General features: G+C 44.3%; 1 long non-coding RNA gene and 4 pseudogenes across 1 annotated transcript; 3 read left to right on the forward strand and 2 right to left on the reverse strand.

Moving 5' to 3' along the window:
• Nucleotides 1-7,328: 7,328 nt before the first annotated feature.
• Nucleotides 7,329-7,447, reverse strand: LOC134953871 (5S ribosomal RNA; annotated as a pseudogene).
• Nucleotides 7,448-8,784: 1,337 nt separating this feature from the next.
• LOC134952862 (5S ribosomal RNA) lies at nt 8,785-8,903 on the forward strand (annotated as a pseudogene).
• A 26,593-nt stretch (nt 8,904-35,496) lies between these two features.
• On the forward strand, nt 35,497-90,317 carry LOC134947602 (uncharacterized). The gene is made up of 5 exons (XR_010182647.1): nt 35,497-35,542; nt 37,408-37,518; nt 50,072-50,134; nt 50,950-51,048; nt 90,187-90,317. It is a non-coding gene; the product is annotated as an uncharacterized LOC134947602 (long non-coding RNA).
• LOC134951201 (5S ribosomal RNA) lies at nt 83,282-83,400 on the reverse strand (annotated as a pseudogene).
• On the forward strand, nt 87,151-87,269 carry LOC134951214 (5S ribosomal RNA; annotated as a pseudogene).
• Nucleotides 90,318-144,179: the final 53,862 nt, after the last annotated feature.

The raw sequence follows: 144,179 nt of genomic DNA on the forward strand, positions 1-144,179 counted from the left end.
CCACAGACCTGGGCGTTTGGGCTAAGAGCGGATGATGCTGCTTTGTTATCAGTAAACGCCTTTTTTAAATCCTTAGGCCTCTTATATGACGACCCAGAAAGAGAAGCATCAGCTGAGAGTCACCTGCGTGCCCTTAAGCAAGGCAAAAATCCAGCAGTATTGTACCGAATTTCGCCGTTGGTCGAACGACTGTGGCTGGAATGACTCGGCCCTGCGCAGTCAGTTTCGCCACGGTTTGTCGGAAAGTTATTAAAGACAGTCTCCTTCAGTACCCCGCTCCTGAGACTCTAGACAAACTCATGGAGCTCGCTATTAAAATTGATCGTCGTCTCCGAGAGCGGAGGGCTGATAGAGGAACAACTTTTAGGCCTAATCCATGTGTATATACTTTTCCTGAGGACGTCGAGGAGCCCATGCAAATGGGTCTCTCCCGGCTGTCCCCAGAGGAAAAAACCAGAAGGTTAAGTTCTGGTCTTTGTTTGTATTGTGGTGGTAAGGGACATATCGCACGTAACTGCCCGAACAAGCCGGGAAACGCTCTGACCAAGTGAATTGTGAAGGGGTTCACTTGGCTCTGCAGTTAATCTCCTCTAATAATTCTCTATTAGTTCCGGTAAAGATTTCCTTTGGCAGCCTCAGTTCGTTGGTGTCGGCCTTCGTCGACAGTGGAGCTGCAGGAAATGTTATGGATTTAGCTTGGGCTAAGGCTTTAGGCGGTCCACAGATACCCTTAGATAGACGTATCACCATGCACGGCTTGGATGGGGGTCCGCTTTCCAATGGGGTTATTACTCACCGCACACCTCCAGTATTGCTGACAGTGGAGGCCCTACATTCAGAAGAAATAGAATTTTACCTTACACATTGTCCGGCAGTTCCAGTAGTTTTGGGTCACCCCTGGCTTGCCTTTCATAATCCCACCATAGATTGGCGGTCTGGGGAGATTTCCCAATGGGGTCCCTTTAGTGTTAAGGAGTGTATTTCCCATCCAGTCCGGGTTGCGGTAGTTACCCCAGAACTTATTCCTTTGGAATATCAGGACTTTGCTGATGTTTTCTCCAAGGGCAATGCGGACGTTCTGCCTCCCCATCGGTCCTATGATTTAGTTCCCGGGGCCACTTTACCTAAGGGGAGATTATATGCCCTCTCCGGGCCAGAAACCATGGCCATGGATAATTATATCCAGGAAAGCCTAAAAAAAGGCTTCATTAAGCCCTCGAAATCTCCTTTGAGTGCAGGATTCTTTTTTGTTGAGAAAAAAGATGGATCGCTCAGACCATGTATTGATTTTCGGGCTCTGAATAAAATTTCTGTTAAAAGCACCTACCCTTTGCCTTTGATTTCAGTACTTTTTGATCAGTTACGCTCGGCCGTTATCTTCTCAAAAATCGATCTTAGAGGAGCTTACAATCTCATCCGAATAAGATCTGGGGATGAGTGGAAGACGGTTTTCAGCACACAGTCGGGTCATTATGAATACCTGGTGATGCCCTTTGGGCTGTCAAATGCTCCTGCGGTATTTCAAGACCTCATCAATGATGTTCTTCGTGACTTTCTTGGAAAGTTCGTTGTCGTTTATTTAGACGACATTTTGATTTATTCTGAGTCTATGGAACAACATATTACCCATGTGCATCTGGTTCTTCAAAAACTACGGGAGAATCATTTATACGCAAAACTAGAGAAATGTGATTTTCACATCACGGAAGTGTCCTTCTTGGGGTATATTATTTCTCCCCAGGGATTTTTCATGGAACCGAAAAAACTCCAGGCCATCCTTAATTGGGCGCAACCCACAAATTTAAAAGCAATTCAGCGCTTTTTAGGGTTTGCAAACTATTATAGGCGGTTCATTCATACCTTTTCTGATTTGGTCGCTCCTATAGTAGCATTGACTAAAAAAGGAGCGGACCCTTCCAATTGGTCGCCTGCAGCCGAGTCTGCCTTTCGGGACTTAAAGCAGGCCTTTGTCTCGGCTCCTGTTCTCAGGCACCCTAACCCGGAGCTCCCCTTTATAGTCGAGGTAGATGCCTCAGAGGTTGGAGTGGGGGCTATCCTATCTCAGGAAGATCCGGAGTCTCAGGAATTACACCCTTGTGCCTTCATGTCCAGGAAATTCTCCTCCGCAGAATCCAACTATGACGTTGGTAATCAAGAATTGCTGGCAGTTAAATGGGCTTTCGAGGAGTGGAGGCATTGGCTGGAGGGAGCTAGGCATACCATTACAGTGTTTACTGACCATAAGAACCTGCAGTATATTGAGTCAGCTAAACAGCTTAATGCTCGGCAGGCACGTTGGGCATTGTTTTTTACTCGTTTCAGGTTTATTATCACCTTCAGGCCCGGTTCCAAAAATACTAAAGCTGATGCCCTGTCACGTTGTTTTCTTCCGGTTCACAATAACCATCCTGCTACTACCCCTATAGTTCCATCATCTGTCATCCGGGCAGGCCTCACACAGGATTTATTTACTCAGTTAGTCCAGTTTCAACAGCAGGCTCCTAAACTTACTCCTGCTGATCGTCTCTTTGTCCCTGAATTTCTGAGAGGCACTGTTTTAGCTGAGTTTCATGACAACAAAGTCTCTGGTCATCCAGGTATCACTAAGACCTTGGAGTTAGTCTCTCGCTCGGTGTGGTGGCCTAGTCTTTCTAAAGATGTAAGGGAATTTGTCCATTCCTGTCAGGTTTGTGCACGGCATAAGGTTCCTTGTTCATTGCCGATCGGGCAACTCGTACCTTTAGCCGTTCCTCTCAGGCCATGGTCACATATATCCATGGATTTCGTGGTGGACCTTCCTCTTTCAGCCGGATTTCGAGTCATTTGGGTGGTAGTAGATCGTTTTAGTAAGATGGCTCATTTCATTGCTCTTCCCCGATTACCCTCTGCTCAAGGGTTGGCAGTCTTGTTTCTCCGTCATGTGTTCAGGCTCCATGGGTTGCCCAGGGATATTGTCTCTGATCGGGGCCCGCAATTCATTGCTCGTTTCTGGAAACGTTTTTGTGCCTCATTAAATATGAAACTCTCTTTAACATCTGGGTACCATCCACAATCTAACGGAAAACCGAACGAGTTAACCAGTCATTAAAACAGTATTTACGGTTGTATTTGGCCAAACCCCAGAATGATTGGTCTGAATTTCTTCCTTTAGCCGAATTTGCTTATAATAACTCTTGTCATTCTTCCACCAAGGAGTCCCCATTCTTTTCGGTCTTTGGCTTTCATCCTAGAGCCAACTCTTTTTTTCCTCATTCTCCAGTCTCCTCGTTGACCTTAACCTTCCATCTCAGAACAATGTGGAGAAAGGTGCACCTTGCCTTGAGAAAAGCTGCCTTCCGAGAAAAGAAATTTTCTGATAGGCTCCGACGTCCTTGCACTTTTAAGGTGGGAGATAAGGTATGGTTGTCAACTCGCAACATCAAGCTCCGACAACCCTCGGCTAGATTGGGACCCAAATTTATTGGACCATTCCTTATCATTAAGAAGGTCAACCCAGTTGCTTTTCGGCTACGCTTGCCGAGATCTCTCAAAATTGGTAATACATTTCACTGTTCTCTTTTGAAACAGTATTTTTCTTCCAGGAGATTTCCTCGGAGGACTTCCCAGGGTAGATCTCCGTTGGATGTTCAGGGGCAACAAGAGTTCTTGGTGGAGAAGGTTTTAGATTCTAAGCTTTCTCGGGGTCGGCTCTATTTTTTGGTCTACTGGAAAGGTTATGGCCCTGAAGAAAGATCTTGGGTGTTGGATAAGGATTTACATGCTCCTAAGCTTAAGAGGATATTCTTTCAGGAGTTTCCTCAGAAACCTGGCTCTAGGGGTTCTTTAACCCCTCCTCAAGGGGGGGGTACTGTTAGGTTCGGCGGTCTTCGGCCGTGCCCTGACTGAGCAGCGGTCACGGCCGCCGTGCCTCTCTCCTTCCCTGTCCCCGCACGGTGCCTAGCAACGCCAGGACGCCGTGCGCACGATAGCCGCCGGGTACATGGCAACGCAGGACGCCGTGCATGCAGGGCTGCCGGGTGCATAGCAACGGGGACGCCATAGGTGGACCGCGTTCCCCGTTGCTAAGAATAGTTAATTAGGTTGCTCGTGCAGCAGGGCAGCTGCACGGCAACTAGTAATTAGGGTCTGGGGGCTGGTCCTGCTGGCCCTCCTGTTATTGGCCAGCAGGGCCTTTTTATGTGAGCCAGCACACTGCAGCCCCGCCGGTGATAGCTTCTTGTATGCTGTTCCTGCCTTGCAGAACTCTGTTCCTGTCAGCCGTGTTTGGTGAATCATGCTCCCTGCCCTCTGGTACTTTGGAGGTCCGAAGCCGGTCCTGGGAATCCTTCTAGTCCTTGCGAACCTGTTTCTGTCATCTGGGGTTCTCGCCCTGTTTCGTGAGTAGCGGCTTCTGCCGCGTGTTGCGGCCTATGCCGCTTAGTGTTTACTTCACTGTGAATTGGTGCATTTGCGGAGGTTTCCGCTTTCACTGTCCTCCCCGGAACTCGGCGGTGCCGTGTGGGGGAGTGGACAGTGGTTTCTTTGTAGTTCTTTTCCTTTGGCCGCACATACGTTTAGTTTTTAAGTAGTTTATAGCCCCTAGAATGGTTGTTTCAGTTAGAGGTCCCCTTGTTATTACCCTGTCTCAGTTCACGCCTTGTCTCTCTTTAAGACCTGAGGGGGCATCGGAGTTGGGCAGACCTAATCCGCCCTTCAAACGCGGCTGCCATGGGCCCAAGAAACCATAGTCGTTCAGGCGTGAATTGATAACACGGGTAAGACAACGGAGGTAGGGTGCTAGGGGCTATTTCCTTCCCATTTCCCAATCCCAGCATTCCGTCTTGGTGCTCAGGACTCACTACATAAGATCTCCCCTGTCCTGAGCATCAGGATCGTAACACTCCGTACCACTGATCATTGTCTTGTACTGCATTGTGGTGCTCAGTAATACTACAGTACATTACTAATATACTAGTCCAGACTCCAGTGTCTTGTTCTGCATCTTGCTGCTCAGTGTCAGTTCCCTTATCATCATCAGTGCTCAGTAACACTGCACATTGTCTTGTGCTGCATTGTGGTGCTCAGTAATACTACAATACATTACTAATACAGGTTGAGTATCCCATATCCATATATTCCGAAATACGGAATATTCCGAAATACGGACTTTTTTGAGTGAGAGTGAGATAGTGAAACCTTTGTTTTTTGATGGCTCAATGTACACAAACTTTGTTTAATACACAAAGTTATTAATAATATTGTATTAAATGACCTTCAGGCTGTGTGTACAAGGTGTATATGAAACATAAATGAATTGTGTGTATGTAGACACATTTAGTTTAATGCACAAAGTTATAAAAAATATTGGCAAAAATTACCTTCAGGTTGTGTGTATAAGGTGTATATGTAACATAAATGCATTCTGTGCTTAGATTTAGGCCCCATCACCATGATATCTCATTATGGTATGCAATTATTCCAAAATACGGAAAAATCCGATATCCAAAATACCTCTGGTCCCAAGCATTTTGGATAAGGGATACTCAACCTGTATACTAGTCCAGTGTCTTGTGGGGCAGTACGGATGGTGTAATGGTTAGCACTATTGCCTCACAGCACTGAAGTCATGGGCTCGACTCCCACCATGGCTCTAACTGTGTGGAGTTTTAATATTCTCCCCGTTCTTGCGTGGGTTTCCTCCAGGTACTCCGGTTTCCTCCCACAATCCAAAAATATACTGGTAGGTTAATTGGAACCCAACAAAATTAACCCTAGCATGAATGTGTGCACGTGATTGTAAGCTCCACTGGGGCAGGGACTGATGTGATTGGGCAAGTATTCTCTCTGTAAAGTACTGCGGAATATGTGTGCGCTATATAAATAACTGGTAATAATAATAATAATAATAATAATAATAATAATCTTGCTGCTCAGAGTCAGTTCTCAGTATTATCATCATCAGTGCTCAGTACCACTGATCATTGTCTTGTACTGCATTGTGGTGCTCAGTATACTACAGTACATTACTAATATACTAGTCCAGTGTCTTGTTCTGCATCTTGCTGCTCAGTGTCAGTTCTCAGTATTATCATCATCAGTGCTCAGTACCACTGCTCATTGTCTTGTGCTGCATTGTGGTGCTCAGTATACTACAGTACATAACTAATATACTAGTCCAGTGTCTTGTGCTGCATCTTGCTGCTCAGTGTCAGTTCTCAGTAGTATCATCAGTGCTCAGTACCACTGCTCATTGTCTTGTGCTGCATTGTGTTGCTCAGTAATACTACAGTTCATTACTAATATACTAGTCCAGTATCTTGTGCTGCGTCTTGCTGCTGTAGGGTGCTGTGGTTGTGTCCTGTCACTGTGCATAGGTCATCATCATTCCAATCACAGGTGTATCTGGTGCCTATCTAGTGGTATCTAATTCCAGACATTACCGCCGTCTAATTCCAGATATATTACTGGCATATAATTCCACACATTAAAAAATAGAGAACAAAAATGTGGAGGGTAAAATAGGGAAAGATCAAGATCCACTTCTACCTAGTGCTGAAGCTGCTGCCACTAGTCATGGCAGAGACGATGAAATGCCATCAACGTCGTCTGCCAGTCCGATGCCCGATGTCATAGTAGAGAGCATGTAAAATCCAAAAAACAAAAGTTTCATAAAATGACCCAAAAATCTAAATTAAAATCGTCTGAGGAGAAGCGTAAACTTGCCAATATACCATTTACAATTGTATATAGGGGGGTACACCGCACAGGAGAATATAAGGCTGGATATTTATAATTACCAAGAAACAATAATAAAGTAGGAGAAGGCAAACTTTTCCAATAATAGTTATATTTGGTGGTGCACCCTGAGTCAGTATGAAACGTTTAGCAACAAGGGAGAAAAGAAGACTCTTTTGTGGGTGCACTCTTAAATGATTCGTATTGAAAATGAGATAGTTAAAAATATTCAATTTTATTCATGTCACAAAATAAAACATAAAGTAGTTGGACATATATTAAAGAGAAGAACACACATAAAAAGTAATAAATCAATAGTGCCAATGAATATTGGATAATGATTGTGAGCTGTCCGAGTTAGATCATGTTTACAATCAAACAATAGGTCCACAACTTTGAATCCAAGATCTGCCTGTGACAGAGAGATATATGATATAAACTATACACAACTTATAATTGCTTCAATTAGTAGTGAATGGACAATTCTAAATACATCTGTTGAAGATTGATGGGTCAGATCACTAATTATCTGGGTGGAGAGGGGAAAGAGAAGAATATGATACGAAAGGTGAATCTGCTGTCAGCGTTAGACATGGAGCACAAATGCCAAAAGATTTCTACTACACCGAGTATTCCTCAAAAGTCTCCTATTTGAGTACTGACCCAGCCCAACACTGATTAGCTTCTAAGATCGGTTGGGTTCGGGCGTTTCCAGTGTGGTATGATAGTAGAAATATATATATATGTAAACAACAAGAAAAAATAGCGCCACTTGTGGTAGGTTGGCCCTCACTGCAAATGTAAAATGTATGTCCAAATTTTACACTCCCTTGGTACAAAGGGTGTCAGCTGGCCCCAAAAATAAAAACAGCAGTGGTAAATTGCTGTAAAAAATGTTGTAAAAAGCCAAGAAATTGATGAAGTCCTGAAGGACGAAACGCGTTGGGCACTCCATGATCTTTCTCAGACCTACCTCCTGTACCTAAGATAAGCATTTTTTTTATATATATACTACCAATTGATATGCACCTTGTACCTTTTTTTATTCCTTCTACTTTGTACTCCATTTTTATATTAATTGTTGTGTTTTATGAATTTTTTATAAACCACAGTGTATTACCCTCCCCCTCCTTTTTATCGTGCAAAAATAAATACGTCTTTTTTATATACAATCCTTTTTACGTTCCTTTAATATAGACACCATTGGTCGCTCGCACCCAATTTCTTGGCTTTTTACAACATATATATATATGTACCGATAACCTTGTGCTCTAGAATCACTGATGAGAGTTCACGAAAATTTTGGGGAAATAAGAAAGGGTAGGGGGCCCTGGGAGGAGAGCTATGAAGGTGGATCTGCTGCCATTGTTAGACAGGAAGACCCCTGAATCAATGGTGAGAGTCCCATAGGTATACACTCCGTTGAGCAGCGCAACAAAAAAAATAAGTAAAATAAAAATACCAACTTGGTATATATCTTTTTTAGACCATTATTGGTTAACCATTGTTTATCTAATATATTGTGCATAAATGTTTATTCATTTGCATAAAACCTGTATCTTTGGAAGCGTATGAGGTTTTCAATCCTCCTCTCATTACAAGGTATTTTGTACCTGATAACCTCATCACTATCTGATATTTATAACTAAACATTACTTTGTATACAGATCGCAGCAGTCTCTCATCAGGAGAATATTATAGTCATCATATATTTTTTTTGTTGAGCTGCTCAACGGAGTGTATATCTATGTATGTACTCCACACGGAGTGATACCTTATATGTACTCCATGATCAGTACATATCATACATAGATTGAAATTCATCATCAAAATTGATTGTTCCCCTGTATCCAATCCCACATCCCACTTATCTCTGTGTGGTTCTTTTACCTTCACTATCTTTCGGGACTCTCACCATTGATTCAGGGGTCTCCCTGTCTAACAATGGCAGCAGATCCCCCTTCATAGCTCTCCTCCCAGGGCCCCCTACCCTTTCTTATTTCCCCAAAATTTTCGTGAACTCTCATCAGTGATTCTAGAGCACAAGGTTATCGGTACATATATATATTTTTCTACTATCATACCACACTGGAAACGCCTGAACCCAACCGATCTTGGAAGCTAATCAGTGTTGGGCTGGGTCAGTACTCAAATAGGAGACTTTTGAGGAATACTCGGTGTAGTAGAAATCTTTGGACATTTGTGCTCTATGTCTAACGCTGACAGCAGATTCACCTTTTGTATCATATTCTTCTCTTTCCCCTCTCCACCCAGATAATTAGTGATCTGACCCATCAATCTTCAACAGATGTATTTAGAATTGTCCATTCACTACTAATTGAAGCAATTATAAGTTGTGTATAGTTTATATCATATATCTCTCTGTCACAGGCAGATCTTGGATTCAAAGTTGTGGACCTATTGTTTGATTGTAAACATGATCTAACTCGGACAGCTCACAATCATTATCCAATATTCATTGGCACTATTGATTTATTACTTTTTATGTGTGTTCTTCTCTTTAATATATGTCCAACTACTTTATGTTTTATTTTGTGACATGAATAAAATTGAATATTTTTAACTATCTCATTTTCAATATGAATCATTTAAGAGTCTTCTTTTCTCCCTTGTTGCTAATATACCATTTACGACACGGAGTGGCAAGAAACGGCTAAGGCCCTCTCCTATGTTCCTCATGACTAGTGGTTCAGCTTCACATGACGATTGAAGAACTCATCCTCCCGCTAGAAAAATGAAAAGAGTTAAGCTGGCAAAAGCACAGCAAAGAATTGTGCGTTCTAAATCACAAATCCCCAAGGAGAGTCCAAATGTGTCGGCGGTTGTGATGCCTGACCTTCCCTAAACTGGACGGAAAGAGGTGGCGCCTTCCACAATTTGCACGCCCCATGCAATTGCTGGAAGGAGCACCCACAGTCAAGTTCCTGATATTCAAATTGAAGATGTCACTGTTGAAGTACGCCAGGATGAGGATATGGGTGTTGCTGGCGCTGAGAAGGAAACTGATGAGGAGGATTCTGATGGTGAGGTGGTTTGTTTAAGTCAGGCACCCGTGGAAACACCTGTTGTCCATGGGATGATTAAGGTCATTGACATGCCTGGTCAAAATAACAAAAAAATCACCTCTTCGGTGTGGAATTATTTCCACAGAAATGCGGACAACAGGTGTCAAGCCATGAGTTGCCTTTGTCAAGCTGTAATAAGAAGGGGTAAGGACGTTAACCACCTAGGAACATCCTCCCTTATACGTCACCTGGAGCGCATTCATCAGAAGTCATTGACAAGTTAAAAAACTTTGGGTGACAGCGGAAGCAGTCCACTGACAACTAAATCCCTTCTCCGTCTTGTACCCAAGCTCCTGCAAACCACACCACCAACTCCCTTAGTGTCAATTTCCTCCTTAGACAGGAACAGCAATAGTCCTGCAGGCCATGTCACTGGCAAGTCTGACGAGTCCTCACCTAACTGGGATTCCTCCGATGGATCCTTGAGTGTAACGCCTACTGCTGCTGGCGCTGCTGTTGTAGCTGCTGGGAGTCGATCGTCATCCCAGAGGGGAAGTCGGAAGACCACTTGTACTACTTCCAGTAAGCAATTGACTGTCCAACAGTCCTTTGCGAGGAAGATAAAATATCACAGCAGTCATCCTGTTGCAAAGCGGATAACTCAGGCCTTGGCAGCTGTGTTGGTGTTAGACGTGCGTCCGGTATCCACAGTTAGGAGAATTGCTTGAGGTATTGTGTCCCCGGTACCAAGGGGGTCATTCCGAGTTGTTCGCTCGCAAGCGGATTTTAGCAGATTTGCTCATGCTAAGCCGCCGCCTACTGGGAGTGAATCTTAGCATCTTAAAATAGCGAACGATGTAATCGCAATATTGCGATTACACACCTCGTAGCAGTTTCTGAGTAGCTCCAGACTTACTCGGCATCTGCGATCATTTCAGTGTTTGTCGTTCCTGGTTTGACGTCACAAATACACCCAGCGTTCGCCCAGACACTCCCCCGTTTCTCCAGCCACTCACGCGTTTTTTCCGGAAACGGTAGCGTTTTTTCCCACACGCCCATAAAACGGCCTGTTTCCGCCCAGTAACACCCATTTCCTGTCAATCACATTACGATCGCCAGAACGATGAAAAAGCCGTGAGTAAAATTCCTAACTGCATAGCAAATTTACTTGGCGCAGTCGCAGTGCGGACATTGCGCATGCGCATTAAGCGGAAAATCGCTGCGATGAGAAGATTTTTAACGAGCGAACAACTCGGAATGACCCCCCAAATCCCATCTAGGTTCCATTTCTCTAGGCAGGCGATACCGAGAATGTACACAGACATCAGAAAAAGAGTCACCAGTTTCCTAAAAAATGCACAAGTGGAGAAGGGCAGACTAAGGACTATATGACTGTGACAGCCCACTGGGTAGATGTATTGCCTCCCGCAGCAAGAACAGCAGCAGCGGAACCAGTAGCAGCATCTCGAAAATGCCAACTCATTCCTAGGCAGGCTATGCTTTGTATCACTGCTTTCCATAAGAGGCACACAGCTGACAACCTCTTACGGAAACTGAGGAACATCATCACAGATTGGCTTACCCCAATTGGACTCTCCTGGGGATTTGTGATATCGGACAACGGCACCAATATTGTGCGTGCATTTCATGCAGGTAAATTCCAGCACATCTCATATTTGCACATACAATTAATTTAGTGCTGAATAACTTTTTTTTAAAATGACAAGGGCGTGCAGGAGATGCTGTCGGTGGCCCGAAGAATTGCGGGCCACTTTCGGCATTCAGCCACCGCGTGCCGAAGACAGGAGCACCAGCAAACACTCATGAAAATTCCCTGCCATCAGCTGAAGCAAGAGGTGGTAACAAGGTGGAATTCAACCCTCTATATGCTTCAGAGGATGGAGGAGCAGCAAAAGGCCATTCAAGCCTATACATCTACCTACGATGTAGGCAAAGGAGGGGAATGCACCTAACTCCAGCACAGTGGAGAATAATTTCCATGTTGTGCAAAGTTCTCCAACCCTTTGAACTTGCCACACGTGAAGTCAGTTCAGACACTGCCAGCCTAAGTCAGGTCATTCCCCTCATCAGGCTTTTGCAGAAGCAGCTGGAGAGATTGAAGGAGGAGCTAAAATGGAGCGATTCTGCTAGGTATGTGGGACTTATACCAGGATTCACGGGTGGTCAATCTGTTGAAATTAGAGCACTAAATTTTGGCCACTGTGCTCGATCTTAGATTTAAAGCCTACGTTGTGTCTCTCTTTCCAGCAGACACAAGTCGGCAGATGTTCAAAGACCTGCTGGTGAGACAATTGTCAAGTCAAGCGGAACGTCACCCGCCAACAGCTCCTCCTTCATTTTCTACCGCCACTGGAGCTGCAAGGAAAAGGATAAAATTTCCAAAAAATACCCACTGGCAGTGATGCAGGGCAGTCAAGAGCAAGTGCTGACATCTGGTCTGGACTGAAGGACCTGCCAACGATTACTGACATGTCATCTACTGTCACTGCATATGATTCTGTCACCATTGAAAGAATGGTGGAGGATTATATGAGTGACAGCATCACTGTAGGCATGTCAGACAGTCCGTACGTATACTGGCAGGAAAAAGAGGCAATTTGGAGGCCCTTACACAAACTTGCTTTATTTTACCTAAGTTGCCCCCCTCCAGTGTGTACTCCGAAAGAGTGTTTAGTGCAGCCGGTCACCTTGTCAGTGATCGGCGTAGGAGGTTAATTTCAGAAAATGTGGAGAAGATGATGTTCATCAAAATGAATTATAATCAATTCCTCCGTGGAGACATTTACCAGCATGTGCCTCCAGAAAGTACACAGGGACCTGTGATTGTGGATTCCAGTGGGGATGAATTAATACTCTGTGAGGAGGAGGATGTACACAGTGAAAGGGGTGAGGAATCGGGGGATGAGGATGAGGTGGACATCTTGCCTATGTAGAGCCAGTTTGTGCAAGGAGAGATTAATTGCTTCTTTTTTGGTGGGGGCCCAAACCAACCAGTCAATTCAGCCACAGTCGTGTGGCAGACCCTGTCTATGAAATGATTGGTTTGTTAAAGTGTGCATGTCCTGTTTATACAACATAAGGGTAGGTGAGAGGGCCCAAGGACAATTCCATCTTGCACCTCTTTTTTTTTTTTATCTTTGCATCATGTGCTGTCTGGGGACTTTTTTTTAAGTGCCATCCTGTCTGACACTGCAGTGCCACTCCTAGATGGGCCAGATGTTGTGCCGCCCACTTGGGTCGCTTAGCTTAGTCATCCAGCGACCTCGGTACAAATTTTAGAACTAAAAATAATATTGTGAGCTGTTCTGAATGGACTGGAAATGAGTGGAAATTATGGCTATTGTGGTTAATATTACTATAGGATCAAAATTACCCCCAAATTCTATGATTTAAGCTGTTTTTGAGGGTTTTTTTGAAAAAAAAACACCCGAATCCAAAACGCATCCGAATCCGACAAAAATTCGAAAGGGAGGTTTTTCCAAAATGTGTCCGAATCCAAAACACGACCGTGGAACCGAATCCAAAATCAAAACACAAAACCCGAAAAGTGGCCGGTGCACATCTCTAGTTCTTTCAAATGGAAGGGGGTCGTGTAACATGTCAGACATTAGAATTTGTTGAAAAGTTTATTGCTGAACAGATTTGAAGTAGCAGCCATGGTTCAAAAGTTACAACGCTTTTTTGTTGTAGGTAACTGAAGTTGGCTTTGACAAAAGAGGAGACAATTGAGGTCATTTTGATGTCTGGAAAACGAACGTTGTGTGCTGCATTGAGGGCTGTTCATGAAGGATGCCAAAACCATTGTTGAGTTTGCCACCCAAGAAACATTTCAGAGATTCCAGTCAATGCTGTTGGGAGAGCAGCGCTCTGAACCTACCTCCGTCAGATAGAACAGAGTCAACAGGCATTAGGACCCACCGAGGCTCTAAGCACCACCACTATATATACCTTATATAACATCACTGATATATATATACCATACATACCACCACTTAGGTGCCCAAGCACAGTTTTTGAAACAAAACGGTGTACTTTTTTCTGTGACACTGCCGGTCAGACCGCAGAGTATAATCATACACGTATTTACAAATAGAGATGAGCGGGTTAGGTTCCTCGAGATCCAAACCCCCCCGAACTTCACCTATTTTACACGGTTCCGAGGCAGCCTCGGATCTTCCCGCCTTGCTCGGTTAACCCGAGCACGCCCGAACGTCATCATCCTGCTGTCGTATTCTCGCGAGATTCGTATTGCTTATAAAGAGCCGCGCGTCGCCGCCATTTTCACTCGTGCATTGGAGATGATAGCGAGAGGACGTGGTTGCGTTCTCTCAGTTTCTGTGTTCACTGTTCAGTGTGCTGCAAATATCTGTGCTCAGTGTGCTGCAAATATCTGTGCTCGGTGTGCTGCTAATATCTGTGCTCAGTGTGCTGCAAATATCTACGTTCTCTGCCTGAAAACGCTCCATATCTGTGCTGCATTGTAGGAGGACAGTGCAGAATTTTGCTGACCACCAGTATGTATATATAGCAGTACGGTACAGTAGTCCATTGCTCTACCTCTGTGTCGTCAAGTATACTATCCATATCTGTGCTGCATTGTAGTTATGTGCAGTATATAGCAGAAGGACAGTGCAGAATTTTGCTGACCACCAGTATATATATATAGCAGTAAGGTACAGTAATCCATTGCTCTACCTCTGTGTCGTCAAGTATACTATCCATATCTGTGCTGCATTGTAGTTGTGCGCAGTATATAGTAGTGATGTGCACCGGACATTTTTCGGGTTTTGTGTTTTGGTTTTGGATTCGGTTCCGCGGCCGTGTTTTGGATTCGGACGCGTTTTGGCAAAACCTCACCGAAATTTTTTTGTCGGATTCGGGTGTGTTTTGGATTTGGGTGTTTTTTACAAAAAACCCTAAAAAACAGCTTAAATCATAGAATTTGGGGGTCATTTTGATCCCATAGTATTATTAACCTCAATAACCATTATTTCCACTCATTTCCAGTCTATTCTGAACACCTCACACCTCACAATATTATTTGTAGTCCTAAAATTTGCACCGAGGTCGCTGGATGGCTAAGCTAAGCGACACAAGTGGCCGACACAAACACCTGGCCCATCTAGGAGTGGCACTGCAGTGTCAGGCAGGATGGCACTTCAAAAAAATAGTCCCCAAACAGCACATGATGCAAAGAAAAAAAGAGGTGCACCAAGGTCGCTGTGTGACTAAGCTAAGCGACACAAGTGGCCGACACAAACACCTGGCCCATCTAGGAGTGGCACTGCAGTGTCAGGCAGGATGGCACTTCAAAAAAATTGTCCCCAAACAGCACATGATGCAAAGAAAAAAAGAGACGCACCAAGGTCGCTGTGTGACTAAGCTAAGCGACACAAGTGGCCGACACAAACACCTGGCCCATCTGGGATTGGCACTGCAGTGTCAGGCAGGATGGCACTTCAAAAAAAATTGTCCCCAAACAGCACATGATGCAAAGAAAAATTAAAGAAAAAAAAAGTGCAAGATGGAATTGTCTTTGGGCCCTCCAACCCACCCTTATGTTGTATAAACAGGACATGCACACTTTAACGAACACATCATTTCAGCGACAGGGTCTGCCACACGACTGTGACTGAAATGACTGGTTGGTTTGGGCCCCCACCAAAAAAAGAAGCAATCAATCTCTCCTTGCACAAACTGGCTCTACAGAGGCAAGATGTCCACCTCATCCTCCTGCCCCGATTCCTCACCCCTTTCACTGTGTACATCCCCCTCCTCACATATTATTAATTCGTCCCCACTGGAATCCACCATCTCAGGTCCCTGTGTACTTTGTGGAGGCAATTGCTGCTGGTAAATGTCTCCGCGTAGGAATTGATTATAATTCATTTTGATGAACATCATCTTCTCCACATTTTCTGGAAGTAACCTCATACGCCGATTGCTGACAAGGTGAGCAGCTGCACTAAACACTCTTTCGGAGTACACACTGGAGGGAGGGCAACTTAGGTAGAAGAAAACCAGTTTGTGCAAGGGCCTCCAAATTGCCTCTTTTTCCTGCCAGTATACGTACGGACTGTCTGACGTGCCTACTTGGATGCGGTCACTCATATAATCCTCCACCATTCTTTCAATGGTGAGAGAATCATATGAAGTGACAGTAGACGACATGTCCGTAATCGTTGGCAGGTCCTTCAGTCCGGACCAGATGTCAGCACTCGCTCCAGACTGCCCTGCATCACCGCCAGTGGGTGGGCTCGGAATTCTTAGCCTTTTCCTCGCAGCCCCAGTTGCGGGAGAATGTGAAGGAGGAGATGTTGATGGGTCACGTTCCGCTTGACTTGACAATTTTCTCACCAGCAGGTCTTTGAACCTCTGCAAACTTGTGTCTGCCGGAAAGAGAGATACAACGTAGGTTTTAAATCTTGGATCGAGCACGGTGGCCAAAATGTAGTGCTCTGATTTCAACAGATTGACCACCCGTGAATCCTGGTTAAGCGAATTAAGGGCTCCATCCACAAGTCCCACATGCCTAGCGGAATCGCTCTGTTTTAGCTCCTCCTTCAATCTCTCCAGCTTCTTCTGCAAAAGCCTGATGAGGGGAATGACCTGACTCAGGCTGGCAGTGTCTGAACTGACTTCACGTGTGGCAAGTTCAAAGGGTTGCAGAACCTTGCACAAACGTTGAAATCATTCTCCACTGCGCTTGAGTCAGGTGCATTCCCCCTCCTTTGCCTATATCGTGGCCAGATGTATAGGCTTGAATGGCCTTTTGCTGCTCCTCCATCCTCTGAAGCATATAGAGGGTTGAATTACACCTCGTTACCACCTCTTGCTTCAGATAATGGCAGGGCAGGTTCAGGACTGTTTGGTGGTGCTCCAGTCTTCTGTACGCGGTGGCTGAATGCCGAAAGTGGCCCGCAATTCTTCAGGCTACCGACAGCATCTCTTGCACGCCGCTGTCGTTTTTTAAATAATTCTGCACCACCAAATTCAATGTATGTGCAAAACATGGGACGTGCTAGAATTTGCCCAGATGTAATGCACGCACAATATTGCTGGCATTGTCCGATGTCCCAAATCCCCAGGAGAGTCCAATTGGGGTAAGCCATTCTGCGATGATCTTCCTCAGTTTCCGTAAGAGGTTGTCAGCTGTGTGCCTCTTCTGGAAAGCGGTGATACAAAGCGTAGCCTGCCTAGGAACGAGTTGGCGTTTGCGAGATGCTGCCACTGGTGCTGCCGCTGCTGTTCTTGCTGCGGGAGGCAATACATCTACCCAGTGGGCTGTCACAGTCATATAGTCCTGAGTCTGCCCTGCTCCACTTGTCCACATGTCCGTGGTTAAGTGGACATTGGGTACAACTGCATTTTTTAGGACACTGGTGACTCTTTTTCTGAGGTCTGTGTACATTTTTGGTATCGCCTGCCTAGAGAAATGGAACCTAGATGGTATTTGGTACCGGGGACACAGTACCTCAATCAAGTCTCTAGTTGCCTCTGAATTAACGGTGGATACCGGAACCACATTTCTCACCGCCCAGGCTGCCAAGGCCTGAGTTATCTGCTTTGCAGCAGGATGACTGCTGTGATATTTCATCTTCCTCGCAAAGGACTGTTGGACAGTCAATTGCTTACTGGAAGTAGTACAAGTGGTCTTCCGACTTCCCCTCTGGGATGACGATCGACTCCCAGCAGCTACAACAGCAGCGCCAGCAGCAGTAGGCGTTACACTCAAGGATGCATTGGAGGAATCCCAGGCAGGAGAGGACTCATCAGACTTGCCAGTGACATGGCCTGCAGGACTATTGGCTTTCCTGGGTAAGGAGGAAATTGACACTGAGGGAGTTGGTGGTGTGGTTTGCAGGAGCTTGGTTACAAGAGGAAGGGATTTAGTGGTCAGTGGACTGCTTCCGATGTCACCCAAAGTTTTTTAACTTTTCACTGACTTATGATGAATGCGCTCCAGGTGACGTATAAGGGAGGATGTTCCGAGGTGGTTAACGTCCTTACCCCTACTTATTACAGCTTGACAAAGGCAACACACGGCTTGACACCTGTTGTCCGCATTTGTGTTTAAATAATTCCACACCGAAGAGCTGATTTTTTTTTGTATTTTGACCAGGCATGTCAATGGCCATATTCGTCCCACGGACAACAGGTGTCTCCCCGGGTGCCTGACTTAAACAAACCACCTCACCATCAGAATCCTCCTTGTCTATTTCCTCCCCAGCACCAGCAACACCCATATACTCATCCTGGTGTACTTCAACAGTGACATCTTCAATTTGACTATCAGGAACTGGACTGCGGGTGCTCCTTCCAGCACTTGCAGGGGGCGTGCAAATGGTGGAAGGCGCAAGCTCTTCCCGTCCAGTGTTGGGAAGGTCAGGCATCGCAACCGACACAATTGGACTCTCCTTCGGGATTTGTGATTTAGAAGAACGCACAGTTCTTTGCTGTGCTTTTGCCAGCTTAAGTTTTTTCATTTTTCTAGCGAGAGGATGAGTGCTTCCATCCTCATGTGAATCTGAACCACTAGCCATGAACATAGGCCAGGGCCTCTGCCGTTCCTTGCCACTCCGTGTCGTAAATGGCATATTGGCAAGTTTACGCTTCTCATCAGATGCTTTCAATTTTGATTTTTGGGTCATTTTACTGAACTTTTGTTTTTTGGATTTTACATGCTCTCTACTATGACATTGGGCATCGGCCTTGACAGACGACGTTGATGGCATTTCATCTTCTCGGCCATGACTAGTGGCCGCAGCTTCAGCACGAGGTGGAAGTGGATCTTGATCTTTCCCTATTTTAACCTCCACATTTTTGTTCTCCATTTTTTAATGTGTGGAATTATATGCCAGTATCAATAGCAATGGCCTACTACTATATATACTGCGCACAACTGAAATGCATCACAGGTATGGATGGATAGTATACTTGACGACACAGAGGTAGGTAGAGCAGTGGCCTTCCGTACCATACTGCTATATATACTGGTGGTCACTGTCAGCAAACTGCAAAACTAAAATGCACCACAGGTATAGAATGTAGATGGATAGTATACTTAATGACGACACAGAGGTAGGTACAGCAGTGGCCTTCCGTACCGTACTGCTATATATTGTATACTGGTGGTCACTGCGTCAGCAAACTGCACCACAGGTATAGAATGTAGATGGATAGTATACTTAATGACGACACAGAGGTAGGTACAGCAGTGGCCTTCCGTACCGTACTGCTATATATAGTATACTGGTGGTCAATGTGTCAGCAAACTGCAAAACTAAAATGCACCACAGGTATAGAATATAGATGGATAGTAAACTTAATGACGACACAGAGGTAGGTACAGCAGTGGCCTTCCGTACCGTACTGCTATATATAGTATACTGGTGGTCACTGTGTCAGCAAACTGCAAAACTAAAATGCACCACAGGTATAGAACATAGATGGATAGTATACTTAATGACGACACAGAGGTAGATACAGCAGTGGCCTTCCATACCGTACTGCTATATATACTGGTGGTCACTGTGTCAGCAAACTGCACAACTGAAATGCACCACAGGTATAGAATCTAGATGGATTGTATTCTTAATGACGACACAGAGGTAGGTACAGCAGTGGCCTACTGTACCGTAATGCTATATATTATATACTGGTGGTCACTGGTCAGCAAATCTCTGCACTGTACTCCTCCTATATAATATTATACTGGTGGTCCCCAGTCCCCACAATAAAGCAGCACACTGAGCACAGATATGGAGTGCTTTTTAGGCAGACAACGTATACTGGTGGTCACTGTCAGCAAAACTCTGCACTGTACTCCTGCTATATAATACAGCTGATCCCCAGTCCCCACAATTAAGCAGTGTGAGCACAGATATATGCAGCACACTGAGCACAGATATGGAGCGTTTTTTTCAAGCAGAGAACGGATAACTGGTGGTCACTGATCAGCAAAACTCTGCACTGTACTCCTCCTATATTATACAGCTGCTCCCCAGCCCTCCCCACAATTAAGCAATAATGCACAATCAAGTTCAACAATAATGGAGAGGACACCAGCCACGTCCTCTCCCTAACATTTCCAATGCACGAGTGAAAATGGCGGCGACGCGCGGCTGCTTATATAGAATCTGAATCTCGCGAGAATACGACAGCGGGATGATGACGTTCGGGCGCGCTCGGGTTAACCGAGCCATACGGGAGAATCCGAGTATGGCTCGGACCCGTGTAAAAAGGGTGAAGTTCGGGGGGGTTCGGTTTCCGAGAAACCGAACCCGCTCATCACTAGTATATAGTAGGAGGACAGTGCAGAATTTTGCTGACCACCTGTATATATATATATATATATATATAGCAGTACGGTACAGTAGTCCATTGCTCTACCTCTGTGTCGTCATGTATACTATCTATATCTGTGCTGCATTGTAGTTGTGCGCAGTATATAGTAGGAGGACAGTGCAGAATTTTGCTGACCACCAGTATATATATATATATATATATATATATATATATATAGCAGTACGGTACAGTAGGCCATTGCTATTGATATATTACTGGCATATAATTCCACACATTAAAAGATGGAGAACAAAAATGTGGAGGGTAAAATAGGGAATGATCAAGATCAAGATCCACCTCGTGCTGAAGCTGCGGCCACTAGTCATGGCCGAGACGATGAAATGCCATCAACGTTGTCTGCCAAGGCCAATGCCCAATGTCATAGTAGAGAGCATGTAAAATAAAAAAAACAAAAGTTCTGTAAAATGACCCAAAAATCTAAATTAAAATCGTCTGAGGAGAAGCGTAAACTTGCCAATATGCCATTTACGACACGGAGTGGCAAGGAACGCCTGAGGCCCTCTCCTATTTTTCTCATGACTAGTGGGTCAGCTTCACATGAGGATGGAAGCACTCATCCTCCCACTAGAAAAATGAAAAGACTTAAGCTGGCAAAAGCACAATAAAGAACTGTACGTTCTTCTAAATCACAAATCCCCAAGAAGAGTCCAATTGTGTCGGTTGCGATGCCTGACCTACCCAACACTGGACGGGAAGAGGTGGCGCCTCCCACAATTTGCACGCCCCCTGCAAGTGCTAGAAGGAGCACCTGCAGTCCAGTTCCTGATAGTCAAATTGAAGATGTCACTGTTGAAGTACACCAGGATGAGGATATGGGTGTTGCTGGCGCTGAGGAGGAAATTGACAAGGAGGATTCTGATGGTGAGGTGGTTTGTTTAAGTCAGACACCCGGGGAGACACCTGTTGTCCGTGGGACGAATATGGCCATTGACATGCCTGGTCAAATTACAAAAAAAATCACCTCTTCGGTGTGGAATTATTTCAACAGAAATGCGGACAACAGGTGTCAAGCCGTGTGTTGCCTTTGTCAAGCTGTAATAAGTAGGGGTAAAGACGTTAACCACCTAGGAACATCCTCCCTTATACGTCACCTGGAGCGCATTCATCAGAAGTCATTGACAAGTTCAAAAACTTTGGGTGACATCGGAAGCAGTCCACTGACAACTAAATCCCTTCTCCGTCTTGTACCCAAGCTCCTGCAAACCACACCACCAACTCCCTCAGTGTCAATTTCCTCCTTAGACAGGAACGCCAATAGTCCTGCAGGCCATGTCACTGGCAAGTCTGACGAGTCCTCTCCTGCCTGGGATTCCTCCGATGCATCCTTGAGTGTAATGCCTACTGCTGCTGGCGCTGCTGTTGTTGCTGCTGGGAGTCGATCGTCATCCCAGAGGGGAAGTCGGAAGACCACTTGTACTACTTCCAGTAAGCAATTGACTGTCCAACAGTCCTTTGCGAGGAAGATGAAATATCACAGCAGTCATCCTGCTGCAAAGTGGATAGCTCAGGTCTTGGCAGCTTCGGTGGTGTTAAACGTGTGTCCGGTATCCACCGTTAATTCACAGTGAACTAGAGAATTGCTTGAGGTACTGTGTCCCCAGTACCAAATACCATCTAGGTTCCATTTCTCTAGGCAGGCGATACCGAGAATTTACACAGACGTCAGAAAAAGAGTCACCAGTGTCCTAAAAAATGCAGTTGTACCCAATGTCCACTTAACCACGGACATGTGGACAAGTGGAGCAGGGCAGACTCAGGACTATATGACTGTTACAACCCACTGGGTAGATGTATTGCCTCCCGCAGCAAGAACAGCAGCGGCGGCACCAGTAGCAGCATCTCACAAACGCCAACTCGTTCCTAGGCAGGCTACGCTTTGTATCACCGCTTTCCATTAGAGGCACACAGCTGACAACCTCTTACGGAAACTGAGGAACATCATTGCAGAATGGCTTACCACAATTGGACTCTCCTGGGGATTTCTGACATCGGACAACGCCACGAATATTGCGCGTGCATTACATGTGGGCAAATTCCAGCACGTCCCATGTTTTGCACATACATTGAATTTGGTGGTGCAGAATTTTTTCAAAAACGACAGGGGCGTGCAAGAGATGCTGTCGGTGGCCCGAAGAATTGCTGCCCCCTTTCGGCATTCAGCCACCGCGTGCCAAAGACTGGAGCACCAGCAAACACTTCTGAACTTGCCCCGCCATCAGCTGAAGCAAGAGGTGGTAACGAGGTGGAATTCAACCCTCTATATGCTTCAGAGAATGGAGGAGCAGCAAAAGGCCATTCAAGCCTATACAGCTACCTACGATATAGGCAAAGGAGGGGGAATGCACCTGACTCAAGCGCAGTGGAGAATGATTTCAACGTTGTGCAAGGTTCTGCAACCCTTTGAATTTGCCACACGTGAAGTCAGTTCAGACACTGCCAGCCTGAGTCAGGTCATTCCCCTCATCAGGCTTTTGCAAAAGAAGCTGGAGAGATTGAAGGAGCAGCTAAAACCGAGCGATTCCGCTAGGCATGTGGGACTTGTGGATGGAGCCCTTAATTTGCTTAACCAGGATTCATGGGTGGTCAATCTGTTGACATCAGAGCACTACATTTTGGCCACCGTGCTCGATCCTAGATTAAAAACCTACATTGTATCTCTCTTTCCGGCAGACACAAGTCTGCAGAGGTTCAAAGACCTGCTGGTGAGAAAATTGTCAAGTCAAGCGGAACGTGATTCGTCAACAGCTCCTCCTTCACATTCTCCCGCAACTGAGGCTGCGAGGAAAAGGCTAAGAATCACGAGCCCACCCGCTGGCAGTAATGCAGGGCAGTCTGGAGCGAGTGCTGACATCTGGTCCGGACTGAAGGACCTGCCAACGATTACTGACATGTCGTCTACTGTCACTGCATATGATTCTGTCACCATTGAAAGAATGGTGGAGGATTATATGAGTGATCGCATTCAAGTAGGCACGTCAGACAGTCCGTACGTATACTGGCAGGAAAAAGAGGCAATTTGGAGGCCCTTTCACAAACTGGCTTTATTTTACCTAAGTTGCCCCCCTCCAGTGTGTACTCCGAAACAGTGTTTAGTGCAGCCGGTCACCTTGTCAGCAATCGGCGTATGAGGTTACTCCCAGAAAATGTGGAGAAGATGATGTTCATCAAAATGAATTATAATCAGTTCCTCCGTGGAGACATTCACCAGCAATTGCCTCCAGAAAGTACACAGGGACCTCAAATGATGGATTCCAGTGGGGACGAATTAATAATCTGAGAGGAGGGGGATGTACACAGTGAAAGGGGTGAGGAATCGGACGATGAGGAGGAGGTGGACATCTTGCCTCTGTAGAGCCAGTTTGTGCAAGGAGAGATTGATTGCTTCTTTTTTGGTGGGGGCCCAAACCAACCAGTCATTTCAGCCACAGTCATGTGGCAGTCTCTGTCGCTGAAATGATGGGTTTGTTAAAGTGTGCATGTCCTGTTTATACAACATAAGGGTGGGTGGGAGGGCCCAAGGACAATTCCATCTTGCACCTCTTTTTTCTTTAATTTATCTTTGCATCATGTGATGTATGGGGCCAATTTTTTAAAGTGCCATCCTGTCTGTCACTGCAGTGCCACTCCTAGATGGGCCAGGTGTTTGTGCCGGCCACTTGGGTCGCTTAGCTTAGTCATCCAGCGACCTCGGTGCAAATTTTAGGACTAAAAATAATATTGTGAGGTGTGAGGTGTTCAGAATAGACTGGAAATGAGTGGAAATTATGGTTATTGAGGTTAATAATACTATGGGATCAAAATGACCCCCAAATTCTATGATTTAAGCTGTTTTTGAGGGGTTTTTGGAAAAAAAAACACCCGAATCCAAAACACACCCGAATCCGAAAAAAAAATTTCAGGGAGGTTTTGCCAAAATGCGTCCGAATCCAAAACACGGCCGCGGAACCAAATCCAAAACCAAAACACAAAACCCGAAAAATTTCCGGTGCACATCTCTAATTACAACACTGTAGGTGGACTTTGCTTTGTTGTACATAAAGGGGTCCTGTGTCCCTCCGTCAAGGCTTGCTGTGTCCTATAGGGGTTGTCTGTGAATGTAGGGAGGGTCTGCCCCAGTTTAATAAAAATTAAAGCTGAATATATCATTTAAAAAATACATATTTTTTGTGATATATCCCAGTGTACTATACTATTATTTTTCTGTGACACTTCTGGTCAGAATGCAGTGTATAATACACGTATTGTGATACCCTCCCACACTCCTTTGTTATAATCTTGGACTTTTACGTCTAAAAACTTTTCTTTTACATGTATTGGATTTTTTGGCCCTTCACTGATACTGCCCTATTCTCCCCCCCTCACACACACAGTGTACGCTATACCTGTATGCTGTACTACTTGCACACCCTGCCAGAAGCAACCCAGACAGCTGCCTCGGATAGATCCTGTAGGATGTACTATACTGTACATAGATCTATCCATACTGGGTGCATATTACTACACGTGTCAATTTTCCCATGTATGCCTTGGTCCATGTATCAGCTATCTTCCCCAGTGTAACCTTCAAAGTGCACCCAACATGGCTGCCTCTTCTGGTATGCTTGAGGATAGGTTAAAAAAAACAATCATGGACCTGAAGGATATGTTGGGACACTACTCCTAGCATCAAGACACTGCAAACACCCATTTTGTGTCATCTCTTCTCGGTGTGGCCTATTCCACCCAGGGTAACCCTATGTTGTGCGCCCAGGATGGATGCCTCACCTGGTACCTTTCATGGGTGGAATATATACCATGTAGAAGTTGTTACCCAAAATGTCTTCATCAACCCTGCAGTTTGCTTACTATGCTACCTAGGTTTTCTTCTCTTTTATTTTCTGTGTAATGTGTCTACTGCTGCATTCCTTTAATCTTTTGTACCAAAAACTTTGTTTTTGATGTCTGTAATGCACCTTGAGTCCTGTTTGGAGAAAGAGCGCTATATGAATGACATTTTAATTATTATTATTATTATTATTATTATTATTATCATCTCACCAGCAGGAGCTATACAGTGGCAAGCTGGATGGTACAGGGTTTGCTGAGCAATCTAGTGCATCTTGTGCAGAATGCACCATCAGGCTCTAAACTCACTGTAGCCCCATATAACTGTTTACATACAGAACTATGGGGGTTACTGTTCTTTAATAAACGTGACAGTGCTTTAGTAAATACAAGATATATCTGTAATGTCACAGGTATTAGAAGAACAGCATTTAAAGTTAAATACTTTTCAAAATAATAATAATCTATGTTTAAAGCAAGGTAATGATAGTATTAAACATATAGTCAGGGACATATAGCAATACATTTATAGGCTGTTGTCAGATGTAAGAAGCAGAATGTTCCTGTAATAACAATGTAACAATGCATTTCCTGCATTATTGACAGTATAAAGAAAAGAGCGGTTATTTGCTTGCACATGATCTCACTGTTGTGCTAGGAAGAGCAGATGCTTATTCCCACAGGCAGCCTGCAGGAAGGACACATTCCTTTTGTCGTATATAGAACAGCTGCTTACGTTACAATACCTGTGAATGCTTATGAAGTGCTAATAACAGCTGCTCAGTTACAGAAACTCTGATGAATGAGCGATTCCAACTGGAATTAGAAAATAACTTTCATTTTATAACATGATGGTGTAGCATATTGTGGGAAGGAATTGTGTGTGTCTCTATATTTAGAAATAGAGTAGATTGTGGAACTTGATGAAGTAACTTGTTCCAAGCTAGAGCTATAGTACATGGGCGATTTATGTTTATGTGATTAAATCTTATGTGATTAATCGTTTAAGAAAAAAAAATGATTCCCTTTTTATGAGATCAACTGCATACAGTAAGCATATGCGCTCCATCTTCTTAGAAAAAAGCCACCTTCTGCACACTGTTCTTAATGAGCATTTCTTCCTCAGAAGTGCCTAACATACAGTGTCTTGGGATCAATGATTAATCACCTGTCACAACCTTAGTAAATTGCAACACTGAGAAATGGAAAAGTACTGTCTACTAACATATAGGGTAAAAATCTGCAGAGTAACAAAAATTAGCACAAAATTATGTACAACACAAGCAATCATTGTTATGACCAGGAAGCACATGCATATAACTGGTTTATTCATTTATTAACAATTATTTATATAGCGCACACATATACCACAGCACTTTACATAGAATATTTTGGCCATTCACATCAGTACCTGCCCCAGTGGATTTTACAATCTATATTCCCTAGCACATTTATATGCAGACACATTCACGCTAGGGTTAATTTTGTTGCAATCCAATTAACCTACCAGTATACAGTATTCTTGTGGGAGGAAACCGGAGTACCCAGAGGAAACCCACGCAAGTATGGGGAGAATAAACAATCTCCACACAGTTAGGGCCATGGTGGGAATCGAACCCATGACCTTAGTGATGTGAGGCAGTAATGCTAACCATTACACCATCCATTTAGGCTATGCGTTGTAAAATAAATACACACTTCAAACTAACATACAAGTTTTTTTTATGTTATTTGGACTTGTTCTGCTCATTGTTTAGCATGCCTGTTTACTTTCCCAGAATGTGGTAGAAGAGAAGAGAAAAATAACTCTTGTTTTTTTGGGGGCACTCTTTTATTCAATATTAGGGATGGCCATCGACCATCAATGAATCAAAATCATTGATGGCTGAACACCGATATCAAATAGTTTTACCTTTGATGATGAATACACAAATGGTTTCCCGCGATCGATAGTAAGCGTGTTCCCGATAGTTCTCTTTTTCGTGTTTGCACTGCAGCACAGAGCTACTAAGCTGTCAGCCAGTAGCTCTGCGCAGCCACTGGCCCAGAGTCCAGCAGCACTACACTTTAATTAAACTGCAGTAAAAGTGTGTGTGCGCCGGGATGGGTGGGACAGAACTGTTGGCTGTGGCTCGCCTCCTTGATTCAACAGTGATTGGAATCTGCTGTCAGTCAGCAACCCACGCCTGCCAGCTGCAACCCTTCTCTTGGCCCCTCCCTGCTTCACTGACAATACCAAGCACAGATCCAAAGAGAAACATAGCATCCAGCCGCCGAGCATACAAAGAAGAAACATTTGCCAGTTGATACTCTTTTTTAACCTCAGCATGGGCTGTCTCTTCTGCGCATGCCTATTCAGTATTAATTACTATAATACTGGTCGCACAGGTAAATTCATATTTAGTAAATGAACCCCATTTTTCAAATTATCAAAGATATTCCTTATATTCTTCCAGAAATTGGGGGGTGCTACCACAGGCAAGGTAAGTCTACAAGAAAAAAAGAGAAGAAAGAATTCGAAATGCCCTATGGTGGTGCACACAATCTTGTATTAAGATATAACTTTTATTGAATTATATGTTAAAACCAGCGAATATTAAAAGGAAAGTAGAATCGTGTAAATAGAAAAGAAATAGTGTTTAAAATAAAAGTGCTGCGCACTAGATGTCACCGGATTCGCTCATGTATTGCTAGCAAAATCTATAGATGGTCACGAGTGTGTCAAAAATATTCCATGTCTGTGTGTGTTATATTACACTTTTTAGATAGCTGAGAAAGCTGCAAGAATAAATGTCCCACAAATTAATTGTATTCCTTCCCAGGATTCCAGATGTGGGATCGTTGAAACCAAATTCCAGATATCACCTTGTGTGGTGCTAATGATCTACTATATATTTTGCTGAATTGTCTCTCAATAAACTGATCAGAATGCTAAATGTGTACTGTGTCTCTCTGTATCTCAGAGTTCATATACAAGCTCAGTCATAAGGTCTCAGTAATGTCTATGTGTTCTAGCTCCATGAGCAGTGTTGTATCCACTGAGAAAGGAGCATATGAAACATTCAGATACAAATGTATCCACTAAAGGGAAACAGTTATTAAGCTCTGACAGTATCCAATCTTTTACTTGTCACAAGATTTTATCATAGCTTCGCTATGGCTCATAGAGAGCTGTGACAATTAATGATAATAAATGATCAGAAATATTTTTAACCAGATATTGTTGTACATCATATTTGTTCCCTTGGGATCCTTATATTCAAATAGATGTTTAGTGATCTAATTCGGATCATAAGAGTGGTTTATTCCTCTGTGTTATAATAGGGATGTTAAGGGCTCAACACACTGTTATTTGGATGTAGGCTCAAAGTATCAATAGAAACATGGTTCGTTAATGTATCATGTTAAGCCTTCAAGGTGTGTATATGATAGTGAGTCTTACACCAGGTGCCTAAGTATATTAGGCGCCCTCTGCTGCCCTTTTATTTGGGAGGATTTTATATACAGTGAGTATATAGCACTTGCTGTGAATGGGTCTGCGATCACTATAGAGTTACTGTGAGTGTAAACTGTGTCATTAATATCCTGACACACATCCAGCTTTTTATTAAATAATTTTTGATGTGGATGTTATATACACATTAAACATCTTTTGGTGTGCGTATCAGGGCTTTATTATTCAGCCTTGTGAACACCATTTAATACCATTCATAATACACAGTGTTATTTCGGCATGGTGAATTATTATCATCAGCATCTAGTTGTGCAATTTCCTCCCTGTAACTCCCACACTTTGCCTGAACTGAAACACTTGCAAAATCAATGATTTCTGATATAGATACATATGCACATTATATGTCTATAGACCATATGGATTAGAACCTTAGTGTACTACCTTAGTATAGGGTTCAGTATGGTTCATTACACATGGTAATTACTTGCACAGCAGCATCTAGTTGTGCAATTTCCTCCCTGTAACTCCCACCCTTTGCCTGAACTGAAACACTTGCAAAATCAATGATTTCTGATATAGATACATATGCACATTAAATGTCTATTGGCCATATGGATTAGAACCTTAGTGTACTGCCTTAGTATAGGGTTCAGTATGGTTCATTACACATGGTAATTACTTGCACAGCAGCATCTAGTTGTGCAATTTCCTCCCTGTAACTCCCACCCTTTGCCTGAACTGAAACACTTGCAAAATCAATGATTTCTGATATAGATACATATGCACATTAAATGTCTATTGGCCATATGGATTAGAACCTTAGTGTACTGCCTTAGTATAGGGTTCAGTATGGTTCATTACACAAGGTAATTACTTGCACAGTATAGCATTCTGTTAGCAGCTATTAGTATTGTATGCTTTAGATAAGCCTCACAGCTAACACAGATCAGACAGTCTCAGCTTCAGTATACATTTTTCCTAATCTATCTAGCTGAGCATTGTCCGGTGACTACCTAAAGTGCGCAGCTAGCCTAATGCACGCTTCGCTGTTTGCTTCATCAGAGGCAGAACCAGATTGCCTCCCAGTTTGTCCTTAAATACCAGCAATAATTGTATTTCCACCAATGGGAACCGCCTGTCAGTATCAGATATCCAATCATGTTATGCCATCTCACATGCTGACACTCCGGTAATGTGATCAGCATACACTGAAGCTTTCTATGCTGTCTTTTCAGGTTAGGCCAATCAATCCAACACAGTCACTATGAGATCTAAATTATTCAGACCAAATCCATTGAGTACCTATCCGTGATGTGCAGTGCTTCAAACACATCATTACATGTGTTACATCCAGCGAATGGTACCGATTTGGCAACATGAGATCCCGGAGTTTGTAATCTGGATCTTCATATTGTCTATGTCCTTATATATCTGAATTTACTCTCCCATATACTGAATATATGCATCCAGGTTAATTAATGGATCACTGATAACACATCTATTATGTCTTCCCAGACTAGGTTAATCAATTTGTGTCCTCTCCATACATTTCAATAGATCTATACAGAATTTAAAGTGTCAGAACATCTGAATAAGGGAATATTTCTAGATTAAATCAGAATTTATGAATCTCTATATTGTTCAGTCAAATTGATGTTGAGTCTAATATTTGTTAAATATATATAGAGACTGCATTAATAAATACATAATTGGGAGCTTCACATATGGTATGGCATGAAGATAAATATGTACTATCATACAGATAATGGATCTCCTATTCACCCAGCCAATAAAATAGTAATAATTAATGAATCAGTGGTGAATATTAATCCAATCAGGTAAGTATGTATACATAATTATGTAAGGTGAATTTAACCAAAAGTGTAACATAAATGCTCCTTCTAAAAAAGCAAATTATTAAAGTGTATAAGGAATGTGAACAAGTGTAGGGTGGTATTTGACCAACGAATGTATTTTATTCGTTGGATTATGTGAATAACAGATTATCATATTTATTTAATCCCTCGCATCACAGAAAATCTGTGATATATGAAAAATAAATAAAATTGATAAAATTGAAAGAGCTGCTCTCCTGTTGGGGAGCAGAGTGAGGTGAATAATATTCGAGAACCATCTCTCATATCTTAAAATTATAGTGACAATTATGACTATTTAGTGAAAATCATGTGCATGAATAAAAATAATTATTATTTTATTTAAATAACGTGAATAACAAAGGTGACCAAATAAAATAAAATAAATGTGTAGGGTGAAAAAGTCAAACAAAAATAAAACTAATAATGAGTATTCAATTATATTTGATAGAGTATAAGGCTACTCAAGTGCCTACAGTTTTGAAGTCATCCTGGGCATATGTCTGTTAACTGTGAATGGAGAAAAAGGAAGCAACCCCTATATGTAGCTTGGAGAGAGATATTTGGGTATATCTTTAATAATAATTTCTAAGATCCCACATGTATGTATGCCCACGATAAAAATTATCCTGGGTATGATTGGGTCATCCCGGGCAGGTGTAAATTTTGTATAAAGAGCAAAATAGTTCAGGGATCATAAAAAGGATGTGTAGTTGTTTTCTTCATTCAATCCTTTCGGTGTCAGAGTATCCATTAGGAAAATCAACCTCGTCTCTTGTTTGAGGAGCTCCCGATCGATATCTCCTCCTCTAATATTCAAGGTGATTTTCTTCATACCAATGGCTGTCAGGCCTCTACAATTGCCTTGATGATGCTTTAAGAAATGTCGGGCCACAGGTGTGAGTGTCTTCATCATTTCTTTGTCCCTTCTCGCATTCCTTATGCTTCCCAAGTGTTCAAGTAGTCTCTTCTTCAAGGGTCTTTAAGTTTTCCCTATATAATTTTTGTTGCATGGGCATCTTAAATTATATATCACAGCAGGGGTTTCACAATTGATATATTCTCCAATATGCCAGATCCTGTGGAATTTATCAGTGTATTCCGTTGTGTTAACCATCATGGAGCATGCTTTGCATGTGCCACATTTACTGGATCCTTTCTTATTATATAGAGGTTTTTTGATGGTTTCCAGGTGACTTTGGACTAGTATGTCCCTGAGATTTTTGGACCTTCTCCAATTAACAATGATATTCTCCCCCAAGATTATGTCCAAATCCGGGTCAGTACGGAGAATTTCATAATGTTTCTGCAGGATCTCCCGGACATCCTGCCACTCCTGGCAGAATGTGCCAATGAATCTAACTTTTTCCTCTTCCTTCTTCTTGACCTTAGGTATAAGCAGTTGGTCTCTTGTATATGTCTTAGTTTCCTGATAGGTCCCGGGGATATAGTGAAAGATCTACTAAACGAGCCTAAGTCTCTTACTCAACTGTTGAGCCCTCGTTTGGAAGGTGTCCTTTTCGGAACAATTCCTCTTTATACGTAGGAACTCTCCTTTCGGCAGTCCTTTAATCACTGACGAGTGGTGAGAGCTTTCATGGTGAAGTATACTGTTTGTTGCAGTTTTCTTGCGGAATAGGTCTGAGGAGATATGGCCATCCTCTTCCAGGGTCAGTGTGACATCAAGAAAGTTGATCTTCTTCTCATCCATCTCATGTGTCAGCTTCAAATTTAATTTGTTTGAATTCAGCTTTTTCATGAACCTCTCGAATGTCGGTTTATCACCTCCCCAGATTATGAGGAGATCATCTATATATCTCATCCACATATGAATGTGGACAGTATATGGGTCATTCTCCTCACAAAAGACGACCTCCCTCTCCCACCACCCCAGGTACAGGTTAGCATACGTGGGGGCACATGTAGTCCCCATCGCAGTTCCCTGTACCTGTAGGTAGAAGTCGCCATTACAGACAAAGTAATTTTTGGTCAAAACAAATCTTAGAAGTGTGACCAAAAAATTGTTGAAATCACTAGTCTGATTCATGTTCAGAAAGTATTGGACCGCCTGAATCCCGAACTCATGCTTGATGCTTGTATATAAGCTTTCAACGTCACAAGTTATCAGCCATGTGCCGGGATTGAATGTTGTATCTTGAATCTTACTAAGAACATCGAGAGTGTCTCTAGTGTATGAGGGTAATCCGATGACATATTCTCTCAGGTGTGAGTCTAGATATTCACTCGCCTTCTCCGAGAGACTGCCTATTCCTGACATGATGGGTCTACCTGGTGGGTTGACCTCATCTTTGTGAATCTTTGGAAGAAGGTATAGGGTGGGTATCCTGGGATTATCAGTTTGTAAAAAATCAAAATCTCTCTTGGAAATAGTGCCACCATCTTTTGCCCTCTGGATCATCTTTTATAGAACTCTTGGTAGTCTTGTGTTGGATTGAAGGTAAGTTTATTGTAGCAGAGTCTATCCCCTAGTTGTCTCTGAATCTCTTGTGTATATTTTTCACGTGGCCAAAGTACAACGTTGCCCCCTTTATCAGAGAGCTTAATAATTGTATCCTTCCATTGCTGTATTTCTCTGAGAACCTTTCTCTGTTCGATGTTGAGATTTTGTTGGTATTTTCTCTTTCCTTTAGAATCTTCCAATCTATCTAGATCCTGACTAACCAGGTCCACAAATACTTTCACCGGTGGACAGATATGGAAGTCTGGGGAAAAGGAGGATTTTTTCTTCAGAGTGATCTCTGGTCTGCTTGGTATAGTTTCTATTTTAAGACTCTGTTGCGTCGACATTCCTGCACAAGATTGAGTTCCTTTGAGTTCTTCAAGAATGGACAATGCTTCAGAATCTTCATGGGTAAAAGAGGAATTGTTCCGAAAAGGACACCTTCCAAACGAGGGCTCAACAGTTGAGTAAGAGACTTAGGTCCCGGGGATATAGTGGAAGATCTACTAAACGAGCCTATCAGGAAACTAAGACATATACAAGAGACCAACTGCTTATACCTAAGGTCAAGAAGAAGGAAGAGGAAAAAGTTAGATTCATTGGCACATTCTGCCAGGAGTGGCAGGATGTCCGGGAGATCCTGCAGAAACATTATGAAATTCTCCGTACTGACCCGGATTTGGACATAATCTTGGGGGAGAATATCATTGTTAATTGGAGAAGGTCCAAAAATCTCAGGGACATACTAGTCCAAAGTCACCTGGAAACCATCAAAAAACCTCTATATAATAAGAAAGGATCCAGTAAATGTGGCACATGCAAAGCATGCTCCATGATGGTTAACACAACGGAATACACTGATAAATTCCACAGGATCTGGCAAATTGGAGAATATATCAATTGTGAAACCCCTTCTGTGATATATAATTTAATATGCCCATGCAACAAAAATTATATAGGGAAAACTAAAAGACCCCTGAAGAAGAGACTACTTGAACACTTGGGAAGCATAATGCGAGAAGGGACAAAGAAATGATGAAGACACTCACACCTGTGGCCCGACATTTCTTAAAGCATCATCAAGGCAATTCTAGAGGCCTGACAGCCTTTGGTATGAAGAAAATCACCTTGAATATTAGAGGAGGAGATATCGATCGGGAGCTCCTCAAACAAGAGACAAGGTTGATTTTCCTAATGGATACTCTGACACCGAAAGGATTGAATGAAGAAAACAACTACACATCCTTTTTATGATCCCTGAACTATTTTGCTCTTTATACAAAATTTACACCTGCCCGGGATGACCCAATCATACCCAGGATAATTTTTATCATGGGCATACATACATGTGGGATCTTATAAATTATTATTAAAGATATACCCAAATATCTCTCTCCAAGCTACATATAGGGGTTGCTTCCTTTTTCTCCATTCACAGTTAACAGACATATTCCCAGGATTACTTCAAAACTGTAGGCACTTGAGTAGCCTTATACTCTATCAAATATAATTGAATACTCATTATTAGTTTTATTTTTGTTTGACTTTTTCACCCTACACATTTATTTTATTTTATTTGGTCACCTTTGTTATTCACGTTATTTAAATAAAACAATAATTATTTTTATTCATGCACATGATTTTCACTAAATAGTCATAATTGTCACTATAATTTTAAGATATGAGAGATAATTCTCGAATATTATTCACCTCACTCTGCTCCCCAACAGGAGAGCAGCTCTTTCAATTTTATCAATTTTATTTATTTTTCATATATCACAGATTTTCTGTGATGCGAGGGATTAAATAAATATGATAATCTGTTATTCACATAATCCAACGAATAAAATACATTCGTTGGTCAAATACCACCCTACACTTGTTCACATTCCTTATACACTTTAATAATTTGCTTTTTTAGAAGGAGCATTTATGTTACACTTTTGGTTAAATTCACCTTACATAATTATGTATTCATACTTACCTGATTGGATTAATATTCACCACTGATTCATTAATTATTACTATTTTATTGGCTGGGTGAATAGGAGATCCATTATCTGTATGATAGTACATATGGTATGGCATGAAGATAAATATGTGAAGCTCCCAATTATGTATTTATTAATGCAGTCTCTATATATATTTAACAAATATAAGACTCAACATCAATTTGACTGAACAATATAGAGATTCATAAATTCTGATTTAATCTAGAAATATTCCCTTATTCAGATGTTCTGACACTTTAAATTCTGTATAGATCTATTTAAATGTATGGAGAGGACACAAATTGATTAACCTAGTCTGGGAAGACATAATAGATGTGTTATCAGTGATCCATTAATTAACCTGGATGCATATATTCAGTATATGGGAGAGTAAATTCAGATATATAAGGACATAGACAATATGAAGATCCAGATTACAAACTCCGGGATCTCATGTTGCCAAATAGGTACCATCCGCTGGATGTAACACATGTAATGATGTGTTTGAAGCACTGCACATCACGGATAGGTACTCGATGGATTTGGTCTGAATAATTTAGATCTCATAGTGACTGTGTTGAATTGATTGGTCTAACCTGAAAAGAAAGCTTCAGTGTATGCTGATCACATGACCGGAGTGTCAGCATGTGAGATGGCATAACATGATTGGATATCTGATACTGACAGGCGGTTCCCATTGGTGGAAATACAATTATTGCTGGCATTTAAGGACAAACTGGGAGGCAATCTGGTTCTGCCTCTGATGAAGCAAACAGCGAAGCGTGCGTTAGGCTAGCTGCGCACTTTAGGTAGTCACCGGACAATGCTTAGCTAGATAGATTAGGAAAAATGTATACTGAAGCTGAGAGTGTCTGATCTGTGTTAGCTGTGAGGCTTATCTAAAGCATACAATACTAATTACTTGCATAGTATAGCATTCTGTTAGCAGCTATTACCATGTGTAATGAACCATACTGAACCCTATACTAAGGCAGTACACTAAGGTTCTAATCCATATGGCCAATAGACATTTAATGTGCATATGTATCTATATCAGAAATCATTGATTTTGCAAGTGTTTCAGTTCAGGCAAAGGGTGGGAGTTACAGGGAGGAAATTGCACAACTAGATGCTGCTGTGCAAGTAATTACCATGTGTAATGAAGCATACTGAACCCTATACTAAGGTAGTACACTAAGGTTCTAATCCATATGGTCAATAGATATTTAATGTGCATATGTATCTATATCAGAAATCATTGATTTTGCAAGTGTTTCAGTTCAGACAAAGTGTGGGAGTTACAGGGAGGAAATTGCACAACTAGATGCTGATGATAATAATTCACCATGCCGAAATAACACTGTGTATTATGAATAGTATTAAATGGTGTTCACAAGGCTGAATAATAAAGCCCTGATACGCACACCAAAAGATGTTTAATGTGTATATAACCTCCACATCAAAAATTATTTAACAAAAAGCTGGATGTGTGTCAGGATATTAATGACACATTTTACACTCACATTAACTCTATAGTGATCGCAGACCCATTCACAGCAAGTGCTATATACTCACTGTATATATAATCCTCCCAAATAAAAGGGCAGCACTTTTTTGGATGTAGGCTCAAAGTATCTTACACCAGGTGCCTAAGTATATTAGGCGCCCTGCCTAATATACCTAGGCACCTGGTGTAAGACTCACTATCATATACACACCTTGAAGGCTTAACATGATACATTAACGAACCATGTTTATATTGATACTTTGAGCCTACATCCAAATAAGAGTGTGCTGAGCCCTTAACATCCCTATTATAACACAGAGGAATAAACCACTCTTATAATCCGAATTAGATCACTAAACATCTATTTGAATATAAGGATACCAAGGGAACAAATATGATGTACAACAATATCTGGTTAAAAAGATTTCTGATCATTTATTATCATTAATTGTCACAGCTCTCTATGAGCCATAGCGAAGCTATGATAAAATCTTGTGACAAGTAAAAGATTGGATACTGTCAGAGCTTAATAACTGTTTCCCTTTAGTGGATACATTTGTATCTGAATGTTTCATATGCTCCTTTCTCAGTGGATACAACACTGCTCATGGAGCTAGAACACACAGACATTACTGAGACCTTATGACTGAGCTTGTATATTAACTCTGAGATACAGAGAGACACAGTACACATTTAGCATTCTGATCAGTTTATTGAGAGACAATTCAGCAAGATATATAGTAGATCATTAGCACCACACAAGGTGATATCTGGAATTTGGTTTCAACGATCCCACATCTGGAATCCTGGGAAGGAATACAATTAATTTGTGGGACATTTATTCTTGCAGCTTTCTCAGCTATCTAAAAAGTGTAATATAACACACACAGACATGGAATATTTTTGACACACTCGTGACCATCTATAGATTTTGCTAGCAATACATGAGCGAATCCGGTGACATCTAGTGCACAGCACTTTTATTTTAAACACTTTTTCTTTTCTATTTACACGATTCTACTTTCCTTTTAATATTCGCTGGTTTTAACATATAATTCAATAAAAGTTATATCTTAATACAAGATTGTGTGCACCACCATAGGACATTTCAAATTCTTTCTTCTCTTTTTTTCTATTCAGTATTAATACTTAGGTTTTATTTCACAGGTTAAAAGTGAGGACAAACAGAAACATATAAAGGACAAACATTATGTGTTGCTGGGCTGCCTACTGGGAACCTATCTTGAACATCGAAACACACACCACATACCTTGAACGGTAAGAGCCAGAAGTCCTTTTCTTTCACCAGATGATATTAGCACTGGAACTACCTAATTAAGTTTTTATATGCAAATGTTTAATAAGGGTCCGTGCAATATTTCTATTTTTCAACAACCTTGTATTTTAATGTTTTTGTATATGTGTACTATTCTGTAGGTATGTGCACTGTGTCACTTTATGCCGTGTTAATTTGTCTGAATAAAATATAAGTCATTTTGTTTAGTATACAAATCAGACTTATTCATTTGGACATCTATCTGAATATCTTAAAAGAAAAGCTCTTACTATAGATATCACTTCCCATATTGTTTACAGAAAATTCAGCGAAAAGTACAGCAAAATATTACAATAGAGACAGTGGGGATCATTTCGACCCATTCGCATGCAGTGGTTCATCACTGCGGTGCGAACGGGTTGGGATAGCGCCTGCGTGGCGGCCGCAATGAGCACGCGCGTCGTTGCCCGGCGACAGCCATCACCGGACAGCGATGCCACCAGAGGAAAAAGTGATTACAACCGCTATTGCAAGAAGACTGACAGGCAGGAGGCGTTCTGGGGCGTCTCATGACCGTTTTCAAGGCATGGTGAGTTGAACGAAGGCATGTCCATGCATTTGGAGGGCAGATGTCTGACGTCATTTCCGGCATCTTCATCGCTGGATCTGTCGCACAGGGTAAGTCTGACCCTCGTCTTCTTTTGCACAAACTTTTTTGCATAGCAGGGCTGCACAAGAGTTTGCAATCCTTGTTATGCACAAAATCCCTCCCCATAGGGGGCGTCTAGTTGCAGCACAGGCTGCAAAAAGTAGCTTCGTGCGATCAATTCGGAATGAGGGCCAATGTTCCTTTGACATCACTGTGAAAACATTGTTTTCTGTATATGAATAAGGATTCACTTGACGTCACAGTGCTTTATAATAGTCTATTGTCAGTGACAAATGTAACAAAAAACTAAGGGGGTGATTCAGCCCTGATGGCACGCTACCAATCCTGCGTTATGCTTTCTGTGGGCTTAAGGTTTTCTTTTATGTCTTTGTTGCTTGTCTATTGTTGTATTACTCAAATCCTCTGTATCATGTGCATTGTTTTTGATGTCTGTAAAGCGCCTTGAGTCCTGTTGGAGAAAGAGCGCTATATAAATAAAATTATTATTATTATTATAATTATTATTTGTTTGCAGCGCTGCGATCAGTTAAGAACTGTGCATGCGTATGCTCTGCAATGCGCAGGGGCGTTGCCCCCCAGTGATGGAGATCGCCGGACAGCGACAGGTTTAACGAAGAAAGCGATCGTATGGGCGATCGCAAGAAGATTGACAGGAAGAGGGCGTTCGTGGGTGTCAACTGACCGTTTCTAGGGAGTGCCACCCACAGCCAGGGGGTAGAATCACCTAGTCAAGACTTCACCTACTGTCCCCACTCTCAGCTGTGGCTCTCCCGGAGTCTTGCACATCAGCCAGTCACTAATGCTAGCTCCAGTGTCCCACCGTGCCGCATTACAGAGAAGGAGCAGCTCTAAATAAGATAGATAGATAGATAGATAGATAGATATTTTTATTGTCACTGTTAGAAAGAAACAACGAAATTAAGATCTGGGACATTCACATAATCATTACAAATCACTGGTCAAATTAAGACAAACAAATTAAGGGAGCTCCAGCGTTAAGGGCCGCTGGGAGCTGTAGTTTATTTAGAGATGCTTCTTCCTTGTAATGCGGTGCGGTGGGACACTGGAGCTTGCATTAGTGACTGGCTGATGTGCGAGACTCCCGGAGAGCCACTGCTGACAAGGGGACAGTAGGTAAAGACCCTGAGAGAGAGATTATATATAAATATATTGGAGATGAGCGGGTTCGGTCCCTCGGGATCCGAACCCCACCGAACTTCACCTATTTTACACGGTTCCGAGGCAGCCTCGGATCTTCCCGCCTTGCTCGGTTAACCAGAATGCGCCCGAACGTCATCATCCCGCTGTTGGATTCTCGCGAGATTCGTAATCTATATAAGGAGCCGCACGTCGCCGCCATTTTCATTCGTGCTTTGGAGATTGAACGGAGAGGACATGGCTGCATTCTTTCCCTGAAAAGCTCCGTAATCTGTGCTCAGTGTACTGCAAATATCTGTGCTCAGTGTGCTGCAAATATCTGTGCTCAGTGTGCTGAAAATATCTACGTTCTCTGCCTGAAAACGCTCCATATCTGTGCTCAGTGTGCTGCAAATATCTGATCAGTTTGCTGCATTGTGGGGACTGGGGACCACCAGTATATAATATATATACTTTTCTATAGCTTCTATACTGCTTGTCAGGACACACGTGTCACAGTTACACTGCTCTGTACTGATATATATATAGTAATATATATACTTTTCCATAGCTTCTATGGGATCCGGTCTGAAGATCGACACTATAGGTCAACAGTAACTAGGTCGACATGAATGGAAGGTCGACAGGGTTTCTAGGTCGACATGTGCTAGGTCGACAGGTCTAAAGGTCGACATGAGTTTTTCACAAAAAAAAATTTGGATTTTTTCATACTTTACCGTTCCAATCATAGTCCACATGGATCGTTAAGTATGAAAAAATCCAATTAAAAAAAAAAAAACTCATGTCGACCTTTAGACCTGTCGACCTAGCACATGTCGACCTAGAAACCCTGTAGACCTTCCATCCATGTCGACCTAGTGACTGTCGACCTATAGTGGTCGACCTAAACATTGTCGACCTAGACACTGTCGATTTGATGAACCACACCCGCTTCTATACTGCGTCAGGACACATGTGCCACAGTTACACCGCTCTGTACTGATATATAATAATTTTAAATCATTGTCTATAGCTTCTATACTGCTTGTACACACATGTGTCACAGTTACACCGCTCTGTACTGATATATATACAATAATATATATATGTTTCTATAGCTTCTAGTATTACAGTGCAGCAGTTTGCTGACAAAAAGTATACATATATAGTATAGTACAGTAGGCCATTGCTATTGATATATTACTGGCATATAATTCCACACATTCACAAATGGAGAACAAAAATGTGGAGGGTAAAATAGGGAAAGATCAAGATCCACTTCCACCTCATGCTGAAGCTGCTGCCACTAGTCATGGCCGAGACGATGAAATGCCATCAACGTCGTCTGCCAAGGCCGATGCCCAATGTCATAGTAGAGAGCATGTAAAATTCAAAAAAACAAAAGTTCAGTAAAATGACCCAAAAATCTAAATTAAAAGCATCTGAGGAGAAGCATAAACTTGCCAATATGCCATTTACGACACGGAGTGGCAAGGAACGGCTGAGGCCCTGTCCTAAGTTTATGGCTAGTGGTTCAGCTGCACATGAGGATGGAAGCACTCATCCTCCCGCTAGAAAAATGAAAAAACTTAAGCTGACAAAAGCACAGCAAAGAACTGTACGTTCTTCTAAATCACAAATCCCCAAGGAGAGTCCAATTGTGTCGGTTGCGATGCCTGACCTTCCCAACACTGGACGGGAAGAGGTGACACCTTCCACCATTTGCATGCCCCCTGCAAGTGCTGGAAGGAGCACCTGCAGTCCAGTTCCTGATAGTCAAATTGAAGATGTCACTGTTGAAGTACACCAGGATGAGTATATGGGTGTTGCTGGAGCTGAGGAGGAAATTGACAAGGAGGATTCTGATGGTGAGGTTTGTTTAAGTCAGGCTCCCGGGGAGACACCTGTTGTCCGTGGGACGAATATGGCCATTGACATGCCTGGTCAAATTACAAAAAAAATCACCTCTTCGGTGTGGAATTATTTAAACAGAAATGCGGACAACAGGTGTCAAGCTGTGTGTTGCCTTTGTCAAGCTGTAATAAGTAGGGGTAAGGACGTTAACCACCTAGGAACATCCTCCCTTATACGTCACCTGGAGCGCATTCATCAGAAGTCATTGACAAGTTCAAAAACTTTGGGTGAAAGCGGAAGCAGTCCACTGACAACTAAATCCCTTTCTCTTGTACCCAAACACCTGCAAACCACACCACCAACTCCCTCAACGTCAACTTCCTTCTCAGTCAGGGCTGTCAGTAGCCCTGCAGGCCATGTGACTGGCAAGACTGAGGAGTCCACTCCTAATCGGGATTCCTCCGGAGAATCCATGAGTGGTACGCCTACTGCTGCTGCCGGTGCTGTTGTTGCTACTGGGAGTCGATCGTCATCCCAGAGGGGAAGTCGGAAGACCACTTGTACTACTTCCAGTAAGCAATTGACTGTCCAACAGTCCTTTGCGAGGAAGATAAAATATCACGGCCGTCATCCTGCTGCAAAGTGGATAACTCAGGTCTTGGCAGCTGCAGTGGTGTTAAATGTGTGTCCGGTATCCACTGTTAATTCACAGGGAATTAGAGAATTGCTTGAGGTACTGTATCCCCGGTACCAAATACCATCTAGGTTCCATTTCTCTAGGCAGGCGATACCGAGAATGTACACAGACGTCAGAAAAAGAGTCACCAGTCTCCTAAAAAATACAGTTGTACCCAATGTCCACTTAACCACAGAAATGTGGACAAGTGGAGCAGGACAGACTCAGGACTATATGACTGTGACCGCCCACTGTGTAAATGTATTGCCTCCCGCAGCAAGAACAGCAGCGGCGACACCAGTAGCAGCATCTCGCAAATGCCAACTCGTTCCCAGGCAGGCTACGCTTTGTATCACCGCTTTCCATGAGAGGCACACAGCTGACAACCTCTTACGGAAACTGAGGAACATCATTGCAGTATGGCTTACCCCAATTGGACTCTCCAGGGGCATTGTGACATCAGACAACGCCACCAATATTGCGCGTGCATTACATGTGGGCAAATTCCAGCACGTCCCATGCAAGAGATGCTGTCGGTGGCCCGAAGAATTGCGGGCCACATTCGGCATTCAGCCACCGCGTGCCGAAGACTGGAGCACCAGCAAACACTCCTGAACCTGCCCCGCCATCAGCTGAAGCAAGAGGTGGTAATGAGGTGGAATTCAACCCTCTATATGCTTCAGAGGATGGAGGAGCAGCAAAAGGCCATTCAAGCCTATACATCTGCCTACGATATAGGCAAAGGAGGGGGAATGCACCTGACTCAAGCACAGTGGAGAATGATTTCAACGTTGTGCAAGGTTCTGCAACCTTTTGAACTTGCCACACATGAAGTCAGTTCAGACACTGCCAGCCTGAGTCAGGTCATTCCCCTCCTCAGGCTTTTGCAAAAGAAGCTGGAGAGATTGAAGGAGCAGCTAAAATTGAGCGATTCCGCTAGGCATGTGGGAGGCGGTGGGGTGAGGCAGGTGAGGCAGAGCCTTTCCTGTCATACTTACGTTTAAATCAGAATTTTTATTGAATAAAGTATATGGAAAATACTAATAATTTGTTTGAAATATCTTCTTTGCGTTATTCTAATAATTTTTATAGCCCAAACTCTGGAGTAAAAAGTCTATGGAAGGTGAGGCAGTGCCTCACCTACTTATCTTTTCAGCACATCTCTGATCAAAACTCCCCAAATTTCCAGGAGTTTATACTGCAGAACTTGTATATAATGCCCAGATGTACCCTTTGGCTTATATATTGCATGGAAATCTGGCTATGGAGCTAGCCAGGGCCTCCTGAGCCATTTAGCTCACCGCACGTCCCTGGTGGGAGGAGCCCTTCATTCGCTTAACCAGGATTCACGGGTGGTCAATCTGTTGAAATCAGAGCACTACATTTTGGCCACCGTGCTCGATCCTAGGTTTAAACCCTACGTTGTATCTCTCTCTCTGGCAGACACAAGTGTGCAGAGGTTCAAAGACCTGCTGGTGAGACACTTGTCAAGTCAGGCGTAACGTGACCCGTCAACAGCTTCTCCTTCACATTCTCCCTCAACTGGGGCTGCAAAGAAAAGGCTAAGAATTCTGAGCCCACCCACTGGCGTTGATGCAGGGCAGTCTGGGGCGAGTGCTGACATCTGGTCTGGACTGAAGGACCTGCCAACGATTACTGACATGTCGTCTACTGTCACTGCATATGATTCTTTCACAATTGAAAGAATGGTGGAGAATTATATAAGTGACCGCATCCAAGTAGGCATGACAGACAGTCCGTACGTATACTGGCAGGAAAAAGAGGCAATTTGGAGGCCCTTGCACAAACTGGCTTTATTTTACCTAAGTTGCCCCCCCTCCAGTGTGTACTCCAAAAGAGTGTTTAGTGCAGCCGCTCACCTTGTCAGCAATCGGCGTACAAGGTTACTTCCTGAAAATGTGGAGAATATGATGTTCATCAAAATGAATTATAATCAATTCCTCCATGGAGACATTCACCAGCAATAGCCTCCAGAAAGTACTCAGGGACCTGAGATGGTGGATTCCAGTGGGGATAAATTAATATTCTGTGAGGAGGGGGATGTACACAGTGAAAGGGGTGAGGAATCAGACGATGAGGAGGAGGTGGACATCTTGCCTCTGTAGAGCCAGTTTGTGCAAGGAGAGATTGATTGCTTCTTTTTTGGTGGGGGCCCAAACCAACCAGTCATTTCAGCCACAGTCATGTGGCAGACCCTGTCACTGAAATGATGGGTTTGTTAAAGTGTGCATGTCCTGTTTATACAACATAAGGGTGGGTGGTGTTATGAGCCACGGCTGTGGCTCATTCCTGTTTTGCATTTTGGTTATGTTTTTTATGTTATACTTCTGTTTATGTTCCCCGTGGGTGTCATGGGGTGTTCGTAGCTCACCCTTAAGGAGAGGGTACTGTTATGAACCACAGGTAGTGGTTCATTCCTATTCTATGTTTATAGTTCTCTTGCAGGCCAGGATTTCCCATTGCTCTGGTTTGAGAAGACTCTTGTTTGCTGCCGGTGGTGAGTCTGTGTGATTGCAGCTTGTTCCCATGTGTTCAGCCTCACCTGTCTGTTGATTGCACCTCTCAGTTGTGCAGCAGGGCAGCTGCACGACATAATTGATTAAGACTCTCTGTTATATTCTGGCTCAGTGCAATTCACAGACGCTGGTGATATTTCCAGAGTTCTTGAGTTCTGAGCTAGTCCCTGCCAGTTCCTGAGCTCCTGTCTAGCAGTGTCTGTCTAGCTGCTTCCAGTGTCGGTTCCAGTGCCGGTTCCAGTGTCGGTTCCAGTGTCTGATCCCGTGTCCTGTCGTGAAGCATTCCTGTCCAGGAGTCCTGTGGCTTTGTCTGTGCCTGGTCGAGTGTCTGGCTTATTGGTGTCCACCGGTCTGTCGTTTGGGATTCTGCCTGTCTTCCGATTCTGAGAGTCTGTGTCGGCTGCATTGGGGGTTCCTGTCCGTTTGCCAGTATTTGTACCAGTTCCGTGAGTAGCGGCTTTGCCGCGTCCGTTGGCCTAGGCCGCAGTATTCTTTGGTTATATTTTGTTACTGGTGTTTTGCAGAGGGTTCTGCTTATGCTGTCACCGCCGGTACACAGCAGTATTGTGTCGGCGTGTGGACAGCATTTCCTTTGTTGTTCTTTTCCTTTGGCGGCGTGCCGCACATATATTTAGTTTTAGGGTTGTTAGTATCCCCTAGAATTCTGTTTGCTTTAGTTAGAGGTCCCCTTGTTATTATCCAGTCTCGGTTCACGCCTTGTCTCACTCTAAGATCTGGGGGCATCGGAGTTGGGCAGACCTAATCCGCCCTTCAAACGCGGCTGCCGTGGGCCCAAGAAACCATAGTCACTCAGGCGTGAACTGACCACATGGGTGAAACAATGGAGGTAGGGTGCTAGTGGCTATTTCCACACCACACCTTATTTCAGCATCACATTCTGGTGCTCTGGACTCACTACGCAACATCTCCCTTGTTCTGAGCACCAGGAACCTAACAGGTGGGAGGGCCCAAGGACAATTCCATCTTGCACCTCTTTTTTATTTTTATTTATCTCTGCATCATGTGATGTTTGGGGCTAATTTTTTTAAGTGCCATCCTGTCTGACACTGCAGTGCCACTCCTAGATGGGCCAGGTGTTTGTGCCGGCCACTTGGGTCGCTTAGCTTAGCCATCCAGCGATCTCGGTGCAAATTTTAGGACTAAAAATAATATTGTGAGGTGTTCAGAATAGACTGGAAATGAGTGGAAATTATGGTTATTGAGGTTAATAATACTATGGGATCAAAATGACCCTCAAATTCTATGATTTAAGCTGTTTTAGAGTGTTTTTTTGGGGGAAAAAACACCCGAATCCGACAAAAAAATTTCAGGGAGGTTTTGCCAAAATGCATCCGAATCCAAAACACGGCCACGGAACCGAATCCAAAACCAAAACACAAAACCCAAAAAATTTCCGGTGCACATCTCTAAAATATATACAACTTGGTTCCTGCGACTTGCTGGGGTACTTGCCAATTATATATATACAGATGTATCCTCATACACCGTTGCTCATAGCGCGCTATTTAGGATCCTGAATCGCGAGTTGTAATAACGTTATGGCGTGCGTTGTGTCCCACGCCATGTAATACACAGTTTCACCGCTAGGTGGCGAATGCTCCATGTTAAACACGGTGCCGCGCGTTCACTAAGAGTAAAACACATCACAACACATCATATATTTACCTGGAGTGCCTATTCCTATCATGGTCAGTGGTGGCATAATGGTTACAGTGTCTGCCTGCAATGCGTGCATTTTGTGTTCAAATCCTGGTGAGGCCAGAAAAATTTTTTTTAGTGGATTTATTTATATATATATTTTTTTAATGAAATAAAGTTATTTGGTCTGTTTATTCTTTCCTGCTGAGCTTGTTGTAACAAAGCACCTACCCCAACCACCGTGCACACGTACACCATCAATATTGTCGTTACATTGGGGAAAATATCTTTTACTGGTGAAGCATAAACAGCATGTACATTTCGGACATCATTTCTGGTTCATTTGCTTCAAATGGCCCTAAATATGTAATGCACAATGCCACTGGATCTCTATGTCATTAATGTGACATCTTGGAAGGCTCCATTATGTTTTGTACACAGACATCGGACAAGGGAGGTCATTCCGAGTTGTTCGCTCGCAAGGCGATTTTAGCAGAGTTGTTCACGCTAAGCCGCCGCCTACTGGGAGTGAATCTTAGCATCTTAAAATTGCGAACGAAGTAATCGCAATATTGCGATTACACACCTCGTAGCAGTTTCTGAGTAGCTTCAGACTTACTCGGCATCTGCGATCAGTTCAGTACTTGTTGTTCCTGGTTTGACGTCACAAACACACCCAGCGTTCGCCCAGACACTCCTCCGTTTCTCCGGCCACTCCTGCGTTTTTTCCGGAAACGGTAGCGTTTTTTCCCACACGCCCATAAAACGGCCTGTTTCCGCCCAGTAACACCCATTTCCTGTCAATCACATTACGATCGCCAGACCGATGAAAAAGCCGTGAGTAAAATTATTAAGTGCATAGCAAATTTACTTGGCGCAGTTGCAGTGCGGACATTGCGCATGCGCATTAAGCGGAAAATCGCTGCGATGCGAAGATTTTTACCGAGCGAACAACTCGGAATGAGGGCCAAAATCCGTTAATAGTACAACACATCATATATTTACCTGGAGTGCCTACCCATAGTGTGGTCAGTGGTGGCACAGTTGTTACAGTGTCAGCCTGCAATGCGTGCATCCCATGTTCAAATCCTGGTGAGACCAGAAATATTTTTTTTGTGGATTTATTTATATATATATATTTTTTATGAAATAAACTTATTTGGTCTGTTTATTCTTTCCCGCTGGGCTCCATTATGTTTTGTACACAGACACCGGATAAAATCCGTTATTTGTACAACACATTGCAGGCGGTGGGGAAGCAAATTCAGTTTGCACGCATTGTGGGCTACAATAGGTTTTGTACACAGCCGGCAGATTCAATCCACGGTTCGCGGACTGCATCCGGCGTCATACATCAGGCAAAAATGGCAGGGAGATACTACATTAGAGGAGAGCTTCTGATCCTGCTTAGGTGGCGGGACCGGCCATTTGCTACTAACTCGGAGAAGCGACGGGCTTACAATAAAGCCCGCCTTGAGATCCGAGCAAAATATGGCCAGTCCCGCAGCCTCAGGTCACTCCACAGGAAGTGGAGTGATCTGGTCACCAGGGAGCCCAGGAAACTGGAATTACTGCGGCTGTCCCTGAGGAGTAAGTACAGTCCAGTACTGCACATTATTACTACTGTATTTAGAGAAATGTACATTACTTAATGTCCTAGAGGATGCTGTGGTCAATTTAGTACCATGGGGTATAGACGGGTCTGTAGGAGCCATCGGCACTAAATTACTTTAAACGTGTGGGCTGGCCCCTCCGTCTATGCCCCTCTACCAGACCTCAGTTTAGAAATTGTGCACGGAGGTATCCGTTTGGATGGGCGACCATGTTAAGGGCAACAGTCATAAGGTCGACCACTATGGGTCGACAGTGACATGGTCGACATGTACTCATGGTCGACACATGACCATGTCGACATGTACTCAAGGTCAACATGGCTTTTTTTGTAAAAATAGATTTTTAAATTTTTCATACTTTACCATCCACGTGGACTACAATTGGGAATAGTAAACTGTGCCGAGCGCAGTGGTAGCAGAGCGAGGCACCTTGCCCACAGCCATGCAAGGAGACGTGGTACACTAATTCCGGTTCCCCGTCACTTTACGAAGAAAATGACATCAAAACAGTCCAAAAATCCATGTCGACCTTTTCATGTGGCGACCATTTTCACGTGTCGACCATGAGTCCATGTCGACCATGTCGCTGTCGACCAATAGTGGTCGACCTAATTATTGTCGACCTTAACATGGTCGACCAATCATACCGGAACCATGCCCGGACGTCACACACCATAATGCCTGAGACACATAGCGCAATGCTCCACACACTACAATCCCCTGAAACATTATACCACAATGCCCGTTATATAGGTGTGGATCATAGAATCAACAGCAACTAGGTCAACAATGTTTAGGTCGACCACTATTGGTCGACAGTACCTAGGTCGACAGGGTTGGAAGGTCGACATGAGTTTTGTTTTTTGTTTTTGGTGTTGTTTTGTTCGTAAAGTGACGGGGAACCCCAATTAGTGCACCGTGTCCCCTCGCAGTAGAGGGCTCAGACTCTACTGCGCATGCGCAGATCTCTGGGAAAATGGCGCTGCGGCCATTTTCCCAGAGATTTCTCTACTGCGCATGCGCAGAACTCAGTGAAAATGGCCACTGGGCCATTTTTACTGAGTTTTAACAGCACTGGTGACGTCGGCACGGGACTCCGGAGAGGTGAGTATTACCCAAATGGGTACACTGTGTGCGGTGGGGGCCCCCTCTGGACTCAGGGGCCCGTGTGCACCGCACACATTGCACCTATTATAGAAACACCAGTGCCTGTGACACATTATGACACACCGCAATGTCCGTGATACATTATGCCACACACCGCAATGCCCATTAAACATTAAGTCCTACAGTAAGGCTTCTAATTACTTTTAAATTACTGTACCTGCTCGTTGCCAGGGGTTTACTTGTACAGGGGATCCGGTCTTGGGGTTGACAATACTTAGGTCGACAGTGTCTAGGTCGACCACTATTGGTCGACAGTAAGTAGGTCAACAAGGTGTCTAGGTCAACAGGGCCTCTTGATAGACATGTACTAGGTCGACATGACAAAAGGTTGACATGCATTTTTCTAAAATGTTTTAATTTTTTGAACATTTTCATATTTTACGATCCACATGGGTTACGAATGGGAATAGTGACCGGTACCGATCATATGGTCGACCATCATTAGGTCAACATTCATTAGGTCGACCACTAATGGTCGACAGTGACATATTCGACATGGACAAAAGGTTAAAAAAGATAAAAATTCCATGACGACCTTTTCATGACTGTCGACCATTCATACCGGAACCATAGTAACCTGTGCCGAGTGTGGTGCACTAACTGGGGTTGTTGTCATTGTTAAAAACAAATAGCCCTACTGTATACACACAACCGGCAGTCGGCAACAATAGACATAATGAATGACTAAACATCCTCAGTATATGGATTTTGGGGGTTATTCAGGTTTGTCAGCAAACCAACAAAAGAAAGCAATTGGGCAAAACCATGTGCAAGGTCGACATGAGATTTTTTACTTTTATTGGTGTTGTTTTTTGCATAAAGTGACGAGGAACCCCAATTAGTGAACCGCGTCCCCTCGCATGGCTCGCTTCGCTCGCCATGCTTCGGGCAAGGTGCCTCGCTCCACTACCGCTGCGCTCGGCACAGATTACCGTTCCCAATCGTAGTCCACGTGGATTATAAAGTATGGAAAAGTTCCACAAAAGAAAAAAAATTGAAAAACTCATGTCAACCTTTTCATGTGTCGACCTTTCATGTGTCGACCATGTGCCCATGTCGACCAGTAGTTACGCCACTGATTACATGACAGTAAACATGATTTTGGTCTCCAGCATCAATAATCTTCTTACTGTACTTTATTGGTGTTCACATGTGCTGCTGTATGATATTGTATAGTATTTCTGTATGCTGTACTGTATTACTATCATTTCGGAAAGTGACCGAACATTTCTTTATCCACAGTACATTCCCCCATACTACCAGAGGAGGATTCTGAGGAGTGGCCCGACACTCCTGCACTACCATGTGAGAACTACTGTACTATACATTACTGACTGTACTGTATCCAACTTTTAAGACTACTGGCGCTCGTTCGAGTTGTTCGCTCGCTAGCTGCTTTTAGCAGCAGTGCACACGCTAAGCCGCCGCCCTCTGGGAGTGAATCTTAGCTTAGCAGAATTGCGAATGAAAGATTCGCAAAATTGCGAATAGAAATTTCTTAGCAGTTTCTGAGTAGCTCGAGACTCTGCCACTGCGATCAGTTCTGTCAGTTTCGTTCCTGGTTTGACGTCACAAACACACCCAGCGTTCGCCCAGACACTCCTCCGTTTCTCCAGACACTCCCACGTTTTTCCCAGAAACAGCAGCGTTTTTTCACACACACCCATAAAAAGGCCAGTTTCCGCCCAGAAACACCCACTTCCTGTCAATCACACTCCGATCACCAGAACGAAGAAAAATCCTCGTAATTCCGTGAGTAAAATACCAAACTTCTTAGCAAATTTACTTGACGCAGCCGCAGTGCGAACATTGCGCATGCGCAGTTAGCGGAAAATCGCACCAATGCGAAGGAAAATAACTAGCGAACAACTCGGAATGAGGGCCACTGTCTCTACACTACAGTACACAGTGGGGAATTTACAGTATAACAAGTTAACCAAAGAATCTGCTTAGGGGCCTGTAGGTCTCATTTTGTTTAGGGCCCCTGTGAGATCTATGGTAGAACACTAAACCTAGACCTCAGAGTTCTAAACTGTACTGTACCTTCTTTACTGTAATTTAAATAAAACATCACATGTGCAGTGTACATTATTAAACTGACAGTGCACTTTTTTTCACAGCAACGCCTGCTCCATCATTATCCGTGGTGACATCGGGCTCATCCACTCCAACCAGTTAGCTGACCCATTCACCGGGACCGGCGGACCCTGCTCATCCCGGTAAGACATTTTTGTTAAGTTAAGGCTCCTTTCACCACTGTTTCTAAACCTTATTCCCCACCCTGTGTATCTTAGGAACTGGATCGGGCCACCTGCCCATCGACCCTTCTGGCATGTGCAGGAAATGCCAGATGGACAGTCCAGCCATGCCAGTAACTGACCGCACAACTGGGTGGACACATGCAAATGGATGCCCAGTTGTGACATCATGCTGGAATCTTTGACCTGATAATTACTACAGTACTATAACTGTGTGCACTTACAGTACCTACTGTATCAGCTGGATGTGCCATCCATTGTTATTAGTATTTACCCAACATTAGAGTACACAGTTCAGTACATACAGTACTGTACAGTAATAATAATAATAATAATAATAATAATAATGTAATTGTACATGCATACTGTTCAAAAACTCAACCTGTATTACTGCTCTAATACTGTCCATTTGAAAATTATTTTTTTTACAGTTCTACTCCGGAGAATCCGCCAGTTGCTGTCGATAGCAAATAGATTATTTGATCGAATTTTGGATAATTTTTAGAATTATTATTATTATTTTTTGTTTAGTATAATAATAATTTGTATTTGGCGGTGTGCGTTGGTAATTTATTCCTCTCTCTTGCATGAATTTTGCTAAATGTACAGTAGTTCAGAGCATGGTGGGAAGAAGATAAAATAATTATTATTTGTACAGTACTGTACTGTATGTTCACAACATGTCACATGCAGAAGCAGGATGACCGGAGGATCCCCTCTCTGCAGGACTCCGGTAATATACTCACCAGCCTTCTGACTTCTGGCTCTGTTAGTGGGTGGCGGCATTGCTGCAGGAGGGAGCGCTGGTCAGGCTTAGGCTATGTTCAGTACCCTCAGGAGCTAATGGTGTCCTGTCAGCGGAAGCAGAGCCATGGAACTTAATGAGAAGTTGGTACCTACTTCCTCCCCTAAAGGCCCGTATTCACGGGCCGATGTGGGAGAGATGTGTGCTGAGTGAACCGCTCAGCACACATCTCTCCCAGCACTCAGCACAGTGCGATGTGCGCTGTGCGTGCGGGGGGAGACGGGGGTGCCGCTCATTTCACCCAGCGACCTTCTAGATTGGCCTGCATGCAGGACAATCTAGCACCAGCGATGCACGGGGCTGCGCATCGCTATCGCTGTGGGGGGTACACACGGAGCGATCATGCTTAAAATCTAAGCAATCTAGTCAGATTGCTTCGATTTTAAGCAGCGATCACTCCGTGAGTACCCCCCTTAAGTCCCACGAAGCAGGGAGACTGTTGCCAGCTGCATCCTCTAGGACGTTAGAGAAATACAGGCGTTCCGAAACATACAGTATCTGAGTGAGCCTAATAACGAGTATACTGTGAGATACTGTATGACATACTGTACAGTATGCTCTATCCGAAGTGGTGCATTCATGAACAAACTCCATATGCAGTAACCTTTTTGGTTGCTTTAAGAAATGTCATTTACAATATGGCTATCCCTGCCCCCGAGTCAAAACCTGTTTCTGCAGACACTACTGTTTAATTAGCAGAAGTGAATGTGTATTCAGAGTAAAGTGGATTAACTCTTCTCTATTGTTTAGAAATGTAGTGTCTGCAGAAATGGTGTTAGACTGGGGGGGGGAGGGACAGCAATACAATACTGTATGTTATAAATCACATTTGTTAGCAAACAGAAAGCCCTCCTTGTGATACATTTCTCTGTGAGTGATAAATTGCACCAGCAAATCAGTTCATAACTGTCATTTTTCAAAAACAGTCTGTAACATGATAGTTAGGAGCTGATTGGCTGGTGCAATGTATCGCTCACAGAGAAATGGATCACTCATTGATAAATGAGCGCAATATATTTGCTTATCCCTTCAACTGTATTTTGGGTATGTACAGTATGATTGAGCCTAATAAGAGGTATACTGTTAGATATGACCCTGCCTGTTCCAGGTGTCAAAGTCGAAAAAATATTATGATGCGTATGCCTTGTACTAACCCCATGCACATGCCCGCTGCTCGTGCACCCAGTCTGCCGTGCGTGCACATGTCCGCAATTTGCGTAAGATCGCTCCGGCGATTACGCGCGTGATATGCGCATTTACGGTAGAGTTTATGAGCGTGTAGCGGGCGACTCGATCATAACATATTTAACCCAAATAGCGTGTTTTATAGATAATATTCCCCTAAACAATGTCAGCAAGTATGTTTAGTTTAAACGGTTCGTGGACAGAGGGATTCCTCTTTGCATGATAGGAAGGGTCAGATAAAGGTTGAACGGTGGTGTCTAGTATCCAGCTGTAGAGTATTTTAATGGTAACATTTTGGTGTTGGTTAGGAAGAGATTGTTCGCTCCTGCATATAGTTATGTACAGAAGTAGTTTATAGACATTTACTGTATTTGCTGTTCATTATCCATGCGGCGGGAATCCTGAGGATACCTCCCACCTGAGCAGTTGGAGAAAGACACAACCCTCCTGTTCGAACCCACCTATGACCTTTTGTTATAATGCAGAGACACATTCCTGTGTCCAATGAACAGTGAGATTATAGGGACCATTGTATTGTTACTGTATGCTGTGTATATAAGGACCACCATTGCTGGGCCAGTCACTCACTCTCTCTGAAAGGCTTTCACATTGAATGCTGAGGGCTGGATCCAGGACGCGCTTGCGAATCATTCCAACGTATGTATTGTTCTCTGTAGCCATTTTGTTATCCTTAGTGTTTGCCATTTATTCTCATTCTGTTTGCTCGTGTTTGCGATCGTTCGCTATTGTTCATATTATTCCTTGTTATTCTGTTTAGATTTTGATGTTAGTTTTGTAGTGTATAAGCTGTACTGTTTTCCCCTTTTTACTCTAAAAGAATCATCCACGAAGGTGTTAGAGCCGGAGTGGTTTTTAAATCCAAATCAGGTCTTGTGTTTTCACTAGTTACTGTAAAGGGTTTTCTTAGCGTCTCAATCGCTCAAACAGCTTTCACATTATCAAGGTTAATAAGCATTACATCATTGTAGCATTACATTGCCAAGGTTTAGAGTGTAAGCATACCCTTACTATGTGTTGTTACTAAGGTTTACTGTGTATCATTCCGTGAGCGTACGTGATGCTCGTGCATCGCGCCCACGGCCTAGCGTCTGCTACGCTAAGTGCGTACCCTTACGGCACTCAGTGCGCCAATAGCATACTTAGTCCGTAATAGAATATAGCTTAATGTTTAAAGGTAATAATTGACATTATCAATTGAAGGCTCGTCCGTCCTCCTCATATCCACAGCCTAGCGGAACCAGGCAGACTTTATCCATCAGCAAAGGGTGGGAAGGTAGTATCCCCTTGTTAGCCGTTTGGTGGTCAGGGATATGGTAGTGCTGATTAGATAAGTGTCTGCTCTGCTTGGTTTGTAGGGATGCTGGTGGGATCCGGATCCGAAAGGTAAGAACGTTAAGCTATTGTCTTTTAGACCTGTTTTAATTTCTGTATTGGTGCAAATTGCGCACGCAACACACGCACACACTTGTATTTTCATTTGTGTACTTTCACATATCTACCTTTCTGTTTGCCATTAGCATTGATCACGTGCTGAGAAAATTTGTTGCTATTTTAGTTAAAAGTAAGATTCATACTTAAGAGAGTAATTGTAAAACACGCACGCAGCCTGACCCAGTTATAAAGGTTATACAGTAGATACTGTGTGGTGCTTGGTAAACGATTATAGTTGAATATCGTTTGCATTTATAGAAGCGTGTTATTTGTGTTACTGAGGGAGTATCCGGCCTATGTACACGTGTCTCTGACTGAGTGCGAGATAGCGTACGCAACGCAAAGGCCTACACACGTGGCATAAATTACGCAACGTGCGTACAGATACGCCCACTAAATACAAATCACACGATAGCATTGTTTTAGTAGGCGATACGGAAGCCACGCGATAATAGCACAGATTTGTTCAGTTTCCAAAATTTTAGTTTAAAAAGATGCTTCTCTCGTTGCATCACCTCTGGGATTAGCATGTGTTACCTGAATGAAAGAAATTTTCTGTACAGAAAAATCAAAGTGTATATGAAGTGAAAGAGCGTGTGTATGCAAATAAAGGTTTTTGTGTGAACCCCGGAAATCGAGATCTCGTCGAAGGACACCCGTGAATAGAACACGTGGTGGCGTGGGAGAAGGCCATCTCACGTTAACAGTGTATAAGGTAAAAGGAGCAATTAGTAGTACAGAAATCCGTTTAAGGTAAGTAACGAAGCTCTGAAGACCCTGACTTAAGAAAGGTCAGAGGTAGTGAGCGCAGCCCTGGGGGTTGGCGCAGTACCCATATAGGCCCATTTTGAGAAGACGCTCCGGCTGAAGGTTTCGCAGCCTAAACAACCAATTCCGCTGGTCGTTCAGTGGATAAGTAATAGTTACTTATACGCAGTGCGACTGTACCGCATGTAATTGTGTGCATTAGTTGGTTACCTTGATACCCATTACGCAATTTGCGTACGCTTTGCGGGATCATAAACGCTATTTGTACACTTTGACGTGATTTGTGTAGGTTTTTTTTTATTTTAAGGGAGGTTCGCTGATCACTCAGGAATTCTCCAGCAACTGATATTTACTGGGAAGGGTAGCATACTCCCACACACCCCAGTAAATAGAGGTTACATAGGGGCCCTGGGTTGAGTACGCCAGCGCTGAAGCAGTGTGTGGGCATATTGGTCGACGTGGGCGAGAGTGGGTGAAAGCACTCGTTGAACTTTCACCATTGCCTTACCTCTGAGAACGTGGTTTTTGTAGGAATTCGCTGAGAAGGCAATACCTGCAAAGATGGGGGCCAGTGGCTCAAGTAAGGGATGATCAACCAAGGTTCAGGTTGATATAATTCCGCGGCCAGTAGGGTCGGCGAGGTATATAATGTGTGAAAAATATGGATCACACGCCAAGGTTTTATGCAATGAGTGGGAATGTATGACTGTGAACGATGGGGAGAAGTTTCCCAGGGTAGGCAGTTTTAATCCTGAGGTTTTGCAAAATTTAAGGAGAAGGATATGTCTGATAAAATCCGGGAAGCAACGGATTAGACATTATGATTATTTACAGTTATGGCAACAGGAAGGTGAGATACAATGAGGATTAGCTCAAGCAGCTGGTTCCAACCCTATCAGGAAACTGATAGCTACAGCACCACCACCACCATACATAACAGGAGAGAAAGTGGCTACAGAGAATGGCATACTAGTATATGATAAAAGTGCACTTAATAAATGTATTAATGATAAGAGTAAAGTAGATAAGTGTATTGATGCTAATGCTAACCCGTGCAAGTTGTATCCTATCTTAAACTTCCCTCAGGACTGCGACCAGGAAGATGAGCCTACCACAATATCGGCACTCTCTCTAGCAGCCACCATATGAGAGACTACAGTGGGCACGGCCCAACCAGTAAGAGGAGTAGTGAAGGCCCCTAGTGGAGGGACAGGTGAGGTCGTGTCCACAGGTAAGTACGGTACTGTACATTATGCAGAAACAATTACACCACACATTGTAGAATCAACCCAGAGTGATGTGATTGAACTTAATCCTGTCAGGGTAATTGCAGTCCCAAATGAAAAAACTGACGCTTCAGGAATCACTCCCGTCAGGAACATTGTAATGCATTGTCCCTTTTCCCGGACAGAATTAAGAACAATTATGTCAGAATTGCCTGATCCTAGGAAAGATCTAGTTGCAAGCCAAAGGTTCATTAAAGAACTAGGTAACTCCGCAGAACCCAATAACAAAGATTGGCGGACATTGCTGAGGGCATGTTTGCCCTCCAATATCGACTCTGTGATATTTATCGCTGATTGTAAGTTAGATGAAGAGGTACCTCTCACTGATGATTACAATCAGGACAATGGCCCTCATTCCGAGTCGTTCGCTCGGTATTTTTAATCGCATCGCAGTGAAATTCCGCTTAGTGCGCATGCGCAATATTCGCACTGCGACTGCGCCAAGTATCTTTGCTATGAAGATAGTATTTTTACTCGCGGCTTTTTCATCGCTCCGGCGATCGTAATGTGATTGACAGGAAATGGGTGTTACTGGGCGGAAACAGGCCGTTTTATGGGAGTGTGGCTGAAAACGCTACCGTTTCCGGAAAAAACGCAGGAGTGGCCGGAGAAACGGGGGAGTGGTTGGGCGAACGCTGGGTGTGTTTGTGACGTCAAACCAGGAACGACAAGCACTGAACTGATCGCACAGGCAGAGTAAGTCTGGAGCTACTCAGAAACTGCTAAGTAGTTTGTGAGCGCAATATTGCGAATACATCGGTCGCAATTTTAAGATGCTAAGATACACTCCCAGTAGGCGGCGGCTTAGCGTGTGTAACTCTGCTAAATTCGCCTTGCGACCGATCAACTCGGAATGAGGGCCAATATAAAACGGATCAACCTGCAGTTAGGAGTATATTTCCCAGCTGTTGTCAAGTGGAACAAAATCTTCTCCATAAGACAAAAAGAAGGTGAAATGGCTTCTGATTATTTCCATCGGGCACTGCAGGAAATGGCTAGGTATACAGGAATAGAGGACATTAAGACAAATGTGCACCATAGGGAAGTAGCGGTTTCTGTATTAATGGATGGTTTAAAGGAAGTGTTGAGAACAAGGGTACAGACCACTCAACCTAATTGGAGAGGTATGTCGGTGGCTGCTTAGAGAGAGACTGCTATTGAGCATGATCGGAACATCATCAGACACAGGGAGTCACAGGGCGATAAGCTGATGGCAGTAAGCATACAGGCCCTTACAACAAAGCCACCTCAGCCTAAGCCCCAGATCCCTGTTGGTAAGTCAAATGTGATAACATGTTATAACTGTCACAGAGAAGGACATCTTGCACGAGGTTGTATGTTTAAAGATCCACATAAGGTATATCAACCCCATAGACAACGACATGACACACGTAATTGGGATCAGGGACCGCAGAGACGGAGTTATGAGCCACATGCAGGGGAAACAAGAAGGTACCCACCAAAAAGAGACTGGCAAGTCTCTGAAAATTCCCAGTTACCCCCTTCACATGTTGTAGCTGCCAGCGCGCTGCGGGGAGGTCACCACATAATAGGGGTGGGGCCACACCTGTAGTCTGCAGCCAGTGAAATTAATTGTGAGCCTTGGAAGTGAACCCGAGGTCCCAATTGATGTAGCTGGTAGATCTCTACCTTTCCTTGTAGATACGGGGGCAGCCAAGTCAGTGTTAAATTCAACAGTGGGTATGAAGACCACTGGTAAAACAATTCCAGCCATGGGAGTAACAACACTACCCTTTAAGCAAACCAGCAGAGATTACGATAGGGCCTTTGCAGACCAAGCACTCCTTTTTGCTAGCTGCATCGGCTCCGACTAATCTACTTGGGAGAGATTTACTGTGCAAGATGGGGTGTGTCATATATTGTACTCCTGGAGGTGTGTTCTTAGATATACCCGAGAATCACGCTCAGGAAGTGCAGGATATGCTAGACTCCCCACAAAGGTTAATGTCACACACTGCTGTTACAGAGAGGTGTCCGTCTAAGGTAGAGGAAATTATTTCCCAGATACCGGAGTCACTTTGGACCAAGGATGGACAAGACACTGGATTAATGGCAAATGTAGCTCCTGTAGTAGTTCAAGTAAAAGATGGTAGGATAGCTCCAAAAATCCCACAGTATCCTCTGAAGCCAGAGGTGGAATTAGGAGTTTACCCGGTAATAGAGCGCTTGCTACAACAGGGCATTCTGGTTAGGACGTCCAGCACTGCCAATAGTCCCATCTTCCCTGTGAAAAAGAGTGGGGGGAGGGGTTACAGGCTAGTGCAGGATCTAAGGGGGATCAACAAAATAGTTGAGAGCCAATTCCCCGTAGTGCCAAATCCAGCTGTCATCCTTATGCAAATCCCTCCCACTGCGAAATTTTTCACTGTGATTGACCTCTGCTCCGCTTTCTTTTCGGTACCTCTGCACCCTGACAGCCAATACTTGTTTGCATTCACATACAGAGGAGTACAGTACACCTGGACTCGCTTACCACAAGGTTTCATTGACAGCCTAAGTATTTTCTCACAGGCTTTGCATGATTGTTTACAATCCTTTCAACCTGAGAGCGGATCAGTATTAATACAGTATGTAGACGACTTACTGCTGTGTTCTGATTCACTCGAATCATCCTTGAGAGACACGAAACAGCTTCTGTTTCATCTTTCTGATACGGGACACAAGGTTTCAAAGGATAAGTTGCAATTATGCCAGACCAAGGTAAAATATTTGGGACATTGTTTGACACAAGGACTGAGACACCTCACCGCTGATAGAGTACAGGCGATTCGCGACATGACTCTGCCACAAACCCAGCAACAGATTCGCACTTTCCTAGGAATGTGTGGGTACTGTCGTAACTGGATCCTAGGATTTTCCATACTAGCCTTACCTTTGCAAGAGATGGTCTCATCAAACAAACCAGATCGGATTTCGCACACAGATGAGTCCGAACTGGCATTTGAGAGACTCAAATAGTGCCTAACGCAGGCACCAGCATTAGGTATGCCAGATTATGGGAAACCCTTTGAACTGTACGGTACGAAAAGTGCTGGGTGTGCGGCAGGTGTTTTAACCCAGAAGCATGGTGATGCCAGCAGGCCGGTATCCTACTACAGCGCTCAGCTAGACACGGTAGCACGATCCCTCCCCACATGCTTGCGAAGTGTTGCAGCGATAGCATTGCTAGTGAGTAAAAGCGAAGATGTAGTGCAAGGACACAACCTGACCATCCATACACCTCATGCAGTGTCAGCCTTACTGAATTCTGCCCAAACCAGACACGTGTCATCTGCACGGTTTACAAGGTGGGAATTAGCACTAATGGCCCCTGTAAACATCACCATAAGGAGATGCAGCGCACTAAATCCTGCAACGTATCTCCCAGGTGTGCCTGGACAGGCACAAAGGGTGGGGGATGAGAGTAATGGTGAAGGAGGATTTAGTACAGACACTGACACACATGATTGTATGGAATATTTGACCCATAATTTCACTGCAAGGCCCGACATCAGTGACAACCCACTGGAAGGTGTAGATTTTACTTTCTACACTGACGGTAGTTGCCACAGACAGACAGACTCGGGAGACTTGTGTACTGGATACGCAGTCATAGATGACAAAGGTACCATAGAAGCGGAACCCCTGGGCCCACCTCACTCAGCACGTTGCTGAGCTGGTTGCCCTAACCAGAGCGTGTGAATTGGCTAAAGGTAAGTCAGCCAATTTTTACACGGATTCTTGGTATGCCTTTGGAGTAGTGCATGATTTCGGGGCCCTATGGCGCCTCAGAAATTTCATGACGGCAGCTGGCACACCCGTGGCGCATGCGACCCACATCAAAAGACTTTTAGCAGCGATACAGAAACCTGACAGAGTGGCTGTTATCAAGTGTAAAGCCCACACATACAGCCAAGACCCAGTGTCACTTGGTAACAGCCGGGCAGACGAAACTGCTAAATCAGCAGCCAGTACCCCCATACAGACAGACATCACACAACTGATGGTATTCAATACCGTCAACACACAGAAATTGAGTGACATGCAAAATTTGTGTTCTCCACAGGAAAAGACAGTCTGGAGGTCAAAAGGATATGGCCAGGAGTCCTCAGGACTCTGGACAGATGGCCAGGGTAAGCCAGTGGCACCCAGAGCATACCTTCCGAGTTTAGCGGAGGCGGCACATGAGCTGACTCATCTAGGTAAAGAAGGTATGTGCAAGTTGGTAAGAGCCCACTGGTGCGCACCAGGATTTTTTTCCCATGCGGGTAAGAGGGCAATGACATGCCTCACCTGCTTGAGGAAGAACATTGGAAAGGCGATACCAACAGAACCATCCCATATTCCGCCAACGGACGGCCCTTTTCAGGTAATACAGATTGATTTCATACAATTGCCACCTTGTAGAAATTTAAAGTATGTATTGGTTTGTATTGATATGTTCTCAAATTGGGTTGAAGAGTTCCCCGCTGCCACAAATACCGCTACGTTTACTGCAAAGAAAATTGTGCAGGAATTTGTGTGCAGGTATGGTATCCCTAGGATAATTGAAAGTGATAGGGGTAACCATTTTACAGGTGAAGTCTTTCAGGTAATGTGCAAATTAATGGGAATTAATAGTAAGCTGCATACTCCGTACCGCCCACAGGCGAGTACGAAAGTGGAAAGAGTAAACAGCACTATTAAGAACAAGTTGAGCAAAGTAATGACTGAAACTGGATTGTTGTGGCCAGAAGCTTTGCCACTTGTAGTGTACAGCATCAGAACCACTCCCAGGTCCCCTCTTAATCTGTCCCACTTTGAAATTCTTTTTGGTCGACAACCCCATGTTATGATTGACCCCCAGGATGACTTGAAATGTAACAATGAAGTAACCGTAAAGTATTTGGTTAAGATGAGCAAGCAGTTGAGGAATCAGAATAGCAATCTAAAGCTGGTGATTCCTGATCTGCCAGACAGGAATTGTCATGACATTGAACCTGGGGATTATGTAATGATTCGGAATATTCTACGCTCAGGTTGCCTGATTGACCGTTGGGAAGGACCGTACCAAGTCTTACTGACCAGTACGACAGCATTGAAAGTTGCCGAGAGAGAGACTTGGGTCCACTCATCCCACTGTAAGAAGGTAGCTGACCCAAAAAAAGCCTGTGACATAGAGCAGAGTGTGGAAGAAACCATATCACTGGAGTGTCTGTTTCGGGAAGGCTGAGAGGCAGGACTGTTGTCACGGCACCTGAGCACAGAGAACTACAAGATCAGAGGCAGTTGTCACACCAAGTTTTCTTTCCCTTCTAGTTGTTTTCTTTCCCCCATTACAACTTTCTTTCTCCTCCTGTAAGATGGACTCGCCCCAAGAGACTGCAGTCCGTGTTTTGCTGTTGACCCTGTTGTTGACCAAAGCAGTCTGTTTCGGTGAGAGTACCAGAGAGGTCGAGAAAGGATCTGGAATGGGTTCTGATGATCAGGATGGATTTGTAGAATTCCAAGAGCAACACAATCACCGAGTAAAGGCGAGTATCAGAAAACGATCTGGTAGCCATGACACTAAGAGATATTGTGAAGGATTGTTAGCTGAAGAGAATTGTATCTGTAGGAATTGTGAAAACATAGTTGAGGACGGGTGCATCCAGAGATGTCAGTCGAGCCTTAATATCAACATGGACCGTCATCCATTGAGTGACTATCACTCATTAGTGGGTAAGGTTTTAAACCAAACGGAATGCTGGGTGAGCTCACAAGTACCTCAAGGTCATAGAAAGTCAGGACTAGTGCCATACTCTTTAACGATAGATGAGGTACTTGAATTAAGGGGTGGGAGACCGGTGGACAAGAAATGTAATATTTCTAGGCCTCCTAGTTTGAAGCTCCACCAATATCATGTGGATAGGTCCCTAATATGTTTTAACATTTCCAATCCCCGAAAGCCGGGAAATTGGGAAGTGACATGGAACAACCGAACCATGACATTCTCACACAGAGCCGATAGAATGCCCGTAGATTCAGAGCTTACACGCCAAATAGCCAACTGTGGGAGATATTTTTAGTATAGGTACACTCTAGGAAGTAGGCCCATGCGAGTTGGAGAAGTATCACCAGGATACTGTGCGCATATCATACAACCTGATACGTGTACTAGACAAATGAGAGAGTTAGGGATAGGGTTTTTCACCTGGAAGGTTTGTAATATGGTGATGTCATTTTCTGTACCATATGTCCTCCCCGATGATGCATATTTCATATGTGGGAGGAAGGCGTATAAGTGGCTTGCCCCAAACTCAGAGGGATTGTGTTACATTGGAAGAGTGTTGCCGGAAGTAATGACCATTACCCATGATAAAATGAAAGACGTTCACCGCAATGCTCAAGCTCCTTACACTCACACCCATTACAAACACATTGTAAAGAGACACCTTATAGATAGGACAGAGCATGCAGCCTCTGATTTGATCCACGAATCCACCGGGATTCAACTCCTACTCGCGCTAGATATCACCCGTACCGCCAGAGGAGTTATAAATTTTAGGTATATTACCGCGCAAGCAAACCTGATAGACAATATCACCGAGATGTATGATGACACGTTCAGGTATACTGGGAGAGAATTGCAAGCTTAAAAAACGGAACTGATCCAGCACAGGATGGTTCTCAATTACATCACAGCGGTGACAGGAGGGTATTGTGTCACCCTAGCAACTCAGTATGGTGTGAAGTGTTGTACGTATATCACAAACAGCACTGAGGACCCAACAGAGGTCATAGATCAAAAGATGGACGATATCTTGCTATTGAAGTGGGAGTTCCGAAGGAGGCACAACCTTACCCTTGCTTCTGTGGGTAATGAACTGACCAGCTGGGTATCATGGTTGAACCCACACAATTGGTTCTCAGGTTTGGGAGAATGGGCTCAAAATGTTATCGTTACTGTAGGGAAATTCCTCTTATGTATCCTAGGAGTTGTCATAATGATTGGTTTGATATTCAGATGTGTTCGGATTTTAATGAATTGCAAGCGCAGTACCAAATTGATGAGTTTGAGGAGCGAGGGCATTGTAACAACAACTGGTTTAATTTATGCCCATCAATCGAGTCAATGTTGTGATAAGACGTGATTCCACGGTCCGTTTCTTTCCCCCGTTTCTCCTTTGTTTTTCTCCAAGGTAAAAAGACATCCACTTGGAAGAAGATTGTGATGACCCTTTATACAGACCACTGATGAACTTTGTCACAGACACTTGATGAACTTTTAGAGACTTTAACTTTTATGGACACTTGAAAAACTTTGCTTGCCACTTACAGCAAAGATACAGCAATCCGGACAAGACATCAACAAGACTTCAACAAGACGCCCAAAGACGACCACATACATAATCACGAATGCATTTATAACGCATGTTTCTTATCTTCATCTCTACTATCTTCAGGTAGTGACACACATAGTCGACAGGTAATATAGGCACATATATTAGCACTCACATATTCTCCCCCTTCATGTATCATCAACTAATGTGCACCCCATTGTTGGAACTAAAAGCCAAAAAGAGCTCGGTAGAGTTTGTTTGCCCACTTACAGACCCTTAATACGGGATAAGAAGGATTCAATGTATTCTTCGCAATACCTCGAAGCTTATTTTAGAACATGTACGGCACGATGATACATGACCCCTCAGACATGGATTTCATACACACATGCTTTTTACTATCCCACTAGGTCATACATTTCCCACCTCCTCCTCTCCTCCCTACTCCCAATCATAATAAGGTATTTCATGGTAATATATATTTTCTCTGACGTCCTAGTGGATGCTGGGAACTCCGTAAGGACCATGGGGAATAGACGGGCTCCGAAGGAGACTGGGCACTCTAAAAGAAAGATTAGGTACTATCTGGTGTGCACTGGCTCCTCCCTCTTTGCCCCTCCTCCAGACCTCAGTTAGAATCTGTGCCCGGCCAGAGCTGGGTGCTCCTAGTGGGCTCTCCTGAGCTTGCTAGAAAGAAAGTATTTGTAAGGTTTTTTATTTTCAGTGAGATCTGCTGGCAACAGACTCACTGCTACGAGGGACTGAGGGGAGAGAAGCAAACCTACCTGCTTGTAGCTAGCTTGTGCTTCTAAGGCTACTGGACACCATTAGCTCCAGAGGGTTCGAACACAGGGCCCGACCTCGATCGTCCGTTCCCGGAGCTGCGCCGCCGTCCCCCTTGCAGAGCCAGAAGACAGAAGAATCGACGAAAAACGGCGGCTGAAGACTCCTGTCTTCATTAAGGTAGCGCACAGCACTGCAGCTGTGCGCCATTGCTCCCACAGCACACCACACACTCCGGTCACTGGTGGGTGCAGGGCGCTGGGGGGGCGCCCTGGGCAGCAATTAGTATACCTTTTGGCAAACTGCACATAATACAGTTTATAAAACTGTATATGTGCCTAAACCCCCGCCATTAACATTATAAAAAAAGCGGGAGAAGCCCGCCGCTGAGGGGGCGGTGCCTTTTTCCTCAGCACACAAGCACAATTTTCTCTTCACAGCTCCGCTGGAAGGACGCTCCCCAGGCTCTCCCCTGCAGTATACACTACAACAAGGGTAAAAAAGGGAGGGGGGGGCACATAAATTTAGGCGCAAATGTGATATAAGCAGCTATTGGGAAAAATTCACTTTTTTGTTAGTGTAAATCCCTGTGTTATATAGCGCTGTGGTGTGTGCTGGCATACTCTCTATCTGTCTCCCCAAAGGACTTTTGTGGGGTCCTGTCCTCAGTCAGAGCATTCCCTGTGTGTGTGCGGTGTGTCGGTACGGCTGTGTCGACATGTTTGATGAGGAGGGTTACGTGGAGGCGGAGCAGGAGCAGATAAGTGTGGTGTCGCCCCGACGGGGCCGACACCGGAGTGGATGGATATGTGGAAGGTATTAACCAACAGTGTCAACTCCTTACATAAAAGGTTTGATGACGTAACAGCCTTGGGACAGCCGGCATCTCAGCCCGTGCCTGCCCAGGCGTCTCAGAGGCCATCAGGGGCTCATAAACGCCCGCTAGCTCAGATGGCAGACACAGATGTCGACACGGAGTCTGACTCCAGTGTAGATGAGGATGAGACAAATGTACAGTCCACAAGGGCCATCCGATGCATGATTACTGCAATGAAAAATGTATTGCACATTTCTGACATTAACCCGGTTACCACCAAAAAGGGTATTATGTTTGGGGAGAAAAAGCTGCCAGTGACTTTTCCCCCATCTGATGAGTTAAATGAATTGTGTGAAGAAGCGTGGTGTTCCCCTGATAAGAAACTAGTGATTTCTAAGAGGTTACTGATGGCGTACCCTTTCCCGGCAACGGATAGGCTACGTTGGGAAACATCCCCTAGGGTGGACAAGGCGCTCACACGCTTATCAAAAAAGGTGGCACTGCCGTCTCAGGATACGGCCGCCCTAAAGGAGCCTGCAGATAGAAAGCAGGAGGCTATCCTGAAGTCTGTATATACACACTCAGGTACTATACTGAGACCTGCTATTGCTTCAGCATGAATGTGTAGTGCTGCAGCAGCATGGTCTGATACCCTGTCAGACAACATTGATTCCCTCGACAGGGATACTATTTTGCTAACCATAGAGCATATAAAAGACGTCGTCTTATATATGAGGGATGCACAGAGGGACATTTGCCGGCTGGCATCTAGAATTAATGCAATGTCCATTTCTGCCAGGAGAGTATTATGGACTCGGCAGTGGACAGGTGATGCTGATTCTAAAAGGCACATGGAGGTTTTGCCTTATAAGGGTGAGGAATTGTTTGGGGACGGTCTCTCGGACCTCGTATCCACAGCAACAGCTGGGAAGTCGACTTTTTTACCTCAGGTTCCCTCACAGCCTAAGAAAGCACCGTATTATCAAGTACAGTCCTTTCGGCCTCAGAAAGGCAAGCGGGTCAGAGGCGCATCCTTTCTGCCCAGAGGCAGGGGTAGAGGAAAGAAACTGCATCAGGCAGCCAGTTCCCAGGAACAAAAATCCTCCCCTACTTCCGCTAAGTTCACCGCATGACGCTGGGGCTCCACAGGTGGAGCCAGGTGCGGTGGGGGCGCGTCTCCGGAACTGCAGCGACCAGTGGGTTCGCTCACAGGTGGATCTCTGGGTTATACAAGTGGTATCTCAGGGATACAAGCTGGAGTTCGAGCCGACTCCCCCTCGCCGTTGTTAGGCGCCGCGGTCCGAGTTCTCTTCGCGGCCCGGCGCCTAGCAACTAGGGACGCCGAGCGTGCTGAGCCGCCGGGTCCCTAGCGATGCTAGGACGCCGTGCACGCTGAGCCGCCGGCTCCCTAGCAACGCTAGGACGCCGGGCGCACCGAGCCGCCAGGACCCTAGCAACGGGGATGCCACGGGCGGACCGCGTTCCCCGTTGCAGGGTCGATCAAGTTAAAGACACATGTTTTCTGGTCGTGCAGCAAGGCAGCTGCACGATATTTATGTTAATCAGGCTCTGAAACCCTGATTGGAGGATTCAAGGTTTTAAGCCTTCCCAGTGCCTCACACAGACGCCGGTTATAGCTTCCTGCATGCTGCTTTGGTTTGCTGAACGTCTGTTCCAGTTCTGCTGTGTCCGGTCATTCCTGTCCTCAGAGTTTCTGTATCTTGGTGTTTGTCATCTCATCCCAAGGAGTCTTCTGGTCCTCATTTACCCGCAACAGTCGCTAGAGGATCTCGTGTGGTTTTCGTGAGTAGCGGCTCTGCCGCGTGCTGCGGCCTAGGCCGCTTTATTTTGTATTCTGTTTTGGAGCATTTGCGGAGGTTTCCGCTTCCACAGTCCTCTCCGGAACTCGGCAGTGCCGGGTAAGAGAGTGGACAAGTGGGTATTTTGGTTGTCCTTTTCCCTGGCGGTTTTCCGCACATACTCTAGTTTTAGGTTAGTTTGTAGCCCCTGGCTTTGTTGTTTAGTTAGAGGGCACCTTGTTATCACCCTGTCTCGGATTTCTCTTTGTCTCCCATTAAGACCTGAGGGGGCATCGGAGTTGGGCAGACATAATCCGCCCTTCAAACGTGGCTGCCATGGGCTCAAGCAACCATAGTCTCGCAAGAGAGTTCTGACAGCACGGGCGAGACAACGGAGATAGGACGCCAGGGGCTATTCCCGTTCCCACTCTCTTTCCCAGCATTACGTTCCAGTACTCAGGTCCTTGCTATAAGATCTCCCCAGACCAGAGTATTGGAATCATAACATTATAACCGGCCCACAAAACTTAAAATTAAAGGGGGTTTAATTTTTTTTTCTCATTCTGTTTTTGTGAGAGTTTATCGGCCTCATGAATCCGACAGGTTTAGGACCAAATCCCAGTCAGCTCTTAGTCAACCAGATGCAAGAACTTACTCAGATGGTTCAGGATCTTTCTCTTCGGGTGAGATCGCAGGAAGATCTTTTGCGAGCCTCCCCGAGGGTAGTCCCAGAACCAAAGATGCATTTACCCGACCGTTTTTCCGGTGACAGAAAGGATTTTTTTAATTTTAAAGAAGCTTGTAAGCTATATTTTCGTTTAAGACCTGCATCCTCTGGTACTGAATCCCAGCGGGTTGGGATTATTATTTAATTACTCCAGGGGGATCCTCAGACCTGGGCGTTTGGTTTAAAAGCTGAGGATCCTGCGTTGTTATCTGTAGACGCCTTTTTTAAGTCATTAGGGCTCTTGTATGATGACCCAGATAGAGAGGCGTCAGCTGAGAGTCATCTGCGCGCTCTCAAACAAGGTAGAAATCCAGCGGAGGTTTATTGTACCGAGTTTCGCCGTTGGTCGAACGACTGTGGCTGGAATGACCCGGCCCTGCGCAGTCAGTTTCGCCTCGGTTTATCTGATTTCATTAAAGACAGTCTCCTCCAGTACCCCGCTCCTGAGACTCTCGATAAACTCATGGAGCTTGCTATAAAAATTGATCGTCGTCTCCGAGAGCGGAGGGCTGAAAGAGGAACAACTGTAAGGCCTAGTCCTTGTGTTTATACCTTCCCAGAGGACGTCGAGGAGCCCATGCAGATGGGTCTCTCCCGGCTGTCTCCTGAGGAAAGAACCAGAAGACAAAATTCCGGTCTTTGTTTGTACTGTGGTGGTAAGGGACATTTTGCTCGTAACTGCCCGAACAAGTCGGGAAACGCTCTGACCAGGTGAATTGTGAGGGGGTTCACTTAGGTCTGCAGCTTATCTCCTCAAACAACTCTCTATTAGTCCCTGTTAAGGTTTCCTTTGGCAGCCTCAGTTCATTGGTGGCGGCCTTTGTCGACAGTGGAGCTGCAGGAAACTTTATGGATTTAACTTGGGCTAAGGCCTTAGGCATTCCACATTTACTGTAAGATAGATGTATCACCATGCATGGCTTAGATGGGGGTCCGCTTTCCAACGGGGTAATTACTCACCGTACACCTCCAGTAGTACTTACAGTAGGAGCCTTACATTCTGAAGATATAGAATTCTACCTTACACATTGCCCGGCAGTTCCTGTAGTTTTGGGTCACCCTTGGCTTGCCTTTCATAATCCCATCATTGATTGGCGGTCCGGGGAGATTTCCCAATGGGGTTCTTTTTGTGCTAAAGAATGTATTTCTTATCTAGTCAGGGTTGCAGCAGTCGTCCCAGAGCTCATTCCTGTGGAATACCAGGATTTTGCCGATGTGTTCTCCAAAGGCAATGCGGACATTCTGCCTCCCCATCGGTCCTATGATTGTGCAATTGAACTAGTTCCAGGTGCCACTTTGCCTAAGGGGAGATTATATGCCTTTTCCGGGCCAGAAAACACGGCCATAAATAATTATATTCAGGAAAGCCTAAAGAAGGGATTTATTAGACCATCAAAATCTCCCTTAAGTGCTGGTTTTTTCTTTGTGGAGAAAAAAGATGGCTCGCTTAGACCATGCATTGATTTTAGGGCACTGAATAAGATCTCTGTTAAAAACACCTATCCTTTGCCGTTAATTTCTGTACTCTTTGATCAGTTACGTTCCGCCGTGATTTTCTCTAAAATTGACCTTAGGGGAGCTTACAACCTCATCCGAATTAAATCTGGGGATGAGTGGAAGACGGCTTTCAGCACTCAGTCGGGTCACTATGAATACCTGGTGATGCCGTTCGGCCTGTCAAATGCTCCGGCGGTTTTTCAAGACCTCATTAACGATGTTCTCCGTGACTTCCTTGGGAAATTCATGGTCGTTTATTTAGACGACATCTTGATATATTCTGAATCGATGGAACAACATGTTACCCAGGTGCGTCTGGTTCTTCAAAAGTTACGTGAGAATCATTTATATGCCAAGCTGGAGAAGTGTGATTTTCACATCACAGAGGTATCTTTTTTAGGGTACATAATTTCTCCCCAGGGATTTTCCATGGAACCGAAGAAGCTCCAGGCCATCCTTAATTAGGCGCAACCTACTAATTTAAAAGCAATTCAGCGCTTTTTAGGGTTTGCGAATTATTATAGGCGGTTCATTCATACTTTTTCTGACCTGGTCGCTCCCATAGTAGCTCTAACTAAAAAAGGAGCGGATCCCTCCAATTGGTCGCATGAAGCTGAGTTGTCCTTCCGGGCCTTGAAACAAGCCTTTGTCTCGGCTCCTGTCCTCAGACATCCTAATCCGGAACTGCCCTTTATTGTGGAGGTTGATGCCTCAGAGGTTGGAGTGGGGGCTATCCTTTCTCAGGAAGATCCGGAGTCTCTGGAGTTACATTGTGCCTTCATGTCCAGGAAATTCTCCTCCGCTGAATCCAACTATGACGTTGGTAATCGGGAGTTACTGGCAGTAAAATGGGCTTTCGAAGGAATGGAGGCATTGGCTGGAGGGAGCTAGACATACTATTTCAGTTTTTACTGACCATAAAAACCTGCAATATATTGAATCAGCTAAAAGGCTTAATGCTCGGCAGGCACGTTGGGCATTATTTTTTACTCTTTTCAGGTTTATAATCACCTTCAGGCCTGGTTCCAAGAATACTAAAGCTGATGCCCTGTCACGTAGCTTTCTTCCGGTTCACAATAGCAATCCTGTTGTTACCCCCATAGTTCCATCTTCGGTCATCCGGGCAGGCCTCACACAGGATTTATTTACTCAGTTAAACCAGCTTCAACACCAAGCTCCTAGACTTACTCCTGCTGGTCGTCTTTATGTCCCCGAATTTTTGAGAGGCACTGTTTTAACTGAGTTTCATGACAACAAAGTCTCAGGGCATCCGGGTATCACTAAGACCTTGGAGTTAGTCTCTCGCTCAGTGTGGTGGCCTAGTCTTTCTTAAGACGTTAAGGAATTCGTCCATTCCTGTCAGGTTTGTGCACAGCATAAGGTTCCTCGTTCGTTGCCTATCGGGCAACTCATGCCTTTAACTGTTCCTCTCAGGCCATGGTCTCATATTTCCATGGATTTCGTGGTTGACCTTCCCCTTTCAGCCGGATTCCGAGTCATTTGGGTGGTAGTGGACCGTTTTAGTAAAATGGCTCATTTTATTGCTCTTCCCCGATTGCCTTCTGCTCAAGGGTTGGCAGTTTTGTTCCCCCGCCATGTGTTCAGGCTTCATGGTTTGCCCACTGATATCGTTTCTGATCGGGGTCCACAATTCATCGCACGATTCTGGAAACGTTTTTGTGCCTCATTGAAGATGAAACTATCTTTAACATCTGGTTACCACCCACAGTCTAACGGGCAAACTGAACGAGTCAACCAGTCATTAAAACAGTATTTACGTTTGTATTCGGCCAAACTCCAGAATGATTGGTCCGAGTTTCTCCTTTTGGCTGAATTTTCTTATAATAACTCTTGTCATTCCTCCACCAAAGAGTCTCCATTCTTTTCAGTTTTTGGTTTTCACCCTAGAGCCAATTCTTTTTTTCATCATTCTCCAGTCTCCTCGTTGACCTTAACCTCCCATCTCAGAGCAATTTGGAGAAAAGTGCACTTTGCTCTCAGAAAAGCGGCCTTCCGAGAAAATAAATTTTCTGATAGGCTCCGACGTCCTTGCACTTTTAAGGTGGGAGATAAGGTGTGGTTGTCAACTTGCAACATCAAGCTTCGACAATCCTCGGCTAGACTGGGACCCAAATTTATTAGACCGTTTCTTATCATTAAGAAGGTCAACCCAGTTGCCTTTCGGCTACGTTTACCAAGATCTCTCAGAATTGGAAATACCTTTCACTGTTCCCTGTTAAAACAATATGTTTCTTCCAGTAGATTTCCTCGGAGGACCTCTCAGGGTAGATCTCCAGTGGATGTACAGGGACAACAGGAGTTCTTGGTAGAGAAGGTTCTTGATTCTAAAGTGTCCCGGGGCCGGCTTTATTTTTTGGTTCACTGGAAAGGCTATGGTCCGGAGGAAAGGTCTTGGGTCCTGGATAAGGATCTTCATGCCCCTAAACTCAAGAGATAATTTTTTCTAGAATTTCCTCAGAAACCTGGCTTTAGGGGTTCATTGACCCCTCCTCAAGGGGGGGGTACTGTTAGGCGTCGCGGTCCGAGTTCTCTTCGCGGCCCGGCGCCTTGCAACTAGGGACGCCGAGCGTGCTGAGCCGCCAGGTCCCTAGCGACGCTAGGACGCCATGCGCGCTGAGCCGCCGGCTCCCTAGCAACGCTAGGACGCCGGGCGCGCCGAGCCGCCAGAACCCTAGCAACGGGGACGCCACGGGCAGACCGCGTTCCCCGTTGCAGGGTCGATCAAGTTAATTAAAGACACATGTTTTCTGGTCGTGCAGCAAGGCAGCTGCACGATATTTATGTTAATCAGGCTCTGAAACCCTGATTGGAGGATTCAAGGTTTTAAGCCTTCCCAGTGCCTCACACAGACGCCGGTTATAGCTTCCTGCATGCTGCTTTGGTTTGCTGAACGTCTGTTCCAGTTCTGCTGTGTCCGGTCATTCCTGTCCTCAGAGTTTCTGTATCTTGGTGTTTGTCATCTCATCCCAATGAGTCTTCTGGTCCTCATTTACCCGCAACAGTCGCTAGAGGATCTCGTGTGGTTTTCGTGAGTGGCGGCTTCCACAGTCCTCTCCGGAACTCGGCAGTGCCGGGTAAGAGAGTGGACAAGTGGGTATTTTGGTTGTCCTTTTCCCTGGCGGTTTTCCGCACATCCTCTAGTTTTAGGTTAGTTTGTAGCCCCTGGCTTTGTTGTTTAGTTAGAGGGCCCCTTGTTATCACCCTGTCTCGGATTTCTCTTTGTCTCCCATTAAGACCTGAGGGGGCATCGTAGTTGGGCAGACGTAATCCGCCCTTCAAACGCGGCTGCCATGGGCTCAAGCAACCATAGTCTCGCAAGAGAGTTCTGACAGCGCGGGCGAGACAACGGAGATAGGGCGCCAGGGGCTATTCCCGTTCCCACTCTCTTTCCCAGCATTACGTTCCAGTACTCAGGTCCTTGCTATAAGATCTCCCCAGACCAGAGTATTGGAATCATAACAGCCATTACCTCAAATCAGCCTTGCCAGCTGCTCCCAGGGAAAGGGAGATAGTACTGGCGGCTATTCACAAGCTGTACCTCCAGCAGGTGATAATCAAGGTTCCCCTCCTTCAACAGGGACGGGGTTACTATTCCACAATGTTTGTGGTACCGAAACCAGACGGTTCGGTGAGACCCATTCTAAATTTGAAATCCTTGAACACTTATATAAGGAAGTTCAAGTTCAAAATGGAATCGCTCAGGGCGGTTATTGCAAGCCTGGAAGAGGGGGATTATGGTGTCGCTGGACATCAAGGATGCTTACCTGCATGTCCCCATTTACCCACCTCACCAGGAGTACCTCAGGTTTGTGGTACAGGACTGTCATTACCAATTCCAGACGTTGCCGTTTGGTCTGTCCACGGCACCGAGGGTATTTACCAAGTTAATGGCCGAAATGATGATACTCCTTCGAAAGAAGGGAGTTATAATTATCCCGTACTTGGACGATCTCCTTATAAAGGCGAGGTCCAAGGAGCAGTTGTTAGTCAGCGTAGCACTATCTCGGGAAGTGTTGCAACAGCACGGCTGGATTCTGAATATCCCGAAGTCGCAGCTGATTCCTGCGACGCGTCTGCTGTTCTTGGGCATGATTCTGGACACAGAACAGAAGAAGGTGTTTCTGCCCAGGGAGAAGGCCCAGGAATTGTCATCTCTGGTCAGGGACCTCCTGAAACCAAAACAGGTGTCGGTGCATCAGTGCACGCGGGTCCTGGGAAAGATGGTGGCTTCTTACGAAGCAATTCCCTTCGGCAGATTCCATGCAAGGATCTTTCAGTGGGATCTGTTAGACAAATGGTCCGGATCGCATCTTCAGATGCATCGGTTGATCACCCTGTCCCCGACTGGATCCTGGTGACCACGGATGCAAGCCTCCGAGGATGGGGGGCAGTCACTCTGGGAAGGAACTTCCAAGGACAGTGGTCAAGTCAGGAGACTTCCCTACACATAAATATACTGGAACTAAGGGCCATTTACAACGCCCTGAGTCAAGCAGAGCCCCTGCTTCAAAACCAACCGGTGTTGATTCAGTCAGACAACATCACGGCGGTCGCCCATGTAAACCGCCAGGGCGGCACAAGAAGCAGGATGGCGATGGCAGAAGCCACAAGGATTCTTCGATGGGCGGAGAATCACGTGCTAGCACTGTCAGCAGTGTTCATTCCGGGAGTGGACAACTGGGAAGCAGACTTCCTCAGCAGGCACGATCTCCTCCCGGGAGAGTGGGGACTTCATCCAGAAGTCTTCACACTGATTGTAAAGCGTTGGGAACGACCACAGGTGGACATGATGGCGTCCCGCCTCAACAAAAAGCTAAAAAGATATTGCGCACGGTCAAGGGACCCTCAGGCGATAGCTGTGGACGCACTAGTGACACCGTGGGTGTACCAGTCGGTTTATGTGTTCCCTCCTCTTCCTCTCATACCCAAGGTACTGAGGATAATAAGAAAGAGAAGAGTAAGAACTATACTCATCGTTCCGGATTGGCCAAGAAGAACTTGGTACCCAGAACTACAGGAAATGATTTCAGAGGACCCGTGGCCTCTGCCTCTCTGACAGGACCTGCTGCAGCAGGGGCCCTGTCTGTTCCAAGACTTACCACGGCTGCGTTTGACGGCATGGCGGTTGAACGCCGGATCCTAACAGAAAAGGGCATTCCAGATGAAGTCATTCCTACGCTGATAAAAGCTTGGAAGGATGTGACAGCAAAACATTATCACCGCATATGGCGAAAATATGTTGCTTGGTGTGAGGCCAGGAAGGCCCCAAAAGAGGAATTCCAGCTGGGTCGATTTCTGCACTTCCTACAGTCAGGGGTGACTATGGGCCTAAAATTGGGGTCCATAAAGGTCCAGATTTCGACCCTATCTATTTTCTTTCAGAAAGAACTGGCTTCACTGCCTGAAGTTCAGACGTTTGTTAAGGGAGTGCTGTATATTCAGCCCCCTTTTGTGCCTCCAGTGGCACCTTGGGATCGTAACGTTGTGTTGGATTTCCTGAAATCACACTGGTTTGAGCCACTTAAGACCGTGGAGCTAAAGTATCTCATGTGGAAGGTGGTCATGCTGTTGGCCTTGGCTTCGGCTAGGCGTGTGTCAGAGTTGGCGGCTTTGTCATGTAAAAGCCCATATCTGATTTTCCATATGGACAGGGCGGAATTGAGGACTCGTCCCTACTTTCTCCCAAAGGTGGTATCAGCATTTCATCTGAACCAACCTATTGTGGTGCCTGCGGCTACTCGGGACTTGGAGGACTCCAAGTTGCTGGACGTAGTCCGGACCCGAAAATGTATGTTTCCAGGAAGGCTAGAGTCAGAAAACTGACTCGCTATTTATCCTGCATGCACCCAACAAGCTGGGTGCTCCTGCTTCAAAGCAGACTATTGCTCGCTGGATCTGTAGTACGATTCAGCTGGCACATTCTGCGGCTGGACTGCCGCATCCTAAATCAGTAAAAGCCCATTCCACGAGGAAGGTGGGCTCTTCTTGGGCGGCTGCCCGAGGGGTCTCGGCTTTACAGCTTTGCCGAGCTGCTACTTGGTCGGGTTCCAACACATTTGCAAAATTCTACAAGTTTGATACCCTGGCTGAGGAGGACCTTGAGTTTGCTCATTCGGTGTCATCTGCACTCTCCCGCCTGTTTGGGAGCTTTGGTATAATCCCCATGGTCCTTACGGAGTTCCCAGCATCCACTAGGACGTCAGAGAAAATAAGAATTTACTCACCGGTAATTCTATTTCTCGTAGTCCGTAGTGGATGCTGGGCGCCCGTCCCAAGTGCGGACTCTCTGCAATACCTGTATATAGTTATTGCTTAACTTAAGGGTTATTGTTATGAGCCATCTTTGAATGAGGCTCAGTTTTTTGTTCATACTGTTGACTGGGTATAGTTATCACGAGTTGTACGGTGTGATTGGTGTGGCTGGTATGAGTCTTACCCTGGATTCCAAATCCTTTCCTTGTAATGTCAGCTCTTCCGGGCACAGTTTCCTTAACTGAGGTCTGGAGGAGGTGCATTGAGGGAGGAGCCAGTGCACACCAGATAGTACCTAATCTTTCTTTTAGAGTGCCCAGTCTTCTTCGGAGCCCGTCTATTCCCCATGGTCCTTACGGAGTTCCCAGCATCCACTACGGACTACGAGAAATAGAATTACTGGTGAGTAAATTCTTATTTTTCTGCTCAATAGGTTAGATAGTGGCAGTTATTGTTGACTGCCAAAGGGTGGACTGTCAAAGTCGAAAAAATATTATGATGCGTATGCCTTGTACTAACCCCATGCACATGCCCGCTGCTCGTGCACCCAGTTTTTCGTGCGTGCACATGTCCGCAATTTGTGTAAGATCGCTCCGGCGATTACGCGCGTGATATGCGCATTTACGGTAGAGTTTGTGAGCATGTAGCGGGCGACTCGATCATAACATATTTAACCCAAATAGCGTGTTTTATAGATAATATTCCCCTAAACAATGTCAGCAAGTATGTTTAGTTTAAACGGTTCGTGGACAGAGGGATTCCTCTTTGCACGATAGGAAGGGTCAGATAAAGGTTGAACGGTAGTGTCTAGTATCCAGCTGTAGAGTATTTTAATGGTAACATTTTGGTGTTGGTTAGGAAGAGATTGTTCGCTCCTGCGTATAGTTATGTACAAAAGTAGTTTATAGACTTTTACTGTATTTGCTGTTCATTATCCATGCGGCGGGAATCCTGAGGATACCTCCCACCTGAGCAGTTGGAGAAAGACACAACCCACCTGTTCGAACCCACCTATGACCTTTTGTTATAATGCAGAGACACATTCCTGTGTCCAATGAACAGTGAGATTATAGGGACCATTGTATTGTTACTGTATGCTGTGTATATAAGGACCACCATTGCTGGGCCAGTCACTCACTCTCTCTGAAAGGCTTTCACATTGAATGCTGAGGGCTGGATCCATTACGCGCTTGCGAATCATTCCAACGTATGTATTGTTCTCTGTAGCCATTTTGTTATCCTTAGTGTTTGCCATTTATTCTCATTCTGTTTGCTGGTGTTTGCGATCGTTCGCTATTGTTCATATTATTCCTTGTTATTCTGTTTAGATTTTGATGTTAGTTTTGTAGTGTATAAGCTGTACTGTTTTCCCCTTTTTACTCTAAAAGAATCATCCATGAAGGTGTTAGAGCCAGAGTGGTTTTTAAATCCAAATCAGGTCTTGTGTTTTCACTAGTTACTGTAAAGGGTTTTCTTAGCGTCTCAATCGCTCAAACAGCTTACACATTATCAAGGTTAATAAGCATTACATCATTGTAGCATTACATTGCCAAGGTTTAGAGTGTAAGCATACCCTTACTGTGTGTTGTTACTAAGGTTTACTGTGTATCATTCCGTGAGCGTACGTGATGCTCGTGCGTCGCGCCCACGGCATAGCGTCTGCTACGCTAAGTGCGTACCCTTACGGCACTCAGTGCGCCAATAGCGTACTTAGTCCGTAATAGAATATAGCTTAATGTTTAAAGGTAATAATTGACATTATCACAGGTGATACAGTACATTCAGCCAATATGATTGCATTCTGGCATGCAATCTTGGGTGATAATACAATATTTAATACACCAATACATTGTGATCTAGGATTAATGACATCCAAACAATGATATGAATTCAAACAAAATATATTTATTGTAAAAACTTTTTATACATACAGTACATGTTTTGGGATACTGAGTTCTGAGACTTGAATGGCAGACCGAATGAAATGAGAAAGTTGAAAATACAGTGGACTGGTGAAAAAATAGGATTTTGGTACCTACAGGTAAATCCTTTTCTCGTAGTCCGTAGCAGATGCTGGGGTCCACATTAGTACCATGGGGTATAGACGGGTCCACCAGGAGCCATTGGCACTTTAAGAGTTAAAGAGTGTGGGCTGGCTCCTCCCTCTATGCCCCTCCTACCAGACTCAGTCTAGAAACTGTGCCCGAGGAGACGACATACTTCGAGAGAAGGACTTAACACAGATAGTGGTGAGATTCATACCAGCTCACGCATACAAGGCACGTCAAGACAAATAGCTTGAACTATTCAGCAAAGGCTGAAACATTACTTACCAAGTAACAATGCAGTACTCAACTAAACGAAGTGGTACTGAGCCAATTAACAGCAGGAAAACAATGCGCTGGGTGGGCACCCAGCATCCTCTACGTACTACGAGAAAAGGATTTACTGGTAGGTACCAAAATCTTGTTCGTCCGAAAGGACTGCTGCGCAGCTGAGGAGAAGGATTTCTTCGGAGCAGGTGCTGCTGAGGGAAGATACGGAGACTTACCTGCTGTAGCGGTAGATATCCATGCATCTAGAGCTTCCCCAAAGAGAGCCTGACCTGTATATGGTATCGACTCCACACTTCTTCTGGATTCCGCGTTGGCCGAACACTGGCGGAGCCACAGTCCCCGACGAGATGAAACAGACATGGAAGAAATTCCCGCAGCCATGGAACCCAGGTCTTTCATGGATTCTACCATAAAACCTGCAGAATTTTGAATGTTGCGTAAATACACTGCTCAAAAAAATAAAGGGAACACTAAAATAACACATTCTGGATCTGAATGAATGAAATATTCTTATTAAATACTTTGTTCTTTACATACAGTATTTGAATGTGCTGACAACAAAATCACACAAAAATTATCAATGGAAAGCAAATTTATTAACCCATGGAGGTCTGGATTTGGAGTCACACTCAAAATTAACGTGGAAAAACACACTACAGGCTGATCCAACTTTGATGTAATGTCCTTAAAACAAGTCAAAATGAGGCTCAGTAGTGTGTGTGGCCTCCACATGCCTGTATGACCTCCCTACAACGCCTGGGCATGCTCCTGATGAGGTGGCAGATGGTCTCCTGAGGGATCTCCTCCCAGACCTGGATTAAAGCATCTGCCAACTCCTGGATAGTCTGTGGTGCAACATGGCGTTGGTGGATGGAGCGAGACATGATGTCCCAGATGCGCTCAATTAGATTCAGGTCTGGGGAATGGGCGGGCCAGTCCATAGCATCAATGCCTTCGTCTTGCAGGAACTGCTGACACACTCCAGCCACATGAGGTCTAGCATTGTCTTGCATTAGGAGGAACCCAGGGCCAACCGCACCAGCATATGGTCTCACAAGGGGTCTGAGGATCTCATCTTGGTACCTAATGGCAGTCAGGCTACCTCTGGCGAGCACATGGAGGGCTGTGCGGCCCCCCAAAGAAATGCCACCCCACACCATTACTGAACCACTGCCAAACCGGTCATGCTGGAGAATGTTGCAGGCAGCAGAACGTTCTCCTTGGCGTCTCCAGACTCTGTCACGTCTGTCACATGTGCTCAGTGAGAACCTGCTTTCATCTGTGAAGAGCACAGGGCGCCAGTGGCGAATTTGCCAATCTTGGTGTTCTCTGGCAAATGCCAAACGTCATGCACGGTGTTGGGCTGTAAGCACAACCCCCACCTGTGGACGTCGGGCCCTCATATCACCCTCATGGAGTCTGTTTCTGATCGTTTGAGTAGACACATGCACATTTGTGGCTTGCTGGAGGTCATTTTGCAGGGCTCTGGCAGTGCTCCTCCTGTTCCTCCTTGCACAAAGGCAGAGGTAGCAGTCCTGCTGCTGGGTTGTTGCCCTCCTACGGCCTCCTCCACGTCTTCTGATGTACTGGCCTGTCTCTTGGTAGCACCTCCATGCTCTGGACACTATGCTGACAGACACAGCAAACCTTCTTGCCACAGCTCGCATTGATGTGCCATCCTGGATGAGCTGCACTGAGCTGCACTACCTGAGCCACTTGTGTGGGTTGTAGACTCGGTCTCATGCTACCACTAGAGTGAAAGCACTGCCAGCTTTCAAAAGTGACCAAAACATCAGCCAGAAAGCATAGGAGCTGAGAAGTGGTCTGTGGTCACCACCTGCAGAACAACTCCTTTATTGGGGGTGTCTTGCTAATTGCCTATAATTTCCACCTGTTGTCTATTCCATTTGCACAACAGCATGTGAAATTGATTGTCAATCAGTGTTGCTTTGTAAGTGGACAGTTTGATTTCACAGATGTGTGATTGACTTGGAGTAAAACAACACAATGTAAGTGTTCCCTTTATTTTTTTGAGCAGTGTACAATGCATCATCATCCCTATCCATCGTATCCAAATCCTCCATTAATCCTGGAGGCTACAGGAAACCACCAAACACAGCACACACACACACACACACACACACACACACACACACACACACACACACACACACACAATGGGTAAGACAGAGTTTCCCCCCCAAGAATGGCAAGAGTGAGACAGAGATTGGAGCCAACCCACACCAGCGCTTTTAGTAAGGAGAAACCCCTTATCAGCACAGACTTGTGCTCTTTAATAGGACACACAGTCTAATTACAGCCTCCCCTCCCTTCTACAACCCCCCTGGTACCCTGGTAAACTTTTTCTAAGAAAGCTCAGGAGAGCTCCCCTAGCTGTAACCGGCTCCTCCGGGCACATTTTCTAAACTGAGTCTGGTAGGAGGGGCATAGAGGGAGGAGCCTGCCCAGGGTATATGCAATTCCGGGCGAATTGCTGCACTTTTTCGCCCGTTTTTAAATTTGACACAATTCGACCGTTGAATTACCGCAGGTGGGTGCCGGAATTCGACATATTCAATAAAAAACGAATTTGACAGTCCCGCTGTCGAAAAACGGCCGATTTGACGGATTTTTAATTAGATTTTTAAAAATGTGAAAAAATGGGAAAAAAACAGAAAAAAAATTGCGTGGGGTCCCCCCTTCTAAGCGTAACCAGCCTCGGGCTCTTTGAGCCGGTCCTGGTTGCCAAAATACATGGAAAAAAATGACGGGATCCCCCGTATTTTAACAACCAGCACCGGGCTCTGTGCCTGGTCCTGGTGCAACAAATACATGGGACAAAAAGAGTAGGGGTCCCCCGTATTTTTTGGACCAGCACCGGGCTCCAGTAGCTGGACAGATAATGCCACAGCCAGGGGTAACTTTTATACAGCGCCCTGCGGCCGTGGCATTAAATACCCAACTAGTCACCCCTGGCCGGGGTACCCTGGAGGAGTGGGGACCCCTTCAATCAAGGGGTCCTTCCCAGCCACCCAAGGGCCAGGGGTGAAGCCTGAGGCTCTCCCCCCATCCAAGGGCTGCGGCTGGGGGGGCTGATAGCCTTGTTGAAAATGGAAGAATATAGTTTTTTTTTTTTTTGCAGAAGAACTACAAGTCCCAGCAAGCCTCCCCCGCAAGCCGGTACTTGGAGAACCACAAGTACCAGCATGCTGGGGGGAAACAGGCCCGCTGGTACCTGTAGTTCTACTGCAAAAAAAATACCCAAATAAAAACAGGACACAGACACCGTGAAAGTATAACTTTATTACATACATTCCGACACACATACTTACCTATGTTGACACGCCGACTCTGGGCTCATCTCCAATGTCGACGTCCGGGGTACCTGAAAATAAAATTATACTCACCTGATCCAGTGTCCGGTTCTTTTATTGTAATCCACGTACTTGGCAAAAAAATACAACGCATTAACCCGAACCAGACGGACTGAAAGGGTCCCATGTTTACACATGGGACCCCTTTCCCCGAATGCAGAGACCCCCCCGTGATTCCTGTCACAGAAAAGTCCCTTCAGCCAATCAGGAAGCACCACGTCGTGGAACTCTCCTGATTGGCTTTGATTTGATTTGGCTTTTTTGGAGGCCCTCGGCTATGGAGCAAGTAACAGCACAGATTTTGTAGGTCATGGGACAATGCTGAAGGAGCGTCAGAATCCCCTAGCTAAAATACACAGGGTCGATAGGGATAAGCGAGGTCTATGCACTTAATGATACCCCAGACCCCATCGCATCACAAAGTGACAAAATGTCCAAGGCACATGAACATCCACCTTGTGACAGCATTCAGCTATGGAGCGAGTGATGGCATAGGTTTTGCAGGCTACGGGGCAGTGCTGAAGGAGCGTCGGAATCCCCTAGCTAAAATACACAGGGGCGATAGGGTTAAGCAAGGTCTATGCACATAATGCTACAAGGCGGGGGTTCATGTGCCTCGGACATTTTGTCACTTTGTGATGCGATGGGGTCTGGTTTGTCGTTATGTGCATAGACCTCGCTTATCCCTATCGACCCTGTGTATTTTAGCTAGGGGATTCTGACGCTCCTTCAGCATTGACCCGTTCTTTGAACGCTGTATTTTCCACTGCCTCGCTCTACCCCCATCCCACTTTCCCCTTCCCCCTGGGAGCCTGCACAGTTCATGCAGTAGACAGGTAGGGAGTTCTGATCAGGTTACAAGGCAAGATTTGTGGGAAACCTGTGTGCACCCTTCCATTGAAGGTATAACAAAGAAAAATATTATAATAAAGTGAATGTCACGAGAACTCGGACGCTCATACTGTACATGTATTTCAAAAGCACGGTGTTTATGCATTGTACATACTTTCTTTTACACAATTAGTTGCGTCTCCATACACAATCTTGCGTCTGCATACACAAGTGTTTTAACATGTTCGTTTGTGTCTGTATAAACTTTTTATCAATATTGAGAACTCTCACCGTCTGACCATTGGTCAGCATTTATTAACATTACAGTCGTCACTGACCATTTGCCAGAGCTGTAGATCAATCCGCCGCTATACGATCGAAAGTACTGGATTAGTGGAGCATTAGCCACCCAGTGGTGGAGATGTGTAATGCATGCTGAGTATCTAGAATCGCCTCAACGCGCCTGCCTGTGATTAAACTCAGACAATGTGGAAGAGAAGAAGACTCTTTTGTGGGCGCACTCTTTACTTTACATAAATATAGAAAATAGTCAAAGTAGATAAAAATACAAATTTTAATAATTCAACAAGATAATTGCTACACAATTAAGACAATTAGTGGTTCATCAAGAAGATAAAGATGGTCAAATAATTAACAAAATATTCGAAATAGCACCATGTGCTGATATGAAATTAAAAAACTGGATTTTGGCTGACGGAAGAAAATTCTAGACGTTATATATTCAATGGTATATTGTGCTAATAAGCCAATTACTGTTATGCATTCCCCTGTAATATGGTCTGGATACTGGTGATACTTAAGAGTAGTATGTCACTGTCTTGTCTCCTGCCAAAGAAGATAAGAGCGGAGGGGGCGGAAGGGGGAAAGGCAAAGAGTGGAAGTTGGAGAGCAGTGTGAATCTGCTGTCAGTGTTAGACACTATATGGGCTCAATCAATGAGCTCTACTACACTGAGTATTCCTCAATGGTCGCCCACTTGAGTACTAACCCAGCCCAACACTGATTAGCTTCCGAGATCGGACGGTTTCGGGCGTCGCCAGTGTGGTATGATAGTAGAGGAAATGACCTATATTACGAAGCTCTGGAATCACTGATGAGAGTTCACGAATTTACAAAGTTATTCAGGACAGATACCAGACATAGAGGAAATTAGATGGATCTGCTGCCAATGTTAGACAGGGACGCGACCCTGAATCACTGGTGAGAGTCCACGAAAATAAGGATTGAAAGAGAAATAAGTAGATAGTGAAAGGTCTGATGGGGTTTAAATCCAGATGCGGCAATAGTAAAATAAGCTGAAATAGTTACATTATCATTGGAAAAAGTTGCCTAAATACAGGATGCCTGAAATGCCAAAGCAGAGACAAAAGAGAAAAAATTAATAACAGAGTACCAGCTATGGGAAAGTATCCAATATGAATTATTGGTACTAAAAGTAGCAATGAGGTTGTAGCTGAATTGCACCTAGAGTGTAACTGTTACAAAAGTTTCCACTGCAGGTTGTCAATACCCCAAAAGGATATAACTAAATAGCAGTGAGGTTGTAACTGAGTTGCAATGATATATCCAGACTGGGGAGGATCTATCAAAGTTTTTAGATTGGATCACTGCCAATATCATCACATGCAAAAAAATGGAAATGCAACATTATAACAAAATACATGAATATGGCAGTTATATATATAACTGCTAAGGCAGGCAGGTACCTATTAGCACAAAGTCCGTCTAGTATATAAAATGTATGATAGCAGAATGATGGTGGTAAGTGCTCGCAGGAGCAAATGAGAGAAACATATTAAACTGTTGCGGGCCTGTAACTCCCAATATACACTGTGTAGTAAAATTACTATGGATAAGTGGGAAAAGAGAGTTGATATTACCCGCGCCGAAATGGGGTGGAATCGCCCCTTCTAGAGTCTTGACACCCGTCTCCTCTCAAAGGGTGCTGTCAGTCTTCTATGCGCCCCGGACATCTCGAATGATGGGGGGAGTTCAGGAGCCGCCGGTCCGATGGTGTCCTGTCGGACACAAGCCGCCGTCAGATGTCCGCTGCTGCAGTCAGCCGCGATGGGTAATAGTGAAAGTCAGGGGAGACGGAGGGCACGGGCAGAGGCCAGATAACGTCCGAAGTTCCGGTCAGCCAAAGGACAGTGGTTGTGTCGGAATACGCGTTTCACCCGTTCGCCGGGCTTGATCACTTCCTGTTGTGGTCTTGATCCCAGCAGGTTTTTAAGGAGAGGTGCAATCAGCATCTTCCAATCAAAACGGAGGGGGTGTATGAGTACTTTGATTGCCCGCTGAGGTTTTACGGCTTGAATAATCCGGATAGATTAACACTGAATCACTGGTTGATTGACAGGAGAAGCCGTTATCCATGTGAACAAATAAAATAAAGAGAAAAAAAGAGTTTTAAAACACAACCCAAGTAAAGTTTTTAATGACCGGGTAATAAATCATATGCAGCATGATGCAAAGCTGAATTATGTGGATGCAGGTGATTAATCTAATATTGCAAACCTAATAAGAAATAGTGAAATAATAATGAAGATAATAAAAGTAGCATGCTTAGCCCATATAAATGAATAATTGATATTGCTTGCTGAAGTGATTAGACTGATGAGTGCGGGTAGTCCCTATTATAAACCTGATTTATAGTTGTATGACAGTTTGCAGTTCGGAGCCCGGACAGGGAAAGCTTACTCATGGGACTGGTAGTAATTATATCTAAGCAGGATACCGTATGATTATTAATAAGCGAGACACTGCATTATTATTGATTGTGATCAATCACTTTTATTGTAAGGCTAATGTTTAGCCCTATTAGGGAGCCCTTCGGTCCGGTCTCAGGACCACTGACCTTGCGACTATTATACTTGACCAGCAGCGGCACCCCACTATATCTTATATATGTGCCATATAATCAACATTTCTCGAATCACCAATTAATTTGAAAGAAATATATACCGAACATTGTTTGATCACCTGTAGCAATTCATATCTAATCATTACAAATTAATGACAATTTATTATTTTCTTTGCTCGTACCCAGGACCGCTGATTGTGTAGTAACAATTTATCAATTAATCATTTTTTTATCAGCCTATTTGGACAATACTGTGTGACTATATATTAATGGCTTAGATATAATTACTACCAGTCCCATGAGTAAGCTTTCCCTGTCCGGGCTCCGAACTGCAAACTGTCATAAAACTATAAATCAGGTTTATAATAGGGACTACCCGCACTCATCAGTCTAATCACTTCAGCAAGCAATATCAATTATTCATTTATATGGGCTAAGCATGCTACTTTTATTATCTTCATTATTATTTCACTATTTCTTATTAGGTTTGCAATATTAGATTAATCACCTGCATCCACATAATTCAGCTTTGCATCATGCTGCATATGATTTATTACCCGGTCAATAAAAACTTTACTTGGGTTGTGTTTTAAAACTCTTTTTTTTCTCTTTATTTTATTTGTTCACATGGATAACGGCTTCTCCTGTCAATCAACCAGTGATTCAGTGTTAATCTATCCGGATTATTCAAGCCGTAAAACCTCAGCGGGCAATCAAAGTACTCATACACCCCCTCCGTTTTGATTGGAAGATGCTGATTGCACCTCTCCTTAAAAACCTGCTGGGATCAAGACCACAACAGGAAGTGATCAAGCCCGGCGAACGGGTGAAACGCGTATTCCGACACAACCACTGTCTTTTGGCTGACCGGAACTTCGGACGTTATCTGGCCTCTGCCCGTGCCCTCCGTCTCCCCTGACTTTCACTATTACCCATCGCGGCTGACTGCAGCAGCGGACATCTGACGGCGGCTTGTGTCCGACAGGACACCATCGGACCGGCGGCTCCTGAACTCCCCCCATCATTCGAGATGTCCGGGGCGCATAGAAGACTGACAGCACCCTTTGAGAGGAGACTGGTGTCAAGACTCTAGAAGGGGCGATTCCACCCCATTTCGGCGCGGGTAATATCAACTCTCTTTTCCCACTTATCCATAGCAATTTTACTACACAGTGTATATTGGGAGTTACAGGCCCGCAACAGTTTAATATGTTTCTCTCATTTGCTCCTGCGAGCACTTACCACCATCATTCTGCTATCATACATTTTATATACTAGACGGACTTTGTGCTAATAGGTACCTGCCTGCCTTAGCAGTTATATATATAACTGCCATATTCATGTATTTTGTTATAATGTTGCATTTCCATTTTTTTGCATGTGATGATATTGGCAGTGATCCAATCTAAAAACTTTGATAGATCCTCCCCAGTCTGGATATATCATTGCAACTCAGTTACAACCTCACTGCTATTTAGTTATATCCTTTTGGGGTATTGACAACCTGCAGTGGAAACTTTTGTAACAGTTACACTCTAGGTGCAATTCAGCTACAACCTCATTGCTACTTTTAGTACCAATAATTCATATTGGATACTTTCCCATAGCTGGTACTCTGTTATTAATTTTTTCTCTTTTGTCTCTGCTTTGGCATTTCAGGCATCCTGTATTTAGGCAACTTTTTCCAATGATAATGTAACTATTTCAGCTTATTTTACTATTGCCGCATCTGGATTTAAACCCCATCAGACCTTTCACTATCTACTTATTTCTCTTTCAATCCTTATTTTCGTGGACTCTCACCAGTGATTCAGGGTCGCGTCCCTGTCTAACATTGGCAGCAGATCCATCTAATTTCCTCTATGTCTGGTATCTGTCCTGAATAACTTTGTAAATTCGTGAACTCTCATCAGTGATTCCAGAGCTTCGTAATATTGGTCATTTCCTCTACTATCATACCACACTGGCGACGCCCGAAACCGTCCGATCTCGGAAGCTAATCAGTGTTGGGCTGGGTTAGTACTCAAGTGGGCGACCATTGAGGAATACTCAGTGTAGTAGAGCTCATTGATTGAGCCCATATAGTGTCTAACACTGACAGCAGATTCACACTGCTCTCCAACTTCCACTCTTTGCCTTTCCCCCTTCCGCCCCCTCTGCCCTTATCTTCTTTGGCAGGAGACAAGACAGTGACATACTACTCTTAAGTATCACCAGTATCCAGACCATATTACAGGGGAATGCATAACAGTAATTGGCTTATTAGCACAATATACCATTGAATATATAACGTCTAGAATTTTCTTCCGTCAGCCAAAATCCAGTTTTTTCATTTCATATCAGCACATGGTGCTATTTCGAATATTTTGTTAATTATTTGACCATCTTTATCTTCTTGATGAACCACTAATTGTCTTAATTGTGTAGCAATTATCTTGTTGAATTATTAAAATTTGTATTTTTATCTACTTTGACTATTTTCTATATTTATGTAAAGTAAAGAGTGCGCCCACAAAAGAGTCTTCTTCTCTTCCACATTGTCTACGTTCCCCTACTGACTCAGGGTGCACCACCAAACAATATCAGAATTAGAAAACAGCGTTTTCTTGCAATTACCTGATTTTGGTCTAGAAAATTAACTTTCTATACTCAATATTTCCTGTGCGGTATTCCCTCCCCTCCTGTGATTAAACTCAGCAAGCTAAGCTATCGCCTTAGCGTGACTAAACGCCCATCTAGGCGGAGAATCGGTCAAGATAAAGGTGGCTACATCTGTAATAAGAAAATCCATTTGGATTTCCCATCACTCCGGTGTTATACACAATTCCCAAACTCCACAAAAATCTGGTGGATCCACCTCCCCGACCCATCATCTCTGCAAGGGGGTCACTCCTCCAACCGATTTCACAGCTACTTGACCAGTTGATTCAGCCGTATATCATGGAACAGCCAACGTTCCTTAAAGACACTACACAACTTCTCAATAAACTCAACCTCATCAAAACTGTATCGACCAATATGTTGCTATGTACTCTTGATGTCAAAACTCTCTACACGGTGATACCTCACAACAGTGGCTTAGCAGCCATGGAACTGTTCCTGTTCCGACATCACTTCGATGCTATCCCTATTTCCCTTTTTCTTTTGCTTTTGTCGAAAACTCTAAAGCAAAATTACTTTATGCACAATGGTCAGTATTTCATCCAGACAACCGGGTGTGCGATGGGGTCCTCAGTGGCTCCATCGTTCGCTAATGTATATATGTTTCAGCAGGAAGATGGTTTCTTCTTTTCATCTCCAGAGATAGTGAACAAAATATTACTATATACACGGTACATAGACGACCTGCTGATCCTATGGTCTGGAACTGAGAAGGAATTAATCACCCTCATTGATCACATTAACAGTAAGGATTCCCCCATTAAATTTACGCATCAGATCAGCACCACAACTATTAATTACTTGGATGTCACCATCGAGATCAAACAGAACCATATACACACCAAGCTCTTTTCAAAGCCCACAGACCGCAATACGTTGCTCCACCATAGCAGCTGTCATCCTCCTGCACTAATACGTGGGTTACCCAGATCACAAATGCTTAGGGCAGCCCGCATTTCAAGTGACCAAACTACCCTAGCAGCCACGTTGGATCAAAGTTTGCACACAGAGGTTATAAATGACGTGATCTAATGAACTCTAGGGACGAAGTATTAAAAATTCCTAGAGAACAGCTGTTATACAACATGCCTCGACAACCGTTGAAATCACGGATACCCTTTGTGACCCGGTACACGACTGCTAGCAAAGTTATCCCACGTGCAACAAAAGGCCTGTGGTCTATTGTCTCGGGTGACAAAGAGTTACCTTGCTTTAAAAACACTTCCCTGATGCCCAGTTACAAGAGGGGACCCAACTTAAGGGACTTTCTGGTGAAAACTAACATCATTCCAACCTTACATGCTCCTTTTACACAAGTTAAAAAACCCGAGTGCTATAGGTGTGCTTCCTGCACCATATGTAAATATTTAGAAACTGGCCATACCTTCAGTAATCCACACACTGGTCAGCAATACAAAATCCGACATGTGCTGACGTGCACTACGTCATTTATAGTGTACATAATCATCTGCCCATGTGGCTTATTATACGTGGGACAGACCATCAGAAACCTCAGGGATCGGATGGCGTTACATCGATCGGCCATCAAAGCATCACTTGAAGGCAAACCGGTAGATCAACCGGTAGCACGTAATTTTAAACAAAGTGGCCACCCGCTATCCAGCCTCCGATATAAGATTATCGACCATATTCCGAGCTCAGTGAGAGGTGGAGACCGACATAGAGCTCTATCCAAATGGATTTTCTTATTAGATGTATTGTCACTTAAAGGACTGAATGAAAAATTCACCTGGAATGTATTTCTCTAATATCTGCTACTACATTAGTAGCCTTTGTTCTATCTTCTGATCTTGTTTTCCCCTGCGTCTCCCCTTTTCCCCCCTTCTCTCCTTCCTCCCCCCTCCTCCCTTTCCCCTCCCCTTTTCCTCCCTTTCCCCCCTCCCCCATTTTCCCCTTTTTCCCTTTCTTCTGATCCCTTTCCTTCCCCCCCCCCCTTCCCCTCCTGCTTTGATGAGATGTAACTGTTTGGGAATTAATCAATACCCAGCTATTATGTTTTAGCCAATCAATTGATCAGGCCATATGCTGTATACTTTTTGCATAATACATAGTTATCTCTTTTTAACCAACTATTCGATCTGGCTATATTTTGCACGATGCTATGGCAAGCATTTGGCTTTTTCTACCACATTGGATATACTTTAGCTGTATATAAGTAATTTTTAATCTTCAATTTCATTTGTTCAACCATTTCGTTTGCCACTTTATACACTAGTCGCCCGCTTTCTTGGGTGTCGTTGCATGTACTTTGCATGCCTTATCACACAGTGTCTTAACATCTATACACTTTCACTGACAGGTCTCCCCGGTGCCTGTTTTGCTAGCGCAGCAATTGCTATGCAACGGACACGTCATCTATGCGCCGCTCACGTGACGTACCCGGAAGTCTCGGGCACAGACGCCGGGAACACCTGCTCCTGCACGCTTCTTAAACGGTGAGTGTTTCATGCTCCGGTTTGGTTATTTTATCACTTATGTTTTCACTGCACATGGGTATTCTTACCTGAGGAAAAGGCTTTTACGCCTTGAAACGTTGTAAGCAACCTGCCATGTTTTCTTTGCTGTTAGGAACACGTCCTTGGAGTGCCGCCTCTTTTTTCCTTTGCTGCATACACCTGAGCCACAGGTGGGGAAGGATATGCCATTATATATATATATATATATATATATATATATAGGTTGGAGGGAATAGGTGGCACTCAGAGTCTTGCACACTGATATTAGAAAGAAGCCATGTGTGTTTATTGATCAACGTTTATCACATCTTAATATTAGCGTTATAACACAGCAATGAGATTGTTTATTTTCACATCAATAATGTTTGAACAAGGTGTTTTCTTATATTTACATGTAATGTATGGTTGTTGTGTTCATGGGACGTACACTGCACTTTGTGTTGACTGTGTACCGTCACCATGGTAACCTGCTCCCCTCTGTCCACAGCCGCGTCAGAAGCGGGTCCATGTAGCGAGATGACGCGACTTCCGGTCGCCGTGTGCCACATGTGACCGGAAGCACGAACTCCGTGGACTGGACAACGCGGATGCTGCGGGAGATGACGGGGCCCAGGATGGTAAAGTATTTAAGTTGTTAAGTTTTGTTTGTCACTTGTTTGCAGTGTCCTTATGAAGGGGGTTCGACCCTCGAAACGTCGATCAATAAACACACATGGCTTTTTTCTAATATCAGTCTGAGTGCTGCCTATTCCCTGCAACCTGTATTGGGGCCACCTCTCCCCTAGGAGGGCACCAGAGCTATACCCCTACAGGGATAGCGGAGTGCCGGGCTGCATTTATGGATTATATATGTGTGTGTGTGTGTGTGTGTGTGTGTGTGTGTGTGTGTGTGTGTGTGTAGATCAGAAAAAACATAGGAATTTGTGAAGAAGGGAACAGCGGTCCAGAAAAATTTGAACCTGTGGACTCTACATATACAGTGTATTCAACTGAAGTTGTAATTGCCTTCAAATCGGAAAGACAGCAGTTTCCCACTTTTTTTCGCTGAATCAGAATCAGGATTCGACCTATTTAATGGAGCTGCCGTTTTTCCGACTTGTCAGCAATTCCAACTTGTCGGAAAACATGTGGATTTGCGAATTAGCCATGGATCCACGTGTTTTGTCGAATTAGCAGCCAATTCCATCAGACTACAATAAAAGTCGGATCAGCACTGTCGAAAACGGGCAAAACCTATCGGAAATGCCCACTAATTAAATACTGCATTGTTGGATCTGACATGCATTGAATGGACCCCATAGTATTGATTTTTTTTTTTTGTGTGAACACCTTCTTTGTGTTTGGCTTTAAATAGCTTCAAGCGCTGACTTATGAGTGCGGTGGCTGAAAGTTATTTGTAGGTATATATATATATATATATATATATATATACACGTGTGTGTGTGTGTGTATATATATATATATATATATATATATATACTGTGTAAGCACTACTGTGTGGCATAACATGTATAAGGGGTACTTCTGTGCAGCATAATGTTAATAAGGGGCTCTAGTGTGTGGCATAGTGTGAATAATGGACATTACTGTGCAGTGTAATGTGAGTAAGTGGCACTACTGTGGTTAACTTGTTTCATGGGTACTGTTGTGTGGCCACACCCATTTTTCAGCATGAGCATCGTCCCTATTTCAGATATGGGGGGTTGGCCACCAGTCCCTTACTTTGGCTGGGGCACTCGGACTACTAGATACACCCCTGAGTGCAGTAAATGGTTAATCTCTATTGTGTGCTTTGGACTGCTGCTGTCTGCTGTGTGCAATGCATTATACTGCAGATGAGTGAGGTCTTTTCACACCCTGGGACATGAGTCAGATAAAATGAAGGCATCTGTTTTCACCAATTGGTCCCTGATAGATCCAGAACTCCCAGCACAAGTATAGACAAATTCGGTAGAGCACCCTGATTTAAGGACAGTCAAAAGGTCAACAGGATCAAAAGGTCAACAGGGTCAAAAGGTCACCAGGGTCGACACATGGTTTTTAGGGTTTTTTCATGCTTTTACTATTTTTTTTTCATTTACTATCCACAAACTACTACCATTAGTAACCTTGTGGTGAGTGAAGTGGAGCGGAGTGAGCCACCGAGTCTGAGGAAACAAATTTCATCAAATTGAAAAAAAAAAAAAAAAACTGTTTTAAAACACCATTTGTTTGTGTCGACCTTTTGACCATGTTGACCTTTTGACCCTGTTGACCTTTTAACTGTCGACCATATGGTATTAACCTAATATTTTAACTGTCTAACTTGTATACCACACCCATATAAACTCTCAGGGGTGCACCTCCACCTATGATATACTCCTCTCCCACACATGGTGAGATATAATTTTGTCAATATTGTGGATTTTGGGATATATATACAGTATATATCAGAATACTGAGATCCAATTCTGGCTTTTTTTAGAGCTTTGGGTTTCCTAATCTTCCTTTCCCTTGACAATAAACACTTTTCCAAAATGTCTGAGAGACTCCTGGCTTTTTTGGAGTGCCCTGGACTTGTGGAAGAGTAGGCCAGCTTCCCACATCCTACCCACTTATTAGTGAAATGGATGAAATGGGGGGATGGTGTTGATCCAATTCTCAGTAAATGGCTGCTTCATGGCCCCACCCCCTTGTGTGATGCTGTGCTTTACAACACTCACATGATGTGCAGGGTACCTTTTAATTTGACCTTGATTTGAAAAAAGTAGGTATGATTTTTATTCATTTTTTTACTGCATTTAATTTAATTATTTTTAATATAGAATTTACATGAGTTACTAATAACGGTAAATCTATTATTCTAGAAAACTATTACTAGGAAAACTACAAAAGAAAACTTCACCACATCTCCAAAATATTTTCACTGGTTTCAATATTCAAAGTTGCTATAAAACCAGTGAGCTGAAAGAAAACAACAAACTTTTGTACTCCAGGAGGTGCTGTTGTGACATTCAGACATGTTCTCCTTACTGCAGTTCTGTTTCTCCTGTTAATCACCTACTGTACACCTGCCTCCCTGCTATTTAGTTCTGCCCCTCACCATGCACCTTGCTGGTCCTTGATTATTTTTCCTGCAAAGAATGCTTCTAAGTCCAGCTCACAGTCTGTACAGTATCCTGATCTGTGGTTCCTCTGCCTTGGATTTTCTGATAACATGGTCCTGTTTCCATGTGTCCTGTATTAGAAATAGTAAAGGACACAGGAGGGGTCTCCTAGTATATTGCCCAAGACAGGGCTTTGAGTATCTTGCTGTGTATCCTGCCCCCACATGGGGCTTCAAGCATCTTGCCAAGAATTCTGACCAGTAGGGGGCTTTCAGTATCTTGCCAAGTGTCTTGCCCCAAGAGGGGGCATCAAGTACCTTGTCAGATCCTTTGAAGGTACCATCTTGTCAGTCTACTGCCCTGGCCTTTGGGCAAGAGGACCCTACTGCCATGGCCCTTGGTCCTGAGGACCCTACTTCCCTGGCCTTTGGGCATGTGGACTCTATTGCTCTGGCCTTCAGGTCTGAGAACTCTACTGCCTTGACTGAGGTGCCATCAATGTCTGCCTTGCCTGAGGTGCCAGTAATGTCTGATCTGCCTGAGGTGCCACAGATGTATGGTCCATCTGAGGTGTCACCCGCTACTGATGATATTCCCTGCCATGTCCAGCCAAGACTGAGTTTGCTGTCCAGCCAGGGCCAACCACATCAGCTGCCCAGTTGGAATCCTCCAAGTCATCCATCCAGTCTCCTGAGTATACAGCATCGGTCCAGCCATCTGACTGTCCAGCTGATGCTCAGCTCTCAGATATGACTACTTTGTCTGTAGCAGAATACATACAATTTGTCAGTGGTCAGGATGCTGGTGGTCACATGACTGACCACAGCATCCTGACACTGAAAATTATGACATCATAGGGGGTAAGTATTTTTACAACCCCAATCCCCAACCCTAACCCTCTTGGGGTGGCAGCTAGGGCTAATTCTTGGGTGTGATGGCTATGGATAACCCTCAGGGGTTGGCATCTAGGGCTAACCCCTCTAGTTCCTAACCCCTCCTAGTGCCTAACCCTAACCCTCCACCCAGGCCCTAACCCTAATCCTGAATCCCAATACTTACCCTTAGGATGTCGGCTGTCAGTGTTCAAGCACCGATCTCATAAATGGTTTCGGGAGTCTGGCGTCAGTTACATGACAGCTGGCATCCCTAAAGCCGGAATGCTGAATGCATCCTGTCTGTATCCTTAGACTGTTCACCTATTTTTATTAATAACTTCAACAATTCCAGGCATTATTGGAACAATGTTTTATTGATTTCAGCCCTGAATCTAGTGTTCCTTTAACACAAACTAATGTGGTGGAATATTGCTGATGTCTTTTAGAAGGATAGCATTAGATTGGGCAAGTCTTCTCATGGCATGTTGGAATCCCATTCATATGGATTTCAATGCTTTCTGTGGGGCAGTCATGCAAAAATTTGGTCCACCCTCATTGAAGGTGTTTGAAGAGTCTAAACTGCACTCACAAATTCCCCTAAAAATTGGGAATGCCTCCTTAAGTATTCCAAATGAAGACTTGAGAGGTTTTGATCCTGCTCATAGTTTACTTGGCCATGGAGCATTTTCAAATTCTGATAGCATATTAGTGCAATGATTCAAACTGTTCAAATGAGGGTCCCATGTTTGCTACCCATCTCTTTTCCCAATGAAATGTTCCAGTACCCTTTGGAAAGATCTTCAGCCTCCAAGAAAAGAAATACAATAGGAAGAAAAAGAGAACCTGAACTAGGGGTCTTGTTGAACATCTGGAATCTGCTCCTTAATGGGGGGGGTAGGGTATGTTAGAACACTGTCCTTACATTCTGAATCTGACCTGCAGAAGCTATTTTACGATGGAAGGAAAGCTACAGTATTTCACGAAACGCTTTGCAGCAGAGACTGAAGTGGTACCTATGTACTTTGTAAGGAGCAGATTCAGATTCTAGTGGGCAGAAGGAGTGGATGATTCGGTTCTGGAGCCTGTATCTCCAAATCTAAAATCTGATGGGCCTACTTTACACAAACAATCTGGTAAACCTCCAACTGTGCTATTGTGCTTAATATACCATGTTCATTTTTTCATTTTGTGAATTCTATTAGAAATAAAATGTTCTCTCTGCTTTGTCACCATATGTCACAAATATATTTTGTGTTTTATTACAGCGCTTGTGTAGCTGTTTATTGTGTCCACTGGGCCTCAGTGCACCTTGAGATCTACCTTTTGCATGTTTCTATTGTTTGGTTATTTAGGTGTGTAACTTTGATCTAGGGGGTGCAGCAGCACTGGTTCATTATACCTTAGCACCCAGGCGTACTCCTTTTTTTTTTTTTTTTAGAATATTGCAGGAGTTAATCTGTTATTCCTGTTAATCACCTGCACCTGCCTCACTGATATTTAGTTCTGCCCCTTATCATGAACCTTGCTGGTCATTGATTGTTTTTCCTGCAAAGCATGCACCTAGGTTCCAGTTCACAGTCTATACAATACTGTATCTTGATCTCGGGTACCAGTGCTTTAGTACCAGTGCTTTAGTACCAGTGCTTTGGAATTTCTGATAACCTGGTCCTGTTTCCATGTGTGCTGCACTGGTCACCTTACTATCATTTCCAGCTCATAGCTTGTCTGCAATTCCAGGTTAAGTTTATATGTCTAACAGTGTGTTATGCCTGATTTTATTGCATCAATACTCAAGACGCTGCCATTCATGTTTCTGGACTCGTGTGTATTTGAACCACAGCGTTAGTCAAGCTAAAGGAACTTGTTCATTTACCAGCTTACCAGTCTGCTGTTTGTTCCTAGTCTCTGTTTATTTCTGCCATTCACCACATTATAATCCTGCTATTGTTTCTGGACTCAGCTTACTGTATGTCAGGACCATTGGAAAGTTTTCAGTCACCAGCATTTTAAGTTTACCAGCACTACCCTGCCATTATTATAGTGTATTTCACTACTACATTCTGTGAATTTGTGATTCTGCTTCCCTCCCGGGGTCTCAAAACAGATGCAGCAATTGTACTTCAACATACAGTATGTTTAGAATAACACAGAGGAATAAGCCAACAAACTAGGTGGTGCATGGACAAGAAGTGAGCGCTGGGAAATGTGCTGTATCTAGACAGACAAGTGGAGGGGAGTCACTGGGCAGAAATTCACTCAATGAGCATATACTCAATTTTTGCTCATACTTTTATGAGGTGATTATTACTAGAACATGATATGGTTACATAGCAACCTTAACTGATCAGCCCCTAAATGTTGACTAAAGTGACAACAGTCAGTTGGTAAATATACAGTACATTATACAAGTATAATTGTTCATTAGATGGTGTAAAATGAATAGAAGGCATCCACTTCACATTTTGTCTCAGGCAGTAGCATGCATTCCAACAGTTCCAATTTTCTTTGGCCAATTCCCTGTTGTCCAAAAAGAGCATATAGCGTCACCTGTTAATCACCTGCACCTGCCTCACTGATATTTAGTTCTGCCCCTTATCATGAACCTTGCTGGTCATTGATTGTTTTTCCTGCAAAGCATGCACCTAGGTTCCAGTTCACAGTCTATACAATACTGTATCTTGATCTCGGGTACCAGTGCTTTAGTACCAGTGCTTTGGAATTTCTGATAACCTGGTCCTGTTTCCATGTGTGCTGCACTGGTCACCTTACTATCATTTCCAGCTCATAGCTTGTCTGCAATTCCAGGTTAAGTTTATATGTCTAACAGTGTGTTATGCCTGATTTTATTGCATCAATACTCAAGACGCTGCCATTCATGTTTCTGGACTCGTGTGTATTTGAACCACAGCGTTAGTCAAGCTAAAGGAACTTGTTCATTTACCAGTTTACCAGTCTGCTGTTTGTTCCTAGTCTCTGTTTATTTCTGCCATTCACCACATTATAATCCTGCTATTGTTTCTGGACTCAGCTTACTGTATGTCAGGACCATTGGAAAGTTTTCAGTCATCAGCATTTTAAGTTTACCAGCACTACCCTGCCATTATTATAGTGTATTTCACTACTACATTCTGTGAATTTGTGATTCTGCTTCCCTCCAGGGGTCTCAAAACAGATGCAGCAATTGTACTTCAACATACAGTATGTTTAGAATAACACTGAGGAATAAGCCAACAAACTAGGTGGTGCATGGACAAGAAGTGAGCGCTGGGAAATGTGCTGTACCTAGACAGACAAGTGGAGGGGAGTCACAGGGCAGAAATTCACTCAATGAGCATATACTCAATTTTTGCTCATACTTTTATGAGGTGATTATTACTAGAACATGATATGGTTACATAGCAACCTTAACTGATCAGCCCCTAAATGTTGACTAAAGTGACAACAGTCAGTTGGTAAATATACAGTACATTATACAAGTATAATTGTTCATTAGATGGTGTAAAATGAATAGAAGGCATCCACTTCACATTTTGTCTCAGGCAGTAGCATGCATTCCAACAGTTCCAATTTTCTTTGGCCAATTCCCTGTTGTCCAAAAAGAGCATATAGCGTCACCACAAATCGCTGAGATTGAGCTACAGGAATAACAGCTTCCAATGTCCTGTTTTAGCTGGAAGTATGAGACCCACAAGACAGCTGAGTTTGCACTGCAAATAACACATCAAATATAAAATATATTTAAAACATGTTATCTTGGATGTGGTAACTCCTTTTCCACTAAATTTTGTATAATACTTTGCCAAAGCCCCATGATATCCTGTCATTGTCAATAGATCCCTTTTTTTCTGGAGACAGGTCCTCAAATAAATTCTACAGAAGAAAGATAATATCAAAAGTAGAGATGAGCGGGTTCGGTTTCTCTGAATCCGAACCCGCCAGAACTTCATGTTTTTTTTCACGGGTCCGAGCGACTCGGATCTTCCCGCCTTGCTCGGTTAACCCGAGCGCGCCCGAACGTCATCATGACGCTGTCGGATTCTCGCGAGGCTCGGATTCTATCGCGAGACTCGGATTCTATATAAGGAGCCGCGCGTCGCCGCCATTTTCACACGTGCATTGAGATTGATAGGGAGAGGACGTGGCTGGCGTCCTCTCCATTTAGATTATAAGAGACTGAGAGAGATTTACTGGAGCTGACTAGGAGGAGTACTGTTACTGTAGAAGTGTAGAGACTGAGTGGAGAGAGTTTACTAGTGAGGACAGTGCAGTTTACTTTATAATCCGTTCTCTGCCTGAAAAAAGCGATACACAGCACACAGTGACTCAGTCACATACCATATCTGTGTGCACTGCTCAGGCTCAGGCCAGTGTGCTGCATCATCTATTATCTATATATAATATTATATATATCTGTCTGACTGCTCAGCTCACACAGCTTATTATAATTGTGGGGGAGACTGGGGAGCACTACTGCAGTGCCAGTTATAGGTTATAGCAGGAGCCAGGAGTACATAATATATTATATAGTGAGTGACCACCAGACACACAGTGCAGTTTATTTAATATATCCGTTCTCTGCCTGAAAAAAGCGATACACACAGTGACTCAGTCAGTCACATACCATATCTGTGTGCACTGCTCAGGCTCAGGCCAGTGTGCTGCATCATCTATATATATTATATATCTGTCTGACTGCTCAGCTCACACAGCTTATAATTGTGGGGGAGACTGGGGAGCACTACTGCAGTGCCAGTTATAGGTTATAGCAGGAGCCAGGAGTACATAATATTATATTAAAATTAAACAGTGCACACTTTTGCTGCAGGAGTGCCACTGCCAGTGTGACTAGTGACCAGTGACCTGACCACCAGTATATATAATATTAGTAGTATACTATCTCTTTATCAACCAGTCTATATTAGCAGCAGACACAGTACAGTGCGGTAGTTCACGGCTGTGGCTACCTCTGTGTCGGCACTCGGCAGCCCGTCCATAATTGTATATACCACCTAACCGTGGTTTTTTTTTCTTTCTTTATAGTCATACTAGTTACGAGTATACTATCTCTTTATCAACCAGTCTATATTAGCAGCAGACACAGTACAGTGCGGTAGTTCACGGCTGTGGCTACCTCTGTGTCGGCACTCGGCAGCCCGTCCATAATTGTATATACCACCTAACCGTGGTTTTTTTTTCTTTCTTTATACATACATACTAGTTACGAGTATACTATCTCTTTATCAACCAGTCTATATTAGCAGCAGACACAGTACAGTGCGGTAGTTCACGGCTGTGGCTACCTCTGTGTCGGCACTCGGCAGCCCGTCCATAATTGTATATACCACCTAACCGTGGTTTTTTTTTCTTTCTTTATACATACATACTAGTTACGAGTATACTATCTCTTTATCAACCAGTCTATATATTAGCAGCAGACACAGTACAGTGCGGTAGTTCACGGCTGTGGCTACCTCTGTGTCGGCACTCGGCAGCCCGTCCATAATTGTATATACCACCTAACCGTGGTTTTTTTTTCTTTCTTTATACATACATACTAGTTACGAGTATACTATCTCTTTATCAACCAGTCTATATTAGCAGCAGACACAGTACAGTGCGGTAGTTCACGGCTGTGGCTACCTCTGTGTCGGCACTCGGCAGCCCGTCCATAATTGTATATACCACCTAACCGTGTTTTTTTTTTCTTTCTTTATACATACATACTAGTTACGAGTATACTATCTCTTTATCAACCAGTCTATATATTAGCAGCAGACACAGTACAGTGCGGTAGTTCACGGCTGTGGCTACCTCTGTGTCGGCACTCGGCAGCCCGTCCATAATTGTATATACCACCTAACCGTGGTTTTTTTTTCTTTCTTTATACATACATACATACTAGTTACGAGTATACTATCTCTTTATCAACCAGTCTATATTAGCAGCAGACACAGTACAGTGCGGTAGTTCACGGCTGTGGCTACCTCTGTGTCGGCACTCGGCAGCCCGTCCATAATTGTATATACCACCTAACCGTGGTTTTTTTTTCTTTCTTTATACATACATACTAGTTACGAGTATACTATCTCTTTATCAACCAGTCTATATATTAGCAGCAGACACAGTACAGTGCGGTAGTTCACGGCTGTGGCTACCTCTGTGTCGGCACTCGGCAGCCCGTCCATAATTGTATATACCACCTAACCGTGGTTTTTTTTTCTTTCTTTATACATACATACTAGTTACGAGTATACTATCTCTTTATCAACCAGTCTATATATTAGCAGCAGACACAGTACAGTGCGGTAGTTCACGGCTGTGGCTACCTCTGTGTCGGCACTCGGCAGCCCGTCCATAATTGTATATACCACCTAACCGTGGTTTTTTTTTCTTTCTTTATACATACATACTAGTTACGAGTATACTATCTCTTTATCAACCAGTCTATATATTAGCAGCAGACACAGTACAGTGCGGTAGTTCACGGCTGTGGCTACCTCTGTGTCGGCACTCGGCAGCCCGTCCATAATTGTATATACCACCTAACCGTGGTTTTTTTTTCTTTCTTTATACATACATACTAGTTACGAGTATACTATCTCTTTATCAACCAGTCTATATATTAGCAGCAGACACAGTACAGTGCGGTAGTTCACGGCTGTGGCTACCTCTGTGTCGGCACTCGGCAGCCCGTCCATAATTGTATACTAGTATCCAATCCATCCATCTCCATTGTTTACCTGAGGTGCCTTTTAGTTGTGCCTATTAAAATATGGAGAACAAAAATGTTGAGGTTCCAAAATTAGGGAAAGATCAAGATCCACTTCCACCTCGTGCTGAAGCTGCTGCCACTAGTCATGGCCGAGACGATGAAATGCCAGCAACGTCGTCTGCCAAGGCCGATGCCCAATGTCATAGTACAGAGCATGTCAAATCCAAAACACCAAATATCAGTAAAAAAAGGACTCCAAAACCTAAAATAAAATTGTCGGAGGAGAAGCGTAAACTTGCCAATATGCCATTTACCACACGGAGTGGCAAGGAACGGCTGAGGCCCTGGCCTATGTTCATGGCTAGTGGTTCAGCTTCACATGAGGATGGAAGCACTCAGCCTCTCGCTAGAAAAATGAAAAGACTCAAGCTGGCAAAAGCAGCACAGCAAAGAACTGTGCATTCTTCGAAATCCCAAATCCACAAGGAGAGTCCAATTGTGTCGGTTGCGATGCCTGACCTTCCCAACACTGGACGTGAAGAGCATGCGCCTTCCACCATTTGCACGCCCCCTGCAAGTGCTGGAAGGAGCACCCGCAGTCCAGTTCCTGATAGTCAGATTGAAGATGTCAGTGTTGAAGTACACCAGGATGAGGAGGATATGGGTGTTGCTGGCGCTGGGGAGGAAATTGACCAGGAGGATTCTGATGGTGAGGTGGTTTGTTTAAGTCAGGCACCCGGGGAGACACCTGTTGTCCGTGGGAGGAATATGGCCGTTGACATGCCAGGTGAAAATACCAAAAAAATCAGCTCTTCGGTGTGGAGGTATTTCACCAGAAATGCGGACAACAGGTGTCAAGCCGTGTGTTCCCTTTGTCAAGCTGTAATAAGTAGGGGTAAGGACGTTAACCACCTCGGAACATCCTCCCTTATACGTCACCTGCAGCGCATTCATAATAAGTCAGTGACAAGTTCAAAAACTTTGGGTGACAGCGGAAGCAGTCCACTGACCAGTAAATCCCTTCCTCTTGTAACCAAGCTCACGCAAACCACCCCACCAACTCCCTCAGTGTCAATTTCCTCCTTCCCCAGGAATGCCAATAGTCCTGCAGGCCATGTCACTAGCAATTCTGACGAGTCCTCTCCTGCCTGGGATTCCTCCGATGCATCCTTGCGTGTAACGCCTACTGCTGCTGGCGCTGCTGTTGTTGCCGCTGGGAGTCGATGGTCATCCCAGAGGGGAAGTCGTAAGCCCACTTGTACTACTTCCAGTAAGCAATTGACTGTTCAACAGTCCTTTGCGAGGAAGATGAAATATCACAGCAGTCATCCTACTGCAAAGCGGATAACTGAGGCCTTGACAACTATGTTGGTGTTAGACGTGCGTCCGGTATCCGCCGTTAGTTCACAGGGAACTAGACAATTTATTGAGGCAGTGTGCCCCCGTTACCAAATACCATCTAGGTTCCACTTCTCTAGGCAGGCGATACCGAGAATGTACACGGACGTCAGAAAAAGACTCACCAGTGTCCTAAAAAATGCAGTTGTACCCAATGTCCACTTAACCACGGACATGTGGACAAGTGGAGCAGGGCAGGGTCAGGACTATATGACTGTGACAGCCCACTGGGTAGATGTATGGACTCCCGCCGCAAGAACAGCAGCGGCGGCACCAGTAGCAGCATCTCGCAAACGCCAACTCTTTCCTAGGCAGGCTACGCTTTGTATCACCGCTTTCCAGAATACGCACACAGCTGAAAACCTCTTACGGCAACTGAGGAAGATCATCGCGGAATGGCTTACCCCAATTGGACTCTCCTGTGGATTTGTGGCATCGGACAACGCCAGCAATATTGTGTGTGCATTAAATATGGGCAAATTCCAGCACGTCCCATGTTTTGCACATACTTTGAATTTGGTGGTGCAGAATTTTTAAAAAAAACGACAGGGGCGTGCAAGAGATGCTGTCGGTGGCCAGAAAAATTGCGGGACACTTTCGGCGTACAGGCACCACGTACAGAAGACTGGAGCACCACCAAAAACTACTGAACCTGCCCTGCCATCATCTGAAGCAAGAAGTGGTAACGAGGTGGAATTCAACCCTCTATATGCTTCAGAGGTTGGAGGAGCAGCAAAAGGCCATTCAAGCCTATACAATTGAGCACGATATAGGAGGTGGAATGCACCTGTCTCAAGTGCAGTGGAGAATGATTTCAACGTTGTGCAAGGTTCTGATGCCCTTTGAACTTGCCACACGTGAAGTCAGTTCAGACACTGCCAGCCTGAGTCAGGTCATTCCCCTCATCAGGCTTTTGCAGAAGAAGCTGGAGGCATTGAAGAAGGAGCTAAAAGGGAGCGATTCCGCTAGGCATGTGGGACTTGTGGATGCAGCCCTTAATTCGCTTAACAAGGATTCACGGGTGGTCAATCTGTTGAAATCAGAGCACTACATTTTGGCCACCGTGCTCGATCCTAGATTTAAAGCCTACCTTGGATCTCTCTTTCCGGCAGACACAAGTCTGCTGGGGTTGAAAGACCTGCTGGTGACAAAATTGTCAAGTCAAGCGGAACGCGACCTGTCAACATCTCCTCCTTCACATTCTCCCGCAACTGGGGGTGCGAGGAAAAGGCTCAGAATTCCGAGCCCACCCGCTGGCGGTGATGCAGGGCAGTCTGGAGCGACTGCTGATGCTGACATCTGGTCCGGACTGAAGGACCTGACAACGATTACGGACATGTCGTCTACTGTCACTGCATATGATTCTCTCAACATTGATAGAATGGTGGAGGATTAAATGAGTGACCGCATCCAAGTAGGCACGTCACACAGTCCGTACTTATACTGGCAGGAAAAAGAGGCAATTTGGAGGCCCTTGCACAAACTGGCTTTATTCTACCTAAGTTGCCCTCCCACAAGTGTGTACTCCGAAAGAGTGTTTAGTGCCGCCGCTCACCTTGTCAGCAATCGGCGTACGAGGTTACATCCAGAAAATGTGGAGAAGATGATGTTCATTAAAATGAATTATAATCAATTCCTCCGCGGAGACATTGACCAGCAGCAATTGCCTCCACAAAGTACACAGGGAGCTGAGATGGTGGATTCCAGTGGGGACGAATTGATAATCTGTGAGGAGGGGGATGTACACGGTGATATATCGGAGGGTGAAGATGAGGTGGACATCTTGCCTCTGTAGAGCCAGTTTGTGCAAGGAGAGATTAATTGCTTCTTTTTTGGGGGGGGTCCAAACCAACCCGTCATATCAGTCACAGTCGTGTGGCAGACCCTGTCACTGAAATGATGGGTTGGTTAAAGTGTGCATGTCCTGTTTTGTTTATACAACATAAGGGTGGGTGGGAGGGCCCAAGGACAATTCCATCTTGCACCTCTTTTTTCTTTTCTTTTTCTTTGCATCATGTGCTGATTGGGGAGGGTTTTTTGGAAGGGACATCCTGCGTGACACTGCAGTGCCACTCCTAGATGGGCCCGGTGTTTGTGTCGGCCACTAGGGTCGCTAATCTTACTCACACAGTCAGCTACCTCATTGCGCCTCTTTTTTTCTTTGCGTCATGTGCTGTTTGGGGAGGGTTTTTTGGAAGGGACATCCTGCGTGACACTGCAGTGCCACTCCTAGATGGGCCCGGTGTTTGTATCGGCCACTAGGGTCGCTAATCTTACTCACACAGCTACCTCATTGCGCCTCTTTTTTTCTTTGCGTCATGTGCTGTTTGGGGAGGTTTTTTTGGAAGGGACATCCTGCGTGACACTGCAGTGCCACTCCTAGATGGGCCCGGTGTTTGTGTCGGCCACTAGGGTCGCTAATCTTACTCACACAGCTACCTCATTGCGCCTCTTTTTTTCTTTGCGTCATGTGCTGTTTGGGGAGGGTTTTTTGGAAGGGCCATCCTGCGTGACACTGCAGTGCCACTCCTAGATGGGCCCGGTGTTTGTGTCGGCCACTAGGGTCGCTAATCTTACTCACACAGCTACCTCATTGCGCCTCTTTTTTTCTTTGCGTCATGTGCTGTTTGGGGAGGGTTTTTTGGAAGGGACATCCTGCGTGACACTGCAGTGCCACTCCTAGATGGGCCCGGTGTTTGTGTCGGCCACTAGGGTCGCTTATCTTACTCACACAGCGACCTCGGTGCAAATTTTAGGACTAAAAATAATATTGTGAGGTGTGAGGTATTCAGAATAGACTGAAAATGAGTGTAAATTATGGTTTTTGAGGTTAATAATACTTTGGGATCAAAATGACCCCCAAATTCTATGATTTAAGCTGTTTTTTAGTGTTTTTTGAAAAAAACACCCGAATCCAAAACACACCCGAATCCGACAAAAAAAATTCGGTGAGGTTTTGCCAAAACGCGTTCGAACCCAAAACACGGCCGCGGAACCGAACCCAAAACCAAAACACAAAACCCGAAAAATTTCAGGCGCTCATCTCTAATCAAAAGTGAAAATAGCAAACAAGAAAATGACAGCAATTGTGACTATAACTTCCTTTTGGGATTACAAATCCGACAGAGATAATAACTATTTCAATAGCTCCAGGCTGTGAAATTCTAATCAAAGAACATTTATATGGAATTGAGAAGACATATTTCATGTCTGTACATCTAAGCCTCAAATACATAAGCAGTTTGTATAATGCTGAAATCACAAGCTAAAATGATACTTTATATGTTTCTTCAGTTTTAATTCTATTTTGTCATTTACAGTAAACTGATTCATAATGATATCATTAGTGAAAAATTAAAATCATATTGGTCAGCTAAATATAACAGGGATTGTCAACTGTCAGCACTTCAGCTGTTAGGCGCGGCGGTGCTCGCCCGCTCTCTGACAGAGCAGCGGTCACGGCCGCCGCGCCTCTCTACCTGTCCGTCTCCGCACGGCGCCTAGCAACGCCGAGCGCGCGATAGCCGCCGGCTCCCTGGCAACGCTAGGACGCCGTGCGTTCAGGGCTGCCGGGTCCATAGCAACGGGGACGCCACAGGCGGACCGCGTTCCCCGTTGCATTAAGGAACTATTCACACCTGTTTTCCCCTGCTCGTGCAGCAAGGCAGCTGCACGACATTTATTAATTAGGCTCTGTACTCCTATTGGAGGGTTCCCTGTTATATGCCTCCTCAGTGCCTCACACAAACGCCGGTGATAGCTTCCTGTATGCTGTGTCTGTCTGGTGAACGTCTGTTCCTGGTCTGCTGTATCCGGTCCGTCCTGCTCCCTATGTCCTTGTATCCAGGAGCTATCTAGCCGGTCCCGGGAATCCTTCCAGTCCTTGTGAACCTGTAACTGTCATTTGGGGTTCTCGCCCGGTTTCGTGAGTAGCGGCTTTGCCGCGTGTTGCGGCCTAGCCCGCTTTAGATTTGCATTATTTTGTATCGGTGCTTTTGCAGAGGTTTCCGCTTCCACTGTCCTCCCCGGAACTCGGCGGTGCCGTGTAGGGGAGTGGACAGTGGTATCTTTTTGGTTGTTCTTTTCCTTTGGCGGCAAGCCGCGCATACATTTAGTTTTAGGCTAGTCAGTAGCCCCTGGCTTTGGTTGTTTCAGTTAGAGGTCCCCTTGTTATTACCCTGTCTCAGTTCACGCTTTGTCTCTCTTTAAGACCTGAGGGGGCATCGGAGTTGGGCAGACCTAATCCGCCCTTCAAACGCGGCTGCCATGGGCCCAAGAAACCATAGTCATGCAGGCGTGAATTGACAATACGGGTAAAACAACGGAGGTAGGGTGCCAGGGGCTATTCCCGTTCTATTTCACCAAATCCAGCATTACGTCCTGGTGCTCTGGACTCACTTCATAGCATCTTCCGTGTTCTGAGCGCCAGGGATCGTAACATTATCACCGGCCCAAACAAAAAAAAAAAAGGGTATAATTTTTCCCTTTGTATTGGTGGGCCTAGAAATTCGCCCTCATGAATCCGGCAGGTTTAGGTCCAAATCCCAGTCAACTTTTGGCCAACCAGATTCAGGAATTAACTCAGATGGTTCAGGACCTTACTCTTCGGGTGAGATCGCAGGAAGATCTTTTGCGAGCCTCCCCGAGTATGGTTCCTGAACCAAAGATGCATTTACCTGACTGTTTTTCGGGTAACTGAAAGGATTTTTTTAATTTTAAGGAAGCTTGTAAGCTTTATTTTCGTTTAAAGCCCCGTTCTTCCGGTACGGAGTCTCAACGGGTCGGGATTGTGATATCCTTACTCCAAGGTGATCCACAGACCTGTGCTTTTGGGCTAAGATCAGATGATGCTGCCTTGCTATCAGTAGACGCCTTTTTTAAGTCCTTAGGCCTTTTGTATGATGACCCTGATAGAGAAGCATAAGCTGAGAGCCACCTGCGTGCACTAAAGCAAGGGAAAGATCCAGCAGAAGCATATTGTACCGAGTTTCGCCGTTCGTCGAACGACTGTGGCTGGAATGACCCGGCCCTGCGCAGTCAGTTTCGCCTCGGTTTGTCTGAAGTTATTAAAGACAGTCTCCTTCAGTACCCCGCTCCTGAGACTCTAGACAAACTCATGGAGCTCGCTATTAAAATTGATCGTCGTCTCCGAGAGCGGAGGGCTGAAAGAGGAACAACTTTTAGGCCTAGTCCATGTGTATATACTTTTCCTGAGGATGTCGAGGAGCCCATGCAGATGGGTTTCTCCCGGCTGTCCCCAGAGGAAAGAACCAGAAGGTTAAAATCTGGTCTTAGTTTGTATTGTGGTGGCAAGGGACATATCGCACGTAATTGCCCGAATAAGTCGGAAAACGCTCTGACCAAGTGAATTGTGAGGGGGTTCACTTGGGTCTGCAGTTAATCTCCTCTAATGATTCTTTATTAGTTCCTGTAAAGATTTCCTTTGGTAGCCTCAGTTCGTCGGTATCGGCCTTCGTCGACAGTGGAGCTGCAGGAAATTTCATGGATTTAGCTTGGGCTAAGACTTTAGGCGTTCCAAAGGTACCTTTGGATAAACGTATCACCATGCACGGCTTGGATGGTGGTCCGCTTTCCAATGGGGTTATTACTCACCGCACACCTCCACTACTACTGACAGTGGGGGCCCTACATTCAGAAAAATATAATTTTACCTTACTCATTGTCCGGCAGTTCCAGTAGTTTTGGGTCACCCCTGGCTTGCCCTTCATAATCCCACCATAGATTGGCACTCTGGGGAGATTTCCCAATGGGGTCCCTTTTGTGTTAAGGAGTGTATTTCCCATCCGGTCCGGGTTGTGGCTGTTACCCCAGAATTTATTCCTTTGGAATATCAGGATTTTGCCGATGTTTTCTCCATGGGTAACGCGGACGTTCTGCCTCCTCATCGGTCCTATTATTGTGCTATTGATTTAATTCCAGGTGCCACTTTACCTAAGGGGAGATTATATGCCCTATCCGGGCCGGAAACCACGGCTCTGGATAATTACATTCAGGAGAGCCTTAAAAAAGGCTTCATTAGGCCCTCGAAATCTCCATTGAGTGCGGGGTTCTTTTTTGTTGAGAAAAAAGATGTGTCGCTCAGACCATGTATTGACTTTCGGGCTCTGAATAAAATTTCTGTTAAAAACACCTACCCCTTGCCATTGATTTCAGTACTCTTTGATCAGTTACGCTCTGCCGTTATCTTCTCTAAGATCGATCTTAGAGGAGCTTACAATCTCATCCGAATAAGATCTAGGGATGAGTGGAAGACGGCTTTCAGCACACAGTCGGGTCATTATGAATACCTGGTGATGCCGTTTGGGCTGTCAAATGCGCCTGCGGTTTTTCAAGACCTCATTAAAGATGTGCTTCGTGACTTTCTTGGGAAGTTCGTAGTCGTTTATTTAGACGACATTTTGATTTACTCTGAGTCTTTGGAACAACATGTTTCCCATGTGCATCTGGTCCTTCAAAAACTACGGGAGAATCATTTATATGCTACACTTGAGAAATGTGATTTCCACATCACAGAAGTGTCCTTCTTGGGGTATATTATTTCTCCCCAGGGGTTTTTCATGGAACCGAAAAAACTCCAGGCCATCCTTAATTGGGCGCAACCCACGAATTTAAAAGCAATTCAGCGCTTTTTAGGGTTTGCAAATTATTATAGGCGTTTCATTCATACCTTTTCTGATTTGGTCGCTCCTATTGTAGCATTGACTAAAAATGGAGCGGACCCTTCCAATTGGTCGCCTGAAGCTCAGACTGCCTTTCTGGCCTTGAAGCAGGCCTTTGACTCGGCTCCTGTTCTCAGGCACCCTAACCCGGAGCTCCCCTTTATAGTCGAGGTAGATGCCTCAGAGGTTGGAGTGGGGGCTATCCTTTCTCAGGAAGATCCAGAGTCTCAGGAATTACACCCTTGTGCCTTAATGTCCAGGAAATTCTCCTCCGCAGAATCCAACTATGATGTTGGTAATCGAGAATTACTGGCAGTTAAATGGGCTTTCGAGGAGTGGAGGCATTGGCTGGAGGGAGCTAGGCATACCATTACAGTGTTTACTGACCATAAGAACCTGCAGTATATTGAGTCAGCTAAACGGCTTAATGCTCGGCAGGCACGTTGGGCATTGTTTTTTACTCGTTTCAGGTTTATTATCACTTTCAGGCCCGGTTCCAAGAATACGAAAGCTGACGCCCTGTCACGTTGTTTTCTTCCGGTTCACAATAACCATCCTGCTACTACCCCCATAGTTCCATCATCTATCATCCGGGCAGGCCTCACACAGGATTTATTTACACAGCTTGTCCAGCTTCAAGAGCAGGCTCCCAAAGTTACTCCTGCTGATTGTCTTTTCGTCCCTGAATTTCTGAGAGGCTCTGTTCTAGCTGAGTTTCATGACGACAAAGTGTCTGGTCATTCAGGTATCACTAAGACCTTGGAACTAGTATCTCGTTCGGTGTGGTGGCCTAGTCTCTCTAAAGACGTTAAGGAATTTGTCCGTTCCTGTCAGGTTTGTGCTCAGTACAAGGTAGCTCGAGCGTTGCCAGTCGGGCAACTCATACCTCTAGCCATTCCTCTCAGGCCATGGTCACATATATCCATGGATTTCGTGGTGGACCTTCCTCTTTCAGCAGGCTTTCGAGTCATTTGGGTGGTAGTAGACCGTTTTAGTAAAATGGCTCATTTCATTGCTCTCCCCCGGTTACCCTCTGCTCAAGGGTTAGCAGTTTTGTTCCTCCGCCATGTGTTCAGGCTCCATGGTTTACCCACGGATATTGTCTCTGATCGGGGACCGCAATTCATCGCACGATTCTGGAAACGTTTTTGTGCCTCATTAAATATGAAACTTTCTTTAACAACTGGGTATCATCCTCAGTCTAACGGACAAACTGAACGTGTAAATCAGTCATTAAAACAGTATTTACGGTTATATTCGGCCAAACTTCAGAATGATTGGTCTGAATTTCTTCCTTTGGCAGAGTTTGCTTATAATAACTCTTGTCATTTTTCCACCAAGGAGTCCCCATTCTTTTCAGTGTTGGGCTTCCATCCTAGAGCAAATTCTTTTTACCCTCATGTTCCAGTCTCCTCGTTGACCTTAACTCCCCGTCTTAGAATGATTTGGAAAAAAGTTCACCTTGCCCTTAAGAAGGCTGCCTTCCGAGAAAAGATTTTTTCTGACAGGTTCCGGCGCCCATGCACTTTTAAGGTGGGAGACAAGGTGTGGTTGTCAATCCGCAACATCAGGCTCCGACAGCCCTCGGCTAGATTAGGACCCAAATTTATTGGACCGTTCCTTATCATTAAAAAGGTCAACCCAGTTGCTTTTCGACTACGTTTGCCGAGATCACTCAAAATTGGCAATACTTTTCACTGTTCCCTTCTGAAACAGTATTTTTCTTCCAGGAGATTTCTTCGGAGGACTTCCCGGGGTAGACTTCCGGTGGATGTGCAGGGGCAACAAGCATACTTGGTGGAGAATGTTTTAGATTCTAAGCTTTCTCGGGGCCGACTTTATTTTTTGGTCCACTGGAAAGGCTATGGCCCTGAAGAAAGGTCTTGGGTGTTGGATAAGGATTTACATGCTCCTAGACTTAAGAGGATATTTTTTCAGGAGTTTCCTCAGAAACCCGGCTCTAGGGGTTCTGTAACCCCTTCTCAAAGGGGGGGTACTGTTAGGCGCGGCGGTGCTCGCCCGCTCTCTGACAGAGCAGCGGTCACGGCCGCCGCGCCTCTCTCCCTGTCCGTCTCCGCACGGCGCCTAGCAATGCCGGGCGCGCGATAGCCGCCGGCTCCCTGGCAATGCTAGGACGCCGTGCGTTCAGGGCCGCCGGGTCCATAGCAACGGGGACGCCACAGGCGGACCGCGTTCCCCGTTGCATTAAGGAACTATTCACACCTGTTTTCCCCTGCTCGTGCAGCAAAGCAGCTGCACGACATTTATTAATTAGGCTCTGTACTCCTATTGGAGGGTTCCCTGTTATATGCCTCCTCAGTGCCTCACACAAACGCCGGTGGTAGCTTCCTGTATGCTGTGTCTGTCTGGTGAACGTCTGTTCCTGGTCTGCTGTATCCGGTCCGTCCTGCTCCCTGTGTCCTTGTATCCAGGAGTTCTCTAGCCGGTCCCGGGAATCCTTCCAGTCCTTGTGAACCTGTACCAGTCATTTGGGGTTCTCGCCCGGTTTCGTGAGTAGCGGCTTTGCCGCGTGTTGCGGCCTAGCCCGCTTTAGATTTGCATTATTTTGTATTGGTGCTTTTGCGGAGGTTTCCGCTTCAACTGTCCTCCCCGGAACTCGGCGGTGCCGTGTAGGGGAGTGGACAGTGGTATGTTTTTGGTTGTTCTTTTCCTTTGGCGGCAAGCCGCGCATACATTTAGTTTTAGGCTAGTCAGTAGCCCCTGGCTTTGGTTGTTTCAGTTAGAGGTCCACTTGTTATTACCCTGTCTCAGTTCACGTTTTGTCTCTCTTTAATACCTGAGGGGGCATCGGAGTTGGGCAGACCTAATCCGCCCTTCAAACGCGGCTGCCATGGGCCCAAGAAACCATAGTCATGTAGGCGTGAATTGACAACACGGGTAAAACAACGGAGGTAGGGTGCCAGGGGCTATTCCCGTTCTATTTCACCAAATCCAGCATTACGTCCTGGTGCTCTGGACTCACTTCATAACATCTTCCGTGTTCTGAGCGCCAGGGATCGTAACACAGCTACAGCTAAACTTTTGCATGTGCCATATGACACTAAGGAGAGCTGTTAATGAAAAGATCAAAGCAGTGTTTCATTATACTTTTCAACGGATATTCATCTTTTTCAACAATTCATGTTCTAGAGTACAAAGTTCAAAGTTGAAAAAGGTTCCCTGTGTTTGTCGTGTTTGCCCTAATAATGCATCAAGGTACATTTTTCAGCTGTACTTCTCCCAGTTTTGGCATATTACAGAAGATTTGCTACAGTTTTTTTTACTAAGGTTCCCTGTTTGGCTTAATAAATATAGTTGCTCAGTACAGGTACACCCTTATTCTTTGCACAAGAAAAATAATGGTAATTAAATGGAAAAATTGTATATGTATCTAACTAAAGATTGTATTTGTTTTGTCCAATGTTTATGTTATGCTTTAACTCTCTATTAGTTTAGTTTAGTTTTATTTACTGGCTATGCTGTTAAAAAGTTAACAGTTCTGAAGATATTAATAATTTTGATTCATTATACAGAAATGAGGTACTGTAAATTGCTTTATCTTCAAAGGAAAAAATAACATTTCTAAACATTTACTTTTATACAGGCTCCTTAGATGCTTATCAGTGCAGTATGGAAAATCTGCTGGATTATGCTTGTGCCAGTGGTAAGACTTGACTGTGCAGCATTATTTCCATAAACTATCGGCTGATGCACTCCACACTTCATTCACACAAACTTAATCTATAAAGAAGAAATAAAGACTCAGACAACTGAACTGGCATGAGAGGGGTCAGCTTTTTTTTGAAAGGATATTATATTTTAGTTTAAATTTGGGTATGGTGGTGGGGGAAGAACGGCCTAGCTAAAGCAATAACTTGTTGACATAACAAACCAAATAGACCAACTGCCCACAAGTTTGCAAGGATGAGATCACCTGCCCTATCCCCGCCAAATAACTCGCAAGGAGAAAGGACACATGCCCAAACCCTTCTGGGGACAACATAACAAGCAGATGAGGCCAACTGCCCACATCGCTGTCAACTTGAGGCACTAACTCATCCCCAGAGAGGCAAAGGACCCACCTGGTCTGGTGGTGCCCGTGAACCAAACTGGCATGGAAACAACACAACTATCCTTAAAATCACAAGGCCTTTCTGAACACAGCCTCAAACAAACACCAAAAGCTGACACAAACAAATGATAAACACATACATTAGGGCCGGAGGGTGGGCACATCAAAATGAAGAAACAGCCTCACTTTCACAAACAGCTAAGCACCACAAAGCCTTCCCCCATGACCCAACACACTAACTCTATAGGTCCAAATTGAAGCCTAATCCCTCTCTAATAAAAACTTAACCCCTTTGTGTTCAATGGGAGTGAGGAGTGTACAAGCTTGGAGGTTTATGACACAGCTGTCATATTAAATGTCCTCTGTTTTCTCTATATTCTCAACTGCTACAAATTGAAAATACCTGACATTGACATATGATGTGACCATAATTATTGATAGAACAAATGGAGAAAGCAATTAGTATCACGTATTTAGATATATTTATTAATTCATATATAATCTGTGTGATTTGCATAACTTCCATATCACATGACATTACCTAATTGACCAAATTTCTGTAGGATCAGCTCCCTCCAAGGGAGAGGAAAACTGGACCGGCACATACTGCAGTAGCAGTGGAGATTTGAAATTCCGGGTTTTGTGGATTGCCCAGATCCAGGAGGAACTCAGCACCAGGGAACAGGAAGAGTTTAAAACTCCCATGCGCCCAGAGTTCTGGGCACTGATGCCTGCTAGAGACTCGTGAGTAGGCTGCAGTTTTGTAGTGCCAGGGACTGTGGATGTTGGATGTGCAAGGAGATCATGGCAGATGGTGGCTGCAGGGCATTGCAGCAGAATAACTGTTGAGCATGTGGAGTGCTAAGACATTTACTTTCATTGGTTCATTTTAAGTTATGTACCTGTGTAACCAGGCTCAATCCTGTCTATGCTATGACCAGTGTCTAAATCTAGTAAAGACATTATGGGGTTTATTTACTAAAGTTCCGAGTCTGTTCGATTTTTTATTTTTTTTCTAATTGGCAACACAGGAATTTATTAAGCACAAATCTCGGCAGTGTTTGGGCTATTCATAATGGTTTTCACGGCAAAGTTCAGAAATATGAATGAATAGACCATCGGTCAAATGCGGCTGTTTGTTCATACACCACGGGAATTTACTATTCATTTGTATTTGGGTGTTAGTCTCTGAATGCTCAATTGCGGTTGTATTTTTTTGCGTTTCGTAAAAAAAAAGCAGCAAAAAAATAGACCTGCTTTTTTCAGGCGTGTTTACATGTGTTGCAACTTAAAAATGAATCACACCTGAATTAGGATGCCTATAAAAGGATCTTAGGCCAATTTCAAACAACCTACACTCTGAAATGGCTTCTGGAGTATAGTGCAGTGATATTTTGTGTGCTATTGGATTCCTCAGACTCAGACACCAGCCTGTAAGTAACCAGGGCCAAGAAACTGAACATGGTCAGCAGGTTGTACAGGTTCCGCAGAGGCTGCGCAGGCCTCATATTTTTAGGGGGCGTTTAAACTAGAGATGAGCGGGTTCGGTTCCTCGGAATCCGAACCCGCCCGAACTTCATTTTTTTTACACGGGGCCGAGCGACTCGGATCTTCCTGCCTTGCTCGGTTAACCCGAGCGCGCCCGAACGTCATCATCCCGCTGTCGGATTCTCGCGAGGCTCGGATTCTATCGCGAGACTCGGATTCTATATAAGGAGCCGCGCGTCGCCGCCATTTTCACACGTGCATTGAGATTCATAGGGAGAGGACGTGGCTGGCGTCCTCTCCGTTTATAGAGAAGAGAGTGAGACTAGAGTAGAGAGAGACACAGTAGTAATTTTGGGGAGCATTAGGAGGAGTACTACTACTTGCTGAAGTGATAGATAGATAGTGTGACTGTATAATGTATATCTGACTTGTGGGGGAGACACTGACAGTGGGGAGCAGTTAGAGTCTGAGAGCAGGACTCAGGAGTACATATAACGTACAGTGCACACTTTTGCTGCCAGAGTGCCACACTGCCATTGTGACCACACTGACCACCAGTATAATATATATTGTGATTGTCTGCTTAGGAGTACTACTTGCAAGTTGCTGATAGTGTGACCAGTGACCTGACCACCAGTTTAATAATCACCACCAGTTTAATATATATATATATATATATATATATATATATATATAATTGTATATAATATATATATAATATTGTATACCACCTACCCGTTTTTTTTTTTTTTTCTTTCTTCTTCTTTATACATACTACTATAGTAGCTTACTGTAGCAGTCTGCGGTGCTGCTGAGCTGACAGTGTCCAGCAGGTCCGTCATCAGTCATTACATAATAAATATATATACCTGTCCGGCTGCAGTACTAGTGATATTATATATATATATATTGATTTCATCTCATTATCATCCAGTCTATATTAGCAGCAGACACAGTACCGTAGTCCACGGCTGTAGCTACCTCTGTGTCGGCAGTCGCTCGTCCATCCATAATTGTATACCACCTACCCGTGTTTTTTTTTTCCTTTCTTCTTTATACATACTACTATAGTAGCTTACTGTAGCAGTCTGTGGTGCTGCTGAGCTGACAGTGTCCAGCAGGTCCGTCATCAGTCATTACATAATAAATATATCTACCTGTCCGGCTGCAGTACTAGTGTGATATTATATATATATATATTGATTTCATCTCATTATCATCCAGTCTATATTAGCAGCAGACACAGTACGGTAGTCCACGGCTGTAGCTACCTCTGTGTCGGCAGTCGCTCGTCCATCCATAATTGTATACCACCTACCCGTGGTTTTTTTTTTCTTTCTTCTTTATACATACTACTATAGTAGCTTACTGTAGCAGTCTGCGGTGCTGCTGAGCTGACAGTGTCCAGCAGGTCCGTTATCAGTCATTACATAATAAATATATCTACCTGTCCGGCTGCAGTACTAGTGTGATATTATATATATATATATTGATTTAATCTCATTATCATCCAGTCTATATTAGCAGCAGACACAGTACGGTAGTCCACGGCTGTAGCTACCTCTGTGTCGGCAGTCGCTCGTCCATCCATAATTGTATACCACCTACCCGTGTTTTTCTTTTTCTTTCTTCTTTATACATACTACTATAGTAGCTTACTGTAGCAGTCTGCGGTGCTGCTGAGCTGACAGTGTCCAGCAGGTCCGTCATCAGTCATTACATAATAAATATATATACCTGTCCGGCTGCAGTACTAGTGTGATATTATATATATATATATATATATATATATATTGATTTCATCTCATTATCATCCAGTCTATATTAGCAGCAGACACAGTACGGTAGTCCACGGCTGTAGCTACCTCTGTGTCGGCAGTCGCTCGTCCATCCATAATTGTATACCACCTACCCGTGGTTTTTTTTTTCTTTCTTCTTTATACATACTACTATAGTAGCTTACTGTAGCAGTCTGCGGTGCTGCTGAGCTGACAGTGTCCAGCAGGTCCGTCATCAGTCATTACATAATAAATATATCTACCTGTCCGGCTGCAGTACTAGTGTGATTGTCATGATCCGGGTATCTGGACGCCATTTCTTACCTATCAGATGCCTCCTAAGGCTGGCTCAGCGCTCCAGGACCGGATCCCATCTGTTATCCTGATGTGCACATTCCCGCATCCTCTCCTGTCTCTCTGGACGCAGTCACAGTAACGCCTTATACATCTGGCATGGCGTCTCCCGCGGCCTCCGCCGCCGTCCCTAAGCTTCTGCATTCAGAGTGGCGATTACGTCAGCCGCGGCCTCCGCTGTGTCCGCGTGGTCGGATGTGCATCTGTCAGCCTGGCGTCTCCTGTCTCCGGTGGCCGGCGCCGCCATTACTGTTTTCCAGACCACATGGATTACAATCCAAACTTCCCTCCAAGTGTCTGCATGGGCGCAGCCATCTTGGATTCTGTCAGCTGATCTTTCCTACCAATCCGTTGTCAGTATTATTAATTTGCATAATTGCCTAGCCAATGCCTTCCTTGCTGCAGGTATAAATAGGTTGTGCCTGAGCAAGGAAGGCGTCAGTGCTTTGGTTGTCAAACCTAGTTCCAGTTTGTCTCTCTCCTGTGATTGTCTTCCAGGTTCCAGCTCCTGTCTCCAGACTTCTGCTATAGAGACCCGCACCAGCATTCCATCTGCGGTGTAGCCTGACTCTCCGATCCATTCTGGACTCACCTGTTTCCAGCTACAACATCACCTGCTTCCAGCTCAGCTTCCAGCAGTGTACAGCTTCTCTTAAAGGGCCGGTGTCCTTTCTGCAGTTTACCACTCTCCACCGGTATTATTATTGCTCCGCTCTCAAATTCTACATTTCATCTATATTGCATCGCTCTCAAGCTTTATTTATTATTTAACTGGTTCCAGCCAGTATCCACTCCGTGCCAACACCTGTCTGGTTCTAACCAGTACCCACAGCAGCATTTTATCTACAGCAGTCCAGCTTTCCCTGGAACACCAGCTGGTACGACCCTGGGCTTTCCTCATTGCTACAGTTGAGCCTGGTAAGGACTTTCCAACTTGCAGATAATAAGAACTGTCTCATACCACCAGAGCTCTGTGGCCCCTGCCACCCTGTAGTACCCAGGAACTGTATTATTATTTCTCTGCTGATTTTTATGTTTCTTTTTACTGCTACTGTGATGCATGGAGTTTGTCATAAATAAATATCATTGACTTTTACTCAAGTTGTCGTGGTCACGCCTTCGGGCGGTTTCTCTTCATGTTACTTACATGTCCAGGGGTCTGATACAACCTCCCAGGTTCCGGTACATCTCAGCCCCTACAACTGAGGCTGCCTTCCGTCAGCTCAGGCCCTCAGTTGTGACAGTAAGCACTGACCAAATGAATCCAGCCGGAGACCAGGATCAAGCGGCCAGGCCGATGCAAGAACTGGCAGCCCGACTTGAACATCAGGAGGCTGCACAGGGCCACATCATCCGCTGTCTCCAGGATCTCTCTACTCGGCTGGATGGGATTCAGACAACTCTCCGTGGATCAGGCGCATCTGGGGCGTCAACCACAGTGACTCCAACTATAACCCCACCCACCTTACCCGTTTCTGCTCCACGTCTTCATCTTCCAACGCCAGCAAAATTTGACGGATCTCCAAGATTCTGCAGGGGATTTCTCAACCAGTGTGAGATTCAGTTTGAGCTACAACCTGGCAATTTTCCCAGTGACCGTACAAAAATTGCCTACATCATCTCTCTTCTCAGTGGCTCAGCCCTCGACTGGGCATCACCGTTATGGGAGAGGTCCGACACCCTGCTATCTTCTTACACTGCATTCGTCTTCGACGAGCCAGGCCGGGTAACTTCAGCTTCGTCTGAGATTCTCCGTTTATGCCAGGGATCACGTACTGTAGGACAATATCTTATACAGTTCCAGATTCTGGCATCTGAACTGGCATGGAACGACGAGGCCCTGTATGCTGCATTCTGGCATGGTTTATCCGAGCGTATTAAAGATGAGTTAGCTACCAGAGACTTACCCTCCAAGTTAGATGAGCTAATCTCACTTTGTACAAAAGTTGACTTACGTTTCAGAGAGAGAGCAACTGAGCGTGGAAGATCATCTGCTCCAAAATCTTCTGCTCCTCCTCCTCGCCAACTGTCACCAACTAAAGATGAACTCATGCAAATTGGCCGTTCCCGTTTAACTCCTGCTGAGCGCCGAAGACGTCTCTCTGAGTCTCTCTGTCTGTATTGTGCAGCTCCGTCTCACACTATTAATGCCTGTCCCAAACGTCCGGGAAACTCCAAATCCTAGCTCGCCAAGGAGAGGGCCGGCTAGGAGTAATGATCTCCTCTCCATCTCCTCAAGATTGTAATCTCCCAGTCTCGCTTCAAGTTGCTCAACGTTATCAGAACGTCATTGCCCTCCTGGATTCCGGAGCAGCTGGGAACTTTATTACCGAAGCCTATGTTAAACGGTGGTCCCTACCCACCGAGAGACTTCCTTCCTCCTTTTCTTTAACTGCCGTGGATGGCAGTAAAATTTTTGATACAGTTATTGCTCTAAGGACTCTACCAGTTCGTCTGAGAGTGGGAGTTCTTCATTCCGAACTTATTTCACTTTTAGTGATTCCAAGAGCCACACATCCTGTGGTCCTGGGCCTTCCATGGCTCCGTCTTCACAATCCTACAATTGATTGGATGACTACGCAAATTCTGGCATGGGGTCCCTCCTGTGCTGAGACATGTTTGTTTAAAGTGTTGCCTGTCTGTTCTTCCTCCCCCAGGTCGTCTGATGTTCCACCTCCTCCATATCAAGATTTCACGGATGTGTTCAGTAAAGCTTCTGCTGATATCATTCCTCCTCATAGAGAATGGGACTGCCCGATTGATCTCGTTCCAGGGAAGGTTCCACCTCGAGGCCGAACTTATCCGTTGTCTCTGCCTGAGACGCATTCTATGGAGGAATACATTAAAGAGAACCTAGCAAAGGGGTTCATTCGACCTTCTTCTTCTCCAGCCGGCGCAGGCTTCTTTTTTGTAAAAAAGAAAGATGGTGGTCTGCGGCCGTGCATCGACTACAGAGGTTTGAACGACATTACCATCAAGAACCGCTATCCTTTACCCCTGATTACTGAGCTCTTTGACAGAGTTAGCGGAGCTACCATCTTTACAAAGCTGGACTTGAGAGGTGGATACAATCTCATCCGGATCCGTGAGGGTGACGAGTGGAAGACCGCATTTAACACCCGTGACGGACATTATGAGTACCTCGTCATGCCCTTCGGATTGAGCAATGCTCCAGCTGTCTTCCAGCATTTCGTCAATGAGATTTTCAGAGACATTCTATACCGTCATGTCGTGGTCTATCTAGATGATATCCTCATTTTTGCCAACAATTTAGAGGAACATCGTTTTTGGGTAAAGGAGGTTCTGTCCCGTCTCCGTGTCAATCATCTCTATTGCAAATTAGAGAAATGCGTCTTTGAAGTCAAGTCCATTCCGTTTCTAGGGTACATTGTGTCCGGTTCCGGACTAGAGATGGATCCTGAGAAACTACAAGCAATCCAGAATTGGCCGGTACCCTTAACCCTCAAAGGGGTCCAGAGGTTCTTAGGGTTCGCCAATTATTACCGAAAGTTTATACGAGACTTTTCCACCATTGTGGCGCCTATTACTGCTTTCACCAAAAAGGGTGCTAACCCGTCCAAGTGGTCTGAAGAAGCCATGCAAGCTTTTCATCTTTTAAAACAGAGGTTCATCTCTGCGCCTGTCCTGAAACAGCCTGACATCGACTCTCCTTTCATCTTAGAGGTGGATACCTCCTCCGTTGGAGTAGGAGCGGTGTTATCTCAGAGGGCTAAAGATGGCCATTTACATCCTTGCAGTTTCTTCTCACGGAAGTTCTCCCCAGCGGAGCGCAACTATGCCATTGGCGACCAGGAGTTGCTAGCCATCAAGCTCGCTCTAGAGGAGTGGAGATATCTGTTGGAGGGAGCTTCTCATTCAATCACCATCCTTACAGACCACAAGAACCTTCTATATCTGAAAGGCGCACAATGTCTCAACCCTCGTCAGGCCAGATGGGCACTTTTCTTTTCCAGATTCAACTTTAAACTCCAGTTCTGTCCGGGCTCTCAGAATCGCAAGGCCGATGCCCTTTCCCGCTCATGGGAGCAAGAAAATGAGTCAGAGTCTTCAGACAAGCATCCTATTATAAATCCGTTGGCATTCTCCACGGTAAGGATGGACTCTACGCCCCCATCAGGGAAAAGTTTTGTGAAGCCGACACTAAGGAAGAAGCTCATGCATTGGGCCCATGCTTCCCGCTTTGCCGGACATACAGGTATCCGAAAAACCCTGGAGTTTATCTCTAGGTCCTATTGGTGGCCAACTCTGAAAAAGGACGTTTTGGAGTTTATTGCATCTTGCCCAAAGTGTGCTCAACATAAAGAATCCCGCCAGTCGCCTGCGGGGCAACTGGTTCCACTATCTGTTCCCCGTCGACCATGGACCCATTTGTCGATGGATTTTATTACAGATTTGCCCATGTGCAACAAGTTTAATACCATCTGGGTGGTAGTTGACCGGTTCACCAAGATGGCACACTTCATTCCTCTTACCGGTCTTCCGTCAGCTTCCAAGTTGGCTCAAGTATTCATACAAGAGATCTTTCGACTCCACGGTCTTCCAGAAGAAATTATCTCAGATCGAGGAGTTCAATTCACAGCCAAATTCTGGCGAAGTTTATGTCAAGTCCTCCAAGTCAAGCTAAAGTTTTCCACGGCTTACCATCCTCAGACCAATGGTCAAACTGAGAGGGTGAATCAGGACTTGGAGTCCTTCCTCCGCATCTATGTATCCTCCTCTCAAGATGACTGGGTTCAATTACTTCCCTGGGCCGAGTTCTGTCATAACAACCAGTATCATTCTTCATCTTCTTCAACACCATTCTTCACCAACTTTGGATTCCACCCTAAAGTCCCTGAGTTCCAACCGCTTCCAGCAACTTCTGTTCCCGCAGTGGATATCATCTTGCATCAGTTTGCCAATATCTGGAAGAGCGTACGATCAGCTCTGCTCAAGGCATCGTTCAGGTACAAGAAGTTTGCGGATAAGAAGCGTCGAGCAGTTCCTGCTCTCAAGGTGGGTGATCGGGTATGGTTATCCACGAAGAATTTGAGGTTAAGAGTTCCCAGTATGAAGTTTGCACCTCGCTACATCGGTCCTTTTAAAATTGATCAAGTCATCAATCCTGTTGCTTACAGACTCCAGTTGCCTCCCTTCTTAAAAATACCCAGGACATTCCATGTTTCCCTGTTGAAACCGCTAATCTTGAATCGGTTTCATTCCTCACTTCCTCCAACTCCGAAAGTCCAAACTCAACGAGGCGTTGAGTATGAAGTAGCCAAGATCCTGGACTCACGTCACCGTTACGGTCAACTTCAGTATCTTATTGACTGGAAGGGTTATGGCTCTGAGGAACGTTCATGGACCAATGCTTCTGATGTCCATGCTCCTGCCTTGGTCCGGAGATTCCATTCCAAGTTTCCTCAAAAGCCAAAGAAGTGTCCTGGGGCCACTCCTAAAGGGGGGGGTGCTGTCACGATCCGGGTATCTGGACGCCATTTCTTACCTATCAGATGCCTCCTCAGGCTGGCTCAGCGCTCCAGGACCGGATCCCATCTGTTATCCTGATGTGCACATTCCCGCATCCTCTCCTGTCTCTCTGGACGCAGTCACAGTAACGCCTTATACATCTGGCATGGCGTCTCCCGCGGCCTCCGCCGCCGTCCCTGAGCTTCTGCATTCAGAGTGGCGATTACGTCAGCCGCGGCCTCCGCTGTGTCCGCGTGGTCGGATGTGCATCTGTCAGCCTGGCGTCTCCTGTCTCCGGTGGCCGGCGCCGCCATTACTGTTTTCCAGACCACATGGATTACAATCCAAACTTCCCTCCAAGTGTCTGCATGGGCGCAGCCATCTTGGATTCTGTCAGCTGATCTTTCCTACCAATCCGTTGTCAGTATTATTAATTTGCATAATTGCCTAGCCAATGCCTTCCTTGCTGCAGGTATAAATAGGTTGTGCCTGAGCAAGGAAGGCGTCAGTGCTTTGGTTGTCAAACCTAGTTCCAGTTTGTCTCTCTCCTGTGATTGTCTTCCAGGTTCCAGCTCCTGTCTCCAGACTTCTGCTATAGAGACCCGCACCAGCATTCCATCTGCGGTGTAGCCTGACTCTCCAATCCATTCTGGACTCGCCTGTTTCCAGCTACAACATCACCTGCTTCCAGCTCAGCTTCCAGCAGTGTACAGCTTCTCTTAAAGGGCCGGTGTCCTTTCTGCAGTTTACCACTCTCCACCGGTATTATTATTTCTCCGCTCTCAAATTCTACATTTCATCTATATTGCATCGCTCTCAAGCTTTATTTATTATTTAACTGGTTCCAGCCAGTATCCACTCCGTGCCAACACCTGTCTGGTTCTAACCAGTACCCACAGCAGCATTTTATCTACAGCAGTCCAGCTTTCCCTGGAACACCAGCTGGTACGACCCTGGGCTTTCCTCATTGCTACAGTTGAGCCTGGTAAGGACTTTCCAACTTGCAGATAATAAGAACTGTCTCATACCACCAGAGCTCTGTGGCCCCTGCCACCCTGTAGTACCCAGGAACTGTATTATTATTTCTCTGCTGATTTTTATGTTTCTTTTTACTGCTACTGTGATGCATGGAGTTTGTCATAAATAAATATCATTGACTTTTACTCAAGTTGTCGTGGTCACGCCTTCGGGCGGTTTCTCTTCATGTTACTTACATGTCCAGGGGTCTGATACAACCTCCCAGGTTCCGGTACATCTCAGCCCCTACAACTGAGGCTGCCTTCCGTCAGCTCAGGCCCTCAGTTGTGACAGTGATATTATATATATATATATTGATTTCATCTCATTATCATCCAGTCTATATTAGCAGCAGACACAGTACGGTAGTCCACGGCTGTAGCTACCTCTGTGTCGGCAGTCGCTCGTCCATCCTTAATTGTATACCACCTACCCGTGGTTTTTTTTTTTCTTTCTTCTTTATACATACTACTATAGTAGCTTACTGTAGCAGTCTGTGGTGCTGCTGAGCTGACAGTGTCCAGCAGGTCCGTCATCAGTCATTACATAATAAATATATATACCTGTCCGGCTGCAGTACTAGTGATATTATATATATATATATATATATATATTGATTTCATCTCATTATCATCCAGTCTATATTAGCAGCAGACACAGAAGGTAGTCCACGGCTGTAGCTACCTCTGTGTCGGCAGTCGCTCGTCCATCCATAATTGTATACCACCTACCCGTGGTTTTTTCTTTTTCTTTCTTCTTTATACATACTACTATAGTAGCTTACTGTAGCAGTCTGCGGTGCTGCTGAGCTGACAGTGTCCAGCAGGTCCGTCATCAGTCATTACATAATAAATATACCTGTCCGGCTGCAGTACTAGTGATATATATATATATATTGATTTCATCTCATTATCATCCAGTCTATATTAGCAGCAGACACAGTACGGTAGTCCACGGCTGTAGCTACCTCTGTGTCGGCAGTCGCTCGTCCATCCATAATTGTATACTAGTATCCATCCATCTCCATTGTTTACCTGAGGTGCCTTTTAGTTGTGCCTATTAAAATATGGAGAACAAAAATGTTGAGGTTCCAAAATTAGGGAAAGATCAAGATCCACTTCCACCTCGAGCTGAAGCTGCTGCCACTAGTCATGGCCGAGACGATGAAATGCCAGCAACGTCGTCTGCCAAGGCCGATGCCCAATGTCATAGTACAGAGCATGTAAAATCCAAAACACCAAATATCAGTAAAAAAAGGACTCCAAAATCTAAAATAAAATTGTCGGAGGAGAAGCGTAAACTTGCCAATATGCCATTTACCACACGGAGTGGCAAGGAACGGCTGAGGCCCTGGCCTATGTTCATGGCTAGTGGTTCAGCTTCACATGAGGATGGAAGCACTCAGCCTCTCGCTAGAAAAATGAAAAGACTCAAGCTGGCAAAAGCACCGCAAAGAACTGTGCGTTCTTCGAAATCCCAAATCCACAAGGAGAGTCCAATTGTGTCGGTTGCGATGCCTGACCTTCCCAACACTGGACGTGAAGAGCATGCGCCTTCCACCATTTGCACGCCCCCTGCAAGTGCTGGAAGGAGCACCCGCAGTCCAGTTCCTGATAGTCAGATTGAAGATGTCAGTGTTGAAGTACACCAGGATGAGGAGGATATGGGTGTTGCTGGCGCTGGGGGGGAAATTGACAAGGAGGATTCTGATGGTGAGGTGGTTTGTTTAAGTCAGGCACCCGGGGAGACACCTGTTGTCCGTGGGAGGAATATGGCCGTTGACATGCCTGGTGAAAATACCAAAAAAAATCAGCTCTTCGGTGTGGAAGTATTTCAACAGAAATGCGGACAACATTTGTCAAGCCGTATGTTGCCATTGTCAAGCTGTAATAAGTAGGGGTAAGGACGTTAACCACCTCGGAACATCCTCCCTTATACGTCACCTGCAGCGCATTCATAATAAGTCAGTGACAAGTTCAAAAACTTTGGGCGACAGCGGAAGCAGTCCACTGACCAGTAAATCCCTTCCTCTTGTAACCAAGCTCACGCAAACCACCCCACCAACTCCCTCAGTGTCAATTTCCTCCTTCCCCAGGAATGCCAATAGTCCTGCAGGCCATGTCACTGGCAATTCTGACGATTCCTCTCCTGCCTGGGATTCCTCCGATGCATCCTTGCGTGTAACGCCTACTGCTGCTGGCGCTGCTGTTGTTGCTGCTGGGAGTTGATGGTCATCCCAGAGGGGAAATCGTAAGACCACTTTTACTACTTCCACCAAGCAATTGACTGTCCAACAGTCCTCTGCGAGGAAGATGAAATATCACAGCAGTCATCCTGCTGCAAAGCGGATAACTGAGGCCTTGGCATCCTGGGTGGTGAGAAACGTGGTTCCGGTATCCATCATTACTGCAGAGCCAACTAGAGACTTGTTGGAGGTACTGTGTCCCCGGTACCAAATACCATCTAGGTTCCATTTCTCTAGGCAGGCGATACCGAAAATGTACACAGACCTCAGAAAAAGAGTCACCAGTGTCCTAAAAAATGCAGCTGTACCCAATGTCCACTTTACCACAGACATGTGGACAAGTGGAGCAGGGCAGGGTCAGGACTATATGACTGTGACAGCCCACTGGGTAGATGTATGGACTCCCGCCGCAAGAACAGCAGCGGCGGCACCAGTAGCAGCATCTCGCAAACGCCAACTCTTTCCTAGGCAGGCTACGCTTTGTATCACCGGTTTCCAGAATACGCACACAGCTGACGGCAACTCTTACGGCAACTGAGGAGGATCATCGCGAAATGGCTTACCCCAATTGGACTCTCCTGTGGATTTGTGGCATCGGACAACGCCAGCAATATTGTGTGTGCATTAAATCTGGGCAAATTCCAGCACGTCCCATGTTTTGCACATACCTTGAATTTGGTGGTGCAGAATTTTTAAAAAAACGACAGGGGCGTGCAAGAGATGCTGTCGGTGGCCAGAAGAATTGCGGGACACTTTCGGCGTACAGGCACCACGTACAGAAGACTGGAGCAACACCAAAAACGCCTGAACCTGCCCTGCCATCATCTGAAGCAAGAAGTGGTAACGAGGTGGAATTCAACCCTATATATGCTTCAGAGGTTGGAGGAGCAGCAAAAGGCCATTCAAGCCTATACAATTCAGCACGATATAGGAGGTGGAATGCACCTGTCTCAAGCGCAGTGGAGAATGATTTCAACGTTTTGCAAGGTTCTGCTGCCCTTTGAACTTGCCACACGTGAAGTCAGTTCAGACACTGCCAGCCTGAGTCAGGTCATTACCCTCATCAGGCTTTTGCAGAAGAAGCTGGAGACATTGAAGGAGGAGCTAACATGGAGCGATTCCGCTAGGCATGTGGGACTTGTGGATGGAGCCCTTAATTCGCTTAACAAGGATTCACGGGTGGTCAATCTGTTGAAATCAGAGCACTACATTTTGGCCACCGTGCTCGATCCTAGATTTAAAACCTACCTTGGATCTCTCTTTCCGGCAGACACAAGTCTGCTGGGGTTCAAAGACCTGCTGGTGAGAAAATTGTCAAGTCAAGCGGAACGCGACCTGTCAACATCTCCTCCTTCACATTCTCCCGCAACTGGGGGTGCGAGGAAAAGGCTCAGAATTCCGAGCCCACCCGCTGGCGGTGATGCAGGGCAGTCTGGAGCGACTGCTGATGCTGACATCTGGTCCGGACTGAAGGACCTGTCAACGATTACGGACATGTCGTCTACTGTCACTGCATATGATTCTCTCCCCATTGAAAGAATGGTGGAGGATTATATGAGTGACCGCATCCAAGTAGGCACGTCACACAGTCCGTACTTATACTGGCAGGAAAAAGAGGCAATTTGGAGGCCCTTGCACAAACTGGCTTTATTCTACCTAAGTTGCCCTCCCACAAGTGTGTACTCCGAAAGAGTGTTTAGTGCCGCCGCTCACCTTGTCAGCAATCGGCGTACGAGGTTACTTCCAGAAAATGTGGAGAAGATGATGTTCATTAAAATGAATTATAATCAATTCCTCCGTGGAGACATTGACCAGCAGCAATTGCCTCCACAAAGTACACAGGGAGCTGAGATGGTGGATTCCAGTGGGGACGAATTGATAATCTGTGAGGAGGGGGATGTACACGGTGATATATCGGAGGATGATGATGAGGTGGACATCTTGCCTCTGTAGAGCCAGTTTGTGCAAGGAGAGATTAATTGCTTCTTTTTTGGTGGGGGTCCAAACCAACCCGTCATTTCAGTCACAGTCGTGTGGCAGACCCTGTCACTGAAATGATGGGTTGGTTAAAGTGTGCATGTCCTGTTTATACAACATAAGGGTGGGTGGGAGGGCCCAAGGACAATTCCATCTTGCACCTCTTTTTTCTTTAATTTTTCTTTGCGTCATGTGCTGTTTGGGGAGGGTTTTTTGGAAGGGCCATCCTGCGTGACACTGCAGTGCCACTCCTAGATGGGCCAGGTGTTTGTGTCGGCCACTAGGGTCGCTTATCTTACTCACACAGCTACCTCATTGCGCCTCTTTTTTTCTTTGCGTCATGTGCTGTTTGGGGAGTGTTTTTTGGAAGGGCCATCCTGCGTGACACTGCAGTGCCACTCATAGATGAGCCCGGTGTTTGTGTCGGCCACTAGGGTCGCTTATCTTACTCACACAGCTACCTCATTGCGCCTCTTTTTTTCTTTGCGTCATGTGCTGTTTGGGGAGTGTTTTTTGGAAGGGCCATCCTGCGTGACACTGCAGTGCCACTCCTAGATGGGCCCGGTGTTTGTGTCGGCCACTAGGGTCGCTTAGCTTACTCACACAGCTACCTCATTGCGCCTCTTTTTTTCTTTGCGTCATGTGCTGTTTGGGGAGTGTTTTTTGGAAGGGCCATCCTGCGTGACACTGCAGTGCCACTCCTAGATGGGCCAGGTGTTTTTGTGTCGGCCACTAGGGTCGCTTATCTTACTCACACAGCTACCTCATTGCGCCTCTTTTTTTCTTTGCGTCATGTGCTGTTTGGGGAGTGTTTTTTGGAAGGGCCATCCTGCGTGACACTGCAGTGCCACTCCTAGATGGGCCCGGTGTTTGTGTCGGCCACTAGGGTCGCTTATCTTACTCACACAGCTACCTCATTGCGCCTCTTTTTTTCTTTGCGTCATGTGCTGTTTGGGGAGTGTTTTTTGGAAGGGCCATCCTGCGTGACACTGCAGTGCCACTCCTAGATGGGTCCGGTGTTTGTGTCGGCCACTAGGGTCGCTTATCTTACTCACACAGCTACCTCATTGCGCCTCTTTTTTTCTTTGCGTCATGTGCTGTTTGGGGAGTGTTTTTTGGAAGGGCCATCCTGCGTGACACTGCAGTGCCACTCCTAGATGGGCCAGGTGTTTGTGTCGGCCACTAGGGTCGCTTATCTTACTCACACAGCTACCTCATTGCGCCTCTTTTTTTCTTTGCGTCATGTGCTGTTTGGGGAGTGTTTTTTGGAAGGGCCATCCTGCGTGACACTGCAGTGCCACTCCTAGATGGGCCCGGTGTTTGTGTCGGCCACTAGGGTCGCTTATCTTACTCACACAGCTACCTCATTGCGCCTCTTTTTTTCTTTGCGTCATGTGCTGTTTGGGGAGTGTTTTTTGGAAGGGCCATCCTGCGTTACACTGCAGTGCCACTCCTAGATGGGCCCTGTGTTTGTGTCGGCCACTAGGGTCGCTTATCTTACTCACACAGCTACCTCATTGCGCCTCTTTTTTTCTTTGCGTCATGTGCTGTTTGGGGAGTGTTTTTTGGAAGGGCCATTCTGCGTGACACTGCAGTGCCATTTCCTAGATGGGCCAGGTGTTTGTGTCGGCCACTAGGGTCGCTTAGCTTACTCACACAGCTACCTCATTGCGCCTCTTTTTTTCTTTGCGTCATGTGCTGTTTGGGGAGTATTTTTTGGAAGGGCCATCCTGCGTGACACTGCAGTGCCACTCCTAGATGGGCCCGGTGTTTGTGTCGGCCACTAGGGTCGCTTATCTTACTCACACAGCTACCTCATTGCGCCTCTTTTTTTCTTTGCGTCATGTGCTGTTTGGGGAGTGTTTTTTGGAAGGGCCATCCTGCCTGACACTGCAGTGCCACTCCTAGATGGGCCCGGTGTTTGTGTCGGCCACTAGGGTTGCTTATCTTACTCACACAGCTACCTCATTGCGCCTCTTTTTTTCTTTGCGTCATGTGCTGTTTGGGGAGTGTTTTTTGGAAGGGCCATCCTGCGTGACACTGCAGTGCCACTCCTAGATGGGCCAGGTGTTTGTGTCGGCCACTAGGGTCGCTTAGCTTACTCATACTGCTACCTCATTGCACCTCTTTTTTTCTTTGCGTCATGTGCTGTTTGGGGAGTGTTTTTTGGAAGGGCCATCCTGCGTGACACTGCAGTGCCACTCCTAGATGGGCCCGGTGTTTGTGTCGGCCACTGGGGTCGCTTATCTTACTCACACAGCTACCTCATTGCACCTCTTTTTTTCTTTGCGTCATGTGCTGTTTGGGGAGTGTTTTTTGGAAGGGCCATCCTGCGTGACACTGCAGTGCCACTCCTAGATGGGCCCGGTGTTTGTGTCGGCCACTAGGGTCGCTTATCTTACTCACACAGCTACCTCATTGCGCCTCTTTTTTTCTTTGCGTCATGTGCTGTTTGGGGAGTGTTTTTTGGAAGGGCCATCCTGCGTGACACTGCAGTGCCACTCCTAGATGGGCCCGGTGTTTGTGTCGGCCACTAGGGTCGCTTAGCTTAGTCATCCAGCGACCTCGGTGCAAATTTTAGGACTAAAAATAATATTGTGAGGTGTGAGGTATTCAGAATAGACTGAAAATGAGTGGAAATTATGGTTTTTGAGGTTAATAATACTTTGGGTTCAAAATGACCCCCAAATTCTATGATTTAAGCTGTTTTTTAGTGTTTTTTGAAAAAAACACCCGAATCCAAAACACACCCGAATCCGACAAAAAAAATTCGGTGAGGTTTTGCCAAAACGAGGTCGAACCCAAAACACGGCCGCGGAACCGAACCCAAAACCAAAACACAAAACCCGAAAAATTTCAAGTGCACATCTCTAGTTTAAACTTGAACGCATTGTCTGATGACAGGGTCATACAGATGTTCCATCTAAATCATAACAACATTTTATGTCTGTATGATCTTGTCAAACTGGGCCTAGACCCTGAGACAGCACGCTCTCGCCCTGTCTCAGGCCAGCACAAACTCCTGGCTGTGTTGCACTTTATGGCTACTGGGAGCTTTCAGGCTGTGTCTGGGTATGTCATTGGAATCTCACAGCCCCCCTTTTCCAGAATACTAACACAGGTGACGTATACCTAACAACCTCATCTGTTTCTTTGTTGTTATAATTACTCTCAGTGGCCAGTGATGATGTTATGTCATTAAATCACATTAACATTTTTTTTAACAAATATACACAGGTGTTGGATGCTTTGCAGCCCCACATTGATGCCTCAATCTGCTTCCCTACCCAGGAGTCTCAGTGGCATATTGTCAGGGTAGCTTTCAATGAGCTTGCTGGCATGCCCAATGTGCTGGGAGCCATAGATTGTACAAACATTCAGATGAGACCACCTAGGGGCAGACAGCACATATTTACTAATCGTCGTCCAGACCACTCTACAAATGTGCAGGTGGTTTGTGATGCAAATCTAAAAATAATGAGTGTTGTTGCTGGTTACCCTGGGGGCTGCCATAACTCCTTCAACCTCAGTCAGTCATCCCTCTTTGATAAGTTTGAGGATGGACAAAGGCCAGATGGATGGCTGCTGGGTATGTAATTTTATATGTGTAGGGCCTTGTATACTATGCAAAAATACTCTGTGTTACTTGTGTGTTGCTGTATCTTAACATGAAGCACATTACTATATCTGTCCTTCAGGTGATGGAGGATATGGCTGTTTCTCTTGGCTTCTAACTCCATTGTCCCGACCTGATTCTCCTGCTGAACACAATTACAATAATGCACATAAGTCCACGCAGAATATGATAGAAAGATGTTTTGGTGTGCTGAAATCTAGGTTTCAGTGTCTGGATAAGTCTGGTGGGCTTTTGTTATATAGTCCTTTGAAGGTGACTCAAATTGTGTTCTGCTGCTTTCTTCATAACATGTGTTTACAAGATCTGCCACATGTTGATGAGGACGAGGAGGATGAAGAAAGCAGCCAGCAAGCAGAGGATTTGGAGACATCTGGCGACACTTGGAGTACAGATGTAGAGAGGCAGGTAAGGCAAGACCTCATAATTATACATTTTTAAGGTAAGTATGTTTTGCTTCTTTTATTTGTTGTGTAAGCCTAAATATATTTCGATAATTTATATTTTAAAAAACATTACTCAGAATGTTTCTGTCACCTTAAGACATACAAACATACCCTTGCTATATGCAAATCAAATGCAGCATGTGTACTGTGTTTATTTAAATTGTCAAAACATCAGATTATGAGTCACATGTATGAAGTTGGGATAAGTATTAAATAAATTAAAATGTAAATTTGTAAAACACACACACACATAATCCGGATAAGAATTGATTTTGTTATTTACTTTATGAATGTGTGTTACATCCTAATGTAACACTTCACCACATTTAATATCTTATCCTTGAGGAATACATGTGTCCCTATGTGTGGTGTTCCATTGGATTTAAGGGACACAAACTTAGTCTCATCCAAATAATTTATTTTGTTATGTTTGCTGGAGTAAACTTGCAGATTTTGAAGTCAATTTACAGTTTTCCACATATATCCATTATTACACACATAATTATTTTTTGTAAATAACATTTCCATTTCTTTGGTTATGCCTCATGTTTTAGAATCAGATTACTCCTTTTTACCACACACAAACATGGCAGAACAATAATGTCAATCATTATGTGGAAAACTGTGAATTGACTTCAAAATCTGCAAGTTTACTCCAGCAAACATAACAAAATAAATTATTTTCGATGAGACTAAGTTTGTGTCCCTTAAATCCAATGGAACGCCACACATAGGGACACATGTATTCCTCAAGGATAAGATATTAAATGTGGCGAAGTGTTACATTAGGATGTAACACACATTCATAAAGTAAATAACCCAATAGCAACCCGAAATGGCTGTCTAGCTGAACTACAGGAGTGGATGAGCGCCAGTTGGCTGCGACTGAACCCGGATAAAACAGAGGTCCTTATGCTACGACCGCAACATCAAAGGACAAGACTGCAGCATAGCCAGCCAACTGGACTTACACTCGGGTATTCAGAATTACAGACCAGTGATCGTGTGCGGAATCTTGGCGTTGTCTTGGATGTTGGCTTGACACTTAAACATCAGATATCAGCCACAATCAAATCCTCATTCTTTCACCTGAGGAACATAGCCAGAATCAAGCACTTAATTCCCTCAGATGATATGCCAAAAGTCATACATGCATTTGTATCATCTCGTTTAGACTACTGTAATGCCCTCTACCTTGGTCTACCAGCAAAAGAATTTCAGCGCTTACAGCTGGTGCAAAACACAGCTGCCAGGCTATTAACCAACCAGCCCCGTTCTAGCCACATGACACCCATCCTCTACTCCCTTCACTGGCTGCCTGTACGATGGCGAATCATCTTCAAGATTGGCTTACTGAGTTTCAAAGCATTACATGACCAAGGCCCAAGGTACCTGAAACAGCTTCTGACCCCATACTGCCCCACTCGATTACTGCGATCTGTAGATGAAGGACTTTTAGCAGTACCTAGAATCTACCGTAATTCATCTGGGGGTCGAGCTTTTAGTCATGCGGCTCCGACTCTATGGAACTCACTTCCCCGCACAGTGCGAGAGGCCCCAACTATAGAATCCTTCAAAAGTAGACTCAAGACTTTTCTGTTTACTCAAGCATTTCCATAATGTCCCTTTTAGTATTTTCATGCTTCTGTATTTTATGAAAATGTACTTCATTATTTTCTGTACTATATTATGCTATGTATCTGTTAAGCGCCTTGGGTCCTATTGGAAAAAGAGCGCTATATAAATAAAATTATTATTATTATTATTATTTGGCAAAATAATGATCTAAATTTGTTTACAACATATTATGACACTCTTTTCTAACACAGGAAACAAATGTGTTAAACAGATGCGCTACCTAACAATGCTGCCTGCTTGATAAATAAAGGAATCCTCATTAAATTCCAGAAACAATACAATAGAGTGTGAATTTAACAAGTGGGCGCAAAGGACCTACATGAATAAATATCCTCAAGGTAAGGGATATTGGAAACAGTTCTTAGATCTCCAGAGCCACCGAATGATCAGTCAGATGGTATTCCTGAAGTGTCGTAGTCAGTGTTCTCACTTTCCCAATGCACCCCGTAAATCAATTGGATAACGATCTTTATCTCAATATGCAAAAGAAAAATGGATCATGGTGCAGATAGAATTTTTGGGACAAACACGTTTAATAGACACAGGACACTCACAATTTTCATAAAATTAAAAGCATGTAACCAATCAAATGGTACAGTAGGAGATGTGGATCTCTGTCATCATCACGTTACCCTCCCAGAATGGTAATGGGGATACCACTGGCGGTTCCGGATAGCACACCAGATGGAGCAGGCTTTCGGTCAGAAGTCAGGACCACATCCACAGCAAAAAACGCCACCAGCTTAACGCATTTCGGACAATAATTGTCCTTCTTCAGAAGCATGGTGGTAACTGAACATCAAGGCATATATATACTAAAGCATAATTGCATTATCTTGTCCATGTGTGTGGCGTTCTCCCGCCACACAGTAACGCCGTACTGCCGCTCGCGACCGGAAGTCACGTGACCGGAACCAGGAAATGTCCATGCGTTCCAACTTCTCTTCCGGAAATGTATTGTGCGTTCCATACTGTGATGAGACGGCGTAAACGGCGGAAATCCTCATAATCCATGACATTAAGTCCATATCCGTATAGTATATGGGAAAAAACATGACAAAAGGAATATATGTAAAACATACCATTTCTCCTTAAAAACATACATAGTTCAAACAATAAAATATACTAAAAACTAAATAAAATCTGCAGAGTAAATCACAAGATAGAAATATTTAAATAGACTAAAGGAACCATTTTAATTCGAAATCCCCATTTAAACCTCCAGGGGAAAGAGTTTTTAGCATAAAGATCCATTTCATCTCTGCTTTTGCTAGACTACTTTCAGTGTCTTTATTTTTCCAAGTTGCAGAGATACCTTGTATGCCCCAAAATGCCTTAATAGCATCTGGACTAGAATTGTGCATTTTCTTAAAGTGTGCAGATACAGTATGGCTTTCAAGGCCCTTTTTGATATTGTACGAGTGCTCAGCCAGTCTAATTTTGAGACTTCTCTTTGTTTTCCCTATGTACACTAGACCGCATTTGCACTCAAGACCATACACCACATTTTTGGTATTACAGGTCAAAAATTCTCTAATTGGGTATGATTTATCCTTGACACAGAATTCTTTTATTTTGCTAGGACCTTTAACTAATCTGCACATGGTACATAAGCCGCACCTATGAAAACCAATTGTTCTCATACTTGTTCTCTTTACTTCATCAATGGAACTTTTCACAAGTTTGTCCTTAAGAGATGGGGCACGTCTATAAATAAAAACTGGATTCACTGGGAGTTTGGAGCCAATTATTGGATCTTGTCTTAGTATCTTCCAGTTTTTTCTAAAAACTGCTTCTATCTCTTTATGTTGAGAGTTATATTTGCTTATAAAGGACCAATTTAATTTATCATTCTTTATTACTTTCGGTTTTTCCATTAGCAAACCATTTCTTTCTACATTAAGTGCCTTTTCTTTGGCCCTTTCTAAAAATGCTTTCTCATAGCCTTTTTCTGAAAAACGTTCACTCATTTCCTCCATTTGTTCCTTACAAACATTGGTTTCAGAGCAGTTACGTCTTGCTCTTAGGAACTGGCCATAGGGTATACCGTCTAGCCTGTTCCTATGGTGAAGGCTATGTTTGTCAATGTAACTGTTGGAATCGGTGGTTTTTCTATATAACTTAGTTTGTAAACTCCCATCTTTCACATATATACATAGGTCAAGAAAAGATAATTCTTCCCTACTGCACATAAATGAAATAGATATATTAAAATCATTCAAATTCAAAGCTGTGCAAAAATTGGTCAAATCATCTTGAGTACCCTTCCATATGAACAACAGATCATCAATAAAACGTTTCCATAGCACCAGACCCGCACCCAGCAGATCTCCATGCCATATCATGTTGTCCTCCCAATAGGCCATGAACATATTGGCATAGCTGGGTGCGAATCTGGTGCCCATAGCGGTGCCTACCATCTGCATATAATAAGCACCATTGTAATAAAAATAATTATTGGTGAGGATAAAAGTGATACTTTTTAATAAAAATTCTTTTACAGTATTTGATAAAATAGATTTCTCTAAAAAATAGGAAACAGCTCTTAGTCCCAGATCTGTGTCAATGATGGTGTACAGGGTAGACACATCACCACTAACAAGGATATAATCCTCCTGCCATGTGATATTTTCTAAAATCCGTAAAACATCTCCTGTGTCTTTTAAAAACGCTTTAGTCTCTCTAACCAGAGGTTGTAAGTAGGCATCTACCACAGCAGATAAGTTTGAAGTGATGCTGTTTACTCCCGAAACAATCGGTCTACCTGGTGGGTGGAGGGGATCCTTATGGACTTTCGGTAAAACATAAATGGTGGGTACCGAAGGATGTAAGATGTTAATGAAGTCTGATTCTGATTGGCTGAGCGCACCAGCAAATACAGCATCCTTTGTAAGATTAGATAATTCCTTTTGGATTCGTACAGTGGGATCATTTTTCAACTTTTTATAAGTATTTCCACTATTGAGCTGTTTTTCAATTTCAGCCATATAATCCCTTTTGTCCATAAGGACCACACCTCCACGTGACTTCCGGTCGCGAGCGGCAGTACGGCGTAACTGTGTGGCGGGAGAACGCCACACACATGGACAAGATAATGCAATTATGCTTTAGTATATATATGCCTTGATGTTCAGTTACCACCATGCTTCTGAAGAAGGACAATTATTGTCCGAAACGCGTTAAGCTGGTGGCGTTTTTTGCTGTGGATGTGGTCCTGACTTCTGACCGAAAGCCTGCTCCATCTGGTGTGCTATCCGGAACCGCCAGTGGTATCCCCATTACCATTCTGGGAGGGTAACGTGATGATGACAGAGATCCACATCTCCTACTGTACCATTTGATTGGTTACATGCTTTTAATTTTATGAAAATTGTGAGTGTCCTGTGTCTATTAAACGTGTTTGTCCCAAAAATTCTATCTGCACCATGATCCATTTTTCTTTTGCATATTGAGATAAAGATCATTATCCAATTGATTTACGGGGTGCATTGGGAAAGTGAGAACACTGACTACGACACTTCAGGAATACCATCTGACTGATCATTCGGTGGCTCTGGAGATCTAAGAACTGTTTCCAATATCCCTTACCTTGAGGATATTTATTCATGTAGGTCCTTTGCGCCCACTTGTTAAATTCACACTCTATTGTATTGTTTCTGGAATTTAATGAGGATTCCTTTATTTATCAAGCAGGCAGCATTGTTAGGTAGCGCATCTGTTTAACACATTTGTTTCCTTTGTATTTTTCTCATTGGTTGAACATTTGCTGCAACTATGTTTAGTTTTAGAGATAACAAGAGAGAAATTCTCTCTAGTATTTTTGATGATGATAACGCCAATGTTTGTGATGAAGACCTTTCTTCAATTCTACATAGGCTGGAAACAGCAGTATTGAAGGAGAATCGCTTGTTTTGGGAAATTCTCACGCTAGAAAAATATCAAGCTGAGAAAATAGTACCCAAAGGGTTAAAAATAAACAAGCCATCATCTTTCAATAGTCCAAATGAGAATTTTAGAAATGATTGGAATATGATTTTAGAACAATGTTCTCTTAGACTTATGGACTTAATTATTAAAGAACGTAGGACTGCAGCTGAGACACTAAGTAGTGAAATCTCAAAAATGCAGTCATTAGTGACCCCATGTAGAGAATTGGAAGACTTTAAAGAAGCTGAGATTGAAATAGTTAGGAAACTAAACAAAGAAACAAGAGAGTTGAGAGAAAAGAAAGTCAAAAAGTTTCGTAGAGATAAAGAGGGTTATTTGGGGAACGAGAAAAATTCATCAATAGCTAAAATTGATACCCCAGTTGAAAAAAGAAAAAAAAAAAAATTCCTCAAACACAGTGGAGAAAAGTTGAAAATGACAAATATAGGAAAAGAACCAACTTTAGGAAACCATTTATCAGGGAGAATTGGAGATTTAACAAAAGAGAGGAAATGAGAGATATGGGTCACTTTAATGATAGACGGGGGGTAAGGGATGAGAGAGAAGATAGATACTTTACCCCGAGAAGGACCTTTCCGATACATAGAAATAGATTTCAACCATTGCAAAGAGATGATGAGGTACATACTCCTTTTTTAGATTGGGGACCCAGGCCCACGAAAAGGAGATTTTAAATGGCCATATCAAGAAAAAGAAAAGAGGGAAGCGAGGGGGTGCTAAAAATAAAAACAAAAATAAAAATAAAAACAAGAATAGTGAAAGAGATCAAGTATTGGGAAGCACCCATCAGGATTTTTCCTCAATGAAAATCTTTAATTTAAGTAAGAGGGAACTTACTAAGGATGAGGAGAGCGTCTTAAAGAAAGGTTTAAAATATGCCCCCACCAGTAAATGTGACCCCTTTGAATTTTATATTGACTTGGAGAAATTCTCTCGTAAACTGACCATTAAGAAATTTTTTCTCAGTAAAGATGGTGATAAGGCATTGGAGTCCGATAATGGAACATCCTCTATAATGGCCTTTAAGCCAAAGTCCACTTTTTACCCTGCACATTGTAAAGGAAGTTTTATAGATTGTTTTAGTAAGATAGTTAACGAAGAAGTAGAGAAAGTCTTACAGAAAAACAATAAAAAATGTAATTTATCCAATAAGGAACGCATCGCCCTAAAATCTTTAAGAGATGACAGTGATTTGGTTATCAAATCGGCTGACAAGGGTGGAGGTGTGGTCCTTATGGACAAAAGGGATTATATGGCTGAAATTGAAAAACAGCTCAATAGTGGAAATACTTATAAAAAGTTGAAAAATGATCCCACTGTACGAATCCAAAAGGAATTATCTAATCTTACAAAGGATGCTGTATTGGCTGGTGCGCTCAGCCAATCAGAATCAGACTTCATTAACATCTTACATCCTTCGGTACCCACCATTTATGTTTTACCGAAAGTCCATAAGGATCCCCTCCACCCACCAGGTAGACCGATTGTTTCGGGAGTAAACAGCATCACTTCAAACTTATCTGCTGTGGTAGATGCCTACTTACAACCTCTGGTTAGAGAGACTAAAGCGTTTTTAAAAGACACAGGAGATGTTTTACGGATTTTAGAAAATATCACATGGCAGGAGGATTATATCCTTGTTAGTGGTGATGTGTCTACCCTGTACACCATCATTGACACAGATCTGGGACTAAGAGCTGTTTCCTATTTTTTAGAGAAATCTATTTTATCAAATACTGTAAAAGAATTTTTATTAAAAAGTATCACTTTTATCCTCACCAATAATTATTTTTATTACAATGGTGCTTATTATATGCAGATGGTAGGCACCGCTATGTGCACCAGATTCGCACCCAGCTATGCCAATATGTTCATGGCCTATTGGGAGGACAACATGATATGGCATGGAGATCTGCTGGGTGCGGGTCTGGTGCTATGGAAACGTTTTATTGATGATCTGTTGTTCATATGGAAGGGTACTCAGGATGATTTGACCAATTTTTGCACAGCTTTGAATTTGAATGATTTTAATATATCTATTTCATTTATGTGCAGTAGGGAAGAATTATCTTTTCTTGACCTATGTATATATGTGAAAGATGGGAGTTTACAAACTAAGTTATATAGAAAAACCACTGATTCCAACAGTTACATTGACAAACATAGCCTTCACCATAGGAACTGGCTAGACGGTATACCCTATTGCCAGTTCCTAAGAGCAAGACGTAACTGCTCTGAAACCAATGTTTGTAAGGAACAAATGGAGAAAATGAGTGAACGTTTTTCAGAAAAAGGCTATGAGAAAGCATTTTTAGAAAGGGCCAAAGAAAAGGCACTTAATGTAGAAAGAAATGGTTTGCTAATGGAAAAACCGAAAGTAATAAAGAATGATAAATTAAATTGGTCCTTTATAAGCAAATATAACTCTCAACATAAAGAGATAGAAGCAGTTTTTAGAAAAAACTGGAAGATACTAAGACAAGATCCAATAATTGGCTCCAAACTCCCAGTGAATCCAGTTTTTATTTATAGACGTGCCCCATCTCTTAAGGACAAACTTGTGAAAAGTTCCATTGATGAAGTAAAGAGAACAAGTATGAGAACAATTGGTTTTCATAGGTGCTGCTTATGTACCATGTGCAGATTAGTTAAAGGTCCTAGCAAAATAAAATAATTCTGTGTCAAGGATAAATCATACCCAATTAGAGAATTTTTGACCTGTAATACCAAAAATGTGGTGTATGGTCTTGAGTGCAAATGCGGTCTAGTGTACATAGGGAAAACAAAGAGAAGTCTCAAAATTAGACTGGCTGAGCACTCGTACAATATCAAAAAGGGCCTTGAAAGCCATACTGTATCTGCACACTTTAAGAAAATGCACAATTCTAGTCCAGATGCTATTAAGGCATTTTGGGGCATACAAGGTATCTCTGCAACTTGGAAAAATAAAGACACTGAAAGTAGTCTAGCAAAAGCAGAGATGAAATGGATCTTTATGCTAAAAACTCTTTCCCCTGGAGGTTTAAATGGGGATTTCGAATTAAAATGGTTCCTTTAGTCTATTTAAATATTTCTATCTTGTGATTTACTCTGCAGATTTTATTTAGTTTTTAGTATATTTTATTGTTTGAACTATGTATGTTTTTAAGGAGAAATGGTATGTTTTACATATATTCCTTTTGTCATGTTTTTTCCCATATACTATACGGATATGGACTTAATGTCATGGATTATGAGGATTTCCGCCGTTTACGCCGTCTCATCACAGTATGGAACGCACAATACATTTCCGGAAGAGAAGTTGGAACGCATGGACATTTCCTGGTTCCGGTCACGTGACTTCCGGTCGCGAGCGGCAGTACGGCGTTACTGTGTGGCGGGAGAACGCCACACACACATGGACAAGATAATGCAATTATGCTTTAGTATATATATGCCTTGATGTTCAGTTACCACCATGCTTCTGAAGAAGGACAATTATTGTCTGAAACGCGTTAAGCTGGTGGCGTTTTTTGCTGTGGATGTGGTCCTGACTTCTGACCGAAAGCCTGCTCCATCTGGTGTGCTATCCGGAACCGCCAGTGGTATCCCCATTACCATTCTGGGAGGGTAACGTGATGATGACAGAGATCCACATCTCCTACTGTACCATTTGATTGGTTACATGCTTTTAATTTTATGAAAATTGTGAGTGTCCTGTGTCTATTAAACGTATTTGTCCCAAAAATTCTATCTGCACCATGATCCATTTTTCTTTTGCATATTGAGATAAAGATCGTTATCCAATTGATTTACGGGGTGCATTGGGAAAGTGAGAACACTGACTACGACACTTCAGGAATACCATCTGACTGATCATTCGGTGGCTCTGGAGATCTAAGAACTGTTTCCAATATCCCTTACCTTGAGGATATTTATTCATGTAGGTCCTTTGCGCCCACTTGTTAAATTCACACTCTATTGTACTCTTTTCTAACACAATGGTGTTATTATTGTAATGTCATCTATAGAAGAAATGTAAAAGAGTTAAAATTCACATTGTATATTGTATTGGTCATGGATTAATCTGCATGGCTGCCAATTAGTCTGTCTGTAGGATATGAGAGTGATTGGAATCAAGAACTATTCATTAGTTAATCAAATATGGTGGCCTTATTTCTGCATGCTGAAGACATTCTGCATGGCTGCCAATTTGTCTGGCTGCAGGATATGAGAGTGATTGGAATCAAGAACTATTCATTAGTTAATCAAATATAGTGGTCTTATTTCTGCATGCTAAGATCAATGTGCATGTAATTTCCCTCCTCCAAAAAAATACAAAGATGTTCAATAATAATTGTTAGGAAAAAAGTTCTTTTGTGGTTTGTAACATTTCTAATTAATGATGTTGACTACATTTACAAGGTGCTAAGTGATACATATATTCAGACAGTCATACACTTACTAACTGTGTTTGTTTTCTTCTCATAACAGAAATTGGTATCTATATGAGTTATGTTTTTTTGGGTGGCTGCATAGACTGGCCTTTGCCTTTACCACTGTCATGTTGGCGTGCTCTGGTGGAGCGCCTTGGTGGTGAGGACACAGGCGATATAACTGGAGCAGTCGTACCAGAACTGCTGCTTGGTTGCTGTTGGTGCTGGGATCTGAGTGTTTAATTGAGGTTAGTGAGGGTGGCATTGAGTTCACGTGTTGCAGCATTTTGATTTTCTAAAATTCTGGTGATAGATTCATTTATTATTTGATTGTTTTCTAAAATGTTGATGTAGTTTTGCTGTTGTCTGTGCTGTTCTTCCATTATGCGTTGTAAGTTGCCCAAGACGTGTAATGTCTGCACGCATGATTTCCATGGTATTGGCAATTTTTGTGGTTGGTTCATTTTGGTGGTTGATATTTCTACTGATTCTTCTGAGGTGAGATGGTAGGCTTGAAAAAATTTGGGTCTGCCTACGCAGGCAATCCTGATTAGTGGCCTGCTGTGTAGCCTAACTGTTCCAAAACACTTGATCAGGGCCTTGTGCTACTGGTGTTGTTGGGCTGTGTTGTGGTGGTGCTGTGTTTTGCTGTGGTGGTGTACTCACAGGTGCTGGGGGGCTGTTTCCTTCAATTACTGGCTGCATTTGTAAAATGATTGTCTCATCCATGTTACTGCGTTGCTGGTGTTGCATAGGGATGCTGATACCAGTACTAGATTCTGGGAATAAAAACATTTTGACGTTAGTTTTCCATATGTTTAAAAAAATACTCAAAAGCAATAAACATGGAACACATGTATTTGAATGGTGATTTCAGATATCCTGCATAGCAACATCATCGATCATAACTTAAATACATACTGTACATATGCCTGTTTGGGGCAAATGTGTCTGGTTACTTCATTGTGAAAGCAAGCACATGACTTGTATGGTAGATCAGACATACTCCACCATAAGCATAATGTGTTGCCTTTTAGTGTCTAAACCAAAAACATAGTAATGTTTTTGCATGCTGGTGGCAATGTTAAATACAACACACATGTTAAACTGAGGATTACAACCTTACTATTTGAGAAGCTTACACATGTGTTTATGTTGCAGCAGCTTACAATCTGCTACTGTATGGCTGAAGTGGACATACATATCTTTACTGGATGTTGACAAGGCAATTTGGCTTGGGTTCCATTTGATGTTTTTGTGACTTCGGTAAGTAGGGATGATTTTGCTGGTTGTCGAGTTTGAGTATAATTAAATGGAGTATAACGAGATGACTAATATCGTTTTTTGTTACAGATTCTTACTCACAATCAAGATGAGGGGAGTGTGGTTGGCGTCTTGGAGGTGTGTCCAAAATTTGGAGTGGTGGGACCGAAGAAACTGAAGACAATCTTCGTGGCGGGGTAGCCTGCTGTGTTTGGGAGTGGCCATCAGACCTGCTTTTCTTTGTTGGCACGTGTCCTTTTTTTGTGTGATTCAGGAGGCCGCCTTCTGCTGCTCAAGACTTCTATTGAGGGACCTATTATTTAAAGGGTAAAATTGGTATGGCCATACCTTTTCAAACATAACCTGTACTACAATGGACACTTTACCTGCTTCCGCAACGTCATCATCATCAGATGTCATGGGACTGACTGTAGTGCAAGCAGTAGTGCTTTTTTCAACAGTGTAAATCATGAAAAAAATATAAAAACACAAATTTAATAATGCTATTGTTGATTAATCCAACCATTTTGTTGATAAACATTAAATCTAAAAAAATTGTCTTGGTTTTATTCCAAAACAAATCTTCAAAAAAAAAAAAAAATTTGCAACCAAACACAACAGCCATATGCACTATGGAAAGTGCAACACAGGAAATAATGTACAGGACACAGACATAGGACACAATTACAAATACATACACTAACAAGCCAAATCACACACATCTTGCTTTTCTTATCTAATGTAATTAATGAAAGATGTAATATAGAAAATGCTCTGTGATGTGTCACTACAAACACACACTAGCACAATATCAGCAAACAAATAAGTAAAGCATTGATTACAAATCATAACCATCATAATAGTAATGTAACTAAGGCCCTCATTCCGAGTTGTTCGCTCGCAAGCTGCTTTTAGCAGCTTTGCACACGCTAAGCCGCCGCCTACTGGGAGTGAATCTTAGCATAGTAAAATTGCGAACGAAAGATTCTCAAAATTGCGACTACACACCTCTTAGCAGTTTCTGAGTAGCTCCAGACTTACTCGGCATCTGCGATCAGTTCAGTGCTTGTCGTTCCTGGTTTGACGTCACAAACACACCCAGCGTTCGCCCAGACACTCCTCCGTTTCTTCAGCCACTCCCGCGTTTTTCCCAGAAATGGTAGCGTTTTTCCGCACACACCCATAAAACGGCCTGTTTCCGCCCAGAAACACCCACTTCCTGTCAAACACATTACGATCACCAGGACGAAGAAAAAAACCTCGTAATGCCGTGAGTAAAATACCTAACTGCATAGCAAATTTACTTGGCGCAGTCGCAGTGCGGACATTGCGCATGCGCAC

Source organism: Pseudophryne corroboree, chromosome 8, assembly GCF_028390025.1.
Source record: "Pseudophryne corroboree isolate aPseCor3 chromosome 8, aPseCor3.hap2, whole genome shotgun sequence".
NCBI lineage: Eukaryota > Metazoa > Chordata > Amphibia > Anura > Myobatrachidae > Pseudophryne > Pseudophryne corroboree.